Source organism: Alexandromys fortis, unplaced genomic scaffold, assembly GCF_014885135.2.
Source record: "Alexandromys fortis isolate MF-2015 unplaced genomic scaffold, M_Fortis_MF-2015_v1.1 scaffold_116, whole genome shotgun sequence".
NCBI lineage: Eukaryota > Metazoa > Chordata > Mammalia > Rodentia > Cricetidae > Alexandromys > Alexandromys fortis.
Genome location: NW_026067998.1, coordinates 504,616 through 620,297, shown reverse-complemented (window position 1 = coordinate 620,297; position 115,682 = coordinate 504,616). Strand labels below are relative to the sequence as shown.

The following is a 115,682-nucleotide window of genomic DNA, read 5'->3' as shown; positions in this document are numbered from 1 at the left end:
TATATATAGCAATACATTAGTGGTAGAGGGATATTGGTATAATTGGTCTTCTTGAGAATAAGATGGGATTTCTGTGAGTTGTGTGGGAGATAATAAATTTAAATTAATTTATACTGATTAATTGAAATCAAATCAGCTTCACTTTTGATGAACTCCAGTGAATTTGACTATTATGGTATTGCTGCTTTTCTGTCTGACCTCTGAAGAGACCCATAGTTTATACTACACAGTCAGAGTGGAGGAAGAGAGTCAAGTTCAAATATGCTAGGCATCATTTAGCCATATCAAATTGCTTGACTTTTCCTTTATTTTATGTTAGTAGCTCTTGAAATTATTAGATTCTCATCCACTTATATGTATGTATATATATATACTTTTAATATTACTAAATTTTATAGAATCATTTCTAAGAAAACAATTAACGACCTTATTGGTTAGGCATATACAAATTTCATGATTTAACATAATTAAATGAACATCTGCATGATTGTTTCCAAGTGAATGCATACTAAATTCACCAGAAAACTGATTTTCTATCATTTGGGGCTGGGGAGAGATAATAACACAAAAGTTGTATAGCACTTCTAAAGATGACAATTATCCAGTTATCAATATTTGGTCTGATGTCTTCTACAATTGTATTCTAGGTCGAATTCTAGAAAAGGATGTCTTTTTGTTCTGTAAATTCCATTTGGTAGCTTTAATATAGGATTTGGAAATAATTATCAATAACAGTGAAAGAAAGAGGGTAATATTAAGACAGACACAATTCAACAGTCTGCTCAAGCACTACCACCACACACAAACACACACACACACACACACACACACACACACACACACCTTCCAGGACTGCCTGCAACTCATGAGTCTACTTCCTCAGTCTCCCAAGTATTAGGGTGACAGACACACACCACCACATTTAAGACAAGAATGATGCCTATGACTCTCGTAATGTGTTTTTCTTGTTTATTTGTTTGTTTGTTTTATTTTCTTGGAGACTGAAAATCTTTTTTTCTTTTTCAAATTATTCACAGAAAGTTAGGGAACTATCAACATAGTAAAGATATAAGAGTATTAAAAGGAAACTAATATTGGCAGCATAATTTGAAAAATAAATGGTTTCAGGTGATGACTATTTGGAGAAGAAACGAAATGCTGCAAGATTTTAGAATTGAGAAAATCTGGACTGGCCACTCAAATTAGATTCCTACTTCTAGGTGCAGGCCTCTAGCTGCTTCTCCTTAGATGTTCAAGGAAAGAAAAAAAATCCAACATATCAATGAACCAAAGTGTGGATAGGTAATTATTTAATCTGTGCTAATAATTTAAATTAATGCAACAAAAATAGTGGATGATGTCATTAAAACTAAAACAAAACTGCCTATGGAGCAAGATATTATGTGGGCGTGAATTGTAAAAGTTGTCACCTGATATGAATTAGCAAGAATGCAGGGTGTCTGAAGTAACTCAGGAAAACGAGGAGTAATCCAATGAGCTTTCTGAAGAAGTGGGTGGCTTAAAACTTTCCCAGTTGCTTTGATCACCTGATTGCAATCCAAGAATCACCTTGCAGCCACAGAGTAATATTGGGGCATATCAAACACATGAATGAGTTCAACAAATCCTTACCTAAATGGTAAGAGGCTTATGATTTCAAAACATTTAAATAAATGTACATTTCCTGTAAATGTTCTTATAAAATGATGCCTTGAACATTCATATGAGACAGGGAGGAATTTTATGATGTGACTTTTCTGCATAATTATGGGATCTTATATCAAATTATTGTTACATCATATGTAAATATGTAAGGTATAAGAATACATAGGTCATAGTTTCATGGTAATTATTTGACTAACTCACTTATCCAATATATTTAAAAGAATATTAATTCATTTCTGTTAGAAACTAATGGCTGGCATTAAGTAACTTCTTGATCTCCTTTTATGGGAAAGCAGATAATTAGCAAAGACAATTATAATACCATATTTGTTTTTCCAAAATAATTACGGTTAGGGTCCTTGGTGGTGTTCAGTGTAGAATACATCACTTCTGTGTTAATGAATTCACAGGAATGCAACACCACTATTAGTAATAGCTTTTTATTCAGAGTCCTCATTTTCCAGACAGGTCACATGAAACACAGCCATTAAACATTAGCGTTGAGATAAATCCATACAATGTATGCTGCTTTTTTGTTGTCGCTGTCCTTGTTCACCAATCACTTGGTGCAGGAAGAACCTTATGAAGTGATGGGATTGATAAATGGAAATAGCTAACCTGCAAAACACTGGGGCCAGGAGAGTCAGACTTTAACCAGGTCTCATTCAATTAGGTTTCAAATCAACACAACTTGATAGCCAAAACTCTCGTGGAATTAATGCTCTGATAAATGTTGTCTCTTGTCAAAAGATTATAATTAGACAATAATGAGTAGGTACATATTATGCTGGTCCTTAGTCTATTTGTTGACCCCAGCAACTTCCACTCCATTAGACAACAAACAGCTTTTAACCTGGTTCTCATAAGCATACTGCTCATTACTACATGACTATTTTTTGTGGTGCTTTTTTTTTAATTTGAGCAGTGCCTACATCCTTAAAAAGAAAGCCATGTTTTATAAGAACTCCATTAATTTAGGGAAAGAAACAATCAGTTTCTCACCCAGGAATTCAGTGAATCTATGGCACAGGTTCCAATTTTTGTCTGTTGTTTGCAATGGGGGTAAGTTTGTTGGTTAAAGAAACAATATGAAAACCTTCTTTGAGATTACATATGACATTGCTCTTAAATGTTTACTTTGATATGGTATCACACTTATTCTTACTATTTTGAACTTTAATGAAAACATTTTCATTATTAACAGATGGCGAACTATTTCACTACTAAAGTTTTATTTGTAGTTCACCATTAAGCATTTTTTTTTAGTATTTTGAGTCTTTTCTAAATTTCCCAAAATGGAATTTTCCTCTACTTGAATAGCTCTAGAGACATAAAAGACATGATTTCTCATCTTATGTCTGTACGTTTGCAAAGCACTCTACATTCCAGAAACGTCTTCAATTCTACTTATTCTGTACCACCCATTAGAGACATTGTTCCCCAAATGTATGATTTTGGCATCGCAAAGGCTTCCTTGGAAGCCAAGCACCAGAGTTCTGTGATGAAGGCAGGTCCCAGGGAGATGAATAAAAGCAAGATTCCCTCAACTACAAAAGCTCAGAGTCCTGACTTGAACTACCACCAACTTGTAAATAAATAATCACTACTAAATACAGAGAAGGTATTAAACAGCTAACACTAGTAAATCACTGGTGGCTGCTTCTTGTCTATCCCTCACATACTGGCACAACCAATTCTGAGACTCGCAGGGTGTTTCAGTGTCATCAGACACTATACATTGAACAACTGGTTACTTAGAATTAAGAAGTTTTAAAAAATAAACCTATTCTTTGTGTTGAATTCATTGGCGCACTGCTTAGACTTTACTAAGTGGTTATCTGAATAGTGAGAGAGAGGCAAAGCTTGGAAAGACTAAAAGGGAAGCGTTTTCCATCATAGTTTTCAACTATCTATCAAGCTAAGTCATTTTGTAGTCTCCTGAAAAAAAAAGTAATATCATAGAACAGAGACAACACACTGTAGATACATAAAATTGGCCAAAATATGGTGTCAATTGTGTTTCACATGTACAAGATCCATTCTTTTCTAATTTCAACATGTATGGATAACAGAAAGCGAGAGTAGAACTGTGGAAAGGCTGTTACCAAGAACCAAGTGCGGTTCTCAAGATAATAAGGCTGTGGGGAGTCACCCATTTTTACCCCCAAAGCAATTGTTGCGAGTGAGGTACTATCTAAAACTTCCGTGAAATGATGGAAAGAGTTCCAGCAGATATATTTAATTACAAAACTGAATTTAGTTCAATGTTTGTTTTACTTTTTCTTTTGTTTTTAGTATAAGGATTTTATGACATTTATGCTGTTTCTACACTGGCTTGGTGGCCAGAAAAGAAGGCACAAAATTCTCTCCCAGTTTGTAAATAATCACTTTTTTTTTTCTGCTCCAGTGCACAAACAGCCTTTATTTAACTCAGCACCACGTTTTCCAAGGTATGGGCTCAAACTGTTTGCCATGAAGCTGTTAAATGCCAAAAACAAAATTTAAATGCTGAAGGAAAATGTCAATCAAGGCGTTTCTCCATCTGCTACTACGTCTGTGAGTGCTAATTTTATTTTCCCCAATTCCTGAAATTAGAGTTGTCTTAGCTTAAGAAGGAAGGGAGTTGGAAACTTGCTAAATGTCATAAGAAAAGGTGTAACCAAGTGATGGAATAAAGGGTATTGTTCTCAAAGGACACCAATAAAAGGAGGCAGAATAACACAGAGATAAAGAGAAACAAATTTTGTTAACACCAAGACTACTTAAAACACAGTACACAATGCATGTAACCAGTACTGGTACTACCCATGCATTAAAACATTTGTCATGTTTAGTAATATGATGTACACATACACCTGAACCACTGAAGATACTTTTGAGAACCAATCAATGCTATGCTATCTACATAGGCAGAAGCTTTATGTTATCGAAAACATAGTAAAGAGTTTTCAGGTACTGGTACAAAATGTAGTTCTTGTTCTTGTGATTTATCATGACTTTAATCAAAGCTTCTACAAGGACTTGCACAGAACTATGAATGACAGATGTATTTTTTTTTGGACCTTTCATTTAGCTCCATCAGCTCACTCAAACACGTTTTGAACAGAATTATGTACTGTAGTACTTGGTAGACTATACATTAAACAAGAGACTTTGCTCTGAGGCACTGCTTCCCACGCTCCATGGGGAAAAGGAAGCAGGAAAAAACAAAACTCATAGAGTTCGACAGCTACCGAGGCAACACTTGCCATTTACAATATAAGCCCAAATATTTTTGCAACACAACTATATATTAATTTAATAAAATACACAATATAGCTCTTATACACTCAACAATTTGGCTCATATGCACGGAATCTGCAATAAATCAATAAAAATATGTCATTTGATGTAAACACATTGAATCTTCTTACATCTGCACATTTAAATGGTCATGTGATCAGTTATGTCTAATTTTTTCACTTTCCTGAGCTATTTTAGTGTCCAAAAATGAATTAACATTTAAGTCATCTTAATTTTCTCTCAATATTACCACTCAATAATAGCCCATGATTCAGATTTGTTCAAATGTAAAACAAATTCACCATCATTTATATCTTTGTTGGACACTAAAATGCTAAATGAACATTTTTAAGTCTTCAAATTTTCTTCTTTAATGAAGTGAATAGGTCTGCATGTGTTCAGGACAACACGGACTATATCTTTTTACATTGAACTTTTATACGACATGAGGTGTCTTACAAATGACCAAGGTTTTTTCGTTGTTGTATTTTTTTTTCTGTTTTGTTATTATTATTATATATATATACTTTTGCTTTCTGACTAATGATATGAAATGGTATTTGTGTTTCTATGCTTGGCAGGTACTTTATACAGAAATGTTTACCACAAATATGTGTTAATGTTTGGTGTAGCTTGGACTACTGCAAGGTCTTTTCAGGACTTTCAGTAGAAGCCTGTGATGTCAGCTAGAAACCCACCACAGATAACAAATAAGACCCTGCTTTGCATGGGGTTTATAGGTAAACAGTTAAGTCAGCATTGATCTCGGAGGACAGTCTTAGAACAATCAGAAATACTTGAAGTCTCACGCTGAATACCTTCCTAACAGATTGTCAAAAGGTAACTTGTCTCCTCATCCTCCTTTGTCTTCTCTTGCTCTCCTCCGTTTTCTTCACTCTCTCTTTTCTCGTTTCTCCTTAAGCGTCATTAATTCTGTCCTAATATATGTTTGGTCAAAACCATTGTTATTTCTGTAAAAGAAACAGCAGTGAAAAGAACATACTTGTGGGCACTTCAGATGTTCACTAAAAGCCTTAAAGCAGCACTGTTCCTGGTCCACCCCTGTAAAATGGGTTGTCACTTGGGGGATAATCATGTTTAAATCAACAGAAGAGACAAGAAAACGCCAAGGCCCTTTTCCCCCCTCACTTTCTCACAGCGACAGGGTCATTTCCCCGGCAGTCCTGCAAGAGCTTGTCAATCTCTCTCACAACTTCTTCTGCATCCACGGACTCTCTGCCCAGATCTCTGTTGGAGTGATCAAGCTGTTCCAGCACGGCTCCCATCTCGCTGGAATCCCTGCTGGCTCTGGAATGCACATCCGCAAAGACTCTTGCCATCTGGTCAGAAGCCATGAAGGAAGGGTCTCTTGGTTGCTTACTGGGCGACAGATACTGACTGTCAGTAGGCAGGTAGGAACTGCTTGCTTCCGCTAGAGCCCCCGGTTTTGCTTCGCAGCCATCCAGGGCGCCTTTTGTGGAGGCGCAAGGCTCAATGCATGCCTTGGTCGGGCTGTTAGATGCTGAGGGGACCTCCTGGAGGAGAGGGCTCAGGGCACGTTTGGCTTTTAAATAAGGTTTCACATTGGCAATGAGAATAGTGTGCTCTCGCTTGTCTTTTCCAAATGTACAAAAAGTCTTTTTCCCAGTGGGGTTCACAGTTTCATAAGTCTCAGTCTCAACATTAGCTTCAACTGTGGGTACAAAGAGATTTGTGCGGTAATCTGCGTTTTCAGCCTGATTGGCTGCAGGGAACTGTGGCATCCAACACCTATCAGAATGACCAAGCACTCGGCATTCATCTGTGCAATTAATGCACTCTTCCGGTTCTGCAAAACAAAAAGAGAAAAGAAAACAACAAATCCAATCATTAGAGTTTCATTGACATTTCTACTTGAGGCTGTGATCAGCTCTCAGTGGGCTTGCTTGACCTCTGGTCTTTTAATTAAAAAGGAAAAGAAAACAATAATTAAAACATTTCAGGATGGTTGCATAAACTTGCTGTTTGAGACAATGGTTTTATTTAAGACTATTCTCCAGATATTAACGAATTCCCATAGCCTGGGAAGAAGTAAAAGGTGGCCACTGGAGAATGATTCTATTCTCGATGGAATCACTGTAACCTAATCCCCTGGGGAATTCAGTCTTTGTTTTATGTAACCTGTCCTGGAAACAGCGAATTTCAAAAAAGCCGGTCAGGAATCAATTTGTTAAATCAAATAACTCACAGGTAAAGAGGGGATCACAAATTTCCATAAAAAGTGCTAAGCAACTTTTCAAATATTTCATCCTTATTTTACTTGTAATTGTTATTTTGGTGACAGTCATGAAATAAAAGGGTTGCTTTCTAAGCTGAGTTTTTCCCCACTGAGAGTGGAAAATGGAATTTTTTTTTCTATCAGACTGGGTTATGAATAAGCTTGTCAAAAGAGCACTTTCCTGTTTTATTATATATGCATGTGGATCCTGTTATCAATTTCCTTTACTTTCGGGTTTTGTTTTTGCTGTAAGTAGGTGAAAATGGATTTACTCAAAAGGTGCAGTTCGGAATAATGACACTTGGTGATTTCCTACCCTGAGAAATAATGTTTTCTGTGGGAAGTTGTACCTCTCTCTGTTGCCAGTAAAGGTATGGAGAATTTATACGAAACATTATTTAATGATTACTATTTTAAAGATGCGGAAGAAGAAACGTGAAGTAAAATGCCTTTGTCTTGCGGGTAGCTATGAACTTCCTATTGACCCCAATACGTTTAACCTATGGCAGTGAATGGCGTTCTCTCAGTGTTCTTTCCTCTGTGAGTCATTGCTTCCCTTTTGTGTGATGATGCACGTTAGATCCGGGACTTCTATTAGGATTAGAGGATATTTACAATTTGCTTCTATGTGATGGGAGTAGAATTCCCTACACATTTAGCAGCCCTGGGGTTTGCCTTTTAATTGATGCTAGATGAGCCCTACAAATAAATGGTGTGTTCTGCAAGGAAAGAGAAGTCTACAAATAATACATGTGAAATAGGAAGCAGCCAATTTAGAATGATTTGTAGGGTAATATCTCAAAGTCACACAAAGCATCTGATTTTATATTTAAAGCCCATATAGAATGTCTTATCAATCAGCCAAACATACCCAGCAACTATTTTACCACAAGAAATTTGAGCCATGAAATAATAGTTATTTTACCAAGTATCAGAGTGACACCTTGACAAGACAAAATATTGTGATATTTCGTACCATGCATATTTACACTTGTGAATTTTTTAAATGTGTTTAGTCTGCTTGCATCTATTTTAACTTGCCATTTTTAAATAAATATTTTCCTTGGAATAAATGCGGTATTCCCTTTTAAACTTATTATGTAAAGCAGGCAAGTGTCTTGAGGAGCAGTCTGAATCATGAGCCAATAGAGAATACAATCTCTGACTGGAAGCCTGCTAAGAGGAACATGAACCACGTGAGAAGAACCCGGACCTCCAGAACATTGTGGAAAGCCTCATTATGAATTTAAATAAGAGTTCAGGTTACAATGTATTTTTAATGTCTGAACGGTTCAGCATCAGATATTTTCATTACCTAATCTGAATGGCCATCATGACTTTGTTAATCTTTTGTATCCTTTAGAGCCAGTCATTTTATCTTAAAATCATTTACAACTAATACGCCCTTTTTGAAATTTGCCGACATGGTTCTATATTTCAATATTGACTGGACTTCCATTTCAGCTTTTTAAATAACCAGCACTGAATGAAGTCAACATGGATTTAAGGTCAGAGAAAGAGAAAGACTAATGCAGATTTGAGAAAACTTGAATCGACCCTGAATTTGAAACCACCAACCTAAAACGACTGTTTGTGCGTCACCGCTGCACATCCCAGCTTTGTACTTGACTTCTTTATGTCACATTCTGGGGAGCAAATTTCCAGAATTGATTATGGTGCACTACAAGCTATTCACATTGTGATTAGACCATAATTTTGACGTCAGCCGTTCACAGACAGTGAGGAAAAATCGAATGGCATTTGTGTATAAACAGTAGAAACTATGAGCATAAAGTAAGCTATAACTGCCAAAGTTCAAGTAAGAATTTATGAATGGAATCTTCCTGAAAGAACAGAAGCAAATAGTCAAGTGGGTAGGCATTAAAGAGTCATCTTAATGTTCATGGAATAATTAGCTAGAAAGAATTATTAGAAAAATTGAAACAACCGAAAGTAAAGAGAGAATGAATAGAAAAGAAGGATAGAAGGAGGTAGAAAATGAGTGGGTCCGAAAGAATGGAAAGGAGTTAAGAAAGGAGAGAGTTAACAGTAGAGGGGTGATAGAGGAATATAAATAGAAAAAAAGGTTCTTATGAAGGTGTACATTGAAACATGGTTGCATCTACTAGGAGGAGAGGGACCACATGTTTCATCTATCATATATATATTTTAAATCTCCTCCATAAATAAGCTAAGTGTGTGTGATAAAGGAAATAATGCAAAGTCTTCTCTGGCGTTACAATTATAGTAGAAGAGAATCAATTTGTTCCCTGTGTCTTAAAAGGAATAATCCAAGGAAAGACATGTAGAAGAATAAAACTACAAGACTGGAGAGTGTGGAGAAGCACGTCACCTTTATTGATATAGATTTGGTGTTTGTGTTAGTCAAGTAGAGAGGCCTTGGGCAAAAGCTCTCATGACTGAGTTGATTTGATCCAATTTACCTTCAAATTTGAGATTACCTAGAAATAATTCACGTTTATTGTCATCCTTACTTCAATACAACATGGTCAACCTTTAAAAGAAAGTGATCATTTTAAGGAAGACTGTAGAACCCTAAAATATATATATATGACAGAAACTGTAGCATTGCAAAACCCAAACAAACCAAACCAAACAAAAACAAAACAAACAAAACAATTCTGAACATTAACAAATAATGAATATAGGTCACAGAGACTGACATCTTTCATATCTAATTCTAATTTAAGGAAACACCTCATGAGAAAGAAGTTTCATTTACTTGATATTAAGACTCATTTTTAGTTAAAGGTAGTGTTAGATGCCTGTAAACCATTCTGAATTTCAGGACAGTCTATATTGGGATTCTGGACTGTATATATTCCAAGTGTGTGTGTGTGTGTGTATGTATAATATATTATAACCAGCACTCAAGAAGCTGAGGTAGGAGGATAGCCAGTTCAGTCTTTTAGCCTAGGTCACAAAGTAAGATCTTGTCAAATAGAAAAGAAGGAAGGAAGGAAGGAAGGAAGGAAGGAAGGAAGGAACAAAGGAAGGAAGGAACAAAGGAAGGAAGGAACAAAGGAACGAAGGAAGGAAAGATAGGTAGATAGATAGATAGATAGATAGATAGATAGAAATGTAACAAATAATCAATACATACCATATTAATTAACAACTTTTCTGTGTATTTAAGAGTGGGAAATCAGTGATGGTATCAATAACTTAACTATTTTTACTTTATATTTTCATAACATACACTTAGATCATTGAACTTTTATCAAGTTTAATGAAAAGGACAACATGATTTAGTCTTTATACTGAGAATTTAATCTTGGAATGTCAATACATCATTAGACATACTTAGCCATTCTGATGCTCAGTGAAAGGTGTTGTCAACTACAGTGAACATTAAAACTAAAAGTCAAGACATTGGAGCAAGTAAGGGTCAACAAAGAAATGTGGCCATTGTCAGACACCTTTGTCAGGTTATTTTCTGGTATGCCACATTTGTGTGTGTGTGTGTGTGTGTGTGTGTGTGTGTGTGCTTGTGTGTGTGTGTTCATCCATTATAGAGGAAACCTATTGAACAATCAGCCGGAAAAAAATTAATTCATGGTGAGTCTATCTCATTAGTGTTTTCTGTCTTGCTATCAGTCAGAAACTTATCACAAATATAAAGTTTAAACTTATTCCCTGGTCTATAGAGAACTAGACTGCACACTTAAGAAAAAAAATACTTAGCAATTAACCTGTTACCACTTGGGGTAGTAGTAGAGGACATCAAAAAATTCTCTCTTTTACTTTTACATTTACTTACTACCTCCAAAATTCATGTTCTTTTATCTGAGAAAACATGCAGAGAGAATTTCCAGCATCAGCGTGTGCATATACTTCCAGCTCCCATTCTGATCTGCTTAGAAATTCACACACACATGTTGTATGTATGTAATAATACATGGGTATAATAATAAATATGTAATAATAACCACGACACAGAAGTTTGGAAACTTGTCTATCAATCAGGGTGTCAGGGAGGATGTTCTACTGTGCTGTGGCTGTGGGAATAGATACTTAACACTCTTTTGTGTTTTGTGACTACCAACAAGATGTCTTTATTTCTGACTGTAAACAGCTTTAAATAGGAATAGTGCTCTTAATTACAGCAGTTGTTGGTAGTGCTTGTTGGGACATCTCAACGTAAGAGTTGTTTCTTTGCAGATCACTCTATGAAGGGAAGTCCATTTTTATTTACATTTTACTCCTTTTATTTCAAATTTGCTTTATTTCACCAGTGTAAGTTTCCATGACACGTACTAGCTGTCTGGGGAGTGGAATAAGCATTGATCTCTATTTCCAGATGGCATGGAACTCTTCAGATCAGTTCTATAGAATGTAAACACAATGTGCATTTCAGATTCTCACCTACTTGTATCCTTGACCAAAAAAAAAAAAAAAAAAAAAAAAAAGCATTTGACTGAAAATCAGGAAATCAGGTCATACAGCTTCATACACCAGCCTACTGATTCCCTTTTCTATCTTCAGTGCTTACATATAAATGCACATAGCAAGGTGTACATGCTTCTCTTCGAGCAAAATGCATCTTCAAATATATTCTTACATATCAGAAAAAATATCACTGCCAACTTGGGAATCTTGTTAGAATACAGTTCAACAAGCCTAATAAAGCATGCTTTCTTTTACAAAGTTGGCATGATTTGCAACATCCTGTGAAATGACACTTCTCTAACAGAAACAGTATTTTTTTCTTCCCTTTTTGGCTGTGCTATTATTCACTTACTTTCCTTTGCCATCTACAAATCCCTAGAGTTTGTGGCGATGATGTGAGTCATGACAAACAACAGGAATCTTAACAATTTATATGCATGCAAATTAATTCCAGTTATAACTTATGTGACCCCGTTTACTAGAATATTTGATAAAAATAAACCTGGCTTCACTATTCCTGCCTATGAATGGAATACAGATTCCACTTTCAATATTATTCTGAAGAATGTGAAGTAAAGATATGTTGCCTCAAAAACTATTATTTTCCCTTAAAGTATAAAAAATAACTGTTCTGATATTACAGCTGTATTAGATATAGGGTTTTTGTTAACGAGGACTCACACAACTCAGTTGCTTTATTTTAGCCACTTTTTAATAAGCATGGTGTGTTTATTATTTAAGGGAAGAGGGGAATGAAAATGGAGACCTGCGATGTGGGAAAACCAGTCACTTACTTAGCTAGACAATCTTTCACCCACTGCTTTGTGTTTCTTGTATTTCTCAGTTGAGCACAAGGAACTATATTGTCTATAGGTGGAGGTGAGATGTTATCTTGCTGTTTAGTTTCCATGAAAGAGATAAAACACCCTGTTACAATATACTGATTTTGGAACGTACCTGTTCACACTGCAGTGATTTAATGGGGGAAAGAATCCTTAATATTAAAAACAATGATTTTGGTTATTTTACTTATTTTATACAATTCATCTATCAATGTTAAGAATTTAGAAACGTGATTCATACAACAAAAATTGCGATGAAAGGAGCACTCGTACTTCATCTGAACACATGGCCAAATCAGCTTCCATACTTTATTTTAGTTGTGAGATGCCATTCTGTCTGCTTTAGATAGGTAGAGAGCACATTGTGAAGAGGAGGTTATTATAATACCATCAAATAGTCAAATCATGGCAGCACTGAAGTACCAATCCTTAAGCATGCACCCGCATTGCACAATGCTTCTAAATGTATTGCCACAGATGCTTTCAGACACTAGAATCCACTGGCCTATATCAATCCAATCACAGCTGGGTATTTGGAGCTGCTCTGAGCAGTAGCACTTACTATTCAATGCATCTGCTCACGTTCGGGGATGGTTTTAAGTGTCTCTGACCTCTTGGACATAATAAGATGGCTATCAGAGTGGCCCTTTTAGAATATACATTGGTAATGCAAGTGCCCAGAGATGAAGAAAAGCTGAGTTAAATTGAATTGAAATTTACGTTGTGGAACAAGTATGAAACAATATAAGGAGATTTGATATTGAAGTCCTTGGTATATAAAACAATGAGATTCTAAACCACGTGGTTGGAAATTTATGGCACAAATATAAGTGTATCCCACGGCACACTTCTCTGAAATTATCATTTAAAATTTAGTTGCCCTCCTCCCTTAGTCCTGTTATGGTAGGCACAGCTATTACCTGGGGCACCAGCAAGCAGATGCTTGGATGTGAAGGCACAGCTAAATGGGACTGTCTCTTTCCTAACAGGTACCCTTAGGAGAACTGGCTCTCAGAGTTAGTACTATTACAGTGATTCAGGTTTGCATACGCTTTGAGAAAGGGACTTTTGCAGAATCATCAAAAGCAAATCAATGCAATTGCAGTGTTCCAGTATAGAGGTGCTGTGGGTGCTTCTTCAATTTCTCTGAAGATTGTTGTGCTTAATGAGTCATCATGTATCAATGCATTAAGCAACTACTTTGTGTCTAGGTATTATAACAGGTAGTGGTTTGTGGCAAATGAACCACTTTTAAATTCACACGTTTGTGACGTTTTAACTCATCCCCAAGGAGCTTAAATTTCAAGGAAGCATGCAGTAGCTTTGAATTCGGCAGGAAGGAAATGATTCATGAACAATTACATTTTGAACTATGTCATAGTAATGTCAAGGCACAGAAATCTGGAGAATGGTGTAGAGGATAATACCATGAAGGAATTTATGCAAAAGATGCTATTTGATCTTCAATTCAAAGGATGAAGAGTACTGAAATGGAGTTTAGGGAGAACGTGTTGCAGGTAAAAAAGTGGAAGCAAAAACAATAACCACTTAGAAATGTTCGTTTCAAAGATCTATGAGAGATTAGCTTCATCAGTTTAAGAATGTATACTGCATCAACAAATAATAACAAATAAAATAACTGTGTTGGCAAAATTAGTTAGCACCTGGAAACAAAATAGAAGAATTCTGAATAAGATTATAGACTTAGTACAGCAGGTAATGTACAAACACAAAGGTGGTCGAGCATTTGACCACGTGTCTTGTAAGGTTCCTGAATTACCTGAACCCTTAAACGGGGAAGATACTGAACACCATTTATGGCCCTACAATACTCAGATGCACTAAAGGAATGATATTATTCAAATCACAATGGTTTCAAAAGTCTTGCCTCTTAAGTTTTTCTATCTCTAACAGTACCATGATCCAGGCTTCCAAACCTGTTCTCAGGCATGGCCACTCTGTTCCCAAATATTTTTGCTCTACCTTTTCTATTTTAAAGACAATTTAAAAGTCAAATAGCATTTTTTTAAAATTTTTCAGTATAGAACTAATGGAGATTGCAATCATGCATTAAGTGTGCCATTGTCCTATTCCAACTTCTATCTTTCTCCAATTTTCCATCATCATCAACCAGCTTTCACATATATAATCAAATATATGAAGAAGTAAAATGAAAAGTTTATAAGGGAAAGAATAATTTCAAATAAGGTACAATATGGGTTTCAGAAGTCTGTCCAATAATGCTAATAATTTAAATCAACAGAAATCAAAAATTAAATGAAGCCTTTAAAAAATTTCTCCAATATGGGCAGTGCTGGTGCACGTCTTTAATCCCAGCATTGAAGAGGCAGAGACAGATGGATCTCTGTAAATTTTAGGCTAGCCTGGGTTACAGAGCGAGTTCCCAGGACAGGCTCCACAGCTACAGAGAAACCTTGTCTCGAAAAACAGACCCAAAGAAAAAAATTTTCCAAAATAAACAATTCTGTTTCAGATAATGAAAATATAATATTTTTCCCAATAATTTGCCTGGTCCATCATAGTCCATAAATTTTTATTACGGTTAATCCCTTACCTTAAGAAATGATTATGGCCCTTGAGGAAGAAGTAATGTCAGTTTGCAGACTGATCCAGAACCTACAAGTTTTACATAATAGCTCTCTGTTCCTATGATATATGCAATGCTTAGAGTAACATCAGATCTATTTGTTAAATACCATGTTTGTACAAAAATCCCAAGTTCTAAAGATATCAATTTTAAATGATAAAAAGGCATTTTACCTGGCAATATTACTCACTCAGATTTGTAGGTCTGAATACATTTCATATGAAAGAAACTATTATTCTGTGAGAATGCTTTTGAAATCAAAACGTATATTTAAATAATGATTTTAAATTAGGGAATTGGTGAGTATCTGGGAGGGTTACATTTCATCATGTCTCGTGTTCTTCTTCCTCTCCCACTTTTCCCTTCCTGCCATTTTATTCTTCTACCTTCCGTGGCAGTGCTGTGGAAAATGAACAAGCTTCTCTTTTGTCTGTACTTATCTGACGTTGTATTTGAGACTCTCAGAAAGCTGCTATCTACATATAAATTAATGTCCTCATAATTGTGGGGTCTTGAAAGAGTTAAGATGTTTCCAGAAGAACCTAGTTTGCATGCAGTGTGAAACCTATGCTCTTGTATGCAATAGTTAGCAAAAGCTGTTTAGTTTACAAGGACAAATTTAAATTCTAGCAACTTAAATAATTGTGTGAACTCCAGACCAGAGACTATGTAAATATGCTACTATTCTTTTTTCCCCAGAGGATGCTTTTTTTATGCCTTTATTGCCTCTGTAAGCTAACCCTGTCTCTGATAATGGCACCATTTTTGATGACATGGATGAATACATTTAAGATTCAAGTCATCTTCCTAGCAAAATGGTAATCTTGTAAGGAAGGTCAATAAAAACATGCCCATTAAGACAAACTCTAAGCAGCAAGGAAGGGAGTCTTATTAGTGTCTCTCTCTCTCATGCCTGCTATCTGATTTCTTTGGGGAAGTACATCTATTTACCAATTTAAATCCTGTTGTTCAGCTCATTTCTAGCACGTCTTTGTTTTCAATTTCTAGAAACAAGTAAACAGAATCAATTTCACTCTTAGTATCCTTAGAAAAAGAGTTAAGTCAGAGGTAGCTAATCTTCTGCTTGTTACTTAGGAACCAATCAACACCTTTCAACAGAATACGGCTCTTGGAGAGGATGGATTTTTAAGAAGGATTTTAATTGCTTAGGTTATTTTTCAATGACATCGTAAAAGAGACAGAGACAGTTATGGTTTCAGCCGCTGAACGAGATGTGTATAATTCCAAATGAACAGATAGCTGCCCTGCTTACATCAGTATTTTCAAAACTGTTTAGCTTATGTATTTATATATGCAATATATACATATATATATATATATATATATATTAGAAACTGTTCCTGTAATAATAATTCATCTCTACTAAGGATAAAAAGCAAAATGAAGTGTGCTCTATGGATATGCTTCCATGTACATGTTAACTCTCACAACATATGTAGATCATGAGAAATATGTACTTTTATTATCATTGTCTTAAAGAAAATCTTTCTAAGAGAGTGTTAAAATGGATAGTACCTAAAGCTTAATTCAGAGAGAGATATTGGAAGTTTGAATCTCAACAATTTCAACTTCACTTCATAAAAACAAGTCACTTATCACTAGTCAGTTGACACCGCCATCACCACTCCCACTAAAATAAAAAAAAAATACTGAAAGAATTCTAAAAGAAGGTGAGAGTCACAAAACCTTTCTGTGCTCTTGGAATATTTTCCTGAAATCATTTGTTGTTAGTATTTGTAAGTATGCTGTAGTTTTATTGGAAGCAGATGTTTTTACCATGCACAGTTGGGGCATCCCAAGAATGAAAATTTAAGCGAAATCAATAGATTCAATTTCCATGTTCTAGAGTAAATATACTGAAATGCTTCTTGTAATGGATTTTACTGGCAAGGACACGCCATTTTTCTAGTAACAGATTTAATATTCTGGAATCATTAAAACACTCTGAAGAGATGAAGAGGCAAAGAAACATAGGTCAGGAAATTCAGAAAGCAAAGAGCTGTGGCCCAGTAGGCTGCGGTGCTGTGTAACCAATCAAGGGCCAAAGGTTCCCGACAATTCCGTATGAAATGCAGGCCACACATCAGAAATTATCTGCAATGGGGTTTTAAACACGTCCTTATCTAAGAGAGCACTTCTTATTTAATTGATAATCAACCACATCCAGAACAAAGAAGAAATGATTAAAGGGAAACATATTTCCCCTGAGCAATACTACTAGGAAAACAAATTCAAAACGACATGAGAACATATTTAAGCTTCAGACTTGTAATCTAAATCTAATTTTAAAAAACAAATTCATATTGACCTCACAGGGAGAATTCATTAGGATGTTCTTCATTAATTCAGGCATGTAGGACTCGAATTTTTACTCCTCTAAAACTGCATGTTCAATCTTAAGAAAGAGTGATCTGTTTTGCTTCCCAATCTGATCACAAGTAGCTGGGGTTGTTGCTGTTGCTGTCTTTATTTTATATTAATTTTTTCCTTCACAGGTACCCACCAAAAGAGCAAGTCATTTTAACTACGCAGTGTTGAAAGTGCCTCATACCATGCTGTCATAAAGCTTTAGGCACAAGAAAAGAATGTCTCCGTGTTAGCGTTGCTAATCCCTCTCCCTCCCTCCCTGTCTCCATTCTCTGGTAGAGAGATATCTAGTCATTGTATTACAAAGGGCAGCAGACTGGGAAATAACAAGCATCCTGCCTGCAGCCTTAAGCACATCTTCTTGCAATGTCATAAAAAATGGCATCAATCTCTCAACTAAAGCCAAAAATTATTTCAGAAATAATATCAAAAAGTCAGAATATGGAAAAATCCTGAGCACTGAGATGGAATCACAAATTTCTGCTCAAAGGAGATAACAACTTAAATTTGAATAGCAGTCTCTTCTCAACTAAATTCCATCCGTGCCTTACTTTATGAGCTTCAGGTATGCATATTCTTTAGGCTGTAATTGTCCCAAGTTGAATCCCTAGGCTCACCTCAAAATGGAATACAATTTTAACTATTGTATTTGGTAGTTTTCTAATAAATTGTTTAGTTTTAATTTATTGAGCTTATAAAAATGTATATGAACATGAAAGACACAAATCTAGGTGTTTGCAGTATTATCGAAAACTGGAAAATGATATTAGGCTAGAAGTAGTTGGTAGACAGAGACTTCCTGCCCATTTCTTTTGTTTACTGAGTAAACTTATTTTATTATTGAAAATAAATATATTTGCATATACCTTCTAAAAAATAAATGATGTATTATTATATTTAACATTTTATGTACATGACTTATTTCCTTATTGCCTATACAACAGAAAGAGTGGTAGAATTCTTGCTTGGTATCGATAGGAATGACTGACATGCCTTATAGAAAGCCAAATTTCTCATTTCTCATTCTTTTACATAAAATAAGGTCATTTCTGATAAAACTTATACATCTACCTGTATACTTTAATCATCTCTACATTACTTCAGACATCTAAGACTATGTAAATGCTTTGTAAATGGTGATTCTAATGTATATAGTTAATTATGATAAGAAAATATGTATATATTGAATTCAGATACAATTTTCTTCAGAACTTACTTTACCCTGACTGGTTGACTACATAATCCTTAAACCTTTGAATATGAATTGCCATTTTAAAATTACAAATGTTTTATTTATAAGATAGTAGATACTTTTTTCTGTAAAGTGTTTTCTATTCTAATTATTTTTATTATATTAGATAAATGATTATGTCATGTAAGATACTTTTTAATAATAGATACAAATAAACATATAGATGTTAAGAAAGGATTAAATTAAGTAAGCCTCCGTAATTGTTTTCTAAACTGTGGTATTACTACATAATTTATGTTAATGGGTGAGCTTTGCAAGATTCACTCTGTTGATTATCTGGATACTTTCAATAATAAACTGCAATATTTGAAATGACTAGATAACTTTAACTTTGCCATATAATTATCATCAAAAATTCTACAAAGTATAAGGCACATGTGTGTACTTTCTGCAAACATGACAAAATTCCTATACCAGATGAAAATGTATGGAAAAGAACTTACCTAAAGGCAAAAGTATAGCACTACCAGTGGACATAGAAGTAAAGCTTGTTCTGCCTAACTACAGCTTTGGGTTTTCTGACACTTGGTCACAGCTCACAGTAATGATAGAAATTCAGTTTCATCGGTAGCCTTGCAAAACGCACATATGTCTTTGAATATGTGGCCGTGTGCCTGATAACACGTGATATGGACACATGATATGCATCAACAGAAAGTTGATGTTAGATCAAGCCAAAAATGTACATAAAACATCGGGAATGAAATGGGAAATTTGTATTCTGAAAGTTAAGAATATTTTGGCACATACATTACCTTTAAAATTAATCTGTAGTAAATTAAAATAATAAAACTCTCCTTTTCAACTGGTTAAAATGGATCATAATCTTTTAAGGGAACTACTTAAGGGAAATTATTTAAGGGAGAGATGAAGATTTTATATAGACTCTGTATGTATGTGTAAGTGTGGACACAAACCTGAGTTTTAAATTTTAATTTAAAATCTCCAAATCAGAGACACGAATAACAATTCACACTAAATTTTACCCATTGAAAGCATTACATTTTGGCTCCAATTTCCATTCATTTCCACACAGGAAGTAAGACAACCTTTTCTCTATTTCTGGCATAAGTAAAGCAAGACAAATACATATAACAGTGATTTATACCTTGCCAGAATATCCTTATATATATTTTCCAGCACAGCAAACAGCCCGATATAGCCATCTTCTCCAATGACTAGGCCTTTTCATATACACACTGTAAAGTACTCAAAGGGCAATCAAGTCTCTGAAATACATTCAAATGATTCAGTACTGAGATTTTTCAAGAACATGGTGAACTAAAACTTCTCCCTGTGTTCTTTCCTGCCTTCCACTCAGTTGGACCAGCTATAGCTAACCTCACTGTGTTCAGATTATCTGTATCACGTCCAGAACATACTCGGAGATCAGAATGTATTTATCAGTTGCGTCCACTTCACATGATTGTGATGCCATGCTCCATCAGCTACTAAAATTCATAAGAATTGGATTCTGACTTGCCTCTAGGAATTCATAGGACTTCTTATTAGAGTGATGTGCAAAGATTTTTAAAGTAGTGAATAAAAAGCCTCTAATAGGTTCCGATAACAGAAATCTTACCTAAGATGATAATGGTTGTCTATAAAGACACAAGAAGTCAGGGAACTAGTTATTCTGGCAAACAGTTTTTCAGACTGACTATGAAGTACTTTTCTCTACCCCCACAACGTACGTGGCAGTCAAGTTTCTCTTTCCTACAAAGGCCACTCAAGCGCGTCAGTTTTTCATTTGGCAAAACCTATACTGCCCACAATGTAAAGTTAGTATAACTGATAGATTTTTTACATAGGAATTCATTGCCAATGGCTCACTAAACTCATATACATATAATAAAGCAACAGAAACCCTGATTTCACGCATTATTTATATTCCCACTTTGACTCCACACACAAAACTCTTCCTGAAATACTAGTAGGACTGAGGTAGAAGTAGTAGCAAATCACTACTATTTTTCCTTTAAAAAACTAAGATGCATATTTCTGCATGGCAAAGACACAGTCACAGGAATGCCACCATCTAACAAGTAAAATTCGGACCACAGAGAAGAAAGCTAGCAGATGAAGAAATTGCTCACCTGGAGGAAGCGGATCAACAGACTGAAGTCTAGTAGTGATGGTGTGTAGGGTGAGGATAGCAAAGGAAAGCAAAGTCGGGAATGCTTGAAAAATAAAATATTTTTAGTTAACAAATAGAAAGACCAAGCGGGACAAAAAGGGCCAACTGAATCATGAATCCTTCCTTATCCCTTTGATTTTTAAAAAATTAAATTCCAGAGAGTAATCAATTCCAAAAAGCTATGGATACTGACAATTCCTGTTTCATAAGATGAAGCCACCCCAGGGGAAAAAAAAAATTACTTTAAAGGAGATTTCCATTTAAATGAGATGGAAACAGTGCCAAGTAACTGCAAGGCTCTCTATCAATGGAACCCTTATCAGCATCATGATACGTCCATTCATTGAGCTAAATAGGTTTCTACCTGAGTGAACAGAAGATGTAAACCAGCATATGACCAAAATTAAAGCCCCAAACTATTTTCTAATACATCCACAGATCAAGGCTTGTTCAAATTGTTCACTGCATTTTACTCTTAGTTTCACAATTCAGGCTGTTTGAAGTTCAAATCAATAATATCCATAATTAACTTTTTAAGGATCAATTAATACTCAAGAGTGTATTTGTTTTAGAATAGCTATCTATCAATAAATTCATGAGTACTCTGAAATATATAAGAATACGTTTATGTATAGCTTCTAATATACATTTTTATATTGCAACGAATATTGTTTTCATCCAAAATATACATTCTAATACTATATATAAAATTTTACATATGTATAAATTTTGAATGTAACTTTTAGTTAAGTGTGAAAAAGGGTAACAATACAAGTTTAGAGAAACACAACATTTTTTTTTCCTCTTGAAATTTTTGCTTTTCATTTTATGGGCCTCTGACTTAGGTACATCATGGGCATGTATAATTGACCTACTCCCTAGAATAAAGAAAAAAACAACATTTTATTTTGCATTTGTATTACTGAAATGTGCAACGAATAAGTAGAATTAATTTCTGCCTAAAAGTCCTGCCAGCAACAACAAAAAAGTAAAAATAAATGGCTGTTGGTGAGCAAAGGTAGCTTCATTTTTTTTTTAAAAGTCTCATTTTCTTAGTTTCATGGCAAATTCCACATCTTTTGTTGCCCCTTGCCGGGAATGAGAATATGCAGCCTGGGAGGTAATGAAGGTTGAGAAGTTACTAAGAGCTCTAACATTTTTTTTTCATTATTGCCCCCACACATATTTCTATCTCCTGCCAGCTTCTCTTGTAATTTGTGTATTTTTACTACTCTTAAAGCACAACTCCAACAACAGATGGAACATCTGAGAAAGTCTGCCTCATGAACATGTGTAAATGTAATATTCATCACAGAAAATGAATCACAGAACCTGCAGAATACAGGCTATCTCAAAGTACCCTCATGACAGTGGCCACTTTAGCATCCTCGAAAGACATCAGTTCTTATCACAAACAGAAAAAACAAAGTGTGTTTCTAGTAACATTGATTAATATTAATTGTTATTAGACATAGTATCATTTCTGTTTATGATTAACTTTCCTTATATTTCAATTCTACCAACCAATAAAAGAACTTGCTTTCTAACTGACAACTCATCAGTCAATATCTAATGCATTTTAGATATAGCCAAACTACTGTATAGTTTCACAATAGCACATATAGAGCCATATAAAGTATAGATGGATGTTAATTAGAAAAACTCAGTAAGTTTATAAGTGCACTGTGAGTCAACACAAGTCGTCCAAATTCCATCTATTATTAGCACATAGGAACTTATTTATAGAGTCTTTGAGGATGAAATCACCAGAGATGAAGTCATACTGGATTACAGTTGATCTAATACAGAAATTGTTATATGAAGATGAAGCAGGGACATAGACATAAGCAGGGAGATCTCAATAGGACCCTGGCTGCAGACATTAGAAGTGGGTTTGATATTACTGATAACCACTAGAAACTAAGAAGAAATAAGGAAGGCTGCCTGCAAGAGAATGGTGTAACTAGATCCTTTATTTTGTCTGTGTTGCTTCTGAATCTGTGAGATCTCACCAGCTTTTGTTTAAAACTACAGTCACAAGTATCTTACTACAGCAGCCCTTGCAAACTAATACTGCCTATTCAAAAGAAAACATCCAGTCATAAAATAAACAAAGATGAAAAAAGATATAGACAGAGGAGAATGGGACAATTAGGGACAAATGAAAAATTGGCCACTGCAAACGTAAAACGTACACATCTTTAATCCCAGCACTCAGGAGGCAGAGGCAGGTTGATCTCTGTGAGTTCGAGACCAGCCTGGTCTACAAGAGCTACTTTCCAGGACAGGCTCCAAAGCTGTAGAGAAACCCTGTCTCAGAAAAAAAACAAAAACAAAAGCAAAACAAACAAACAAACAAAAAGAAACAAAACAAAAAACAATCATGAGAAGTTAAAGTTGCTTTCATTGTTGTTTTCCATGCAATGAGTCATAATTCCATATGGCCAGAGTTAAGAATATATGCTGCTGACTACAAAACTTGGCAAGCATCCAGAGAATTAATCTTTTTTTTCTTGAACTCTAAAAGTTCCTTGAATTACAGATAAATTTATGATCATTTGACTTAGTATTCTTTGACCTTATAAGAATGGAAAAACTGGCATGAATCGGGTAGAAAATGCCATATTTTCTACATTTTCATTGTCTCTCAGATAATAAAACAAGATTTGGTGTCCTCTTGAAGACTCACAGTTACCTCTTAACAAGTCAATAACTGGAAATCCTTGGCAGCAGGTAACAATGCTGCTTAGCATGGATGAACAGTATGCTGGGAGAATGAAGTTCATGTTCACAGCTATTGCCATTTTAGGGTGGACTCAGAAGGTTCAACCCCAGGGAAAGTCAAGGAGGCAATATAGAATTACTTTTAAAAATGTCTATAATTAGCTGCTTTTGCTATTTTATAAAGGTTCTGAAGATTTTCTTTTCCTCTGCTGTTGTGTTTGAATTTTATGGACATTATAGCACATGTGTAGTTCCACAGGAACTTTACTTAAGATGTCTCTTTGTCCTTTATTTTGTACCTACAGGTCTTTTCACATCTCTGTATGACTATTTTAACTATCAGCAACAATAAAACCCTTATCCTCTAAGTAGTTTTTCATTATATTTTTATAGTGTTCTTTCTAGCTCTCACCTCCTCCCAGATTCTGCTCTCTTACATACCCAACTTCATGATCTTGTTCTCTCTTTAAAAAGAAAAACTCTTATAAGAAATGGGAGGTGGGGAGGAGGCAGAAATCTTTTCAACAAAAAAGTTAATAAAGGAAAAAAAGAAAAACTGACTGGTGGTGATGACACACACCTTTAATATCCCAGCACTCGGGAGGTAGAGAATTCGAGGTCAGCCTGGTCTACAAAAAGATCCAACACAGACTCCAAAACTACAAAGAAACCCTGTCTCGAAAAAAAAGAAAGAAAGAAAGAAAGAAAGAAAGATATTAAAAGAAAAACAAAATGACAAAAGCCACTAAACAAACGTGGAGTCCATTTGGTTTTGCCTAATTTTTCCAGGGCATGTCTCTTGGCCTGTTGTAGAGTTGACATACACAGTGTTACCCAGTTAAGAATGGTGATTTCCCCTATGAATCACAATTACCTTCTTGGCTAAGCTTAGGTGTTTTTTTTTTTTTTTTTTTTTTTGTGTGTGTGTGTGTGTGTCCACATTCCCTTCTCCATACTGGGATTTTGTCTTGCTTGAGGTCTTACGCATTTTGTCACATTCTTAGTGGGTCTGCCCAGTTTAGAATGGAACATGCTGTTTCTTTAAAATGGCCCAATAACCATGGATAAGCTATTTATTATATAGACTGTTTCTTTTTTAGTTTATTTATAAATACATTACTATAGATTTTTTTTCTCAAGTATACTGTGCTTGATTAGATGCTGTGAAAAGGAAGAAAATGGAATGTCAAAAAAAGTTTTTAAACGAAATCTAGGGGGAAATTGTAAGGATGGTGTTGCTGAATGTAGGAGGAGGAATAAGAGAGCTTGCAGATGACTGCAACCAGAATACATAACATACATATACGAGAGTGTCAAGGAATACATTTAACATTTAAAAGTTGAGGAAAATCTTTCTAGCCTTTTATGAACTGGAATCAGCTATATTATTTTATAATTACCTTAGATACAGTGTTCACCTGCCCTCGTAATTGCAAAGACAGAGTGAGGATCAATTATCAATCTATCAAGTTATATAAAAGTCAACAAAACGATTGAACCAAAGGTGTTTTAAAGGTAACAACAGTATTTAAATGTTTGTTTGTTTGTTTGTTTGATATTTAAGTGCATGTGTATGTGCTTGGGTAAGCTTGTATAAGTTTGTATGCAGCATTAGGATACAGAAGCCTGCAGAGGACAGAGTAGGACAGCATCAGAACTTCTAGTATTGTAGTTGCAGGCAACTCTGAGGCACCATTTGGTTGCTGGGGATTGAACCTGGCTCCTCTGCAAAAGCAGTCAATTCTCTCTTAACTGCTGGTCAATCTCTAGTGTCCCACCAATAATATTTATTGCATGGATGCAAAAGATATGACTTTCTGTTTAATATTACTGCTCACAGTAGACTGTGTCTACTGTGTGATACCAGTTTCCTTATGTGATAACTCAAAGCCCATTTGAATATAGTATAGTAAGTTAGGCCTGCAACTTCATTTCAAATAATTTTTTTCTGAGGATTCAGTTCATATCTTTGTTTTAATAATTTGCAAATATGGATTGAGTCACTGGGGACAAGTTTTATAGTAAAAATGGCTATTAAAATTATTTCTAATATTTTCCTTTTAATCACTATGATGACCCAGATATAATGGAAAGTTAGAGTTTAAAAAAATACATTATAGTAACCATGATCAAAATGAACATGTTTGATAAGCTTTTGGTTTTCTACAGATTTTTCTTGCTGACTAGGCTGCCTTAGTTAACAGATTTCATGATCCGTTTTGTTTTCTAGACAATCAGGAAGGCATAAAAGCCATGCTATCCTTAATATCCCTGACAATGGCTACAAGGTAGGAAGAAATCTCTAAAATCCTTTAATTTTTCTATCAAAACAAAATGTTATATTGATAAGTTCACATTGGGTTGTGATCAAGTTTTAAAGACTAGGAATGTATATAACTACATTCTCATTCATTTAGTCTTGAATTCAGCAAACAGGTTTTTATGGGTATAATTAAATCCTACTAAGTCAGAAAAAGGTCTTATCTGAAGTTCTTTATGTGGATTTTTCTAACGACACAACAGTAGTAATAGCTGTAAATGGGAAAAGGATGCATCAACAATCATAATAAGACAAGAAGCAAAGCTTATAGATTAGTTTACAAAAGCACGGTAAAGTAGAACGGTTTTGGTGCATGCGTTTAACCCCAGCACTGGGAGGCAGAGGTAGTAGGACCTTTGTGAGTTTGAGGCCAGCCTACTCTACAAAGTGAGTCAGGACATCCAGGGTATATTACTCAGAGTAACCCTGTCCTAAAAAACAAAAACGCAAACAAAACAAAACAAAAAATACAAAAGCATAGTAAGCTCAGTCAGTTGTTAAATTAGAATGCTAATTAGCTCAAGATAATTAAGTACTAATAACAGAGTGCAAAAAAAATACATAAGGAGGTCAGGTAGAAAACTATTAGACTCTCGCTTCTCAGTCATACATGTGATTTTCTTCAGGTGTATGATACACTTTCATCAACTCAACAATACATTTCTCTTCCCTTCTTATACCTCTACTTTACTCTCTTTATGTGTACCCTACACTTGATTTCTTTTCTTTCACAATTAGGAACCATCACCTGGGTTTTTATAGCCTGACCGAAGAACCTTTGTATCCACCAAAACCAAAGGCATTTTCCTCCATTAAGACCTCATTTTAAGTCCACCAACACCAAGTTACTATAATGCTGGGCCTAAAAGCACACTGATTAAACAATACGTTAAATTGTTAGTTTTAAAGTTGGCAGCCTTATCAAGAAAGCACACCTGTTTTGAACTTTCAAATTCACTTCTTGGCCAACAGATATGTGCCCTAAAGAAGGATGAGCATCTCAAAAAGTGGGTTGACTCTTCCATTAATGAAACTGGGTAAAAACAACGTGAAGATAGTAAAATGGAGATAAGGGTGAGTCAACTTATATCTGTGCACATGTCCTCACACATGTTTCTTTCAGAAAAGAGGCAAAAAGGCCAGCATCACAGGGAAACCAGCGGTATCTCTAGCTGTGCCATCTCCAATAGGTTTGCCTTCTTCCCACGTTGTGAATTGTCTGCCAGCACCAAGGGTTTAGGATATGAAAAGTACACATAGAGCAGAAGAACATCCTTTTAACGTCCGTGTGCTTCATTTGTATTTAATACAGACGTGTCATTCATATTTGGTAAAAATTAGTGTTTACATTTGGTTCATGTAGGTTATTTAAATTTGGTGCATAGGGGTCATTTATACTTAATCCATAAGGATCATTTATATATCTAGTCCATGGTCCTGGACTCTTGATGCACATGCGTCATTCATATTTGGATACCATTGGGCTTTGTATTTGGTGCTCACGAGTCACCTGAAGGTCGAAGATAAACTTCTGCTTTCACATGCAGATGAATTTAGTGACATTGATTTCTTGCAGTACGTAAAAGGGACTCAAGACTTTAATAGCCACTTTCTGTGCTTCAGCTAATATGTTCAATCCTAGGACTTAGATTTTAAAAATTCTGAGTAAACAAAATTTAGCAGCAACATTAGAGAAAGGCAGGTTGAATATAACTGGGTTCAAAATTTTACCTGGTGGAATGTGTTCTTGATGGAATTCCCAAAGCTCTGTATTGCTTCATTTTCTTATCTGTAAACTGGGGAGATTCATTCTCATTTGCTTGTCCTGAAGACAAAGTGCAGCCAGCTGTGCCAAGCCCTCAGATTGGAATTCAGTGAAATGTAGTTTTAAGCTACCATGCTAAAGCAAAGTTGGCATGTCAATGCAAGTGCAGTGTAATTCAGACAAACTCCAGCTGAATGTGGGCCATTTGTGATGTCATTTGTTTCGTGCCTCTAGCTCTAGTTTTGTTATTGTTGCTTACTAATTTTATTTTGCTCATTTAACATAAGTATACAATATGCATAGCTTTTGGGTACTGTTTAATTTATAACCAAAAGAAATGAGAATATATAAGTAACCTTCGTCACTTCTGTTTCATATCTGTAATGAATAGAATTGGATATGGAATATCATTGATCATCTCTCATCATGAGTTTCTATTTTTGTTCCTAAACGTATGTATGTTTGTTTTATATGAATGAATGTTGACCTGTATGTACGATGGTACACCATGTAGGTGCTTGGTGCATGTGGAGTCCAGAAAAGCGTATCAGTTTCTCTATGAACTGAAGGTGCTTGTGAGCCACCATATATGTGCTAGGAATTGAACTGGGTCCTCTTCATGAGCAGCAAATTCTCTTAACATTTGAGTCATTTCTCCTGTCCTCATGGTTTTCTCTCAGAAGACAGACTATTTACAGAGATACTTTGCTTATACATTTTCTTTTGCAAAATTATTAAAAGAAAGAATGTGGCAATTTCTCTTAATTGTCAAAATTATTGAAAAGAAAGCAATGGATTTGATAAGGGGCACCCAAACTTTAGAATCTGAGGAAATTTAGAATATGTGTCAATTTATACTATGGGATAATTGTTCCACTCTCCCTCTGTAATATATGGAACATAAAATAGTGAGGAGAAAAAATAATGTTCTAAAAATAAAATTTGGTAAAGCATAAAAGATAATGATACATGCTCTCCAACAACTTTTTAGTAAGCAATATTTGGATTTAAAATATATATGCCAGCAAACTTTAGTTTTGAAAGAGAATAATAAAGAAGGTGTATTTTGGCTTAACATAATATTAATCATCTACATATCATTCATTAAAACTCGATGAAATAACAAAGATAAAAAGGACATCTTATTTACTTTTTAATTGAACTTTTTGGACCAACTTCTATCTTCAGAATTGTTCGCACTGAGCTGTTCTAACCTTGCTTCTTCGAGTTTCCATAAACACAATGGATTTCCCACACAAAGAATGATATTTGCAGTTATGGATTTATTTTATGTTTTCCTCACGTGCTTGAATAATATCGACATAAGTCCAAACAAAGGAGATTTGGGGAATATTCATTTAGACAATCTAGCTTTTCCATTCTCTCAAAACACGTATAGACAACTGGCCTTCTTCCCTTGAAACTATGTTTTTTTTTTTGAATCTCCAAAATGAGTGTGAGATTGTTTTTGTTTATCAATGAGAGGCAACTTTTGATGTCATATAATAATAGGAGGTCCCTCTTTCAGATAAAAATATTGAGATTCATGTCAGTTAGTGACAAAACAAAACTTATTCTGCCAAAGCATTTCTTCCTTCTCTACCATCAATCTATGTACATTCCCTTTGTTTCTCTTTGGTGCAGTCATCTAGAACTAGTTGAGTGAATAAGGCTTTGTACTACCCAGTAAAATATCAGAAGTTAGGAGTTACTAGTGAAAAGCATGCCTAAATAATAGGTACACAGCTATTCTACGGTGACTGTAATACATGGTAACTTTTAAAACATGAAAGGACAAACAATTTCAATGCTTATTAACAACCTTACTTTAATATGAAGATGTCATTAAAAAAAGGTTTCATTTGAGACTAGTAATCTAAATATTATGGACAATAAAATGAAAATTTATGAGTAACAAAATAAAATCTTAACTTTTTATAATTGAAAATAATTACAAAATTAATTAACTAATGTTTCCATCTTGGTACTTACAAAATATAAAAAGAACACCTTTATTGATTTTTATGGGTAACACAGATAACCCACAAACAAAGTCAATGACATGGTACAAAGAACAATACAAAATATTAAGCTAATCATATATTTTAAAATAAATTTTAAAATTATAAAAATGAAGCAAAAAAAACTCTGTCTTGAAGAATCTAATCAATAGATAAGCAGTAATGTGCAGCAAAAATTAAAACTGAGAAAAAGGCATTAGATTCAGAATGAAAACATTAAATATGCAAAGACTGAAATTAAACACTTGTAATGAAAAGGAAACTACAACGGGCCAATGGGGAAAGAATGCCTATGGTACACACTGAATAACCAAAGAAGGACAGATCAATAATCAAAATTACAGAAAAAGCCGAGAGAATACGCTCTTAAAGGCAGGAAATTATTCCATCTCCCCCACCCCTAATTTAGAAAAGAGAAAACAGAGGTATGGATTGTTTTATATGCACAAACTTTAAAAACACCAATCAATGGAACATAATGGAAGTTTATATAAACTTTCAAATGTCTCTTTGACACAACGTCAATGCCTTCAAGGGAAGGCACCCACATAACAGTAACACAGACTGAAGTCATTCAGATTTACCACAGCTAGTAATTATCTAGGCCACTGAAAGATCCTGGCTACAGCTAATCTAATAATTCTGCCATTATCTCTAATACTTCAGATCCTTGCCTGGAGCTAAACAGTTGTCGGGATGCAGTTCTGTTTACATGGAACTGAACCTGATTTTGGGGAGAGATGCCAAGGATAGTAGAATTACCTACTTTTTCTTTTAACTTTATACCTGCAATAATGGTTCACTGACGTGTTATTCTCATGGTCCATATGATGCGATGCTAAATTTCTTTTTCTTCCTTCCTTAGGAATATTTGTGACTGCTCCTTCAAGTTTTAAGCTCCAAACACTTGCTTTACCGATGTGTATAGCATTACCCCTGATTTTCATATCTCTAGTGTATAAACATCATCGCTGATCTTCATATCTCTATGGCTTAAGTAAATCCATCTCAGAGTGGGAGAGAGTATGTAGGGGAATTCTTAGTGGGTATCAGTGTGCACTGAATTCTGTGTAATCGGTAAATTCACTTTACTACGTAGGATTCAAAGTATGTGATTGAAAACCATCATAATGTGCTTTTCTGTTTTTCAGTAATACAAACACAGGAAGCTGTCAAAAGTTCATAATATTGGATTTCCAGGAAAATGAAGTAGTAGCAGGATGATTCTATGAACTTCTGAACACAAGTATTTAAACTCTGGTTTTCTTTAAGCGGAAAATAGCATGATAGACTGCTTGGCCTCAGTTTCCCCGTATGCTCAGGAGGACAGTTTTACCCCCATAATATTTTTCCAGGAATGTTATTTAAAATCAGCGCATGAAAAACAAACATTCAGTTAAAAACAAAGCAGTTTGCAAATTCTAGATCCTTTTAAACAGTCTCTTTATAGGCATGCATGTGTGTGTGTGTGTGTGGGTGTGTGTGTGTGTGTGTGTGTGTGTGTGTGTGTGTATACACAGGCAGCCACTTCAATCAACACAGAATGTTTTCATTTAGGACAATATGAAGTCTGACATATTTAGAAAAATTACACTTTGATAAAATATTTGTGTACAATATCACACCCAAAATATCACCAAATCCTACAAAGAGATCTGTACCCCAATGTGTGAAACGGTCTCCTAGAATAGCCACTGAAGAATAGCTAGGATGCTGAAATATGTCTTAATATATTTGAAAAAAATGATGAAAACAGGTATTAGAGTTCTGGACTATTTGACACAGTGGCAATTTCAATTTAAATAACACAAGCCCCATAATAGGAGCTCATGTACTCTGGATTCTTTAATCCTATTCTAACTTTCTTTGTAACCCTCACCATAATCATTTTTTGCTTGGAGCTGCAAGGTGTTAAAAGATTGTACTGCATTTCAATATCCTACTTTTTTCAAGAATAACTGACTTTGGCCTGAAGATAATCATATTCTATATAAATGATGTAACTAGATCCATTTTTATCCAGGTAGTATGATCTAGAAAAAGGGGTTACAGCTAGCTTTTGATAGAAATACAATAATACAGGTGAAATTAGCAGACAGTGTATCTGGAGAACTATTTGTGCTGTATATATAATCAGCTACCATTATAATTAATATTACCATTATAATTAATATAATTAATATTGAGCGTATTTTGTTTTTTGGGAAAAATCAACATGTTTTATGTGTTTATTATGCAATGAGAGGCAAAACATATTAACATGATTCTTCAGTAACAATGTGAGAGAGAAGAAAAAAATCATTTTGTTTCTAAAATGAAACAATCATGCAAAAATTTTCTAATTCAACTTCTCTTACATTGCTAACCAAACAAAAATATTTAATTATATCAGCAAATAGTGGATCTTCCTTAAAACTATGGGCATGAAATAATTGAAACAGCCTGAATTCATGAGGTCTTCCCTTATTTGTTACTGAAATTCTGTAAAGAGAGAGGCCTAAAAATATCAGGTGTAACAATGCACAGATTGTCTCTAAATATCAAACTCCTGCATTAGAGAAAGCAAATAATCACACCTGAAGCAATAGTCCCCTAATTTCCTCAAGCCTACATAAAAATCCAAAATAATTTGTCATTTAATGCAAACCAAGTGGTCAACTTTCAATTTGCTGAGTTCCAGTGAACTGGCTGTGGGAGGACATGAGTCCACATTCTTGTTGCTATCCTTCATGTGTAACTCTTTCCTTTAAACAGACAAGTATATAAGGAGCTTCTCCATCATATAAAAGGGAGAAATAGCTTAAGTATTCAATGTGACTCTTCAACATATAATTATTTTATAATTTCTATTGTCAATATCCAAGATGTGTAAAATCACGTGTTTTACTTGAAAAAGAGAATCATTAACATCTTTATCTGGTGTTAATGATAAGAATATGCTTAATTCACTGCTAATAATGTGAAGTATATAATTTTTGGAGGGATACAGCTTTAGAGAGATTGCAAAGGCATTTAAAATCAGTGTAGTTATTTTCTTTAAACTGTTGTTTTCAAAAAGTATAACTCTGTATTTTCATCAGAAATAACTACTATTTTCTATTTCAAAAATTCCTTTCTTTTTTTGTTTCTGTTCTCAATCATTTTCTTTAAATATCATATCCAAGATGTGGCACATTTATATGGAATTTTAAGTCCTTTCTGAATACATAAAAGCAGCATAATTTAGGCATCTAAAAATAAATATTTACTTTTTTAATATGCCAGTTACAAGGTTTTTTTTTCTTTTCTGTTTTTGATAGCCAAGATACACTGTCTTTTCTATTTGCTGTATATTGACTATTGGCTAAATGTTGCCTATTGTAAGTTAAAAATAACCAATTGGAAAGCGAAGGTAGAGCCTATGGACAAAGCACAAAGTGTCAACCTGTATTCCCTCTTCCTAGCAACAACTTTTATAGAAGCATCAACTTAACAGAGTTATAGAGTTTATCCATTGCTTTCCTATAGCAATAGACTTGAGTATCTTGAGAGAGATAGAAATTGATATTAGGTCTGGATTTTAAAAAAGGATCCTAAATCTAAAGAGGTACAAAACCTTGCTGTGCTTCAACATTTTATGGTTTTAATGAGAACTTGAGTTTTCTGCTCCATTATCTATCATTCTATTAAATAAGAAAGTTCAGTGGAGGCTGAGTCTTGGTGCATACCCAGTGACTGCCATAGCTTTACTAGCAGAGTGGGAGTCTCTTTGTTACAGTAGATATCTGGAGGAAACACCTACATGTTATGGAGGTGAGGAGTCAGACACTTGGGAAACCTTAGATTATTTTACATCCAGAGTCCACAGGTTTTAGTTAACCACAACTTTCTAATTCAGAATGGGTTTATTAAAAAAAAAAAAACACTTAAACTTTGAGGAAAAGATTAGCACTAGACAATAAATTAAAATGTAATTCCCTCTGAAGTAAAGTACCTTTTGATAATTTCTTATGAAGACATAGGTTACCTTTAGAAAAACTCCCTTCTTCTTTCTCTCCTTCCTTTTCTACTCCACCCTCTCTTGCTAGTTCATCCATTTTCTCCTCGTGTTCTGTTTTGCTCAGCCTCACTTGTATCCTGACCGGATGTCTGTGGAATCCTGGTTTTGGTATTGTGTCAAAGCCAATGAGTTCAGCTTCAAACGTTACATGAGAGGTGACAGTTCCCAAGCTACGTATGAAGGTTTCTGTCCTTTTTGACAATGTTGAAGCAACGTTCATCAGCCTAGCTGATATCACTAGTTGGTAGCATATTCTTCATAACAGGGAGGTTTCTCAGATTTTCCTTCTCCATACTTCTCATTTTAATAATGTACAAAGACAAATGTAATTGATTGCTTTTCCTTTTCAGGAAGCAGAAAGCTTCCACATATTCCAGTACTTGAATGACTTTAACTTTCTCTCACTATAACAGAAAAGGGTCTAGCTTGGAAGGTATACTGCAGCAGTGAGGAGGTTTGTAAGACATAAAACATTGCACTCTTTGTAGCATGAAAGATCACTATCTTACTACTCCTCGCCGGGGAATTATAAAAACATCCTGACCCAGCTTCTTCGGCACACAGGAGTTGCCATAGGATCCAGTTCTTTGATTAATAAACTCCAGAAGGACCCATATGTACACCAGTCATTGGCCTACATAGGACCTCTCTGTGGACTGAGGAAAAAATAGACCATCGACCATCGAAATGGAACAGTCACATTATGGCATACCATAACTGTTCTTATACTTGAAATAGAAAAGCAAAGGTTAAAATTAAAAAAAAATATTAAATGATGGCTTGATGAGCAGAGATTTTATTTACAGAGAATGTGAAATATGTGTGTACATGCAATTTATATATTATATATAGCTTACCGTGTATTCTGTATTTTGAAGACTGAAAAGAGTATTAAATGAATTTACTCAGACTGTATTTTGAAAACTAACATTGACCTTAAGCCCCAATTTTTCTTACAGTGTCTGGACATTTAACTTATAGAAGAAACTTCTATGTATAAGGAACAGAAAGCCCACATTCTCAAAATACCTCTGTATATTCAATACTGATGGGATTTAAATCATTCTGTTTATGGTAACCCTGTGAGATATTGCTGACATAATAGATGCAGATAAGATAGTTGTGGTGGCAATAATATTATATCGAAAAAGTATTGCAAAGAGAAAGCCTCCCAACTGGGCAATTTAGTACAAACAACACAAAACAAACACGATCTTTGGTCAAGAGAAGAGCTTATGAGTCTCATGAGTGAAATGGTCTGCTTGTTTTTGGTTATTGCATCTTGACAACTACATGACTTTAACAACATCAAGGTAAAAGTAACTTAGTTTTTTATATAATTGTATCTAGATAGAAACATAAGGCTAAGTTATAGTAGCAGATGCATATAGGCTCAGTGACTGGAAGGTTTAGACTGGAAGATGGCACAGGCCTACAATCTGGGCAACATCGCCTCATGTCTGATATATCCTATCTCTCTATATGTAGACTAGTACTATATTATATTATATTACATTAATCATACACATACATATACACATATATGTTTATATATAATATATGTTTTACTATAAAATATCCAACATGTATTTCTCAAAGTTTATTATGTCCTTCTTTAAGCAATTTGTCTAAAATATACCTCATTCAATGCTGCAGTATTGCTTTTGGTTGTTATGCATCCACAATTCATGAATTGGAAGACTCTTTACAAACCGTTTGTCTATAGTCTCTGAAGGCACAATTTAAATTGGTATGTAGGAAAAATAGAACTCTAAAAATGTAAGTTCAAAAGATTTAGAAAAAAAGGATTTTAAAATTGTATTGTTTTTCTAGTAATACAAGCACTTCAAAACCACATATATATGTAGGTAGACAGATAGATAGATAGATAGATAGATAGATAGATAGATAGATAGATAGATGATAGATTGATAGATGGATCAAGAGAAAATTAACACAAAATCCTTATGCAATCTAAATAAATGTTTATTTAACTGAAATAAAATGAATAAAATGTTGTACAGTTTTTTTTAACTTTTCTTATCAGAATATGTTCTGATACATAGTTGAAAAAAATTTTAAGCATCAAAGAAACATTTTTGATTATGTGTACAATATTCTGCCTCCATGTATGCCCACATGCCAGAAGAGGGCACCAGATCTCATTACAGATGGTTGTGAGCCACTATGCGGTTGCTGGGAATTGAACTTACCACCTCTGGAAGAGCAGCCAGTGCTTTTAACCACTAGGCCATCTCTCCAGCCCCAAAGAAACCTTTTTGAATAATTGCGTTTCCCTGCCATAATATTTGAAACAATAAAGTCCCAAGTAATTTGATTTCCCTCAACTATGTAAATATTATATAAATTATTTTTTATTTTTTATTTTTTTCTCACTCTAGCCCATGTGTGATCCCTCAATAACATACTGAACATTAAAAATAATAAATGAAACCATATGAATTCATAATATATCTAAATTACAAAATTGAACTAAAGTTATGTGGGATAATTATCTGGGATCTTAATTATTGATATACCCATTAAAATCCAGTGAACACATCCAGCTTTTCAAAATTATTTTTTCTATTTCACATACTATTTCATCTAATAATGGCATCTAATATTGATAATGAAAAATATTGATGTAGGTTAGAGTGTTTACCTTTTCTTAACACGAATGTTCTTAGTGTTTGAGAACTGGAGATCAGAAATTAGTAACGCTAGTGACGTCGTCACTCTTCAGGTCAGTAGTCTAGGATCATCACAGCAATTCAACTGCCTCACAGGTAGATTTCTTTGAGTTATCAGAAAACTGGAAGGTTTGCGTAAGTATTGTTTTTTCAACTGAAAAAAAAATCCTTAAACATCCTATGGTGTTTCTGTTTATAAGAGAAATTAACACAAAATAATTTGGTCATGACACAAGCTCAAATAAATCTATATTCAAATATATTATGTAGATTTAATTATTAAGTGAGTGTTTATATGTGTTCATATAATTTGTTTTTAGTGGAAACAGTAACGTTGACAGTGTGATCTAGTTTTATAACGTAAGCTTGGCTCATTAAATGAGCAATTTCTTCCTCGCTTTTAAAGACAAAGGCTTGAAAGGAACCTGAAAAATTATGTAAAAGGAAGAAACACTGTATTGAGCTAAAATTAGTGAAGGATTGCTAAAATATAAGTTAGCTTGTCTTTCATCTTCTGTTCTACACTTAACATTGTGCCTTTTTCATTTTGTATTTAAAGCTATATCCCAAGAAAAGATAGATGTGGAACACATTTTAAATTCCACAGCATAGAAGGAGGTTTTATATATTAAAACACTTAAATTACTACAGAACTAGTTGAACAGGTTTATGGTGCATCTTAACTCACTTTAATAGGAAAGCTTAAATGTCTTGGTTCAGTGTGAATAGATCACTACCGCCACCCTTCTTAACCTGAGAACATGTTATACTTTAGAAAGAGATTGAAGGAAATTAACTCTTGGTAAGCCATGTTACCAGAAATGGTATCAACTTATATAGAGATCATTTAAAATTATCACTATGCTTTCTGGGAATGACTGAAAAAATTGAATATCTCTCATTTCCTTCTCAATTACATAGCAAACAATTTAGTAATAGGCATGAAATTGTTATTCAATGCATGACAATGCTTACTATCAATGTCTGGATCCCAGAGAGCAGATGATAAAGAGAAAATGTTGTCAGCCTGTACCATGAAACATTATCAAGTCAAAATTATCTTCCTGAGTTTTATAAGCCTTTTAACTTCCTGTTCTCATTGGCATTTATTAAACCATAAGTCATCTTAAATTGGTTTACTGGTATTAAAATTTAATAAGCTCAACTGTACTTTCAAAATAGAAAGACACTGTTTTATCAACACTCAAACATAGGTTTGCCTTGAATTAAAGTAACAAATTTCTTTATCAGTTCATAATAGCATAATTATTTAGAAAAAGCAAAATATACAGCTCAATATACTTCCTATATGTGTAAATATTTATCCTAAAAGAGCATTTTAGTCTCTGAATTCAAAATTAAATTATCATCATTCATATAGATTCCCTTTGAAGTTTATCCCTTCTACTAAATACACAAGGAAAATACATAAAGCTACCTATCAATGTATAATAAGTATATTTTAAAATAATATTTTAAAAATAAAAATGCTAAATGTTTTCATATTAAAAACATTTACTAGAGAACCAAAAAGAAAAATCACTAATTTCCCCATTGTCTCAAAAATATTTATGTATTTGACCAACAGTAGTTCAGATTTGTCCTGATATATTAACTACAGTGCAATATTAAAAATATTCTTTTAACCATCAAAAAATGTACTATTCAGGTTAGTAAATTACACATGATTATCCTCCTTCCAGAATTACAAAACCACAGGATAATATGGGAAGCTCATCCAAATGAATGAACTGCTTTTCTCGTTTCCCCTGTCTTTTAACGCATTGGATGATACTGTTTTGATTAAAATAGTTAAATATGTAGTTCTCATTATTTCCTGTTTGATCTTGGAGATAAACTGACTGATGGATTGAGAAGCAATAAGCCAAGACTGGTGAGCTAATGCGACGTCCAGGGCGAGAGTAGATGAACACTCACGCTGCAGACATTTTTCTGAGGATGTAATTTTTAACTCGAATGCATGTAAGTTAAATGTCTGCAAAATGCTTCTGCCAAAATGTTGATACTGCATTTAAAAGGCACAAGGGATAGAATTTTCAAAGGTTAGGCAGTTGTTGTGTCAAATGAAGGGCATGCAGCCGAGCTGGCACAATGCAATTAGTGCACACATTGTGCTTGGATCACCTGTAAAGCTGTCCAAGGCATAGCTAAAGGGAACACGATTAATAACACAAATATAAGTGCTTGTGCTTTGTGTTGTTGGTCACTGTTCTATCATTCTTACTATGAGAATTTTTAGGTCTTTTTCAAATGTCACAGTCTATGATCCCAGGTACACACTAAACAATTCCACATGCTAGCAATTCCTGATTTTGTTAAACTTTGTCTATCCTGTTTAGTTTCAGTTTCATGATTCGTTGAAATTAGGTCTATTTGCTTCTGAATATTCTTGTAGTCATTCTAAGGTTTTATTTTTGGACTGTTGTGTGCAAATCTTGAACTTAATAAATGAGCTCTTATATTCTTGTTGCATAAAGGACCTCTAGTGAGAATCCTCTAAACTTTGCATGGAAATACAGCATATAGGAATTACAGAAACCAATTTGTAAGAAATACCCTTTTTCCCCAAATAATGAAGACATAAAACATTCAGCTTGAAGATAGCTAAAATAAGTGTCTCAAACTAAAAATCATTATTGTCATATGATTTTTGAATTCTAATTATATTTATTTCTTAATTCCTTTCACCTTACTGGCCTAATTCTGCATGTAAAATTTTTGAGAATCTTGGTTTATTTTGGAATCCTGTGAAGTTTTAGTTTTTGTTAAGAACTTTAAAAGTATTCATATTCTTTCAAATAGCAATTTTTTTCAAAGTATCTAACTTGTGGACATAAAAAGAGGTATTATTAGAAAAGATATCTTTAGAAGTATTTAGTATTTAGAAGTATTATTCCGAAATGTAACTAGAATAACCCAGTGTTTATAAACAATAATCATAAAACATACAGATATTTTCTAAAAACGTTGAAGCTTAGTTCAGCAAAGATATGTTCAGTCACAGTTTTGACTGTTAAATTGAGTGAGACTAATGAATGATAGAAAAAAAATGTAAGAATTGAAGATTTGCTCAGAATATAATGCGAATTATATAGAAAAAGGCATAGGTTTTATGTATTATGAATGACTCCCTAAGTGCATATATGAAAAGCTCATTATATTCTTTGCATTTAATATGTATTTCACATGCAGAATTACGATATGTATAATTGCATTGAAAGTATCTATTAAAAATATCTATTGAGGAATAAATCTCATCTAGATGTTTCCTTCTCAGAAACAAGGCTAGGAAAGAAATTGCAAATACTGTTACTTGAGGTAATAGGCAGGACCCACGTGCTTCTCACTTTCCATACAGTTCCACACATTCCAGTTTCCTTTCCACAGGCCTTCTACTTTGGTTTCACGCTAAGTTGGGTGGGACTGGTTTGTCATCCTCGCGTTGACAATTGGTAGTCACATTGGTCCTTCTTTCTCCCTGCAAGTCTTCCAGAGCTTCTGATCCCTCACTCATTCGCTTCCTATCACAATTTAGCTTTCATATGTTGATGAGAAATATCTAGTCTCCAAAATCTGTATCTGCTTTATTATCAATATTCAGCAAGTTTGTTAAAGGAATGCTTTGTTTGGGTTGGGAAATATTTATAATGATCAATGTTCTATAATCCTATTTGTCATGCTATTTTCCACAGCATCAATAGAACAGCTGAAACTTCTGAAAAGCACAAGTGTGCTTCCTCTCTAAAGAAATTTGAGGGATTAATTTCATGAAATTAATCACTGCTTTTTCTATACCAAGAAAATAACCACAGGAATTTGAATAATGTTTGCCACATCAGTCATATGGTTGCAAACTTTCCGGTTTCCACAATATGAGGTGCTTAGAAAAAATCAGAATTAATCTAGTGTGCTCCTTCTACGTGTGGATAAGGCAATTAAGACACAGTCAAATTAGGGAAACTTTTAGATGAAAAGATTTATATAGTTGGTGTTGTTTCTAAATCAGCAGTAGAGTTAAGTGCACTGATTCCTGATCTAATATTCAATGTAATCATGTAGAACATTTGAAGTCTCTTCTGTGTACTTATTTGTTATATTTAAAATACATTGGTATAGCATATAGCATTTATAAAAGTACCCATATGAATCTGAGGCTTAATTATTAGAAAAAAAAATTAAGAAAGAATTCAACAACTTATATTATGGGGAAAATGGTCTTTAGTGAAGACAGTCACTAATCTGACTGATAGAACTAATTGCATTAGTAAGTATTTATAAATACCAAAAGGGAAAATTTTACTATACTTATATAAAATGTCATGTCCCTCAAATGTACATATTATACATTTGTAAGCGAATCCCCCATTCTCTAAATGTTGCAGAACCTGAGCTGAGTGAAGTGGAATGATATTACATGTTCAAACCAGATAAAAAAATGTTTCAAAATGCTTGTATCTCACTATAGCATCAATGATATACATTTAACCAATCTCTGCAGATGATTTTGTAGATGCCCTTAAAGGATTTCAGCTGAGACTCCTGCAGCTGTGAGAAGGGCAAGCATCTGGTAGGTGTAAGTTTTGTAGCACCTCCACTGTCCTGCCTTTGGTGACTGTGTCATGTAGTCAACTAAAGGACACTTACTCTTTAGAGAAAAGTGCTTGTAACTAACTCTGGTATCCATTTTAGTAATGATGCTATAAGTTGTATTTCATAGAGTCTGAATGAAAGATGAGGTAGAGGCCTTTACCATGCAAATGAAAGCCTACCTATTTTTAATGCTTTGCTTTCCAAAGACATTCTTCACAGCTACTCTTCTGATACTGTTACGAGATTTTTTTTTTTTAACAAAGTCTCAGATTCCTTAAGGAACCAAGAAAGGAGTAAAAATAGTTATTGGAAGTTGGTGAGCCAAGAGTACAGGTTGATGAGTAATAGGTAGGAACCTAAAATACATACTAGAGGATGATATCAACCAGAATGGAAAGTAGTGATGATAATACACTGAGCATTTCATAAAATCTGTAACAAGAGGCACGAAATTGCTATACACAAAAAAATTTTAAAAAAAAATTAAAAAAACTACCAATAACTGTTTAAGGAGATCAATGATAGACATTTTTTCTTGAACTTTATACCACGAGGCATATACCAAATCATTGTATGGTGTTTCCTATGCATGAACACTTTTTATTTAGCAATTAAAGAAATAAAAGTGAGAAAGGATGAGCCTAATGATCTACTTCATTTTATAAGGGGAAAGGTTAACTGTACCTGGGACTGTTTCAATTATTAAAAACTTTTAACTAGAACATTTCAAATGCCCATTTAGTGGATTTTTCCATACATGCAAGTAGTGTCAGCTCCCTTTCCAAAGTCAGTACTGGTATTTTATGGGTCACTTCCTAATTTCAACATTATAACCAATCTGTGGAAGTTGCAGAAGCAATTCTTTTTCCACTTATAAAATGCAAAGCCCCAAATTGCTTTTAATTATAAAACAGTAAAACTGAAAGTATGTGTAAAAGTTGACTCATCAAAACTTCATTCTCTCTTATCAACTCAAACATTAAACTTATTCTACTTTAGATTATTATAAGAATTAATATGTGAGAGGTATGATAGAGTTCTGTGGTAGAATGATAGCCCAGTGTTAAGCTGATTATGCTCAGGCTAATTATACATTCATAATAAAATAGTGTTCTAGATAATAGTCCCACCATCAGAACAGAAAGACTGTAAAACAGTGGCAGTCAGGTTCAAAGTTCCAGGTATTTCTGATCACTTATGAAAAAGTTTGAAATTGTCTAATCACAGAACACTCTTGGAGTAAGTTCAGTTTTCCTTTAGCCTTGCAAATCCAAATGAATCTTCTTTTAGCCTATCTTGTTTGAACCAATCAGGGACTGTATATTCTAAGCTGAAGATAATATGCTATTTCCCAATTCCAAATCCAGTTCATCATGTTCCAAATTTCCTCTCTAAATTATCCAGACATTTTCTCCTATAACTTTATAACCAAAGGCTTGTCAAATATTGTTGATGAGAACCGGAGGAGACAAAAACAGGAGAGGCAGTTTTAGTGACATTGACCTTCAGAAAGAGCAGTTCTGATTTTTCCCTAAGCCAAAATCTAGATATGTCCTTGGTTTTGTCCTGACTGAAAGTCAGAAACGCTAGCGGTGCTTAGTTGTTCCGGCTGCAGGCCTGCTGTCTTGCTATCAGTCTTCTGTGAGGCAACAAAGAGCACAGTTGTCTGGGAACTATCATGACGGTGTGAATAAAGCTAACGCATGTGACAACTGCTCCTGGATGGGGAAGTTGACTGACATGCTCCTCTTACCCCTTGCCCAAGCCACTAAAGCTTCTCTAATGCATGCATGGGGACCTGGATGGCAATCTTTTCTTGGGACTCATGCTTGGTATGCTGGGGCTCTCCTTGCTTAACGTGAAACTCTCACTTGTGAGCCTACAATAGACTCCTAAATCCTCACCCTTCCTGTCAAGTTCATTCGTCATGTTCAAGATAAAAGCACCTGGACATCACTGGCTTTCTGGCTTCAGTGCCTGTGGATTTTCGTAGGCACTAGCCCACACCTTGAATGGCTTCTCAGTAACTTTGAAGAGCGCTCACGCTCCCTCGGCACACCTGCAACTCGGTTATTCTTTTATAGTTTCTAGTGTATATCTTTAGGCTCATAATAGCTACCACATACCCTCTCATCCTCCTTGGTTTTGACTTAAGATGGTGCCTCCTAAATTTATTTGTGCAGTCATACAAAGCATCTTCATACATGTTAACTTATTTGTCTTATGTTTGCAGAAAATTTTCAGTAATTGTCTACTAATTATTAAAATGTTTAGAATCTTAAATTAAAAAATATTAAGCAGTTTTGATTCAATGTATTTTTGTTTTAACATTTCCAGTACACCTTTAGATGTGGCATAATTGTATATTTGCAGAAAAATTGAGAAGATGTAATAGAAAACTTCAAATACACCACCTGCCTAATCACTGTAAGCATCCTCGCATTCACCCCTCATTTTACTCAGTGTTTACCATCAGCTCCCATCACTCATTGCCACTCAGATAGTAAGTCTAAGTGTTTGGTTTTTGTGTTTTGTATTTTAAAGGATTGCATGTATCACCAACACAGTGTGAAGCCAAGCACTATATTTTAAAAGCTTTGAATATCAGAAATACCAGCTGAGCAAATGAGCAGAAAAAAGGCAGAGATAATCTTATTTATGGTATTTTTATCATTAGTGCCTTGCAACCTGTTTGTCAAAAATATATATATCTGTGGAATTCTCAATCAAAGCCACACTTGAGAAGGTAAAAAACAATTGGCCCCTATACCAAATAAAAAAAAAAAAACAGAAAAGCTTCCCTTCGAACATAATTATTTCCAGATACTTTCTATTGTTCAATATTTAAACAGATAATGTATTCAAAAACACAAAGTTATATGAAATACTAATATCATGAAGGAACCAAACTAACTTCCTACGTAAAGAAAATGTATTAATTGCTCTCTATTTAGTAATAAAGGCTTGTGAGATGACACAATACTGACTCAAGTTGACTTTCATTGTGACATTGAAGCATGTAATAATTTGGCTGCTTGTTAAAATTATTCATGATGCAGATAAACACCCCCAAGGTAGTATTAATGACATTGTTGTATTATTAAAGTGAATTTGAGAGGTTTGACTTCATTGAACTGACATCAGACAAATCTTAGTTCTCTCTGAAGAAAACAAGAGCTATCTGCTCAGAAATGAAAATACTAACACATGTACTGCACTTTCAAATGAATTGGGGAAGGATAAGTAAGTAACTTAATGAAATGAAAAAATATGTTAATATTTATGATTCAACAGTTTTAAAACTGATTAAGGAAAGTACTTAAATTCTCTTTGTAAAAAGCATAACAAGTATTTATGGCATAAAATAAGGTTTTTGCCTATAACTTCCTGAGTTGTCTTTCTTACTGTTTAAACTTTATAAAGTGATGGCTAATAAAATATTAGCATGTGAATGCGAAATAATTACAATGATAAATAAAGAACTTAACTAGTCTCACACCAGGAGGTTTGTGTGAAAATTTATTTATATGTTTGTTTATACATTTTGTACTTTCAAGCAAAAGTTTCCAGTGATCCGAAACACAGTCCATACACATCACAATATATGTGACACAGTTCTACTCTGGACTGTTTTCTAATTTTCAATGTAGAAATCTTTAGACATTCGAACATAAATGTATCAAAAATATGCATATTTGACCAGTATGTGTGAGAACATAAGACATGGAATAAGCTCAATTATTAAACACAAAAACTAAAATCACAACTCAAATAAAGAAAGAGGAGACTTGACCTCTGGACTTTCAGAATACTTCTTCTTTTAATTTCTCAATATACTACCAAAGGGATTTCACATAGATAGGGCTGCTACTCTCAGTAAATACCCAGGAAAAAGGCAGAAAAACTCTGGCCTCTGGAGAGATGGTCTTTAACCGTTTTATTTAAAGCACATATTCTGCTTAAACTCAAGGGGAATCTCATATCATGCCCTGAAGAGGTACACTTAGCCTTTAAGTGAAGAATTTCTGACTGAAAACCAAGGAAAAGCAATCAAACAGATGTTCTGTTTCTTAGTGATGTTTACCCTTTGGCAAATCATTTACTTCTCCACCATTATTTTTACTGCATCTCTATTGCTCTTGATGGATGGATATATATGTATATGTGTGTGTGTGTGTATCATACATATATATGATAGGCTGCATCAATATTACTTATCACAAATAAATGAACACTCCTGCATGGCTACTCAAAAATCTGGTTATTTCATTGCAAATATGTCTTTTGGGTCTAGTAATATGAGTGCTACTTCTGAGTCCCATGACATAGTTACCAGACACTCATTGAGAGTATTATATCGTGTTAACTCACAGGATGAGTTTTTATATTGCTGATTTGTCTTCTCTTTTAAGTATCAATTTAATCAAATGTTCTTCCATATGTGTCAGTTTTCTACTTGCTTTTTGTAAATACTTTAGAGTCTACATCATTTACATGTTTTGCATATACTTTATATAAATTATTTACAGAGGATCAAATGTAAAATAACTCATTATACTCTGAGAATGTCCTTTCATATTAGTTAAAGGCAGCCACATGTTTTTCTGAAGTAGATTGTGCACATTTTTACATTCCCATTTCTCTTACCCATTCCTATTGTGTCACAATGTTCTCTTTATATTATTTTTGCCAAACAACACTATTCATTTGCCTGACATTAACACAGTTTTAACATATGACTATCTCTCTGATTCTTGGGGAAATGATTGTAACATTATGTCTTTACTTTCTATTTTTTCTTTTTTTTTCTGTTTAGTACTTCAATGTTATTTTGTCTTTTGTTTCATATTTTAAGACCATTTTTGTGGATGTATCCTGTGCTGGATTTGACACCTAAGTCTTCTAGCTTTAATTTCCCTCTCCCCTAGTTGTTGTATTTCAGGTTGGTTACTTTGGCTTAGAACCTTCCCTGTTGCACATGTGAGTTACAAGCACTGTGAAATATAGAAAACCCATAAAATTAGAATTAGATATCCTGACAAAATTTTATATTTGTATCCTCAAAATCTCAGTGACTAGCTTTTTTTCTAGTATTTTTCTCTTTAAAATCGACAGAGTAATGCCTTTTTCATGAAATTGTACATATTAAATAAGAAAATAGGCATAGTTAAGTTCTTTGAAAACCCTCTTCCATATTATATCTATTAGTACTGGCTTCCCTTAATTTGAAGAATGAATAAATATGACCTCTGTATAAATTCAAGCTATTGCCCCAACTTAATGCGCCAGACTTAGTTGACTTCCCATGGAAGCTCTTACCAGTTGGGAGAAATGGATAGGGGGTGGGCTGGAGGGGAGGGGAGGGGTAAGAGGAGGAGGAGTGGTGGGAGAACAGTGGGTGGAATGTAAAATAAAATTTAAAATGAAAACAAAACAAAAACAAAAGAGGCCCAAGAATATAAAAAGGCGATAAATGAATAAATAAAATCAAGATCCTGCTCTATTCAGCCATTGACTTCCAGCTTTCTAAAATCTGTTACCGCCCCTATGCTTTATTCTTGGTAAGTAGTCAGCTTTATGGTCTGTTATTTTCTCCTGCTATTTTAGTAGACGTGGAGAACACTCTGGAGGATCAGAGAAATCACCCCAAACCATATAGTGCATACAGTCTATTGGAGAAAATAAATCAGTGCAAAAAAAAATCTTATCATTAGAAGTCTGCGAAGTCTGCATGTAGAAAACAAAAAGGGAAAGAGAGAAGGGGGGAGGAAGAGAGAGAGAGAGAGAGAGAGAGAGAGAGAGAGAGAGAGAGAGAGAGAGAGAGAGAATCCTAAACTGGGGACTTGAGAAATCTCTAGTTCTGATTTAAAGTGATGCTCAGGGGGTAACATAAATATGCTGCTGATAAGTTTTAAAGTTTTCATTGTTGTGGTTTGGCTTTTCTGTTTTCAGTAGTTAATTAGAGGACATATATAATGTGATTTATATCTCAAGGAGATAGATGCCCATCTTCTTAATGGTTGGAAATTAGACTGGAGAAAAACTAAGCCCATGTGAAAAAATACTAGTAGATAAAGCTGACAGTCAAGGCAGTGCAGTACTGCAGGGTCAGAAACTGGAGACATTTTCTACAAAACTGAGCAGGGCTGACCGCCAGTGATAGATGGATGTTAAGATGAGGAAAGAAAAGAGAAAAATGGATTCCTGTGTGTGTAGCAGAATGAAATGACAGGGTAGATGGGAGGATTATGAAGAGCTGGCTGGAGATATTTCCTGTTGGAAATGGAGCTATGACGCTCCCAGAGTTGGAGTAGACAGAACAAAGAGTTGAGCCAAGTTTTGTTACCACCTTTTTTTTTTTTGCTGCATTTTCCTTTTCTTTGGCACTGAACAGGGACATGAAGATCTTGAATTTTCTTTTCCTTTTTTCTAACTTTTTTCTTTTATTTTTGAGATTATGATATGTCATTTCTCCTTCCTCTTTCCTGCCTCTAAACTCTCCAAAGACTCTCTTTCAAAGCATAACCTCTTTCTTCATTAGTTATTGGTAACAGTCATGATCTATATTATTTTATGTATGTTTTCAGGGCTGCGTTTTCTCAATATACGTAGCCTACAATATAACACATTCTATTCTCCAACAGGGCAGTAAAATTTACTTATACATCAGATTTGTGAGAAGTTTGTTAATCTTAATCATACTGCTAATGGCAAAACCTAATACATGTGATATTTTAAAAACAGATTTTATTTATTTCGTTCAATTTAGAAGAAGTGTCATCTATGTAAGTCTAAGAGGTTCTGCATGTGGAGATATTGCATGCACACAAAGGAACAAGCAAAACCCAGAGACTTGAAACCTTGTAACTTGTATTAAGCAAAATAATTTAATATAATTCTTATAATGGTGATGATGATGGACAGAGTTAAATCAGTTGACTATAGATGATATGGTATTACTCCTCATAAATCTATTTATGTTGGCAGAAATAAATCAGTTCTAATTCTTAAAGAGTCATAACCTATTTTTAACACGAATCTGGGCAGTTCTACACTAAAATTTGGTTAAGTATCTTGTTACAAAATAAAGTCTTTAACCATTAATACAATCAGGCTTATACTCCAAAATATAGCAATAAAGCTTTCCTGCAATTAGACTACAATCAGCTCCTTTGTTTTAGTCTATCTCTACTCCACAATTCAGGTAAAGGATATCTGCTTGTTAGCTGTTCCTAGACTATACCACCACTTGCCAAATCTCCAGCTCTTTGATGCTATGGTTATTCCTTCTTCAAATAGTCAAGTAACTTTTTATTTCAAAGTCTCCACATAAAGATACTACTAAAATTTAATTTGTCTTTCCAAACATATTCTCTATTTATTTCACAGAAATTATTTTTTATACTTGCATAGCACAATATATACATGAAAGTACAGCTAAGTAATACAATCTTTATATCCTTGAAGACTAAGGACATTGTAGGTAGAATGTCAGAATATCATCTCCATAAATTCTATAGTATTTTTTACTATGTTAACTTATAGAAATATTATTTAAAGTTTATAAGATAAGCCCTGAGCAAAATTCATATATATCCTCATAAAACCATCTTTAAAATCTAATTGAAGTTTCCTTAAGATTCAATCTACTTTATGTTGATTTTAGCAGTAATACTTATATGTCTCATGAAATTGTTCTGTATAAAACATTAAATTTTTCCAGGGCATTTCTTGCCATCAGCTCTTAATTCTTTAAATATTATTAACTTAGAAGTAAAAGTTCTGCAGTCTATATAAAGAATCCTGTACAGTATGAATAAACAAACAAAACAATTAAAATTATAAAGGAAATACTCAAGGCCCAGACCAAAAAGAAAAAAGAAAGAAAGAAAAGAAGTAGAATCAATGTCTTCCTCCTTATGAATTTCAAAACCTCAAAGAAAAGACAATCCAGAGGAGGCAAATCAATTTACTTAAAAAATATATATCTCTTGTTAAAAAATAATTTCAGGGGACATGCTATTGTTACTGACTGGGCATTCCTATCTGCTTTATTCTGAATGATCCTATAGCTAAACCATTTTGATGGTCAATATTGTCTTAAACCTACCAGGGAGATGTTGATCATATTAAAACTATTACAAAGCAACAGATTTGTTTTCCTATATTAAGCCCAATGCTGACCTCAACTCTATAGTCTACTATGATTTCACAGCACAACAGCTGCAAGAATTTCTCTGGGGAAAATAACTTTTCATTATAGCAACAATAGAGTGCTCAACATTATAGTAGATCGTGAAGAATTTAAGGTAGAAAAGGCTATAGCACACAAATTCACCACAAATATATATATATATATGTATATACATATATATTCCTTACGCACAATTTAAAAATAAAAATACTCATGTTAGATGAAACTGACTAGAATTAGTATTTCTGTTATTTATTCACCCCATTTAGTGTGAATATTTCTGCTTTATACTACAAACCACAGTTGTTGAGTTGGGATGCTGCCACAGGCTGTGGTCTCAATCTTTAATAATATGTTGAGGAAACATCACTTTTCACAGTTACGAAAAATTCTTATTTCCAGAAACTACCTTATTTTGGGAATTACAAGGCATATCACGATATCAGCTTTTAAAAGTTTTTAAGATAAGAGATTGAAAAATGAAGTTTGCATGTTTATATGCCTGATTTGATGTATCAAAGTTTCTGACTTTTTTCTTAACAGGTATAACACAATAGTCCCCCTGTTTTGACAGATGAATACCTCATCTCAGACTCTTTTGTAATTCCCTGATTATTCCTGGGTTTTCACAGATCTGCTTGTCACTTATATAACAAATGTTCCAGGAAGCAGAATGAAATAAGATCTACTCTGCCTTAGACATTATGGGGAAGATTTAGAAACACCTATTATGAACAGTGTTTCTCTTAAACCTTCACTTCCACCGTGCCAAATTTGTCTCTTCTTTCTCTCTGTTAAAGACCGAGAGTTTCTTCGAAACCCTACTATTTCAACACGTATTTTGTTTCCAATCCAGTGCTTCATTTGTGTCCTTCTGATTAGAGCTCTTGCATCATCACAGTTTCACTCTAAGCCATCATAGTATTTTCCACTGCGGGGTTTTCTTTCTTAGTTGTCTTTCTTTCCATACCCACTGGGCTGCTGCCTCCCCTTCCCTAGTATTTGCTGTCTCTCCAAAGTCAGACACACGGCCTCCCATTTCTGGCCACACTTCCATGGTACATGCTTCTGACGCGCCTTTGTTTTATTTTTGAAAACTCTGCCATGGCTGTTGTTAGGGAAATCAATTGTGGCCTGCTGGTTTTCAGAGGAAAGCTGCTCTGTGAGCCTTGTTTTGGAGGAGTTTCCTAGTGTCTCACATTGTTTCTTCTTTACTATTTTCAGCCACTAAGACAATGTGTCTTCCTATCCAACATCCCCCACCTTTCCTTAGTGACCTTTAACTTCCTGTTGTGACTGATAATTCCTTCTTCCTGCCCCTTCTCTTTTAAATACATTAAACTCTTCATTATCCCTCAAGGCTGGATGTATTTTGCATATCATGTGGCGGTTTATATGACTCATGGAGCTGATATTATCTCTCAGAGTAAAAGTTGTGTTCATCCTTTAAATTTTAGCCCAAATTCTTTTTTGTTTAAATTATATTAAACAACTGTCAGGGTTGTGTGGTCCATCTTGCAAGCCTTACAACCCTCAATTTACAATCCTTATTTGTCACATTCTGTTACGCGTAGAATTATCTACTCTTTTCACTTATTCTATAGGTTCCGCAATGTCAGAGAAGTCACAAGAACATACCATCTTCATGGGAATCAAGTTCTGTGTCAGCTGGAGTATCTGCTTATTCTCCTCAGTCCTTCCTGTTTAAAAGAGTAACTTCCACATACCAGAAACTACTTAAATTCTGACCAAGGAGTCTACACAGCAGCTAGAGCAGTTCTTGCTGGGCAGTGCACACAACGAAAAGAGGTGCTAAAAATTCCAAGTGTAATATTTCAATGATTATCCCTTTCTTCAAAAGAAAGCGTAATTGGTGCCCATAAGGCCAGGATGCTAAATCACACATTTCAAACTGAGTCCAAATTTAGTTAGTGACCTATAAAATATAATCATATCAGTATCATTTTGTTTTTGAAGAAAACAGCATTGCCTGACTAAATGTATTGATTTGACTTGATTACCAATTGTATTTAACTGTCAAATTCTGAAAACTCTAGGCTGTAGTTAAATCATTTGAGTTGATGTCCCCAGATGTTGGAGTCACCCAGAACACATTCATCGTTTCCTTTCCTAGGAAAACGATTATTTGATTCTATGTCTTCTGAAGTTTAAATATTGAGTTCTGTAGATTCTAATCTGGTTCATGTTTCTTTTCCAACAAAAATTCTCAGCAAGTTAACTGGATTGAAATATAAGTTATCCAAATGTCTTCCTGTTTATATATCTCGACCTCTCTGATTGCCAAATGAAATTTTTATAGGCTTGCACTGATAATTCCATGTTAGTGTCTCAAATGTTTCTAAACTATGCCCAATGTAAGTATTTTCTATGTAAATTCACCCTTTCTTCACCACTTTAGCAATCTGAATAATTGCCTACTGAGTCCCAGAAGTCACATTCATAAACTTAAACAATTTACTGAGTTTAAACTATTATCCTGCTCTAGGAAGACTCTCTATGATATCTGAAAGTTTTTATTTATTTTTAGGCGACACTGTTGAGACTGAATATAAAATCTCATCTAATTAACTATTTACTATTTTCTATTAAAAGAAGCATTGATCATTTAGAGAAATATAACGCTGAAATGTTTGCTGTTCTGAGCTTTTAGGTAGGTCACAAAAATTGAATAATAATTTGTTATAGCTCTCATGAAAGCACCAGAACTTCTTAATCTTCTTCTGTGTTCATTCCTGTTACCTCTTCAATGACTAAACTATCTTTTTTCCTTCCATCCTAGCTGTCTTCCTGTCTCCCAAGACATTGCCAGAAAACAAAACAAAACGAAACAAAAAGCTCTCTAAAATGAAAGTCGGAGCCGCTACCTCCTGATGACCCAGTGCTCCTCCGTCATGCTTCACGTCACTGGGCTTCCAGCCTCCTCCCCAGCCTCACATCTGCCACTCCTACTCCCGCGCTCCTACCCACCTGCTCCTGACAGCAACTTTTCACACCTTGCTTGATTTCATCTGTGTTTCTGAGAGTGTCCTGTCACCTCCCTTCCTCCGGCTTCACTCTGCCAGGTTAACAGAAGGATTTGCTCAGACGTCTTTCTACTTCAGAAGCCTTCACGGTCTTTAATCTGGATGGGATTTTTCCTTCCAAAATTTCACTCTTCATGGAAAAAACCAATCACATTTCTCTGATATCATAGTTTATATGCCAAATTCTCTTCAATAGTGTAAGATTTTGAGGACTCAGTCTGGACCTTAACACATCTTCTTGCCCATTAGCAGAGTTAGTCTTTGTTAACAGGATGTGTAAGCTAACGAATGAAAACCCCTCTGCATGCACCATTCCTCTATGTCAGAACAAAAGTTGGGAAAAGTAGAGTTGTGCACAGTAAGAAATGCACACAGTCCTAGTCTTTGGGAATAAATAGTACAGTATTGTCCATGACTGCATCTAGAACAATACGTGTCATTATCCCTTGGGAGTTTCATACAGTAATATGCCGTGTAATCCACAATCAAGTTATAAAATTTGACTACTTAAATCGTCACATTCACAAGAAAGAGAAGGTCTAGTGTGACCATCAGGGACTGAGTTTTCAATTTTGTCTTAAAGAATGACAGTGTAGAATAGAAAGAGCTATCGCCTAGAAAACTTGTAAAACTGAAGGTACTACCTTGGCTGCTTCTGTGACTTCTAGAGGATCTGTCTTCTCATAAAAGCAGGACTCCACATGGAAGCTTTCTTCTAAACTTAATGATTGATAGTGCCACTTTGATTAAATATCAGAAAACCTCTATGCTGGAGTTTTGTTATCAAAGATAAGAAATGCAAAATTTCATGGGGGGATTTTATATCTATTTATTAAGCAAATTTATTTAATTTCTGATAAATCAACAGAGAAGATAAAATTTCTGGTGAATGCTTGCAGTTGAAAGTCATACTCTTAATTTTAAAAAAAGTATACTGAATATTAATAAAAGATAATATTTTTAAAACCCACAAAAAGTAGATCTTTGCCTTTCCCCTGCTGTTTGTGAAGTATAATAATTCCAAAATAAGGGAGGCTTTCCTTTTAGATTATAGAAGTAGTTGATCTCAATTTGCGCATGGGTTCTTTAGGAAAACGAGTATATATATATATATATATATATATATATATATATTAAAAGAAAACATTCACAAAATGACATTGTCTCTATCATCAGTCTTTCCACTATTCATAGGAGTGTTTAGAATAAGCAAAAATATAAGAGAATGAACCCTGCCTGTGTGATATCAGCTGCTGCATACTAGAAGCAGATAACATCACTGAGGAAAGGCAGTCCCTGAAACTGAGTTCACTGAACTACAGCACAGCTATACGAGTAAACAAACAAAGCCAAAGTATAAAGTCCACAGTAGGCTGGATGTTTTCTATTTTTCCTACACAAAAGAAGATCATGTAAATGCTGAAATCCGTAGAAGGCAGCCAAGAAATGTGGACTATTTATACTAACTAGGTGGAGGATAGGAATGGTATCAGAAAAATCTTACATGAGTGTAAAGTCCTTGCAAGTCTTGGCAAATAATAGAATTTTTAAAATGTCTCCTTTGAGGAAGTAATGCCTTTGAAATTTTGTACATGACTTTTTCCAAGCATTAAATATTCAATGGCTTCTTTTCCCTCTTCGTATAAAACAATAATTTTCAATTTCCTTTCTAAGAAAAAAATATTGATAATGAGTTTATAGCAGCATTCTTTTTATTAGCATCATAGATTGGCAAGTGGCTGCTAAGAGGATGGACTAGGTCATGACCTCTTCTTGCTGTGCGGAAGTGGATTTGCTTCTGCACCCCTGGGAAAGTTTCAGAAGAGGAAGCCGTCTTGTTATGAGTCAGAACTACAGAAACAAGAACACAGAACACTTGAGAATACAGATTTGTTGGCCTGACTAAAGTTCCCTGTTGGAGAGAATTTTGGAAGTAGGTTAGATACATGTTTCACTCCTATTCCTCTGGTTTAATAATCTACCCAAATCTGAATTTGGATTCTGTCCTTGCCTAGGTGAGCAATAGCCTTAACTCTACCTCTTGTTCCCATTACAGCTTCCCTGACTAGTTCTCTACGGCAAAGGGCATGTTAAAGACTTCCCAAACTGTCTTCTTTGTGGGTATAATTAACAAGACAGTGAAAATACAGTCATATTCAGGAAATTAGGATAGATGATTTGATAGGATAAGGATCAGTCACAACAAAACTGAAAAATCAGAAAACAAAGGCAAGTTACTTAGAAAACAAAGGCAAGTTACTTAAGGTAACCTAGATGTAATTTGATTAGAGAGCCCACAAGAGAAATTCAAATACCAAATGAAACAGACAAGAAACAATAACTTTAGTTTCTGAAGTTTTAAAAATGTTCTTTAGAGAGAGGAAAGTCAATTATTGACACAATTAAGCTTGCACAATGGAATAAATTGTATCAAATGAAGACCTTTGACATTTTTAGTCTCAGTTTTTTTTGTGAAATTTTAATAAATGCTTTGATCAAGTTTGCTTTTTTAATTTTTTTTTGAGACAGGCTTTCTCAGTATAGCCCTGACTGTCCTGGAACTAGCTCTGTAGATCAGGCTGGGCTCAAACTCCATATAGCTCTGCCTGTCCCTGTCTTCCAAGTGCTAAAATTAAAGGTGTGCACCGTCACTGCCTGGTTTGAGGTCTGTCTTAGTAGACTGCAAATTAACAAGGCCAATAAAGTACAAGATTTCTATAAGCAGAAAAAGGATAGAATATCCACATATTAGAACAACTTGTGGAAGTGTCTTCTAAAATGAGCTATGAGAACAAATTAAAACCTAACAGCACCTAAGAAGCAGAAAAGTAACTGGATACGTGGTACAGCTGGACTTCTCCCAACAAGGTCTTATGTTCTGAGATGTTGACCCTGCCACTTCTAGAGCAGGTTGCCAATAAAATTGCAAAACAAAATTCTATTCTGATAGCTTCTCCTGACTTGACATCAGTGAGTCATAAAAAAAAATCACATGTATTGTTTATCCTTGGAAAATTCAAAACTTACATCAGGCAGGCACATGACTAGCAAGTGTTTATGAAGACATCCGTTTATTTATTCAGGAACCAAACAAAATGACTCTCCTCTAGATAATGTTTACAAATCATTTGAGATGAAAAAACCTTATTTTTAACATTAAAGCCATTTATAAGACGTCTAATGGATAGAATCCAAAGGTAAATACTTCTTTGAAGAAATCAAAGAGTGACTAGTATTGTGAAACATAAATCTAAATTTGCTTCAAAAGCTCTTGAAAGAGATTTATTATTAGCAAATCTATATGTGTCTCACATTTACAATAAAACCAGCACTGTATGTACTTTATTGGCCTTTGATATAAGTGATTTTATACTAAAATATTAATCAATGAAAAGAAAATGTATTTTGGTCAATTTCTTGTTATTCTTCATAAAATTGCTTATTGAGAATAATAGTAATATTTACTCCTCTTACAAAGCAGATTTGCTATTGAACTTGTACTAGCTTGTTTTGCATGGCTAATTGCTTATCTGTCTGTCATCCTTTTATGTATCCCCTCACTTGTATAACTGTATTATTTGATTGATAAGTTCTGAAAGAACACGTGAGAAATATATTAAATATATTAAACAAATGCAGAAGGAAGGTACAAAATGCAGTCAAAATAAAAAGAATTTAAGTACATTCTTTAAAAAATTTTTAAAGCATGGTAAACGAAACTAAAATAGCTTATTTCTCCTGGAGGTTTTATTAACATAAAATCCTTAAAGCTATCGTCAACTGCCGTATACATCACACCTTCAGTTAGCTGCTGAATCCTTTCAAGTATTTTTGCTCAAATAATGGGCAATGCATACTCATGTCTCTATTTGGTATTAAGCTGATGGCAGCAAAAACACAGAACTATCAGAATTGGATGGATGAAAAAAAATAACTCCACCAAAGTGGAGAAAAAAGTATCATTTAAATTAATTAAGACAAAATCTCAAAAAGTCTACGTCATCTCAGAAAGAAAATCATTATTATCGTTCAAAGTATGAAGAATGTTTTTTGAAATTTCTTTTCACTTATGAGTTTGAAATAATATAATTAAGAAATAAAATGCTATTTTTCTAAGGATACATCCCTTAAACAAGAAAATAATCCAACGAAAAGTACACAAGAAAATAAAATAGAATATGGTGATGATTTTTAACTCGAGTCACGTAAAGTAGTATCATAAATTTTGTAAGACAAAGAAGTAAATGAGTTGTTTTTATGTAATTTCTATTCTAGTTTTCTTTAGACATTATTGGGTGTACTGAAAATTAGGATTTAATATTTAAACTCTTCATGAGATCGTTATTTGGACATGGCTGTCATCATTCGTAAAGAAAGCTGTCTTCTACTCGTGTTCACTCAAGTATTTGTGGCACTGCCTGTCGTGATGCTTTTCAATTAAATTACCAGAATATATTGACCAAGAAAACAACAATATACTTGCCCAGCATTCCCAATTTCTTCTGAATAAAGTGTTCATCATGTAAACTGTATGAAACACAGATGAAAATGACGGCTCTGAAAGTGTATTTTTGATGTCCTATACAGTTTTCCTTCAAGTTCTGCCTTCATTGTTTACGACTGGCATGTATTAAAAGTACATACATTCATTAGTGTGAGCAGTACGACTTAGCTATTGGTAAGTGCTATGAAAATAAATGTATAAGATTAAACGGATAATACTTAAATAAATAAAATACGTTTCTCATGCTCAATCGGTGCATACCAGGTTCTCTGATTTCCTTCCCTAGCTCAGCAAACATCAACTCAGGTATTAACTTACTTATTAATGGTTTACTTGATACTTCATCAAATCAATCAACATGAATCAAAATGGCCACAGAAACATATTTCTTCCATTTAGAGGAAAAGTTTTATAAAAATATACCTCTTCTGCTCATATATATTCCTATTATTAAACTTTAGCCTCTTCAACAAGTTGATAAATTCTAATAACCTTTACTTTCTTATGTAAGATAAAAGGAGAATGTTTTTCAAAGATATTTCAGGTCAAATTGTCTTGTGTTGTAATAAAGTTTCCATTATATATGCTTAGTAGTAAAAACATAGTAAATTCTAATTCTGTTCTCTGAATCTAAATAGCTGGAAAGAAAACAGACATACACATACATCAGAGAGACAGGCAGACAAGGTAGACTGAGAAGAGAGAGATCTCAGCTGTACTAGTTACATATGACTATTTCCAGTCAGCATCCCAGGGTCATTTATTATATTTTTAAACAATTTTTATATTAAAATAGATATTTACTAAAGTAACGAATAAAAGAAATGAATAGATGAACAAATAAAGGAAATATTAGAGCTAAACTTGTTTTATCTTTTTAAAACAACTCAGTGTTCTCTCCTGCATAAATCACAGATCTCCTAAGTCTGCCTTACAGATCATGAAGCTTTCCTGTGAATTTCACAGCAATGTGTACAAATGACTTTCTTTACAAGAGACATTACTATTAGCAACCTCACTCTTGTCATAGCAAGTGTTTCATGAGCAATGGCCATTGAAATATATGAGTACTTGGACCTTCTTTTAAGAATGAAAGTCATAGTCCTAAGACATTATTTTTTGATATAGAAGTTGAAGGCAGTATTTTAATATAATTTATATTTTCAGGCATGATTAGCTAAACATTCCATTTTCTATATGAGAAAATATACCAAATACACTATTGTCATGGATTAAGAAAGAAATCAGAGTTAATGTTTGCAGTGGTTCCTGTGTTTTTTGTTAGGCTTATTATTAATAAATACCTTACAAATATGTCACAACCTATATGAACTTTATTTAGTGTTTATCACCTTGAAAACTATATTTTCAGTGTTACCTCTTGAACTCCTTATGGGTCAGTTTCGTGCTGTGTACTCGTATAATGAAATCCAGTAGTAAAATGTGCCTCAAGTGTTTATATAAATTGTTGGGACGTAGTCTACCATCACCATTTAAGTCTCCTCAGGTAATCATCCGTGGCTCTAGGAAGTGTGCATACTAAGGAAGTATTCTATTTGCTTCTAATGAGAAGAAGTTTAAAGACAGTGTTGTTTCTCCACCCAGCCTGCTGTTATGGTGAATACGTAGAAATAGCCATTCATCTAAACTTTATTATTTAAACAAGGATTTATGTGAGCTCACCCTCAAATACAATGACATTTTGGGGGATGAGCAATTATTTCTTGTTATGTGCTGAATATGCATTTCCTTTGGTTTTGAATGTGTCTAAAGAAGTAGGCATAGACATTTTGACAGGTAGGTGAATGCATGCTTATATTGAAGTTTCATTATGATTCGAAAAATCCCTAAATACTGCAATGCAGACAAAAACTTATTTTGCAAGAACCACCGCTAATGATCTAGATGCTACATGCCCTTAAGTGTTCTCTCTCACTAGAAGGATCTATGCTAGCATATCTTAAACAGACATAAATATTGTTGATATCTTGAAGACCAATATTTAAGTAATTTAATTATCATATATTTATAAAATTTGATTTATGGACAATTTTTTTCAATGTATATAAAACAGCATTAAAATCCCTACATTGTCTTACACAGGAGAGTATCTTAGTTGTCTGTGAAAGAATCATTAGCAAATGTCTTATAGTATCTGAAATAACTAGAACATCAAAATGACTATGAAGTTATATGAAATGTACTGAAGATAATCATTTAGAAGTGTAATCCGTACATAATACCTTATATTTCTTTTTCATCTATATCAGTGTAAACAAATTTATGCTTATTTGATGTCTATGAGAACATGTAAATGTAAATTCAGAGCAGCCAAATCTCAAGTATTATTGCATTCTTGAAAATCTATTTTGAAAGTATAATCAAAGTTAAAAATAAGCCAGCATGGATAAGAAATATAAAATCCGTATCAGGTTCTTTAATCTAAAATTGTTTTCCAATTTTAATAATATATAATGATAGGACAATGTTCCTAATTATTAAGATGGTGCATGCCAAATATTCCTTATTAGTCAAACCCAAATTAGACCAGATTAGGAAATATCTGTTAAATCAGACTTAGTTTGAAGAGACAAGTTCCCATTTTAAGAAGGTCCATGGGCACTATCCATTGTGTCTGTGATAAGGAAAAGCTTTTCAGTTGAGGATCACCGTGGGCTTCACACTTTTCTCTGATAGATTATCAACAGTCTAGTCCACTGTGACAAACCGCTGTGCTAGTACCGATAGGCTTATGCAGATGGCTTAAGCTTTACACGTGGGAAGCACTGGAAGGCATCACTCACCTTGCTCAAGTGGTTGACTTTTAGTTGAAGTAGTTTTCATCTTGAGTGCCTCCCTAACAGACATGTCACAGCAGGAGCCTTTGTTAGTGTCTTGGTCACTGTCAGCCTGATCACTGTCCCCGTGCCCACTGTCTCTCAGGCTGGCTCTTTCTGGGTCCTTAAACGTGGAGCTACTGAAATACATATAAAGAAAAAGAGGAGAGAGTGTTGTCTCGACCAGTTTAAACCTGCAGCGTAGTCTCTTGCAAAGCAATTTTGACACAAATGCAAATGGAGAAGCCGAGAAAGTTATTTAATAGGCCTTACCTTTGAACAAACTGCTGCCTGCTGCCCATGTAATTGGGCTCTGCGGGAAAATTGTCTGTCTGTGAACGAGAAGGAAAAAAAAATACGTATAGTTGTACACTGGACAAATCTCCTGCAGAGCAACAAGATTTCCTAGTGGAAAAATGATTAATAATTCAAAAATTCCCTTAATCTTCAGATTTGTACATTTTAATTAAATTGGAAATTGCTGACATGTAATTATGTACTTAGAACAATTAAATGATTCCGGTCCACAAATTACCTGTTAAAGTAAACAATGAACCTGTCATAACTGGCGTTATCCATTAGTACCAGGATGGATAACACTATCTATGTTGTTTCATTACACAGATATTAAGATTGAATATTTGTGGGAGGAGTGGGAAAATGACCTAATTTCTCCATATTAAAAGTGTGCATTATTTAATAACACTCATTTTTATACATAATTGCATCATCTGCTGGGATTCTATGCCCTTCCTGGTATAATATCATGTAAAGTCATCTGCTCCATTAAAAGATAGATGGCCTTTCCTCAAAATTTTACTCGGAACAGATACAGCATGTCATGAATGGCTGAATTCGTTTTTAATTCATTCTTAAACTACAACCCAACAACAAAACGTAGATGCAAACAATCCATTGGGAATGACTAGCACTTTCTCGGTCTTTAAGACAGGATGAAATAAAAAAAAAAATGTTTAAGGTTACTTAAGTGTTAAGGGTAAAGACATTGAAAAGCCTGTCTTGTCGTTTTTTACTGCTTCCAAACTGACATGGAGGCCTGCCAACAAGAACTGAATTCTCCTTGTATCTTGGAACAGAGTCTTTTGGGAGAAATAGACTGGATCTTTCATAGATTTCCCGATACTGTACATTCACACGCGTTACTTCTTCGTGCAGCTGACTCAGAGACAATGCTTCTCCTGTTTTCTGCATTCCTTCATATCACACAGTTAGGTGCTGGGGCAGCGATGGGTTAGTACAAGACCGTCCAGCTTACAAGTATCAGACATGCGGAGCATGCAACCCATGAAACAAGAGGGCCAAGGTAAGGCTCAGTGCAGTGAAATATACGATTTCTTTATCAATGAAGCTAGTTAAAAAAGAGTAGGGATTTTTCATTTACCTTTGTTTTTGTTTTGCTTACTATTCGACAATTGAATTTATTTTTCTATAGGAAGTGTTACTGGGAAAAATTAAAAAGGGTTGAGGATAATTGATGGAAATATTTTAAAGTTTGTCTGCCTATAGTGAGATTATAAAAGAGGCTCACAATTTTTCTAATCTGTAACCCATCTTATTTTGATGATTATCACAGTGACCTTTGTAAGCTACACGCAAGATTAGGTGAACGGGGTGGATTCATGTTTCACTCTAACTGGACTTAGAGAACAATCGGAGGCCTGCGGTTGTCATCACCATGTACCTGAGTCAGGATTCAGTGGAGCATCTGCACTTTGCTCCCATAATGACAAACTAACAGCTTCTAGGAAACTTTTCTTCCCAGTAAAAGAAATATGGATAAACTAAAGAGATGGCCCAATTTTTACAAACGTACTGCCTAATTCTAAGAGTATCCACAAACTTGAGAATAGTATAAACTTCATAAAATAGAGTTTGATATTTAAGATGGTGAAAATCTGTATCCAGTTAGTTATTACTGCCAGGGGAAAAAAGCAAATATAATAATCTCAAAAGGCTTCAGAATGACAGAGTCCAGTATGTTAAGAATAACGGAAAAGAATAAAGTGAAATTGGAAGTTAATTAGAAAATACAAGTGTCACTATAAATAGGATTATGACGCCAATGGTTTTAGTTAGGTGAAACTTAAGTGTGATTCCTGTTTGGTGATACATAGGATAAAGACAGAAAACTTTTCTCCTCTCATCTTAAGGACAGCTTCTGAAAATCCACGCATGTTAGTAAAGTCCGTTCTCCCTTTGAATAAAGGATTATAAAAGATTGTGTGTTCATAAATGCATGCCTTGGTGCGTATGAACACAACTCGTCTGTACTGTTACCTACAAATGTTTAGAGGAAGGGGTAGTAACAAAAGGAAGGGAGAGAAAATATGATTTGGTGAGGGAAAGAACAAGATAAAAAGGAAAGGCAGAGGGGACAAGCTGGAGAAAACTGGAGAAAAGGAAATGAGAAAGAAAAGTATGTATGAAGGAGGCAAAGGAGAGAGGAAGGGAAAGAAAGACAAGACAGTGAATGCATTGCTTATACTTCCAGAGCTTTAAAAGCTGAAAAACTAGAAGCTTACAATTTTATCAGAAAAAAAAAGTGCAAATGTTTAGGAATGATGTCTACTTATTCATTAAAGTAACTTGGGAAGGAAGAGACTGTATTAGATTCTGTGTAATTAGCTCAGAGTAGTCATTTGGCTTTTATACAAACATACAACTAATTCACTCTAAAAGAACACGCAGGTTTAATATAGACTGTAAATGCTTGGGGGTGACTGAAAATTCATTTAAAATCGTCTGCCTATAAGATAAAAGTATTTTCCTGTGAAAGAAAAAAAAAAGTAAGTCAGAAGTATCGTTATCATTAATTAAATTTAGACAGAGACTCTCTTCCAGAGAATATAAAGGTCTTTACTTTAAAATTTGTGTTCTGGTTTATACAGGAATGGCTCTTAGCTTTTAAATCTTAGAAGAGACTAAAATGAGCTCAGGCCTTTAACTGTACAGCTCTTGAACTCTCCGCAGAGCCCGTCAGTATTGTGTCATAACAAAACAGATCTGAAGTTAAAAAAAAAAAAACAACTGAATATGACTTGCACGTTTTCTTTTCGTATGGCTATTTTTAGTTTTTGTAACAATAATACTTGGAAATTCTTCACTTTCAGAATAAATAAACAAATCAATACACCTAAGAAATCAAACACTTAGACTGATTAATTGTGGCAGAATATAATATTTATGTACTCACCAAAGTACATGGCATTAACAACTCATGTTTATAAAACGTGCTATGCCTAAGTTAAACCATCTTCTAAGGCATACTTATCCTAGTTGCATTAAGAAGCAGAAATTCTAAATGAAAAAACAAAACAAAAAAGCCTGAAAAGTGTATACAGGAAAACTTAATCATGTTGGCCGAAATGAGTAACACTTTATTGTGAAAGAAAATATGTTACGTCATACACCTTCAAGTTGATCACAAAAGCAGGGAGAAAAAATTTTATGTTATTATAATAAATGGAAATTCTGAAAACATCAAATAATCAACATCAATTATAAATTTTCTCAGTAAGTGTGAAAAAGTTCCTCCCGTGCATTAATTGGGAATCATGACTGTCTAATATATTAATAAATTAATACTAATCTAATGAATATATGAATCAGAATCTATATAATTATATCATAATTAATATGAATGTTTAAAAACATCAATATATTGCAATAACAGAGAAGATATTTTATACGTTGTATTTTTAACATGGATATAATATATGAATATACCTTATGCTTTATAGTCACACCCATATAAAATGACGTGAAAGCTTTTCTCCCAGGCAATAAGATTAACTTTCACATCTCCTGGTTATCACTGAACTGAAAGCCCTACCAAATTCAGTAAGGCATGTGACATGAATAAAGCTCATTCAAATTGGAAAAAGATAAAATGTTTTCAGGCAATATTATTGTATTTATGTTTAGCTAAGACGGAGTAAAACATTAGACAAACTGAACTCCCTAAAATTAATAAATGACTTGTGACAGGTGACTTTATTCAAGATTGTCATAAAAACTGATCATTTTTCTTGGTTCTATAATGGATTATTCACAACCAATTTCACAAACAAAATGCACGTTTAGCACCCTGTTTGGTACATGTTTGTGGAGCACTAAAAAAAAAGGTGATAATATGGCCTCAGAATTAAATGCACAGATGAGATGCTTCTGCAATAGGAACCCTCCTCATTTATTTATTTTATATAATGTAGATGAGTGTTTTGCCATATACATGTCTGCCACAAATAAGAAGAAAGCATAGGATTCTGTGAAACTGGAGTTGCAGATGGTTATGAGCCACCATGTGGGAGCTGGAAACTAAATAAGGGTCTTCTGCAAGAGCAATAACTCACTTAACTACTGAGACGTCTCTCCAGATAACAACTAGCATATTTTTTAATTTAGAAACTTTTATAATTTTATAATATTATTTTATAATTTCCCCATGGAGCCTCCTTTTATGTCTTTTTCTCCTTCAGGGTTGAGATTAAGGTGAGGAAAAGAACATAGAGTCCAAAATTTAAGTAGGGTCTTAGTTTCGTTATGCTTTTATATTTTTTAATCTTTACATTTTTATAAGGTCCTTACTAAATCCCAGAAATTTTCTCACCTCAAGCATTGACTTTATTACTTGGTTTTTGGCTCAATATGATTTTTTCCCATTTATATTAGAACCATGAAATTATGTCCCTAGTTTCAGATATTGTTGCTTATAGATTGTTGAAGGCTAGATGTTTTTTGTGCAACCTATGATATCAGCTAAGTACTAGTGACATGTACTTTGATCTAAGAAATGGACTTAAGTTTACAAGCTTTCCATTTGGTTAAGAAAAAAGAGGAAGGTATGTGGCCATCAAGAAAATACCAATAGTTTCCAATTTGCGGGGACAATTAAGTCCCCTCCAAAGGACCCCAGAAATAACCTGCCTTGGTTTTCAAAAATCATCCTCTTAATAAGAAAGGGTAACTCACTGTGGTTAGTATATGATTATTCTGGCTAACAAAGCATGGGAAATATTGTTTTATATTTGATGAACAAAATGTGATTATAATAACACCAGATTTCTTTCCAGCAATATTTACAAAAATGGTGTGAATGGAGGTGAAAACTTCCAGCAGAACCCAGTTTCCCAAAGCTCACATGATTCTTCTCTCTTCTTTTTGCAGGGGCATATCTCAAGACTAGTATCCTGATTTTTTAAAAATATTGATTACAAAATACAATCAAACAGTGTGCTCTTTGTTTTATTCAACTTAAAACTCTTTTACAGAATACAAGACTAGTTTATAATTTTATCCAAATTCCTTTTCATTATTATTCCCTTCATTGTTATGTTATAAATTGGGTTTAAAATAATTAAAATATTATATTGGAAATTTTATCATATATTCTTGTATAAAACATGCAGCCATGCACTCTAAACAGCATTAGTCTTGTAACACTGTCAAAGTTGCAAATGATATTATCTTGACAATATTCTACATGTACAATAAACTTCAGACATTTACATTTAATTTTTTTAAATGCTTACAAATTATTTCCAAAAGCAGAGGCCACTTTATAAGGCATTATTCACTTGGAAAATGTTTCCTTTCCTAAGATGACTCTGAGCATTCCATGTTCCAGCTCTGTCTGTTTTCTGCTTAAGGGTTCTATCCCTTTAGGGCCTTAAGGTGAGTATCTTAGAGCTGTTTGATTTGCTGATGTTGTTAGATCTATCTTTATGGCTCACACTTGTCTTCTATCAAAATTAATATGGGCTCTCATCACAGATTTTAGCATTTGACTCAGTAGCTTTTTAAAAGGCACAAACAGAAATACTCTGCACTGAGAATGTTCGCTCAAATAATGTGCAATTGTATAATCATCCACCACAGAGCGAGAAACGACCTCACCAGACAACCTATCCAGATGATGGTACTAGATATGCTCCGGCTGTTATCACTTACTATGCTGCAATATGAAAGTTTGCAGGGGCACATAGTTCTATGAATTCTTAAGCATCTGTAGCTTCAAGCAAGTAAGCTGAGCATCACTCTAGTTTATTCTTGTTCTTTCTGACCACTTCTGCTCACCTACAACTACTGATCTTGTCTCCATAATTATATAATATATCTAAAAGTAACATCTTACCAATGGAATCAAATGGTTTACAATATTGGTGAACTAGGTTTTTTTTTCTTTTTACTTCAACCTAATTTATTGCATTGGCAGTTCATTTATTATTAAAAAATAATATTTCAGGATAGCAAGATGGCTCAGTAGCTAAAAATGCTGCCTAAAGATATTTTCCCTAAGGAAAAAATTGGGAAAAGGAGGGAACTAGCTCCTACAAGTTGTCCCCTTCCCGACACACACAACTACACACACACACACATAAACACAGACACAAATAAGTGTAATAAATTAAAAATTATTTTATTTTACATACATCTAGCTGTTTATTTCCCTGTATGATATCTGGCTTGATTTTAGTTTGGGAGAAAACTTTCTACAAATATTCACATGCAAATATTTGTAATTATAATATTGATGAGGGGAAATCTGGAGGCAAAAATTTTAGGAATTAAAAAATATATTTAATTTTATAAGAAATTACCATATATTCTCCATAATAGCTATATATATTTGCAATCTTAAAAGACTATAAAATATATTGGTTAATTGCTGTTCAACATTTTATATAGTAAAGGGACCATATAGTAATGCTTAAATTGAATTTAAGTAGAATCTCCTTATTGCTAATTATAGATGTTACATTTTTATATGCACATAGGTTACAGATAAAATATGATGGATTTCTCAAATTTTTTATTATCTTTTCATGTATCTATCCATCTATTTATTTAGTTTGGTTTTTTGAGAAATGGTTTCTCTGTAGCTTTGAAGTCTGTCCTGGAACTAGCTCTTGTAGACCAGGCTGGCCTTGAACTCAAAGAGATCTACCTGCTTCTTCCTCTCAAGTGCTGGGTTAAAGGTTTATGACACCACCACCTGGCCTGGTCATTTAATTTGAGAGTTCATTGTAATATAAGTATCCCCCAAGTCAGTGGCCTGTCTTTAAATCTCATCAAGTGTCATTAGCAAAACTAACAATTATAATTTAACAAAGTTCTTTTCTAGCTTCTCTGCACCTTGCTTTTTAGTAACGTCTGAAAGTTCTACTTAAAAACAATGAAGGTACTTTTGTTTTTTTCCTTCGGACTTTTATATTTCAAGGCTTTATGCAAAGATCTGTGATTCATTCTCTGTCTCTGTGTGTGTGTGTGTGTGTGTGTGTGTGTGTGTGTGTGTATGTGCGCACACATGTGCATGTGCATGTGTGGGTGTAAAAATTGTGAAGTGTTGATCAAGACCTATTTCCACTGATGTCCTATTGAATCGACGTTGCAATTTTGTCAAAAATCAATTTGCCATATTTGTGCAGGCTGGCTTTTGTGCAGTCTCTTTTGGTCCATTGATCTCTGTTTCCATTCTTGGGATAAAGCTGCAGTGTCCTTATTAGTGTAGTTTCAATACAGCAGTGGGACTTCATCTTGAGATTTCTTTTCTGAAATTGTTTTTGCTCATCTAGTTCAAGTGTGGTGTGTTTCCGTACAAATTTAAGAATTACCACGCTTGTATCTACAGGGACTCCTTTTACAAATTGAATGGAATTAGGTTTTACTTATTGATTACTTGGGGGAGATTGACATCTCTACTGACTTCTGTGTTCTGATAAATACACATGAGCTGACTGTCCATTTAGACTCTGGATACAGAAAATGAAATCGTAAGTGAAAAAAAGTAGGTCTTTCACTCTGTGTAAACACGAAAGAAAAATCAACCTATTTTACAAACTAATTGGGAGTTGAGGCAACATATCATACGTTTGTTGCAAGCCAGTGGCTCTCTGCACACAGCTAAATCCCGCTGGAGGTGCGGTGAAATTTAGATGCTCAGGATGCAGTCACAAGGGAGCGAAAGTTTGAAAAATTCCCTTGAATGGGGGACACGAGGTGGATTGTACACATTGATGCCAAGGGTTTGAAAACAAAACAAGTTGAATGCTTCCTTTAATACAAAGGCACTGCTTTCCATACTGCTAACAAGCATTCTTTTTGCAGCAGACTAAACACCAGGGAGCCTTAAGAGGGAAATAATTCATTTTCAGTCTTTTCATACAGACTTTTCTTCTGATAGCTTTGCCTTCGACAGAATATATGGTGCAGTTCTTTCTACATTGCTGAAGCAGGCAACAGCATTTTAAGCCACTACTTATAAAGTTATCTGACAGCACCCATGGCTTTGGAATTTCTAAAGTGCAGGAGGAATGGCAATAACTACATTTATCTGTAGTTTTCAGAATAATACATTTTACACAAATATGGTATGGTAGACATTTGTGCTTTCTTACTAAAGGGGTAATAAAACACTGGATACGTTTGCCATGCTAAGCAAAAGCCTGTGTTCTTTAAAGTAAGAAAACAGGAATGGTTTAACCCTGTAAAAGAATTTTGCATCGACTGCTCAGTGAGGATGACTTAGCCTAGTTTAAGGTAATATGGTGCTGTGTTAAAACCCTCTGCAAATGTTAACTGTTCTATAAATGACACTGATAACTTTAATAATTTAGGTGCCAGAATTTAATTATGCAATTTATAAACCTTTAAGAAGATCATCCTTGACAAGAGTAAAATTGAGATACTGGAAAGGTAAGATGAGTGCTATTTTGTTATCTAAAGAAAGATACAGCGCAGAGAATGTAACTCATTCCCTTTACAGGTTTGCTGATTTGAGTCCTGAAACGCAGGGACACTGATCCACCACTAAAGGCTAGGAGTGCTTCTTCCTTGGCAGTGGTATAGCATTTGCTGTTACTGGCTGTCTTATGGAAGAAACAAAACCAGACTTAATGGTTCCTTTTCTAGCACCCTCCCTCCTCCATTCAATACACTCTGAAGGCCTTCTTCTTCCTTTGTGATTGCAGTCCAGGTGACAGGGGAAGTTCAGCAGCCACTCTAATCTGCCTTTTGTTATTGCTCAGTCTCTGGAGACTGGCTTCTTCCCTGCCTGCGTTCTTTCCATCTCTGTAAAGAGAACTTAAGGGTGCTTTCCTCTAGAAGTCACACATAAACTGGGTTCTCTACAACTGAGCCTGCAGGACTAAGCACTCAAACATTATATGTGGCCAGGAGAAAGGTGTTGTAATTCTGAAAAAGCTTCTTCCAGTGGTATCGAGGCATGTAGAGACAGGAAAAGTGAAGGTTATAAATATGTCATATTATTTTACTTATCACCTCTATGAATGTTAAATCTTTTGATAGATAAGCATTCCCTTAAAATCAGAATTAGTTAATTTTAATGTATTTGGCCAGACACATTTTTATGAGCTGAATTAGAGATTCAAACCAGTTTTTAGTTAGCACACTTAGGAAATGTAAAGATGCTTGTAAACCCTATGGCACTGAGTTTGAGTGTCTGTTTTCTGGAGTTTTTTTTCTACATTTGGCAGTGGTGGGTTAGGAGTGCTCTGTCTCATGTTAGGATCTACGAAACAGCATTATTGGGTGTTTATTATTCATTCATCTCAATTGCCAGCGTAGACACACTGGAGTTATTGTCCACATTCATTTTAAACAGAGAAACTGCTGCTAGGGGACTGCCAGGGAGTCGCCTGTCATCTACCCAATTCATTTCCAAGCAGTGACACTTGGCAGAGACTTGCCATGACTCTCCAGTTTTATGCTGTCTCCCTCAGATAAGGATGGGAAATAATGAGCCATCTCAATATTTTTAGAAATAAGCTAATGAGAAATTAATGTAACTTGCCTTAAAGGTCTTTTAAAAATACTGCTATACACTAAGGAAAATAGTACTATTATCATCCTTAAAAAGTGCCTCTGCCTTTATCTTTCCATGCTTTCATGTTAAAGTGTTTTCTTGTATTGAATGTATATATACAAAACTCTAGTAACTAAATTGTTTCCCTCTGACTAGTTATTTAAAAGGACATTTATTATCAAAACTCAAATGCATGTATTAGGTTTAACCATGTAATTGCCTACCAATGTTACACTGAAACAAATTGTCAGCATGGGCAATTCTAAGCACTTACCTTAGAAATACGAATCAAGTTTAAAACATAAGGTTTAACCAGTAATTATATAAAATTCCCAAGCAAAAATATAATTAAAAAGGAGAGCCAATTTTATCTGCTTATTTCGTCATGATACCAATGGTAAAGGAGTTAAGAATGCAATATAGTTCAGTCGTCTTATGAAACAGGATATTAAATAATCAGTCAGTAGATATTGTCAATTATTGTTCTGATAAGGGTGCATTTTGTAACTGAGAGGAAAAAGTAATTGAGAGAATTCTTTTTCTGTGTAATTTTGTATCATCAACTCATGTTATCACCATTACAGGTGAATTCCAATTCTTATTTAAATAAATAAATAAATAATAAAAGAGAGGGAATTCAATGTGAAATTGGTACATGGATTTCTGTTTATTTTTCTTTGTTTAATAGGTATAAACAAGTTAGACAACTCATAAACTGTCAATGCATTTTACCATTGTTAGTAAATACTTAGGCGTAATATAAAGTCTTCAACCTTTTTAGGGATTTCAAAGATAATTTTTCTGTGAAGCCAAAGCAAGTCCCACAAGGGATGCAGAATTTTGAATTTTCAAAGTCTTGATCCATTAGAGTGAATTCCTGGTTCAAGACAAGGGTGATTTAAGACCGAATAGAAGAATATGGAGATAAAATTTACAAGCAATGGTGGACTTTTGTTTAGGAAGGAGTCTTACAAAACAAGGAATATTTTCAGATTTGTAGACATTACTAAGTGTTCATAGGATATTACTAAGATATGATATCCTGGGATTAATAGGATATCATTTTTCTATTAAGTATAATAGTAAGTATAAAATTCATTATGTATGATTCAAAAGGAACTGTCTCCTGTAGTTAGGGAGTCATAATGAAATTAAAATCAAGTTTACTGCTAAGACTGATATTGTTAAGGAAAAAATTGAATAGAAGTATCTTGCTTTTTATCACTCTGTCATTTGCATATCCAGTCCTGAGAGTGTGCAGATTTTACTTTGCCTGTTTTTTTTTTTTTCCAAGAAATTTCTTCCTCCATGGAAGAACTGTCCTGATAAGATAATTACTTACTAAAACAGTTGCTCAGATCATTGATACTCCGGCATAGAATTTTAATCTGCTACTTTCACTTTGTTGAAACAGTTGAAAACTGTTCAGAATTAACATGGCTTAAATTATTTACAGACACACAACTTCAAACCGAACAAACAACTAAAAACATCAAGATTGCTGAGTCATTGGTGCCTTACCATAGCCTTTAACCCATGGCTCTTTGCGCTTTTAAAAGCAAAATTGTATCAGAATACTGCCATGTCCACGTAATCCTAAGCTGCCTATGACTACCTTTATGCTTCAGTAATACAACAGAGTCAATGACAAGAGACTGCTTTAATCACATACCCTAAAGGGTTAATCATGTAGCCTTCAGGAAAAAAATATGTTTTAGATATATCTCAATTCTTAGATAATTGAAGTATTTAGCATATCTTTCTGTACTTAAAAATGGTAGGAAATGTTGATGTTTGCACTATTTTTGTTAGGTTATAGCCAAGAAAAACAAAAATAATAACTTTTTTTCTCTCTAGGATATAGATGTTCCTCATCGTGTGTACATTTGAAAAGTCCCTGACTGAAAGAACTGCTTATATTTTTAAAGTGGAAGCCAGGGTTTGCTGATTTGTTGCATGTTTCTGTTCAATTCTGAAGTACTTAAAACCATGCAAATAGTACCACCATGGGAACACCTGAACATAAAATGCACTTAGACACACCAGGCTTCCTAAAGTACGCTACAAATTCCTCTAGAGAACTCTTATGATAAGCGTAAGTAACTGGGTTTTTGTGTCTCTTCCCCCAGTGACACGGCTCTCAGCTCTGTTACTTCAAAGGATGCACTGTCTCACACCCATGGTGTGTTCTTTTGATGCTATGCTTCCTCCCTTGCTTGACAAGGTGATCATACCACGGTACAGCAACCCCCTCCAAGTCCAATATTTTCACTCCAAATTTTCCTCCAAATTGATCTGAGGCTCAGGGGTTCACTTGAGTTAGCACCAGTTATCCACACTGTATTGTATTCTGATCATATATGCTCTTGAAAATAATATGCTAAATAGCACAAGAATTCTGATTCTTACATCAGAGGAACTTCCTGGATACATGTGGATAAAACCTCCAAACTTCAATTTATAAATAAGAAAGGGCATATGGATGACTTCAAACGCAATCTTATTTTTAAATTTTATTTTTAACTGAATGCGTATCCATGGGTTTGTGCAAGTGTGTATCTGCCTGTGTGTTAAAGCCAGTATGCTAAGTGTCTTGCTCAATAACTCTCCACATTGTATTTCCAGAGACGTTCATTCTCTGTACCTGAAGCTCCCTGATTCCGCTAGGGTTGAGTGGCTAACAATCACCATCACCTTTCCCTTGTCTGTCTAAACAGAGCTGGGAATGCAGGTACCATTAAGTGTCACATGTGGCATTAAATCTGGATACCAAGGATGTACACTAAGGTCTGCATGCTTCATCAGAAAGCAATTTATCCACTGAGAAATTTTCTAGTTCTTGTACTGATACTTTTAATATTCACTGTTTTATAATTCTTTCGCAGAAATGTCTGTTTTGACATGTTGTGAACCTTCTATCCCCTCAAGGCCTCCTTGTTTAAAGAACAGAAAATAGTTTATTAAGAAAACTTACATATTTTATTTCCCTTCAAAATTTAATTTATTAGCTTAAGAAAACAGATATCTGGAATCCAAATTTAGCAATGTATTTTTTTAAAATATTAGTTACTTTCCTAAAATATTTATTTATAAAACAAAGCAAGAAAGACAAATCATAACTCAGGGAATATAAAAATGAGTATTTGCAATACAACAAATTATTTCAGTAAAGTTAATACATTAGTCATAAGTGTTCTGAAATAAAATTCTTATATGATATGAATTATTGATTTTCTCTTATATGGTTGCTAGGATTTAGGTCAACTGTAATGTCAGTTTTTTATTAATTATGTCTGCATAATTCTTCCTTGAGGTTTAGCTGCTCAGAGTTGTTTTATCATTTTTGAGAATAATCAGAGTGGTATGTGTTAATATTTCCATAATACCTAGTTAGTATGGAAAATGTGCTTCATAATACGAATGATCATATTAAATTTTATTGTTCTATCCACAATAAGAAAAATGTTGTTATAGTTCATAAAAAAAGAAAAATCATAAACAAGGAAGCACCTATGCCTAGACTTCAGAGCTGTATGTTTTTAAAGGAGGAATCATGGGAATAGAACTTTATTGTAAACAATCTGTCTATGGAGAGTAACTGATGAAATGAATCATATCCATTGACTGACCCAGAATTCCCCCATTGAGAGACAATATAAAACTGCATTTTCAACATGGGAAGAAGCCTGTGCCTTATTCATACACTTATAAGAGACCCACAATTTAATATAATACACTCAGATCATACATTAAAAAACCAAGTTGTCTGTGAACATGTGCATTTGTATAAAGTAGAAATTAGTCCCTTCCCTATATCCTTGTACTAGGCCATACCTAAACCTTAAAAATCTTTCACATTATAAATGTTAAAAGGCATATTTTTTTTTTGTATTTTTTCATCCCATCAAGGACTGGCACAACCGCTTAATAGTGAATATAGTAACCTCACAGCAGGGGAAATGTCAATTCACAATAAGAAGATCAATAAAAAAATACAGATAATCTTAAACCTGCTTAGATTTGAGGTAACTGAAAATAACGATGAAACCTGTCCTATTTTCAGTTGACAATTATGTAATGAAACCTCAGTATATTCCAGAATCAATTTTAGTAAGTTGTTTTAAGTAGAATTTTTACAGTGAGATTTTCTCATTAAATTGGGGGAGTTAGTTTTGTTTAAAGAAACGTGGAGACACTGAAAACTATCAACAATGTAAAATTACTTCAGGAGGAAGTCATGTAGTTGGCATATTAGGGCTTTATGATAGCTAAGTGTGTGTTCCTTAAAGGAAGTTTCTCTGGATAGAAAATCTTTCAAAGACTTAGTCAAGCCTTTGCAGAAAAGGAGAACCTAGTCCCATTTTCATGTGTAGGACATCCATCCCATGAGGAATTTTACAGGACCCAGTTCAAGTGGCAGAGTAGTTAAAATCTGGGCACCTAAGACTGCTAGTAAGTACCCGAGTCTGAACTATGCAGGTCTAGAAACAAAAATTCTAGTGGAGTAGATGTATCATCTTACAAAAGTGGGAGCCTGAAATCTAATAAATAGATATCTCACCCCTACTTCTCGAAGTTCTCAATGGGTTTTTAAAGTAATATTTCATATTTTAGTTTGCCAATTTCTTAGTAGTACTCTATACTTTTCTTTGGAAGGACACACAACACAGGTTACATAATTTTCTCAAAAAGAAATAAGACAGCGGGAAATATTTTCCACAGAGCCTACTTTCTCCTGACTTTTCGTCAAAATAGGGAAATTAGAATTTTCATATACAGGTTGAAAAATAAGGTTTTCTTCTCTCTGCAAGTACATGTGTTGTTTCAAGTATGATCAGTTTATAAATGCTAGGCCTTTAATATAGGAAATAAAAAAAATGAAACACATACCCTAATCTCATTAAGTTTGAGAATCCTGACACCATTTCTTTGAGGAAGCAGAATCACAGAAATACCAAAATGAGGACCATAGTGCATAATAGCTCAAGCTAAAAGCCTAGCAATAAGCTTGTTTTCCATTATTGCAGAGCCAGTAAATATGCACAATGAAAATCATGACACATTATTATATTACTCCGCATTGCCTCTATTCATTTTAAAAACCCAGACGAGTGCATTTAAAATACTTCCACATGTCAAATGACAGTACACTTTGCCATTGATAGGACACGGAAAGGAATATTTTAAAGAGCAGAAGCCTGGTCTTACGTGGCTTGATATAAGATTATGATAAGAGTACAAGGGATCAGAGCAATAACCACTTCACAATAAAAGGTAGTAGCATGCCATCTAAAACATTTACATATTCCACTTGTGATATGTGTTTTCTTGATATTATGCAGTCAATAAAGACCAAATTTAAAAAGCTTTATAGGAAGCTTCCCTGTCAGTTATCCCTTGGATGGAATCTCCTGTTTCAGTATCTCCGTGATCTAATATATCAGATTACGTTAACAGGACAAGTTTGTAAATAACAAATATCTGAATCCTATTATTGGGGATAGGCTGCCAAAACAATCAGCCTCTAACTTAACAAGTTTTGAAGTATTTAGAAAAGCTGTGAAATGGGATTATAAGGTTAAATTGTGTACAGCTGGCTTGCCACTATATAAATATTTCAGAAATTTGATCTCATGGACTGAAAAAAAAAAGATCACCTATCTTATCGTGAGTCTTCTCCAAGTTAGATGGATTTCACTGAGAAAAGAAGTGCATGCATGTTGACAGGAAATCTTCATCAGTTTGTATAATTCACTTCTTATGATAGGCCCGTAATTTTATTATGCTTCTTCCTTCACAAAAGTAATCTAGGAAGTTTCTGTACTATCCTATGTGTGGTACAAAAAAGGCCAAGGGGGAGTAAAATTTTCAAAACTCATGGTAACTATATAAATTACTAAATAGATTTTTTTCAGAGGCGTTAGCATGCAATTTTATTGTAGTTAGATGTTTTAAGTATAAATTAAGGATGTCATGGAGTCAGAGAATAATTAAAGAGAAGCAAGGTCTATCTTAAAATACCAGACACAATTCGAACAGTCCCCTTAGTTAAAGAGACCTTCATGATGAGGAGCATCAACTTTTAAGCAGTCAAGTGATGGAACAACTTTGTGAATTCTTCGTCAAATAAACACCAGGCCATTAAGTTTGATTTTAGTTTAGCAGTTTTGTAAAAAAGGTAATTAGGTTAGAAGCGTGCAGGGAGGAGTGCTCACCAAATTTTCCTAAAGTGTGCAATGTGAAAACACCAGCTCTGAATCTGTAGTTTAAATGGAAGCGAAAGGTCATGGGCTCAAATTTCTAATGACATTTCCTGGGAGCAGATGGGCGCAATGAAAGCTAAAGATTGGATTTTCAATGCCTTCCTGAACCATGCTGATTGCACCCTAATGTCCTAACAAGATGATGGGGGACTGCAATTAACCAAGTGAAATGGCACTCAACGTCTCAAATCAGTATATTTCCAAGGGACACTGAACCAGGAATCCTTTCCTCCTCTTTCCCATTTCAGCATGTCATTATCCATCCTGAAATTCCAAACCCACACTACAATGTTCTTAAAGGACCGACATTTCCTTGAAAATTTCCTTTCTATATTAAAATCATGAATGTTTCATGTAAACACTAAATTTATACATACTGAAACTCAATGGGAAATTTCAAGTTAAAAAGAAGGAAATGTTTGACTAAATTTAAAAAGGATTTTCTTTCTTCGTATCATAAATGAATATGCTGGTATGAACTGATATTCATAGCTGTAAACAGAAGAGTTTACTAAAAAGCAAATTTTAATGTAAACATCCTAACATTTTTTGATGTTGCAGGTTGCATGGGGGTGTCGTCAATGATCTTTTAGTACACATTCCTGCCGGAAGGATTAAAAAGGGGGACTCCTATTGTAAAATTTATTTTTTTGCTTTCATATAAAGGAAAATCAACATTTTATTTTTAAAATGTATACTCTTTTCTAGATCTTAAAAAACGGAGAAATTTTTTATTCTAATTAATATTCCAAATTTTCTGGTCTACTTAGGTGTATTTTCAAAACCAAACACAAGAAACTCTTTAATTCGATCTGTATATATTAATCTCTATATTGAAAAATTAACTACATCAATCTCTGTTACAAACATAATTCAGCTACGCTACCCTAGTGATAAATACCATCATGTTTTGTCATTTTATATATATATATGTATATATATAATATGAATTTCAAATAGAAAACATTCCATAGATTTAAATATGCAAGAAACTTTAAAAGATAAATGAAATACATACTTTCCCCTGGAAAGTCATAGGAAAAAAGACCAACATGGCGAAGACGAGAAGAACTGTCATGTTAGGCAAAAGCAATTCTTCCGTACAACTACGTCATTGTATTATGCACTTCTTTTTTTCTTGAGGCTAGGGATGGAACTCAAGGGCTTGGACATGCTAGAAAAGTGCTGTAGCACAGAGGTAGGTCTACAGACACTGGCTGAGAAAGCGTCTAAGTCTGTAACTCGGCCTAGCCTAAACCTTGGGATGTTCTTGCCTCTAATGTCCAAGTAGTAAGATTGCACTTATGCCCATATAGCTGTCTTAAATGACAGTTCCAAATGTTTAAAAGCATTTCACTGTTGTTAAGGAGATGACAACTTTAAAATTATAAATCTTGTGAAAAAAATTCACAAATGATTGAAAACATTTGTTCTTATAAAGTTGCGGTATTCCCCAAATCATTAGAATTTGCAGATATAGACGATAACTCAGCTATATTCTTTGTAAAAAGATTGTGTGAATATATATGTGAAATGTCTTAAGGAAAAGGCATAGAGAGAGAAATGAATAAAACATGGAGAGGTTATGACAGGTCTGGTTTCTGGTCTAGAGTGTTAGGTAAAACACCTGCTTCAATCCTCTTGGAATAACAAAGAAAACAGGCTTCCTGGCAGCACCCATCTGAATTTTCTGCCTTCAGTAAGATGATTGTCAATGTGCTTTTCTTCCAAAAGGCCAATGTTGAAGAATGAATTCATAGATAGACTTGGATCACAATGTTTAGAGAAGTGTGGACATAAATGTCAACAGTGAGTATTCGCTATCTACAGGTTTGCCTCCTGCAATATTTAAAACTATTAATTTAATCTTCCAAGAAGTCTCTGCCATCTGTATGAAATTTAAAATATATCAAAAACATTAAAAAATTATATGTCCAGTTTCATTATTTTCTTTTACTTTCTGTTCTAGTACTCCTGTTAAGTACACATGACAATATATTTATTTTTTATGCTTAGAGGTTACACCAAGGGCCTTGCATGCTAGGAAACTATTCTACAACTAAGATATACCCTCAGCCCTGAATGAACTTTTAACATGATTTGAAAATTCAATTTTCTTGTAGCTTTTATTTTGTCAAACCCCCTTATCATTTGATATGAACCTTGCAAACAGAACTCAGATGGATAACAATTAAGTTTTAAAATAGCATAAAATAATTAGTTTTAAAGTTTAAAACCATTTTACAATTTATTCCTTGAATTATTGATTATGAATCAAAGAAGTGTATGCTGTGACTGAGAGTTACATAACAAGATGAAAATAGGCAGCATGAAATTCCTATAAATGGTTTTTAATATAAGCATAAAATTTACATCTGCACCGACATAGTGAGCAGAATCTGAAATTTTGTGAACATTTTTCTGAGCTTACTTTACGCATATATGATAATTTCAATGTAATTCTCTATTTAAATTATCAAATTACAGACATCATGTACCAACAAAAGCAATAAACCATAAAATTATACCTCAGCAATTCTGAATAGATGTTTATAGTTTAACCATTACTTCATCTTATTTAAAAATTATTTAGGAGAGTATCTGCTTGTGAGCACCTCAAAATATAAACAAAATGATTAGTTCAGATTATTAATTGATTACAGCTAGATGAGACAACTTTAGTAAATTCATGTAACACTGGCTTAATTGTAATGCTGTGTAAATTATAGCAAAGAATAAGAAATATTTAAATAAGTCACAATCAACACTATTGTCTCTTTGAATTCTGTATACATATGCATGTGTATGTATGTATACTATAAATAGCATTAAGAAATACTAAGAAAGCTTGGTGTGAATAAAAACTGCAACCTTTAAACACCAACTTTCCTCTATGATCTTGCAATATATCTGTGTAAACACATAAAAGTTCTTAATTCTCTTATTTAAAAAGAAACAATATAAAAGAAAACTGTCAAAATATATTGCCCTCAAATTATTTATCAAGAGGTTGTTATTTCCGTTTCTACTTCATATACAATTTATCTTCTTATGTATATATCTACATATGTATTATAGACTAGATATTTATTGTTCAAGCTTTGACATATAAAATTGGTGATCATTGGAAACTTCTTAAGTAAAGGAGTTTTGATTTCATTACAAAAAAACAATTTTTAAAATTTATATTTATATCACACACTGTATGGGCTCTATCAAATATAGTCATAAAATATAGATTTGGTACCTATCATCAAGTATTCTTCTACCTGGACAAGATAAATTAATTGAATATTATTATTCTAATGGTGAAGCAGACATGTAAGACTGTTGGAATTTAAAAGAATTCACTAAGCTGTGTTTAGATCAATTAGGTGTTTATCAAGAACAGGGTTTACCCAGCATCACCACTTCTGCAGGAAAGATATGGATGGAAAGAAAGAAGTTGTTAATACTCGAGTTCTAATATCTTTATTATCAGTCTTTTAAGCTCTCAGGTTTCAGGGAGCCTTTGGGAGCAAGCATAAAGTAAAATAACTACCACCGCTTCTACTCACTTGATACACTTTGATTCTGTTTCTCTGGACAGCAGGATATTCTTACTGTGTTCCTTCAAACCTAACTTAGGCCTGGAAGGACAGGAATGGAAGCATATTATCAACTCCATTCCTGAGTTGTTACATGTCAGCTTTTTGCCTAGGGCAAAATTTAATGGCTGATTTGTGGATCTTTATTTCTGGAGATTTGCTACAGAAACACTGACATGACCTTTATCCAGAGCAAACATTCACTCTAATAAGTAGACACCAAACCTAAAATCGCACAAGGAAGAGAAAAATCCTGGCAGGAATTAATCTACCGTTTTCACACATCTGCCCGAGGGAGGTATTGTAATTGCAAAAATTTACTCTAAGACTGCTGAGACTCATAGTAATTATGTTTCTTTTTTTTTTTTAATAGAAATAGCCACAGGTGGTAACAAATTGGGTTTGAAGATGGGGAACTGGGCACACATTTTAACCCAGATTACTGTGTAATTGTCTTGATTGTTTTAAAAAACAAAAAAGAAAAGTCTCTTGCTCAAAATCAGAAAGGAAAAAAAAATCTTAGCTGCATTCTTCATCTTGTCTTCGTTTCTCACCATTCAGGTATTTGATATCAGCACATCGGATATCAGGTTGACATCTCCGAACAGGCCTCTAATAACAACTCTTAAAAATTGCACTAAGTGTTGGTTTGTTTAAGAGGATCACGTCTTCTTTTCAAACTTATTATCACCTAGGTATAACTAACAGTTTTCATCCAAAGGTCAGGGCCCAAACACTAGTAACTATCATTAAAGGTGCAAGATTAGAGCTGTTTACTTCAGTCAATACTGAACTGTTTTCTGTTTTCATACATATCTGCTCTCAACAATTCTGCACAATATTCTAGGTATAAGTTAATTCCATAGAATAATTTAACTCTTTTCTTAGTTTACAGAGGCATTTCACATATTCAATGCCTGGTAAATGTCAAGTATATCTTGAAATTTGACTTCTTAAATGACAGTATTTTGAAGTAATGAGGTCAGATTCCAAATTTGAGATTTAAAAAAAAGTGAGGGAGATTGTTATTACAACATAAGGCCGTGCAAAGATTCAAGTGATAATAAAATTAAGCAAACAACCAAATGATTTCCATTAAAAAGTGTTGAGATGACTTTTCCTATAATCCTTTATTTAGCACAATGAAAATGATAATAAAGGTGGAAAACTTTTTCTGGTGACTTATTATGCATCTATGTTTGTTCTTGTTGCAACAAGTTTATCTTGGACAAACTTTCTTAGCATATATGAAAGACTGCAAAATAACCTAGAAAACAAGGCCAAGAAAGAGATCACCAAAATTTAAATGATATATTATCGGTTTTTCACAATGTAACTCTAGTATTCAAAGCAATCCATTTTAAAAGTTGTCAGAATATTTGTGTGACTAACAATTTTGAAAATATGTATCATTAAGGAATTGTCAGGCTTGGGTTAGAAAACAACTCCTTTAAATACAAGCCAATTCTCTTATCTTCCAAAACAAAGAAGTGAGATAGTTTTCTTAGTACGTTGTTGGTAAGTTTATAGGCAACTGACTCAAATTTCTTAATTCCTTATTATTACAGCATCTACTAAAATAAAGCACTGATAAGAAGCACACAGTGCCACTTTATACATGAGTGGAAATTGTTTTCTGTATGAAAAGCAGCTTTATTCTATACTCAATTTTTGTGCTACTGCTGCAAAAAAAAAATAACATTGAATATTCAGCCATACAATAATCTTACAGGAGTGTGATAAAATAATGTGTTTGAAAAATAAACAGCTCTAGCAAAGGCATTTATATTGAGAACTATGGTTTGAAAAACTGTTATATATTAAGGGAGAAAAAATGGATAAGAATATTTACCATGGAAGAACAAATTTATGAATTTGCTAAAAACATTGTCTAGTTTATGATTATAAGAATAACAAAGCTTTGTGATCCCTGGGTCCCTTTAAGCAATAAAATAACTGTAAATTTATACAGAAATTAATTTTGGATGCAATCAAAATTTAATCTTGGGTTGAGTTTCACTGGAGTATATTAAAATTGTATGTGCCCATATAATCATAAGAGTTCAGGTAGAAATGATATAGTGCATATATCTATATCTTACATATTAACTATGCTTTAAATTATTATATGGAAAAAAGATGAAAGATACAGTATATAGCACCATAGTTATGCAGAGGACATGGGTTATTTAGTCAGTTCTCAAGTTTTATTTCAAGTTTTATATACGAATGCTGTTGAGATAGCAATGGAACCTTTTAGAAAATAACATTATCACCAACACATTTGTTAGCATTATTTATAACCATAAAAAGAAATGCTCACAAATAATAGCAAATATCTACAAACAATCTTGATTGTATACCATTGAAGCTTGAAATCAAATTTAAAAGCTTTGGCTTTTAGCTGATAAAAGAAGTAAACAAGAAATTGTCCTTTAAATAGTCGCTTTAATGTGCTCCAGTAATTAAAAATCAATAAAGATATTACAAGTTTAAAAGTATTAAATATTGCTTTGGCAGAGTATTTTTTGAATCAAGCAGGATCTTTAAAATTATATTATCTTTACCATACCAATTTTATTTAGCATTAATATGGTTGATGAGACTATTTCATAGAATTTAAATATAAAGAAAATAAGATAACATTGGTCATGAGCTATTTCAAGATGCCTGAATAAAATGCATTCCTAAAATCAGTAAAGTATTTTAATATATTCCATTCTTCTAATCAGACCAAAGTCTATTTATGTAGATTAGTTACATATAAAGTTTCATTTTTCCAACCTGTATTTATTCTTTGATCACAAAGCTTGTTAACTTAAATAGTCTTTTATTGTCATGATTCATTTTCTCATAATTATGCTGTTTAACTGCCTTATTTTTTGAATAAATATATGCAAACGTGCCAATCATATTCAGCATAGTTATGGTAGATGCTCAATGAACCATAAGAACCATTTCACTCCAATAAAACTGTCTGGAATAGATCCAGAGCAAGGCCTACACATACCAGTAATCAGAATGTCAGTAAGTCCAGAACAGATAAACAATACTGTGTCACACATATCAACAAATTCCCTCTAACACTGCCTGAAAACAGCCTCATAGTCTATGCATGGCATGTAAGTGAAACATGCCTCCTGTAAAGTCATAACTTGCATATATATCTTGCTGGGAGTTTTCTCTTAATGCTGCACAAAAAAAAAAAAAATGCTCAGCTGATTCCTCTGCAGTAGCAACGAAGCAAGAGCATATTTCTGCTTAGTCACAGCGAGAATGTTGATGCCATTAAGGACTTCTTTATTATAGATGATTTATTTCCAGAGACCAAAGGATAGCAATACATCACTGTCAAAGCTAGCGGTGAAAGCTATGACTTGCAGGAAAATACTGTATGCTGCCATTGAGGGGAATTCATGTCAAAGTCTCCTTTACTAAAGTAGGTTGACAATAGATTAGTGTAGGTCTGATGAACTTCGAAAGTGTCTTGTAAGTGGGTGGCAGAAGTCACGCTATCATCAAAATGATAAGTAAAAAAATGAACTGTATGCTTTTCTCCAACAATTATACATCATTGGTTGAAGGAATTTAATCCAAAGAAATCACTTCACTAATGCTTTACTAAGATCTGACTTTCAGGGAATGCCCTGTGGGATTTATTAAACAGACGTATTACCTAGGGGAATACATTCTAGAGCAATGACTAATATCATAATTAGAAGGTGCATTTGTAAGAATGTACCCACTATTGAGTGTATTGCAAGACTTCCCTGCTTCAGGGAGTTAAGTTTCATTTCCTCACTGGCCCGAGCCCAGCTGTAGGGACTTCTTTCTCTTGGTCTTTCATCATCAACCTTACACCATATGTTTTTAACGTTTCCAGCCACCCCACCAGTCCCCAAAGTACCCAACAACCTTTGCCTGGCTTTTGTTTTTACTTTCCCTAATCCACCCGAGCTTTAAATTATCATGCCATATTTTCACAGGGAAATATAGGTCCTAGATGTTCTTTATAGAGTGAATTGCTTTGAATTAAAATCTATAAAATGAAAATATTCAGATGCATAGATAATAATAAATGCACAAGTGTATATATATATATATATATATATATATATATATATATTTTCCCCAAAAGTTTATTTCTTCAGATTTTAATAAGCAGAGGCAGGGCCAGCCTTACTAAAGGCAAGTAGACTTTTATTAATTTTAATATCTTCAGATATTTTAAACACATAAACACCGCCTATGCATCTCTGTCGCACTACATTCCATAAATAGTACTCATGATGAGAGATTTCAGATCGCAGACCTTGCAATAGTGCTGTCTCATGATGTAGTAAGACACTGCACTTAAACACAACACTTAACCTTCACCCCCCAAAAGTTTAATGTTTTCCCTCTTAAAATAAGCATAATTATTTCACCGAGGTGATAGTTTGGGGTTATTTTAGGAGTAATTATTTTAAATGCACACATAAAGCTATTTCTAGGCACTGCAAGTTTGTGAAGACTACACATTACCTATTATAACCCTGACTTAATAGACAGAACTTTCTGCGAGTGAACAATATAATTAATGGTTATTCCTGTTTTAAGGAATGCAAACTGTTTTTTAAAAAATTTGAAAAGCTGAGGTAAGATTTCAGGCCATATTTTTATCTTATAACATACAATTTTACATAAGAAAAGGTGTTAAGGGTAGAACTTCAAAATCTTTGATGTAAGTGTGCACGTAACACTATGTATCGAAATAACATGACTCACCCACACAAGTGAAGTAAAATAAAGAATCGAATTGGTTCTGCAATCAATCAAAACATAATGAATTTTTATTTTAGTGTGAGGATGGTCCACCTGACTGTCATTTTGGAAAATTTGTTGGAATCTTAGGTAATAACCTTCTTACTTCATGAAGAGTTTTATGGCACCTGATATTAAATATAAATTTCTGTGTCTTCTAGTTTTGAAGTGTTTTCCTTTTTGGGAAATAGAGAAATGCATACACATTTACATTGGAGGCCAAGTATACACAGAAGCACACATACTTAAAAATAATATTGGATTCTTAATAGGAACCACTAATAGTAAGTTTAGGACTTTACAAAAAACTTAAACTCTCCTACAAAGAGATTTCAAACACCTAATGCTTGGCTAGATTTTAGATTGTTTAATACTCCATGTATTTTCAACGTATAAGGAAGCAAAGATGTCTGATAGTGTATGCTCGCTCATTAAACTAAAGTAGAAATTAATCTTCCAATGTTTTGAGCAATCTTTGAGGGGGAAAAAAAGAAAAGTGCAAAATATCCCAGGAGACAAGCAGTATGACAGTGCCAACCCTTTCCCTGCTCAATCCAACATAATCCTCATAAGTAAGGATTATATACGTTATGAAGAGTGATGATTGCGGGAGATTAATCAAGTGTTACCTTCTTAGCATGAAAATTGAAGCAAAATATCTTCAAAATTTGAAGTGACAGAAAAAAATATTTATACTGTGGATCTTTTGCTGAAATCATTAATTTAAGGGAATACACGCCATGAAAGAGTTTGTGTGGGCCGGGGGACTCATATGAACAGGAAGCTACATTCGATAATCTCCTGTTAGAGAAGTGGGAAGAAGGACAGACAGTGGATGGCATCATTATTAAAGACTCTTCAACCTTCATCTTTTCTGAGATACAGTTAACTCTTTACGGTATCTTGTTCTTTTGCAACTCAATCTCAAGTTTACATATTCGGGCTGCTCTAGGCACTTACCATATCCTTATTTACTTCATTTACATTCAATATTGTGTTTAATTCATATTTGCTATAATTCTGTGATAAGCCTTAAAGTTTCAAATAAACTTTATTGCTTTTCCATGAGAGCTCTAAAGTGAATGGACATGATTATTTTTTTTAGGTTGATTTGTAAAATTATGTGGTTTTGAAATTTTATTTTAGGAAAATAATTTTCTGGGCTAGTATACTTTCTTTTATGAGAATATATTAAAACTGACTTTAGTAGGTACTGTAGGAGAACACAGATATCTAAAATAAAAAGAAACAAGGCAAAATCCAGGGGACCCTATCATCAAATTGTTGTCCCTGCCTTTTCCTTTCTTCTCAGTGAGGACTTTACTGAAAACACCTGTTGAGAAATCGCCAGAGACTTAACTTACTATTTTTTTTCCTCAAGGCAAGGGCTCATATATCTCAAGCTAGCTTCAAACTCTGGGTATAACCAAGAATGACTTCGAACTTCTGATTGACTGATTTCCTGCCTTCATCTGCCTTACCCCTGGTATTAGAAGGGTGGGCTTGTTCTTAGTAGCCACGATAGCAGTCATTCAGGACTGGTAAATATTTCTATGTTAATGCTATATTTTACTTCTACCCATGAAATAATACACATGGAAAAACTGCAATGGAAGACAATGTTATGTTTATACAATAGCTTACCTTACCTACTAAAAATCTGTGTTTCTATTCTTCAAAACAACGTCTATACCTTAAAATAAACACAATTTTCACTGTAACTTTAATACTATGACTCCTGTGCTGTTAAGGTTTTTTTTTCTGAAACGTGTCTATAGTCTAAACACTTCATAGCCTGATTTTATTTGTACAAATCCACAAAGTTTAATAAAAATAAAATATCTTTTCACAAATCTTTGTTAATAAGTATACATGCACCTACGATGAAACAAAAACCGCAAGCATAAACCTTAGGTCTGGTGAACAAAATATTTTCAGACTTAAGCCAATTTTTGCTTTAACTGTAATGGAAGTCTTCCAGCTCCAAAGTTCCTATATTTCATATTATCTTGTACAAAGCACAGCTATGAAACTTTCATAAATAACCTGTTCATAAATGAACACTATGCACCTTCAAAACGCCATGCAAGGTACAGGAAAATGAAGATAAAACAGAGCTACTGGCTGCTGGTCCAACTTGATTTTGTGGAATAAGAATATACCTCTAGAAAGAGACATGAAGTTAGCAGCATGTTTATTTTTCAGGCTAAATTATGCGCACACTGACAACTGGGATTCCTGTAGATTTTCATAATTCCTCTGAGCAAAAGGTGTTTGCAGTACAATTGTTAAGGGAAAGGGGGGGCATAGCAACTGGCTAATTTATTATGGTTTTCAAAATATCAATATTGTTCATTTCCAAGGAGATTCATTAATCAGGATTTTATACTTCATCCTTGAATGAAATGGGAAATAACTGTTAGTTTTTTACACTGAGATATTTTTAAGAGAAATTAAGACTCTTTGGGGGGGAAATGTAAGCTCTAAAGTTCATTTTGTACTGTAGTGGAATAGATTAAAATTTAAAAGTAAAAGAATACTGAGCCAGTTTTCTATTTTCTGATTAAATTATGTAAGGGGTTGGATGGTTTTTGCGATTTTCTTGGCATGAGTTTTGCTCTTAGGGAGAAGTTACGACTATCACCCATAACCAAAGACCAGTTTCAAGGGCAATGTTGTTAACACAGTATAAGCACCACACCCCTCCAAAGCTTTGGATATTTTTATTCAAGAGTCTTCTCCACTTGTCTGGCTGAGAAGCCAGACTTGCTGAGAGTTTTAAAGTACCAACTTGACTTGATGATATTTTTTAATGCTGGAAACTAGATGAGAATGCAAGTCACAGCACTTAAAGTAGATGATTAAATCCTAGCCCTTTGTGACAACCTTGCCGTGCATAAATAGAGAAAAGCTATACAATATATTTACAGTTCCAAAATGTCTATAGCACATCTATAAATAAGCATTTTATCATAGTTCCCTCTGTAGAGATGTTAGTGATCATAAATATCAATTTTACACAATTAGTGAAAGACATTCTTAGCAGCCAAGGTTTTAGAGTTGAGATTTTCTTTCATGTTTTATATAAACTTTAAATCCACGGTTACAAGATTATCCATATACAGTGAATACTATACAAGGTGGAACTTGATACTTCATTAGTCAACAGCACCATCCCTGATGAGTCTGGTTCACTTTGCTGTCATGGGCAATACCTTCTGTTAAGTATGAGGACATGGAAGATTTACATTAGCAGGGCTATAAAGCGTCAACATTCTATTTGGACAATAATAACTTTTCCACAGAACAATATGGACAGGTGACTGTCCATTTGCTTCAAAGTAACTTCCACCTCAAGTGTCACTTTTGATTAAGCTGAATTGAAAATTCAAGCATTGCTCATTTGGGGTAATTTGCAACAACACATGCTTATAAATATTATAATAACCAAGAATTAATTTCTACGTGATACCACTCATTAGTGAATAAAGGAGACCAGACAGTGACTAGACCATCACACCAGTCATCTTTTTTTTTTAAAGGAATCAATGCCTATGCTTTTGGCAATGATTTTATTTTCATTTTATGTTAATATTATATGTTTCAAAAATAGAAACAAGTAATGTAGGATTCAGTGCAACTACATCCCTTGTCATCAGTAGCCTAAACATGACCGTATGAGTCTTTGGAGTAGACTGCTCATTCCCTATTTACTACAGGAAATTTACAAGGATACTGTGGGACTAGAGAGATTCTTTCAAAGATGTTTCCTGATCACTGTGCCTAACATGTACAAAGCACGTTAGAATGTCAGCCACACTTCCAAAGCATCAACTGAAAGTTTAGTTAAGGAATAAGTGGGGATGAAGTCCCTAAAACACTTTCTAAGTATAAGACTAATTTCTCGGGGGTGAAACTTTGTTCAAGTTGATCCAGAGTACTGTCTTGGGGACTATTCTGTACTCCAGAAGTTAACTCCAGTTTGGGATAGTAATTTCATAAGGTTTTAATAGAAGAAAACCCATTCAAGAGAATTACTTTTTTATTCTACCATAGGAATCTTATTATGGAAAGAAATGTCCTGTAGATAGAATGAAGTATAAATATTAACAGTTGTAATCATTTTAAAATCTGTAAAAAATAAACTTTAAAAATGCCTTAGAGGTAAGGCATGTATTTTAAAGTATTTGCAGGAGAGGGATTCTGAATAGGAAATAGTGTGCTCACAGGGACAAGGGTGTGAACCATGTTGAGTTAACTACTAGCCACCCCAGACACATTGCTGCTGGCCATGTATGTGGCTTTCTACTATCCAAAGGTCTTGGGAGGGCACTCCCAACAGCTTTCAAGTGAAGTCCCCTTTACCCTAAAAGTTTCCTACCTGAATTATGGACATCCGAGTGGCAGGGGTCTCGCTCGAATTAGTCCCTTGTCCGGTGAAGCTGGTGTGGCAGCCTGCGTGCCCCTGTGGGACAGTCAGGTTGTTGGAGGCTGGCTTAAGATACATCACCTCTGACCGGGGCGAGCTGAGGGGCAGGCGGGTTTGGTAGTCGAAGTACATGGGGGAGGTGGCCAGGGAGGGACTGCTCACCACGTTCATGACGTTCATGGCGTTCCTCTCCTCCACCTCGCTCTGCACCAGCATGATATCGTTTTTGTTGATTTTCTTCTTCTTGCCCTTCCCCCCGCCTAGCTGTGGGTGGCTGTACTCGGCGATGCGGCAGTTGTAAGTGCGAATCTCCTTGTTTTCCCGTTTGCACTTGACAGCTATGGTGATCATGGCCGCTAGGAGGATGATCGAAATCGTGCTTAGAGTCACTATGAGAGGCAGCGACATGTCCCAGTGGTGCTGCTCCCCATTCACTCGCGGTACCCCTTCAGGCAGAGAGCCGCTCACTGATCGAATGATGAGTTTGGCCACCGCGGACAGGGTGGGCTTGCCATGATCGGTCACCTTTACTACAAGCTCCACCACGGGAGTCACATCCTCCCAGAAGGGGTGCAGCGTGCGGATCTCGCCGCTGGATGGATCAATCTCAAACAGGTGGTCGTCATTGCCATCCACAATCTCATACGTGAGGCGCCCGCTCTCTCCAAAGTCACTGTCCAGGGCGCGCACGGTGCTCACTAGGTAGCCCAGGCCGGCATTTCGCGGGACCTGCAGCTCAGCTGTGTCGTTCTGTAGAGTGGGCAGCACAATCACTGGAGCGTTGTCATTCACATCCAACACTGTCACCCTCACCGTGGCGTTGCTCTCCAAGTGTGCTGGCGCCCCGGAGTCTTTAGCCAGTACCTTGAATTCAAAAGCCTTCGTTTGTTCATAGTTAAAGGAGCGCAGGGCATATATGGCCCCATTAGTGGGGTTCACGGACACATAGGTGTAGATTGACACGTCGCCAATGTGCGAGGGCAGAATGGAGTAGGACACTGTCCCATTTTGGCCCAGGTCGGGATCTTGGGCGAGCACTGACCCGAGGTATTCTCCTGGAATGTTGTTCTCATGTACTTGGAGGACGTACAACCCTTTGGTGAAACGAGGCGGGTTGTCGTTCTCATCTAGAATCTTGACAGCGAAAGACTTGGTGGAGTTGAGTGGAGGGGATCCCCCGTCCCGGGCCACGATAGTCACGTTATACTCGTCCTGTGTCTCGCGGTCCAGCTGACGGTCAGTAACCACAGTGTAGAAGTTGTCATAGTTCTCTTCAAGCTTGAAGGGGACCGAACCGGGCCCCCCCAAGCTGCCTCCAACGCCAGTCCCTCCTCCACCTAGTACCCTACACTGCAGCTGCCCATTCTTGCCTGAGTCTCGGTCAGTGACCCGAACCAGGGCGATGACTGTGCCTGGCGGGGCGGCCTCGCTCAGCGCCCCCTGCCGCACGGAGACGAAACCAATGGACGGCGCGTTGTCGTTGCGGTCGATAAGCTTGACTGTGACCTTGCAGTGGGCTGGAATCGGGTTAGGACCTAGGTCTCTGGCCTGCACGTCGATCTCCAACATGCCATTCTCCTCATAGTCCAAGTTGCCCTTAACGCGGATAAGGCCGGTTTTGGGATCAATGGAGAAGAGCTCCCGCACGCGGTCGGGCACATAGCTGCTGAAGGAGTACAGCACTTCTCCGTTGGGACCTTCATCAGCGTCGGTGGCATTCAGATCAATGACCACGGTGCCCAGGGGTGCGTTCTCGGGCAGTTCCACCAAGTATGACGGAGCCTCGAAGACTGGACTGTTGTCATTAGAATCGATCACCTTCACATTGATCTGCACCGTGGCGGAGCGCGGAGGCTCTCCGCCATCCAGGGCAGTCAGCACCAGAGTGTGGTGGTTCTGCAGCTCGCGGTCCAAAGCTTTTTGGATGACCAGCTCAGGGAACTTGGTGCCGTCGCCGCGGGACTTGACGTCCAGTGCAAAGAGGCCATGATCATCGCGGGTGAGCAGATAGGTGCGGAGACCGTTCTCGCCAGCGTCTGGGTCGTGTGCGCTAGTAAGGGGAAAGCGGGTGCCTGGTGCCGCGTTCTCTGAGATGTCCATTTCGATCTGGTCCGAGGGGAAAGAGGGAGCATTGTCGTTGATGTCCTGTATCTCTACTTTGATCATGCAGATCTCCTTGTCATTAGCGAACACCTCTAGGGACAGCTGGCACTTGGCATTGTGGCGGCACAAGGACTCACGGTCGATGCGCTGCTTGGTGTAGAGGAGCCCGCTGTCGGCGTCCACGTCCAGCAGGTGCGGTGCGGAGTTCTCCAGCACCCGGTAGCTGCCCGACTTGCCTCGCCCGCCGCCGCTACCGCGCTCAGCCGGCGGAAGCCCGGGTTGCAGTCGGGCATCCTTGCCTATGTTGCCTATCACCGTGCCGGCCCCTTGCTCTTCTGGCACTGAGTAGTTGAGGTTTTTGAGTGTCAGGGCAGGGGCCCACAGGAGAAAGCAGCAACAGATGGAAAGGTACATCCCAGATCGGTGGGGTGGGAGCAGGAGCAGCCGGAGTGGAGGTGCGAGCTGGTGGGTGCGCGCCAGTCTGGAACCGGGGCGGAGCGTCGGAGCTCAGAGCGAGCCACAAGTCTGGAAGTCCTTCCTTCCCTCCGCACCCGGGCTGCGGCACCAGTCAGTCTCTCCTTATTCCGCTCAAGTTGCCCGAACCTGTTGATCTACAGCATTCGCACTGGGTGAGAAGCAGCCGCGCAGCGAGGCTGCAGCAGCTCGGAGCTAGGCGGCGGCTTCCTAAGGCTGAGGGCGAGCCCAAGGCTTTGTCTCTTTCGCCTGGACTTCAGAAGGCTCAAACTTGCGTGATGGTGCTGGCGATAAGAAGGAAATAGAGTCTGGGAGAGATGATAATGAGCTGAAGAATTGGTGGGTTTTCTTCGCTCCCGCTAGGCGCTGCAAAATCCACTCCCTCCGGCAGCCTACAGAATATACTCTTCGAATCGGGTTGGGGGAGGGCTTAGGGAGGTGTGTCTCCAGGCAAATCGGAAAGTGGAATCCTTAGTTACTAGTAATCGGTGAGGAAATTGATGGGAATGAGTAGGGACGAAGAGAGAGTCACAGATAAATATGTATATTTGAGGCTTCCCCTGGAACGCAGAGAAATGTCTGCTGGTTGTGCAGGTGGTCGGCTTTCAGGCAATGTATTGCTGCATTTAAAGATCTAATCTTGCATTGCTGGCTTAGGCAGCGGCGGCGGCAGCGGACTGCATCTCCGAGCCAAGTCTTTTTTTTTCTTTTCTTTTTTTTTTTCTTTCTCTCTCTCTCCTTTCCGAGCAGTCAAAGGGAGGAGAGGAAATGCAGCGCAAAAAAACCCCCTAGTGTCCCGATTTGTAGTTTCCTCCCCCTACCAAGCTCCTCCCTCTCTTCCTCGGAGAAGGCTCTCCCACAAAATCAAAAAAAGCCACAGCCTGATCAGCATTTGCGGCGAGAGCCTATTGGGAGGAGAAAATATAGAGCTGTATCTCCGCCTTGGTTCGTCGAACACTCTGGTGTATCTACGCCAAGCCCGGAGCTGCCACTACCATCCCATCCTCTTCCTGCAAGCAAGGACTTCACTCCACGCAGTTTAATTCCAGTTTGCTTCTCTTGCCAGGCGAAAGGAAATCAACAGGCAACTCATGGTTAGACGTGCAGATCTGAAGGGGGGAGGGGGGGCAGAATAGAGAGGAGGGGGAAGCAACCCTCCCAGTCCTAGCACACACACTCGCCCTGTCTCTCGCTAGAAGGGAAACAGTCTCTGCATTCACAGGGCTGGGCTGTCAAGTGGCTCTTTTCTTTCTATTCAGCATCTCCTTCCATTGGCCCAGCCTCCCAGTCCTTTTCAGCTAGCAAGGAAAACCTTGGCGAGGAGCAAGAGAAGTGCGGATTTTTCAACCCCCTTATTATTATTACTACTATTATGATTTCAAACGGGAGGCGTAGGGTGGAGGTAACACATCAAGGTTTGGCGTGATGCATTCTGCAGCCTGGATCTCACGGTCTCTGGTCGGCTTGGGGAGGGCAGAGGGTGAGGAGCTGCGGCCACCGGGGTTCTGCCAGGGCGCCCACCCGGGGGAAAGTACCTCCAACCACCAAAGGGAGGTTAGGCACGGCTCGATCTACACATTATTGCTGCTTCTCCGGGCGCCTCGGTATAGGGGCAGGACACATCCAGAAATGCAGGTGTTCTGATCTGCCGGATGAGTCAGAAGCAGCGGAACGAATCGTATTCACTCTGCCCTCACGGGCCTCCCTTCACAGACATTAGTTGCGGCTTCTTCCTAACGCTTTCTCTGACTCACTCAATAGAAAAAAGAAAAAAAAAAAGCTGGATTCATAGGGGGTGGGGGCAGAGAAAAGGAGAAAAAGAGAGCGGGGGGAGGAAGGCAAAGCTGAACCCAGCAGCACTTTACTCTACCTCTTTCGGCCGGAGTCCGAGGCTCTGCAAAACAAGGCGTCTGCTTTGCTTACGAATATTTATTTGTTTGTTTGTTTTTTTTTTTTTTAAAAAAACCTTGGTTAGGCGTGAGATGCCCCCAAATCTCTCAGTCTTAGGGGGGAAAAGCACGTTTCCAGTAATGATTCACGGCTTAGCCCAAGATCACAGTTCAAGATTTTCCTCCCAGAGGTCTCTATTCACAAAGTCCAGCAATCGGTGTGCATAGCTAATTGTGCAGTCTGTTGTGGAGGTTTTTTTTTTTCTTTTTCTTTCTAAATCCTCCTTATTATTTTTGTTTTTTTCAGTCACGGGTGGTCTCTTTCAGTCTGGCGCCTCTCAGAATCACCCCAAAGCCTGAGAAAGACGTGCCGATTTCAAACCGAATAAATCCATCTCCACCAGCCAAGGCGCGGAGGAAATGGAAGGTGAAAATTCAATTCAACAGTTGGAGTAGCGTCTCCGGGCTGCCCTCCGCCGCTGCGGCAGCCGCCGGGCTCGCAGTCCGGATTCTCTCCCCAGCGTCTCTTGCTGACTGACTCTATTCACCTCACGCCGCCGCTTAAACATTGATACTGATTCTCTGCCAGCCAATCCGCGCGGGGAGCCAGGCCCTGCCTCCTCGGCCCACGCCCAATGGGAGGTGGAGAAACGGCGGGCGGGGGCGGGGCCAGCAGTCCCAGCGCTTTAGAGTCATTGACTAGCTGCGTCGGACGCGAGAGCTCTGCGGCCAGCAGAGCCCGCGCCTTGTAAGTCTCTGAGCCACCGCTCGCCCCGGGGCCTTAGCTACAGGGCGCGGCAGCTCGGCTGTCTTTCTCTAGGAAGAAAAAAAAAAAAAAGTTGGACAGTGACTCGATTTTATTTGGGGATCGGCTACACAGCCAGGCTTGAGAAACACCGCATACTTTGCAGAGTGAGGTAGCTGCGGTCTTTCTGCTGCATTTCTGTTCACACACGTTCGAACACACATCGTCAGCTTACACACACACACACACACGCACACACACATGCACACACACACACACACACACACACACACGCACGCACGCACACACACGCAGGCCAAGGGAGTTGCAGGTTTTCTGACTCCTCGTCCAGTCATCTGAAGGAGGTGCGGAGTGTGTGTGTGTGCGCGCACGCGTGCGCTCGCGTGCCCGTGTGTGTGTGTGTGTGTGTATGTGTGTGTGTGTGTGTACGCGTTTTCGCACAGTTCCATGTGTATTTCAGTGAGGTTCCTGTGAGGTCCAGTGCTGGAGAGCCGACTGTGCCAGCTACCTAGGGAGCAAACACGCCCCGAGCAACAGTAATCAATATGTAACTTTGCCCATCCTCAGAGAAATCCCCGCGGTCCCCAGGCACCCATGCAAGGAAAGTCACTTGATTATGAAAGTGTTTCAGAAGAAAAGCAGACGCCGGTGGAGAGAGAGGCAGTGTCTCCTCGGAGGGAAAAAAGCGTCTCTCAAGACATGTTTTGCAGTTTCATGAAACTGAAATCTGCTGAGCACTATTTAGGGTTCTACCCTTCAGCCATCTATCACAGCCCACACTGAATGTACTCTAACGTCCCTCGACACTCAGCAGCTTTGTTGTCTGGTTCACCTCTGTTCATCTTACTAAACTTCCAAATAGCAATATGATAATTTTTCCAAATTAAAGTCATTTATAAAATCTCTTAAGTATAAAAAAGAAACTGTAAGGCAAGAATTTACATCACTAGGGTATCAATGATTCAAAGATGCCTGTTTTATAAACACACACACACACACACACACACACACACAACCCTGGCTTTAAATTCCTCATCTTCTACAACTCAGTCTCAAAAGCTGCTTTTGCCTAAACTACTATCACAGACGTCCACGAGTCAAGACCTGTTTGCCTGTGATCTGACAGTCTGAAAAAAAAAAAAAAGGAAACTGATGCATTGAAATAGAGAAGGTGAGTGTTTTGATTGCTGGAGTATTGATTGTAATTCATAAATACTGAAGTTAAGTTGCCATTTATAAATTGTGAATGACTAACGTACAAATCTGTAACATGAATCATTCAGGATTTCAAAGAAAATCAAATCCAGACCAATTACAAGAAAGTTCTGGAGATTGTTTTGGGGATAATTGCTTAAAGATTCAGGCAGAGGAGCTATTAATTTCCCGGAGCTTCAAGGAGATAACCTATAGTCTGATTTTGCAGTCTGGTCTCTTTCCAAATTTACCACACCCTTGGGAGATCAACAGCTCAAAAAATTCAAAGAGAAGTAATTTTTTAGTGAGCCCTTCAAATTCTAAGAAGCTCCTGTATTGTCTTTTCTAAATAGGTAGTTTATCATATATACATTTTTACCAAACAGGGGCTCAGCCTTGCTAAAACCTAGGCTGCTTTGCTAAGTGGTCTTTTAACCAGCCAGCCAGCCTTGTACAGTCTGAGCTTTATGTCTCTGGGGTTAATAATGCTGTTGGTCGAAAACATGGACTTTAGAAGTTTAAGCTTCAAATCGTTCAAAGCAGAAGCTGCCAGTAAGAGCGGTGATCACACATTCAGACATTCATCTAGCAATCCTTATTTTTTACTTCTGTCTCTCCTCAGCCCTCTCCAGCTTTAAGGATAAACACCAGGGCCTTGCAAAACTAAACAAAAGTTGTAACTCTTAGCTCTGTTCTTGGGAACACTGCAAAATACCTTTTCCAAAAGACCATTCTAAAGTTATTTTAATTACATAGAAATGAGCTATCTTTGGATTCTACCATAATGCAAAAACAGAACATCAGACAATTCCAAGGAAGGTTATGATAGTGTATTGATTAGGCTCAATTCAACATAAATCTGTGCAGTTGAAGGAATACTAGAAATACAGAGTCTAAGAAAGACCGTTATGAGGTGAAAAATATTCCTCCCCAGAAGCTTGTGTTTGCTGCAACCCCCCCTTAGGAGTAATTATGCCACACCGCCCCCTAGTGTTTGTTGAAAGAACTACACGCATATGGTGAAAGCCTTAGGGCACCTGGCCAAGAACAAAAGAAACATAGGAATATTATATTTCATGTGCCTCTAGAATTGAATATGCTTATAGAATACTGACTTGTATCCTAAGTAACAATTTTTATCTTTATTTTCTTAAATACTGCATTTAAACCAGAAATAGGACTGACTGATATCTCAGTTTCATTTTGTCTTGTTTTCAATCCTTTGTGATGGGATTTATCTTATCTTAAACAATTTATCTTAAACAATCTTTAACAGTTTTCAAAGTCTGTCTTTTTCCTCCCCTTATGTATGTTTTGTGTTCACCATATATTTATATAAGGATTCCTTATTAACTATTCTTAAGATACTGAGCTCAATTAGGAATAAATGAGATGATGTAAGTATTAGGCAGTGGGGGGGGGGTCTATGCATGTTACACATGCCGCCATGCTAAGTTTGCAGGACGGTGATGATGTCTAGATAGCAAAGCAAGCTCAGGTTTCACAGGAGCAGTTTGGATGATAATCACTGTTTGTATTTTCAAACCAGATTGAATCTGATGCCAACGTTTTATCCTTTCCTCTTGAAATCCATGCATGCTGATCATCTAAAGATCTCGTATGCTTATTTAGAATCTATGCGAGAATACGCAAAGGACTTAACATTTTGTTAATTAATAAAACAGTGTGGGTCAGATGAATGCAAAGGTAATTGAATGGTGTGTCGTAATGACTTCAAATAGAAGTATTGCGTGTTAATTTTACAGACCAGTAAAGAAGAGCAAAGACTGCAATGTCACTCAAATATTTGACTTCACAGTATTGAAGGAAAGTCTTAACATAGGACTTCATGGAGTTTTTGTACAATTTATTTAACTGGCTCAGAGATACCGTTTAAAAATGCACAATTAGGTGTTAAAGATGCAGTTTCAAGAGTTTATTCCTGTAGCCAGAACCGTTAGTGTGGCAGTCACCTGTAACTTTTCCTGCTTGGCTATAATTTTGAGTTTAATAGTACATCACTCTTAAGAAGAAAAAGAAGCCTCTTCTTTCTCCGAAGCCATTATTTATATGAGTAAAATATCTTTTTAAAAAAATAATTTTGTCTCTATCATTTTACTTTCTGGTTTCATAGATTTTTTTTTAATGTATGAAGTATTTCAAACTAAATTTAATGACAGAAGGGTTAGGTACTAGAAAACCAATCAAATTTCAATTCTCTGAAGAATGAAGTACTGTATCTTAGCTAATGCCCTTCATCTCTTAAAGGTACATATGGTTCCCTTCTTATACTCTTGCTGACTGTTAGCTGACTTTTAATCAAAGCGTTGTCTTTTAATGAATATTAGAATGTCCCTACTCAACATCCTTCTACTTTGTGTTGAATACTAATTAGAACAAGTGATGTAAATTAACTGTAAATTTTATATTTTAGATGAAATGCTTTATATTTTGAAAGAATTCTCTCATTTACAATAAATTCTAAAAGTGTTGAAAACTTATATAAAGATAGTAAGGCAAAAACTTTTAAGACTTTGTATTTTATTAAAATTATGAAATGCTGCTATTAAGAAATATGGGTAAAGTAAAAATCCTAAATTTAAAATTTCTTCTAAATAATATTTTTGTTATTAGCTGTGATGGTATGAAAGCATATTCAGATGTATGTACCTTCTTTACTGCAATGTGATAACAATGAAGCTCTAGAGCTAAGCCCAAAAGGACTTACAAGGTGAACCTGTGAGGAATTACTTCACAATTCGCACATGAATGAAGCAAACTTACAACTTGCAATTTTTAATTTTACAAACTTACAATTTTTAAGTCAGAAAAAAAATATAATCAATTATCAACCGAGAAACACTAACAGGTCTTAGGGCAAATATTTTGAATTATTCAGAGACTAATTTAAAATTTAAAGGTGAGAATTTTATTTATTGTTAAAATGTCTCTTCTTCCTGAGTATTTATGTGTGTTCAAGGTGTGTGTGTATTTAAGTGTGTATGTACGTATGTGTAAGTAAATAAATAAACTAAGTCACACTTAAAATATATATTAATATATATGAATGTACTGATGTGGAGCAATCCCAAATTGTTACTCCATATCAAATATATTAATGCATATAAAGATGAGGACTATCTTAAATTCTGTATGTTAACATTTAACACTACAGAACTTGTTGAAATGAAGGTAATGTTACTTTTATAAGTGGCTGGCACCTTTATATCCTTTTCTGTCTTGCCAGCCAAAAAGAACAGGATACATTAATTCCATAAGCTCAACACTCCTGCCCCACAAGAAGTTACATACTAGCTCCCCCTTGTGGTCACTTTGAGAGACATTCGGGTATTTGGGAAATTTGCTGCCTAGGAAAATTAGATTTGTTTAATGTTGTTCTATTACGTTTTAAAATGCAGAACTTTTGAGTGAAATAGTTAATTTATAGATGTGACTGCTAGATCATTTAATTGGTTGACACTGAAAAAAAAAGAAAAGAGATACTTTTATGATTTCATGCACTGTGCCGCAATCTCATTATTTTTCAGAGTTAAACAAGCTAGGGCAGGGTTGAAGGAGGTTGGGAAATCAGCCCTTGGAGGGGACCTGGGAAATTCGGTTCAGTAGGTGGCACTCTTTCCTCAGAGTCAGTTTTACAGTGGTGACCTGAAAAGATGTTCCAAAATGCTGTGTCACAGGGCCTGCCTTTCAGGTGAGGCCAGCACCAGCTGCTTCTGATCAGCAATGGTGCTAACGGCTCGCTCGCACGTTTTCTCCTTTATCCTGAGATATTTAACCTGCTTGTTATACAGCTATCATACAGAGATCAATGCGAGAAGTAGCTGAGCTCTTAGGAAAACAAAGACTTGTTCGACAAATCCTCTGCATTTTAATTACCTTTATAATCGTTAACCTTCTCCAGTTCCTGCGACAAGGTCCTACTTGGGTAATTGCGGCCTCTTTATGTAAATTCCCCTTTTAGTGAACTACACATACTATTTCATTTCATCTTTAAAGAGGCTAGATATATTTCAGTTGCAACCCGAGAGCTGTCAGACAGTAATATTGTCTGTAACTCTGGATACAGGACACGTTTGCTTACATAAAGCACTTCTATTTAGCCTTCTTCTTGTTCAAAAACAAGTCCATAGCCAGAAAATACTTCCTGGGTTTTCCTGAGTGATAGTTTTGAAATCACGTTAAATAAATCAATGCAATGAAACATCATTAAAAATCTCTGAGGTTGAATTGACTTTTTTTTTTTTTTTTTGGAGCTTCTGAACTCAGAAACTTCAAGATGGTCCATGCACTTTTGAATGATCATATTCAGGGAAAAGGCCACAAATCATTTACAAATTATCCATACTGATAGAAATGGAATAACCTCTAATTTTAATTAAACACTGAAGGGTGTACCTCCAACTTTGATTAAAATATGAGTGAAATATCTTTGTCATACAAAATGGTGTTTAGAAGTTTGATATGTCATGATTGTAAATACAAAAGTGACTGAAAAGATTAATATGTTTGAGTATAAACATATTGAAGAAAAACTATATTGGCAATTCTTCTCAAAACAATAGAGATTAAATTTAGAAATATATTGACTATAGTTAGATGAGCCTGAGAAATCTACTTTCCCTTGCCTGATGGTGCAGGAATTGAGAAGGCCATAAAATGAAAGATATAATAAAAATAACATTTATTGCACAGCTGTGACATTGGTACAAATGTGAACTAATGATCTTTTGAAAAGCAGTGGTAATCAAACAATGTTGTGACAAAGACCCATTCAGGAATCCACAGACTGCTACAGAACCCCTTCCTAATAAATATGGTGGAAATCTCTAATTTAGATTGTACAAATATCTATACAAACATTGGAAGAATCACATATACTTGATGGGCATAAGCATTATATGCAAACATCACTATAGTTTTAGAAAATTATCAAAGGCTGTCTTTAAATCAGGGATGTTGACTTATACCTATCATTCTATCACTCAAGTGACTGAGGCAGGAAGATTGCTATGACTTTTACAACATGACCAGTGTTGCCTCCACATTTTTATTTGAGACCCACTCTCAAATAAATAGATAAGTAAGTACATAAATATATAGCATTTTTGCTCTACTAATATCAAGGTCCTTTTAAGAGAGGAAAATTTGTATAATGCATGGCACCAGATGAAGCATATATCAAAGAATTTAAAATTTGGTTTTTATTTTCTTATACTTTGACCGGGAAGCTCCTCAGTAGTAGAAAATATATAATAGATTAGAAGTTATGTGGCACAGTGAGGGACAAAAGTGCTTGCCTAGCCTACAGTACTTTAGGACTCCAGGATGCTGGCTACAGCATCGTGTCTGTTGAGAGACAGAGATCTTTCTTCCTCACATGGGTGGAAGAACGACTGTATAATTCTATATAGCTAGTGATGAAGGGATCTGCCAGATAATGTCAACAGACAAGAGTATGATAAATTGTGAAGATGTAGAAGTTTATTTCATGTTTTATCATTTGAACAAATGTAGATCAGCACTGTCCTAAAATTTGTAACTAGATTCTTGTGTCATGGGTTTGTTCAAGAATCAACAGGGTGCATGAAAATTCAATGTATATATTTTGCGGGATTTTTTTTACATATGAAAACACATTTAAAGCATTTTTCACAGTGAGCCTAATCATTAAAATTGTTTGCCAGATTGTTCAGAAAACAAAATAAATATTTTGGAGTATCCAGCCTCAGTTGTAGCCACTAAGAGCACCACCTGTACATTCCTTTTAAAGGACCCTGCCCAACTCCCAACTCTCTTTCTTTCTCTCGCTCTTTTTGCCTGTCTGTCTGTCTATCTATCTATCTATCTATCTATCTATCTATCTATCTATCTATCCATCTCCTTTCTTCTTTTCAGCCACTTCTGTCCCCAGAGGTCTGACTTCTTTCTTCCCTCTCCCCGTTTCACACTCACTTTCATCTAATAAAAAACCCTTCCACCTGAACTCTGTCGAATGACATCTTTTCCTCTTGTGTTGCTTTTTCTAAATTACAACTACCACACTGGAGAAAGTATGTCACTGGGAGTGGGGTTTGTACTTCCAGTTAACTTTTTCTGCTTTGTGCTTTTGGATAGGATTTCTCATCTCTGGATACAATTCTTATCTTTTGCTGCCATGCTTTCTTTGACAATTCATTCTTCTGAAATTATAAGCCAAAATATACTCACCTACTGGTTGTTTTTGTCATGGTATTGACTTCAGAAAAAGAAAAGTCATTCATATAGAAGTTGGTAGCAGAGAGTGAATGTTAATTGTTTTGAGGTATGAGGAAGGGTTTTTGGAATGTTGGACTGGAAAAGTGGTTGATTGAAAAGCAGGGATTACTCTGGCATTCTCATGTCAATCTGGATGAGAGTGATGCTCTGAACAAGGTAGACTATGAAGGCCCAGATCAAAAGTGCTGTGGGATAATAGTCTGTATTCTGTCAATTATATTTTAAATAAACTCTGATTGGTCAGTAGTCAGGCATGAAGTATTGGCAGGACAACCAGACAGGAAGTAGAGGTGAGTCAATGAGAGCAGGAGAATTCTGGAAAAAAGGAAATCCTTTTCTGCAGTACTCACCCAGCCACAGAAGAAGTAAGATGTGACTGCCTCTCTGAATAAGGATCCGAGCCACGTGGCTAGCACAGACAAGAATAATGTAAGTTATAAAAGTTAATAAGAAGCCTGAGCTTATGGACCAATCAGTTTATAACTAATGTAGACCTGTATGTGATTTCTTTGGAACTTAATGATTGTGGGAACTAGACAGGACAGAAACACCCACAACAGATTTCATTAGTAATTGTAATAGAGACCACTTGTGTGTTATTTATGCAAATAAACTGGTTGCTTTCTTCATTCCTAAAACCTTACCTAAGGCTAAGTTGAAAATTAGTGGATGGTATCTTCTCCCTTTTAATGGAAGACAATTAAAGACAACATAATACTAAATCTATGTAAATTATTATGATAATGTTTATGCAGGTCTATCATGTAAAGTAAATGAAACAAAAAATAGAAGTGTATAGTATGGAGAGACCAGGAATACTAGGAACCACAATGTTGAATCCATGGCTTATGCTGAAAAGAGAAGATGTAATTGTTCAGGGGATTAGTACAATGAAGTAAGAACCTTTTACTTTCACTGGAACAAATGGAAAACCTCACTTTCAACACTAATTTCTCTGATAAGTCACTGACCAAAACAAGCTTGAAGAAAAGGGGGTTTGTTTATCAGAGACTTTCATGTCAAAGTCCATCAACAAAGAAACCACAGCAGGTGCTCAAGTCAGGGAACTGGAGGCAGAAACTTTAGCAGAGGGTATTAAAGAACCCTGATTACTGCGTTACTCCAAGTGGCTTGCTCAGCTTGCTTTTTTATACTGTACAGATCACATGCCCAGGGCTGGTATCACTCAGAGTGTGCTGGACCATCCTACATCAACCATTAATCAAGAAAATCCACTCCCACAGACCTGCTCGTGGCTAATCTGATAGTGGCAATTCTTCAGTTGATGTTCCCTCTTATCAGGTATTTCTAGTTTGTGTGACACTTACATAATCTAACCACTGCAAGTGTTATTTTCAAAATGATTCTAGAGATAGAGAATAAGTGGAAGGCACAACTAGCATTTATGAAAGAATAATAATATAAAATTTTAAACACAAGACCTACAAATTTTAAAACCACAGTAGATGCAGAACAATATCAGAAAGATGTTGAAAAAATAAAAGCCAGTGTCAGGAACTGGATTCCATTATGTGGGTATGAGGGTTTCTGGGCAAGAAAACTCCCCAAGGTTCTTAGCCAGCCATGACTCTTATAAAGTAAAATTCCAACTTTCCAGGAATGATTTGGTGACTCATTATATAGTGGCAGAGATATTATAGGGTGACCAAAAACACTCAGATTATGTTTGAAACCAGCCTCACAGACAGAATTCATGCTTCATACTGTAAACCTATTAAAAATTATCCATTGTGGGGGAGGTTACGGGAACTAGGAGGGAACACAATGATCTAATACTGCTAACTTGACATAGTTTTCAAAAGAATATGTGGAGTCATTGCCTTTAGTTGTGTACCCATTGGTGTTTCTGTTAGTCTCAAATTGTTAATCCCAATCCTGCAGTGGAAAGGGTAGCTCGATTACACTGAACAGTTTTTAACTAACCTCGTAGTTCAAAGTCAACCAAAACTTTATGAATCTGAGGATGGGAATGGCTAGGAAAAGGATGGGGACATACTAAACACCTTAACAGAAGCAGCATATACGAGTGATCAGAAAGCGTTGTAGTATTTATGTGCTTTCTTCAATTCGAAAGAACAGGAAGATGAAAAGGAAAACAAATACAAAGACAATTGTGTGCTTTTTATCACCAAAGTGTAGGACTAAATAAAGGAAATTCTAAAGGCAGAAAACAATAGAGTAGGAAAAATGTATAACTATGAAAAACTGAACACGAAAATTTGATGAGAGATTAAAATATGTCCAGGCATGTAAACTACAATAATTTATTGGGTACCAGATAAAATATAAAAACTAACATAGATACATTCTTTTAATGATGGAATTTAAGAATTTTGAAGGAAGTATCAATTTTCATTCTGGATGGTGGTACACAGTTGACTGCAGTTGTCAACAATACAAACTGACCAATCAGCACAGGAAAAGTCTGTTATATTTTGGCCAGGTGAGCTTTGTAGGCAGCACTGATATTTGATGAGAAGAGCAAGACTTGAAATATCAATCCCTTGTTGCTTGATTTGTTCATGCAGTCTTAGGGCAAGCCATGGAAGAATCCAAAGTCCTTTATTATCCCAGGAACTCTATCACTTAAAATCAATTTTATTTTTGTGGATTACATACATTTTCTTCATGATTTCACTGTACAAAACTCATTTCAACAGTCCTTGTCTTCCCAGAATCATAGAATGATGCAGTCTTTTTGAGAACTTGATTGTGTGCTTCTATGTTTATGCCTTTTCCTAGTCAAGCATCAGAAGGATGAAAATTTCTATAGTTCTGCCTGATGTACCTGTATTGTATGGCTGATGGTGACACTTTCTGAACAATTCCTTTTAGTAACTTATACTAACAGCCTTATCTCCTACAAAAGAGAATCCTGTTCTAAATCCCTCATCCTAACAGTGCGAAATATTTGACATAGACCTTTAAACTCTTAAAATTCAAGACATGTAGTATTATCTGTAATAGGAAAAGAAAAACTACCATGAGTGACCCTAAGAGCAGTGATTAAGAAAAGAAGATGATTAATTTCTTTTTTGACTTAGCAGATGGGGCTTAAACTTACAGGGCGGGATTGAGCCATGGTTGCTGCTGAAATTCACATATTAGTGGCCATAAAGTGAGGAGAGTTTTTCATTTGCCTTCTGGGGATCTATGGTGTCCTGGATGCTTAAACTGGCAAAATCTTTTCTCTCATAAGACAGAAATTGATATACTTCTGCTCTGAATGTCACTGACCTTTGGTACAAGAAATTTTTGTGCTTCTAGAGGTTCTCATTAAGACTTTCAATCTATTTTAATAATGATATTTCAATATTTGAATCTTAGTTATATTTGAAACATTCATTTTTTTCCTCACACAATGTACCATATGAGAATATTCCAGAGATTGGGATCTGGTCACCCTATGAGGATGTACAGTCTAGGGTCTATACAGTCTAGTTGCAAAATAATTGCATAAGAAATTTATATAATAGTCACATAATAATATTTTGCTTATGTAGCAATAAACTTAATAAGTTAAAATTAAATTTATATAAAATAACAAATGTTAAAGATGTTAAAATATTCTTAAAGCTTGTATACATACAGCAATACATTAAAAAATAACAGTACCAAATCTATTTAATGATAATTGTCTGAATGACATTGTAGTGGGGTACTTCTCAATAGCATCAGTTCTATTAAGTGTTGTATTATTGATCATATTAATTCATGTTTAAGCATGAAAACAAATTTATAATGATATTTCATCACTAAAACCTTTATTTCTGTTAAACTGCTACTTTCTATAGACAACTTTTGTTTTTATTGTTGCTTGAGACTTTTCTTCTTATTATAGACAATTATATATTTCACTGATTTCTCTTTAATCTCAAAATTGTAGAGTTCTACAAGTAGCTGATTGCTTTTTACTACTTTCTCTTATTTCCCACAATTAGATGGAGAATAAATAAACAATGACCTCAAGAAGAATAATTGCTTTCTTGGTATAGTCTCCTGAATAATACTTCTTTAAATAGTCTTAAGAAAGGAAGTAATGAGAAATAAATATGTTTACTAATTTATTGGCCAATACAAAAAAATACCAGTGGTTTTTTTTTCTATCCTAAATATCTTTCAAGGAGTAAAACTTTACATTACATTTTTAAAATGTGCTACGTTCAATACCTTAAATAAGACTAGAATATATATAAAGTACAACAAAAATAACCTAAATTTGTATCAATATACAAAAATATCTTAAAGAAGAGTAGACACATATACAGAATAGCAAAATAATTTTAACTTTGAAGTAATATGTAAAAATCTGTATCAATTTGAAATATTAGAGATTAATAATAGTTATTTTTAATTTAAAACAGAATCAATAATCTGTCCTTTTGAATCTTTGAATTTTTGTATCCCTCTTTTTCTTTTCAGAATGAAATCCCTAAATCTTATTTTCTTTGCTTAGTATCCTCCTTGATCATGACTATAAATACTTGTAACCAAACTCCCTAAATGATTACAAACATCCATGAAATGACTAAAGGACACCGACCAGTCTCTTGGGAATATGGTGTTATATTTTTTTTATTTTTTATTTATTTTTTTATTGAGAAAAGGAAAAAAATATTTCCACCTCCTCCCGGCCTCCCATTTCCTTCCCCCTCCTCCCACTCCTCTCCCCCTCCCTCTTCAATCCATAGAGCAGTCAGGGTTCCCTGCCCTGTGGAAAGTCCAAGGTCCTCCCCCCTCCGTCCATGTTTAGGAAGGTGAACATCCAAACTGGCTAGGCTCCCACCAAGCCTGAACATGAAGTAGGATCAAAACCCCGTGCCATTGTCCTTGGCTTCTCATCAGCCCTCATTGTTTGCCATGTTCAGAGAGTCCGGTTTTATCCCATGCTTTTTCAGTAACGGTCCAGCTGGCCTTGGTGAGCTCCCAATAGATCAGCCCCACTGTCTCAGTGGGTGGGTGCACCCCTCGTGGTCCTGACATCCTTGCTCGTGTTCTCCCTCCATCTGCTCCTCATTGGGACCTTGGGAGCTCAGTCCAGTGCTCCAGTGTGGGTCTCTGTCTCTATCTCCATCCATCACCAGATGAAGGTTCTATGGTGATATGGAAGATATTCGTCAGTATTGCTATAGGATAGGGTCATTTCAGGTTCCCTATCCTCAGCTTCCCAAGGGACTAACTGGGGACATTGCCTTGGGCTCCTGGGAGCCACTCTAGGTTCAAGTCTCTTGCCAACCCTAAGGTGGCTCCCTAAGATATGTGCTTCCCTGCTCCCCTATCCAACCTTCCTTTATCCCAATCTTCCTGTTTCCCCAAGTTCCCCCAATCCTCCCCTTCTCGCTTTTCTCTCCCTGTCCCCCCTTATCACCAACCCACCCCACCCCCAAGATCTCAATTTTCTCCCCGGCAATTTTGACTACTTCCCATAGCCAAGAGGATAATTATATGATTTTCCTTGGGTTCACCTTCTTATTTAGCTTCTTTAGGTTCACCAGGTATACACTCTGTGACCTTTATTTATGGCTAGAAACCAATTTTGAGTGAGTACATCCCATGTTCATCTTTTTGGGTCTGGGTTACCTCGCTCAGGATAGTGTTAAGATTACTTACTGTTGTCTGTTGGCAGTGACATCTTTAGAGAATCCTGAAAAATTGAGATAAAGATCAAATTCTGGGAGAGCTAGTTGTTGTCAAGTCTCAGTATTATAGGATGGTACAAGACTTACCTAAAATCCCAACTGGAGTAGTCTAAGAGGCTGGACCACCTTAGCTAACTACTTGAAGTTGTCTTGAGCAGTTTTTAGCTCAAGGTTGATCTTTTGTCAAGGTTGGTGTTTGTCAGCTTTGTGCCTTTAACACAATCCTGGTGTATTAATCATTGTGGGTGGGTCTTCAACATCCTTTAAAAGCTGCTGTTGGGAATGATATAGGTTCACTGTGGAAAACTTGAACAATTTAAAGGTCAAATGTATCAGATATCAGAAATGCTAAAGGACCACAATCTATTAAATAACAAATTTTTATTATTGTGGTACACAAACTTATTTTTTAGTTATCTGATTCAGACTTATGCCCAAAATTACATATATAAAGATAGATGAACCTATTTCTAAAATTAAATTTCTGTGTAGTTATTTTGGGGCTAAGCTAGACAGGTGGCTGGGATGAACAAGAAGTTCACTGCAATACTTAATTCCCCATTTAAAAATTCCCAAGGGTCTTACCACATCTTATAATGCTGACAGCATAGGCAGAGATGTTTGGGGGTTGGATAGCTGTGCTGGTCACATTGTGGGGGGGGCAGTAGGTGTCCCGAGCTGTGCTAATTTTACATTCAGGCTGGAAACCTATTAATATGGCTGCTCATGTACCATGTGGGAAAGAGTGTGAACTGTCTGAAAATTTAATGTAAGGAAACAAGTAGGAGAAATTCACACTGCCAGAATTCAGCATTGGACAGGACTGTTTGGCCTACCATTAACTGCAGAGGGCGGGACCCAGTGTGGTTGAGACAGCCTTGTGACTGGGGCTCAGTATGAGGTGTACACTGCTGTACAACAAGGTTGGTGCCAAACCCGTAGGCCAGCTGGTATGGAGGGGTGGCACAGCTGTGGTAGTTTTTCTGCCTGAGGTGTGATTTAAAGCCCCAGGCTGGATGTCAGATTTTTTTTTATCATTTACTGAACAATAAAACTTAGGGATAAATATTAAGGAATAAACCTACAAAATCAACAGAACAACAAAGACAAGACCCTCCCTCTCTTCCTAACTGCCATAGGTTGGGTTGAGGGTAAGATGTTTTTTAAATTCCTGACTTCTATAGCTCTGGGTAGTTGGCTAGGTTTCCAGCACCAGGAATGGTTTCTTTCCTCTTGAGCAGGTCTTAAGTCCAATTATAGCCTGTTGGTTGCTACCAAGATATGCATACCATTGTTGCACCCTTAGGGTTATTGTGTCATAATGGTCATTGTTTTGGTTCATAGGAATCACAGCTACATATAACTGTTGGTTGTTTTGGAAGCTTGCATTGTACCTTCTGGTACTATAAAAACTACTTTTCTAAGAGGAATTGTATGAGTCAGTTCCAGCTGAGGGGCCTAAATACCCTATGTCTAAAGTACATGGTGTCCTCAGCAATAGGTATTTACCTTCCACTTCCCATGTACAAGCAAGAGCAGTAGCTTTAGCATATAATATTTTGAGAATGTCTCAAACAAATGAAAGCAACACAAAAGAGAACTTCTTATGATTGGTGATGGGATATTTATTAAATGGTCTTTGGTCTTTGAGGAATCATTGTTAACCCAAAGATCCCTGGCATTTTTATATGACCTATAGTTTCTAATGACCTTGGGACAGCATATAGGTGAGCTGTTCAGAGTAATAATGATTCTATTGATTTTGTTTAGTTTTAAACAAGATAGCCAACACCACAAAAACTATTTTCTTAAAAAATGCTAACAAAATATCCAATTTCCTCTTCCACTTTTGTGGGGATCAGATAATAGGGAATTTTTCACAAATTCTAAACAATTTTTATCCTTTTGTAGGTAAATGTTTACAAATACAGGTACTGTAAGCATATAAGAATTTTAAAAGATATCCTCATAACAGATACAGGATAAAAGATAAAGTAATTTTTATATTAAGTATTTATCTGTTTATTTTCAGCACTGAGGACTGAATCCAGGCTCCATAAAAGATCAGGTGAGCTCTCCACTACTGAGTTTTCTCTCTGATCCAATTTGCTTGCACTGGCTATTCTCTTGGTTATTACATCTACTAGTGAGTGTTTTAAAATTTAAGAAAATGAGAAATTTGGCATCAATTGAATGAAATATTAGGATTTTCTTTGAAGAAAATATATACCAAATAGCACCAATATTCTTCTGGCAATTGCATGATATTTTGGTGGGAGGAACTGACATGTCTTTTCGTATTGTGCAGGGAATTTCTTGTGGTACTTTTGTTGAATGTTTCCTGGATGATTTTAAGAGTAATTTTATACACTATTTTGAGAGATACTTGATACACATACAGCTAATATTTACACTTAGCTGCCTATATAATAGACATATGATCAAAATGTATCACTTAAACTAGCTAACAGTAATCACTTAAACTAGTTAAACTTATTCCAAAACACTAGTGAATATTGGATTTCCTCTGAAGTTTTTAGAGAGAATTTGTTAAAAGAAGGCTTATTTAATAAAAATTATTAAAGTTATACTACTGTTTGGATGTTGCTATGATGTTATAAATCACAATATTGTTTTATAGCTCAATTTTTTTATTTTTAGGGTACAGAATAAAATTAATAATTTATATTAGTCTCATAATTTGCATGTCTTGATATAAATTATTAATAACATATGTAAAAGTGTGTTTCATTCATAGATTCTTCTTTCTTTTCAACAGTGTTTCAATATATAGACTTTGCTGGAATTCCATGTGCAAACCAAATTGCCCTTGAACTCAAAAAATATTTGCCTGATTTTCACTTCTGAATGCTGAGACTGTAGGTGTATGCACCACATCTGGTTCTAGTTATTGCCTTTTTATAACAATAGTTACCAAGCAAAATATATTATATTATGATATTGTTATAGAATTCATTTTCCACATAGTGAGACACCGATCATGTCATTAATATAAAAACACTGTTCTTTGGAATGAATATGCAAGATGAAAATATGTCAAAGGATATATTGTCACCTATGTAACTCACTCCTTTACTGTATATGATATATATATAGCCATATATATATATGTGTGTGTAGTGACTTAATGTTTAAATATTGAAATTTGAAAAATTTAGAAAATATTTACACATTTGAAAAATGTAAAAATGAGATTTAACTTGGGAGAATTAATTAGCTATGTCAAAATGACTATATATTACTGATTACATATATCCAACTAAAAGTTATGGAAATATTATTCCTCAAAATAGCATTTATAACAATAAAGGGAAAGCGTGGGCATGTTTAAGAATTGAAAAGATATCAGTAGATAAAAGTTAACTGTAATACCTAAAAATTTATAAGAATTCTTAATTTGAAAAATATTACCAGGGACAATTATTGGTTAGTATGAAGTGCTTATCATCCACAATCTCACATGTTTGAAAATTTTGCATGAAGTTGGTGGCACTATTTGGAGGTTATGGAGCTCAGACCTCACTGAAAGTAGATCCCTGAGAGGTGGGTCCTGATGGTCTATTGGACTCTAGTGGTTCCAACTCATTCCCAGCTGGAATGTAGCAAATATCATACCTTCCTATTGCCATATCCTGTACTTACTTCAGTCACCATACCTTCCTTGCTTTGAAGGATTCCAACAATTCAAATGGTGAACCCCAATAAACCCCTCTTGCTACAAGACATTTTTGTTGTTTTGGTTAGGTCATAGAGACAAAAATAGTATCTAATACAAGGACATATCTAGATCAAGTAACAAAATTTAAATTCATATTATCAAACAATAAAATTGGAATCATACTGTAATATTCTTTTTAACATGCTTTATTGTTTCAATTATCCCCATAAAGTTAATTCCATTTGTTACTAAACAATCAGCCCCACCAATTTCAGCACAGTGCTTTATGCATGTAAGCTATACATATAAGTGACCTGATGCTGTGTTAAGATATGTAAAGTTATGCTGTGTCAATTAATCAACTACTTTTCCTGTTTTAAAAGAAAGACTGAAGAAAACATTATATCTGCATTCATTAGCTTTATCTTAATATTAAAATCACTCTATGGTGCATTTTATTAGGCAAATGTATTTTCTGCTAAAAAGTTTAATTGCACTTCAGATAGTTTTAATCAGTATAATGGCAATATTTGTATATTCTGTTGTTCAGACATTTTCTGTTATGAGTGTGCTGCATCGGTTTTTCGCTTAAACTATGATCCAGTGCATGATCTAATTGCTACATTAAGGGAAATGATGCCCATCCAGTGCCTCACATAGGAAGCAGCAGGCACTGCATTAGAGCTGTCACTCTTCTCCTTGAGATTTCCTTAAATCTGTATTTTAGTCTGGCTGTTGTGATCAGATTAAGAGGTGAGGCTGGAACAGTAACTGAGATAAGGCTGAAATCTGTGGGCTATGGATAAAAATATTTCTAGAGTATGCTGCACCCAAATAATAAAATTTATTAACCTGCCTGTTAGTAACATTAACACTTGATTGCTGTGCTTCTGAATAGTGTCTGGTTTAGATCCTTGTCATGAAACTGAGGACATTGCTTGACAGTAGAGGCTTCCAGGAATACTCCAGCAGGCTTCTGTCATGTCTATTTAGGAATATACCTAGGTTTGGTAATATAAAGAAAATAAGACATTTTTGCTGTCTACATTTAACATCCCTGCAATTAAATATTAGATTCTGATAATGAAATAAATAAGTGGAACTCAATGAAGACTCCAATATGCAGCAGAATATGGAATATGAGATTTTAGAAAAAGTTATTTTTTATTTTGTTGCTTTGTTTTTCAAGACAGGGCTTCTCTGTATATCTCTGGCTGTCCTGGAACTCTCTGTAAGTCAGGCTGGCCTCAAATCCAGAGATCTACTTGCTTCTGCCTTCTGAGTGCTGGGATTAAGGCATGCACCACAACTGCCCGGCAAGAATGCAATTTTTACATGTTTTGATCTAATAATAAGCCCCAAATATATTATAATGAAGTGAATCAATATTGCATTTTTATGCCATTTTTTATTGATTTTGTAAAGATAAAGTTATTCTTTAAATTCAACTGTAAGAAATATAGTACTTAAAATATTCTTAATAATAGGCTAAATTTTTGTGCATTTTATTTCATCTTTAAATTATGCCTCAGATATTATTTATTGAAAAACAATGCTCTAACAGTTGATGACGAACGATAAAATAACTAATAAAATGTGTCTTAATAGGATTTTCCAAGTTCTGAGCACACCAGAGCCACTTCATGTAATTTTCAGGTGTCGTTTCAGAGAGACAATAGACTATGTCCCCAATTATATTCCTTTTTTGCCAACAAGAGTTTGCGATCCGTGGAATGTATGAGGAGGTGTAATCAAAGAGCAGAACTTCCTAATTAAGTAGTGCCTTTTGTGACTCGTCATTAGACATTAATTACTGTTTTAGTTGGATTCCTTTTGATTTCTAAAGGGCCCTGAGTACCACAAAAAATATACATTGCATCATAGTTATTGCTGATAATTAAAAACAAAAGCTTTACTGCGTCAGTCTATAACACATCTTAAAAAGGAAGATCATTTTCAATGTTAATGGCTTCCTTAGATAAACAGACCAGCGGCTTCTGAAGGAAAAGTAACAGATGGCATGTTGGGCCGGTTGCTGTTGGATGGGCAGTTTGAAGGTTCTTAATTGTGATGATTTGTCCGGTGTTTTCAAAGGTACAGTCAGAGTTCTAGGGGCTAACTAATGGTGGAGGGTATACGTGCTGTTTTAAAGGCTCCACACCCGGTGGGAATCGTAAACCTAACTCACACCATGGCTGGAGCTAGAGATCATCCATCAAGCTCAATGCTGAAGAGAAACTGACCTAGGAGTTCAAACAATGTTCTCATTTGTGGACCCAGGGGGAATAGAATGGAAATTTAACTTTTTTTTTTGTAAGAGTTCTGGATTTAGGTAAGATATCTGTAGTAAAAGCTGCCACTCATTTATGTGACTAGAAGAATTTAAACAAGTGTTATTTATGTTTAAGGGAGGAAATAAATGAAAAGGAGTCAGACTGATTTTAATAGCAGTAAACTAATCCTTCTAAAAAATAATATGACAAAACATATGTACATTTAGCAAAAAAAAAATTATTTTATTCTAATGTGCTGCATTTATGTAAGATGAGTAGTGTGATACCACAGTTACTAGATCTTCACAAAAGTGGATACTGAGATTTTTCTTTAGTTGTGATAGAAGAATCATATATTCCAGTCCTGGGTGCCTTATAAGAGAAGACATTTAATTTTAGTACAATTTGCCTTAGGTTAGAGTTATGGTCTGTGAACAGAATAAAACTAATTGGCCTGAAAACGGAAGTCAGCTTGCCCGTGACTTCATCAGCAGTGTACACTATGCAGCTGAGCTCAGTGCATGGCCTTAGGAGTAGTAAAACAACTTCCAAACACTTGATGTATGAACAGAGAGTATGAAGCACTGAAGAGTGGAACGTGTTGCAATTCATTTTGTCATGCCAGGTAGCAAACATGTGCTATAATCGTACCAAAATGTCTTCTTCATATTTATATTTGAGATATAAATAATTAAAATATCTCTCACTTTCCTTTTCTCCCTCCAAACACTCCCACATAGCCTTTCTGCCCTCCTTCAAACACATGGCATGGTCTCCTGTTAAACTAATCATTAATTCATGCTTATAAACACACACATATACATACATATATATTTCAAAATATAACTTACTCAGTTCACATGTTACTTTTATAATATTTTCAGGGCCTTCTATTTGGCACTAGACAACTAATTGGTATGCTTGTCCCTGGAGAAGGCTGCCTCTTCTGTTCTCAGCTTTCCTCAGGTGCTTGTAGTTCTTTGAGTGGAGTTGGGACCTCAGGGGGTTTCTACTTGTGGTCGGTATGTTTTTGGTGACATTCTTATTCAGCTCATGTTTGGGTGGTTTTGTTGATGAATCTTCATGTGTATGTCTTCTAGTGTTACTTGGAAACTACTCTCACAGCAAAGTTCCTGGCCATCTGGCTCTTACCATCCTTTGACTCCATCTTTTGCGATGTTCCTGGTATAACCTCTACTGGAGTCTATAAACATTGTTCTCATACCCAAAGTGTTTTTTTTTTTTTAATTTTTATTTTATTTTGTTGTTTGTCTTTTCTCAAATGTACTAAAGAAAATATTTTCTAGAAATAGCATTAAAGACTTACCTTATATTTTATATTGAGTCATTTCATAGTTACTGGGGAAAAAAACTTAATCACAAAATTTTAAAAGGAAATGGTGTTATCCCCATAATGGTGAATAGAAGGAGACTACTGAAAAACTGTATAGACCTGGTCTATCTTCTCCATGTTTGGGAGCAAACACACTGGAACTATAATGGACTTCTACTTGCCAGACTTTCTGATGGAATAACTATGAAAATGCTCTATACAAAGTCAAAATATCCATAATATAATTAAGTAGAATTTAAATATAGCAAGGTGCAGAATGGTATACAAAATTAAGAGACAAGACACAATACTAGAATAACAATAATTTATATATACATATATAAATTTATATATAAAAGTATATATATAAAAGGGTGATATGGACTGATCATAGTTTATTTATATACATATGCATATATTATGTACATATGCTTATTGCTATGTAACTTAAAAGTAAGTTTATCATTTAGTCTTTCCAACAACACTTTCAAGAATAATTACATGAGGACGGGCGGTGGTGGTGCAAGCCTTTAATCCCAGCACTCGGGAGGCAGAGGCAGGCGGATCTCTGTGAGTTCGAGACCAGCCTGGTCTACAAGAGCTAGTTCCAGGACAGGCTCCAAAGCCACAGAGAAACCCTGTCTCAAAAAACCAAAAAAAAAAAAAAAGAATAATTACATGAATTTAAAGATGAGAAAATTCAAAAATGGAAACCACTATTCTGAGACAGCTCTATCACTAGCCAACAAATTCTTAAATCAGAATCATATTTGAATGACACAATTAATATTAAAAGAATATTATATTTTGAGGTAGGATTTTAATAAGATTTTATTAGAATAAAATATATAAGCAAGCAAAAAATCATTAAGTTTTTTTGAAAAAGAAGTTAAAATATAGATAAGTGTTGAAAATGTCTTTGTACACTAAACCTTGTAAATATGGACAAGGGGTTGATTCCTTACCTCAGTGTTCATCTGTGAATTTAATCACTGTAGAGTTCTACCTTTAATACAGTACTTCTTACCCAAGCCATTAGAATCTATATAGTTTTTCATCTGGTATTAGAATTGGCAATCTAAGCCCTTTCTCTATGATTTTATCTCACTAATATACAGAATAAATGAAAACTCTAGTTCATAACACTTGCATCACTAAAAATCTTCATCCCCACATTGGTTTCATACAGATCCTCATGTGGAGGTTCAATTTTATCCTTCACTTCGCTTTCTAATTCGTCTAACTTTTCCGTCCATGTTCCCCATGGTTCACTTAACACCATATATAAAAGTTCCCTTTTTCTCATTAATGTCCCTTAAGAGCACATATTTTTGTGATCTTCTATAAATTCTTGGTCCCTTCCATAACTACTTTGGGGAATATTATATTCTTATTCTAAACTAGTATAACAGTTTGTGGATTACTCCTGAGGGCATCTTTACCTGTTATGGTTTTTGTTTGTATTTAGAAATTAAGTAAGTCAGAGAACCCTGAATGCTCTTTGGGCTGACGAGGG

General features: G+C 35.3%; 1 protein-coding gene across 3 annotated transcripts; it reads right to left on the bottom strand.

The window, feature by feature from the left end:
- Positions 1–2,020: 2,020 nt before the first annotated feature.
- Positions 2,021–93,302, bottom strand: Pcdh17 (protocadherin 17). 3 transcript variants are annotated; one of them, XM_050160531.1, is made up of 5 exons: positions 88,682–93,302; positions 88,472–88,555; positions 59,867–59,925; positions 59,561–59,733; positions 2,021–6,775 (listed from the first exon to the last, which is right to left on the bottom strand). In XM_050160531.1, the coding sequence occupies exons 1-5, from the start codon at positions 91,034–91,036 to the stop codon at positions 6,093–6,095; spliced, it is 3,354 nt and encodes a 1,117-aa protein (XP_050016488.1). In that variant the 5' UTR covers positions 91,037–93,302; the 3' UTR covers positions 2,021–6,092. The 3 variants fall into 3 exon arrangements, with proteins under 3 accessions (XP_050016488.1, XP_050016487.1, XP_050016486.1); XM_050160530.1 differs by having other exon boundaries at positions 59,561–59,730; positions 88,472–93,302; XM_050160529.1 differs by having other exon boundaries at positions 2,022–6,775; positions 88,472–91,044.
- Between the last annotated feature and the right edge of the window lie 22,380 nt (positions 93,303–115,682).

What these genes read in the sequence shown, in the direction of transcription:
- Pcdh17 (XM_050160529.1), bottom strand. Translation starts at nt 91,036, where the DNA reads ATGTACCTTTCCATCTGTTGCTGCTTTCTCCTGTGGGCCCCTGCCCTG. An exon ending in CTCGGATGTCCATAATTCAG is followed by an intron (nt 59,926 to 88,471) that starts GTAGGAAACTTT and finishes TCTCGTTCACAG; the next exon opens with ACAGACAATTTTCCCGCAGA. An exon ending in AAGTCAACCACTTGAGCAAG is followed by an intron (nt 6,776 to 59,560) that starts GTGAGTGATGCC and finishes TTTGTTTTGCAG; the next exon opens with AACCGGAAGAGTGCATTAAT.